Below are 121,896 nucleotides of genomic sequence, written 5' to 3'. Positions count from 1 at the left end.
ATTAATGTCAGTTGGAAGTCTGTTTCTGTTGTCTCAGCTCTTGATAAAGAAAAGCCGTGCATGGGAGACTCCCTCTCTGAAGAAGTTTGCCGTCACCCTGCGAGGGAGAAGAGCCATCAATCACCGAGGCAACTACTGAGACAGTTAACATTAAACACGTGAAATGCGAGATGTTGTGATTTTTTTCCCGCTTAAGGCTTCTATCGTTTCTACTCTAACGAGAAAGACCTCTTTATTAGAAGTGAGATTTTAACAAACGTCTCCAGGGTTAACTGCGACCTGAACGCAACGCCTTAGACCACCAGCCATCTGGCCTGTGGTACTTAGAGCAGTGCTCAATAAAAATGATCAAAAACCGAAAGCGCTTCTTATGCGGATCAGTATATTCCGATACCACTGGTTCTGCAGAAGAAATAAGAAAAGCCGAACTCAAAGCAGTGTGTTGCCATTACGGGTACTCTGCGGCTGCTTTAAGATCTACTCACACCGTGTTGCCATTAAGGCTACCTAGTTAAAAAAAAACTTATCGTCATCTTTTTGAACGTGATTATTAGACACCCGTTAAATCTCCACCGAGGTTTCTTGAGAGATCGTTCAGCGAGCGAGTATTAAACTACGTCGCTTCCAACCTCTGCTCTCACTGTAAACTCGGACGTGATGTTCTGCAGATGTGCAGTGTGCCTTTCCTCTTGTCGTATTCGAGAGTACTCACTATGTGAGCTCCTCACTGCGTGTTCTGTACTCTACTGTGATTTAATTTAGATGATTACGGGGAGTAGAGTGACAAGATCTACTTGAACATTTTCGGTTTGTGAAATGAAACACTAAATACACTACTGTAAATACAAGTAATGGACATTTAAAATAAACACAGTACAGCTAGAACAGTGAAAGATAAAAGACTATTTAGAATGACATTTAAGAACAGCACAACCGCCCGAACAGGGACTTGAACCCTGGGCCCTCAGATTAAAAGTCTGATGCTCTACCGACTGAGCTATCCGGGCTCTGAAAGAAAATCGACACTGTCGGGATCCTCGCAAGTCACGTGTCTCTTGTTCCGAAGAGCAGTCATACCTGACCCGTCTGGAATGACCACTGACAGACTTTATCATGAAGCGACGGCACCACTCCCAGTAGAATGAGTGAGAAATACAGCATGACATGAGTAGTTAAGGGGCTCCCACAATCCATCTTTCCTCACATTACTGATTTTTTTCAATAGCATTTGGACCTTTTTTCACATTCAGATTTTTTTCTCATTTAATAAAATCTTTTAATCAACAACATTAAAAAGAAAACAAATGGATCATTTTTTGGAACAATAATTTAAAAAAATCTTTCAATGCCTTGGTTGTATACGTGTGCACACCCTTTATAAAGGGAGTTGCAACAGTGCTGAAATATAAAGAGCATTTCTGTAGAGAAAACAGCATTTTTTCTGCCTTGATGTTAAGCTTAGGGAGCCTGTCTTTTAGAAATTCTATTTCTTCACACCCTGCACAGCCTCCCGACAGACTAACGAATATTTTTGGGAGAAATTGGCTCACACACCGGAAGACACTAACGTTTATTTACGTTAGAGTATGTGAATAACAGTTTAACCGAAAAAGTTTGTAATTGTGATTTTGTTAAAATTTAATAAATCGTCTATCATCAGTAAGTAATTATTAAGAAATTGTTTTATTTCATAAACTATAAGACAATTTAGAAAGTTTATAGGTCATAAACGTCGCTTATGTTCTTTTAACTCTAGCGTTCAGGATCCAAACCCAGGTGCGGACGGTTGTGTTTCTTGAATCTCTTGTAATCATCAAAAGTCGATGTGTAGTCCTTCAGTACTTTCTCGAGTTGTGCCATGGATATTTTATACGATCAATACTTGTCATGCTCTTTTGCATTTTCCTTAACTAAATTAGTTCAAATAATTTAGGATTTAACAGAACTAAATGAGGTACATTTAAAACAGCAGCGCAACTCTGCAGCACGTCGAGTGTGCCTGCATTTAATTGTGTAAACCTGGCTCTCTCTGAACACGAGCAAAGAGTTCTCACTCAACAGAAGATTGCGATGTGAGTACTGTAATATAAAGCACCTGGAGATGCCAGGGATTGAACCCGGGACCTCATACATGCGAAGCATGCGCTCTACCACTGAGCTACATCCCCGATGAAAAAGTTTACGGAACAGACTTAGAGATGTGCAAATGCTCACTGATCACACCACTCACGAAGAATGCCTGCAGTTTCCCACTTTCGCGTTTCTTCTACTACAGAGTAAATTCATAGGAATGAAAAAATAAGGAAGGAAAAATAATCGCATCGAAGCTTCAAGAGGCTGGGCACAAATTAATCTGTTATTTTTGCATCCAGTTACATGGGCGACGGTGGTTGATTCCCAGACGGGGGAGTGCTTTTTTTTTTCTACCTCCTTACTCGACTGTCCTTCAATTCTATTTTATTTGAAAGCTATTTGCATCTTTTAAGTGCTCTTGATTAAACTATGCATAGAAAAACAGCAGTACTGATGATTTAGTTTAAAAGGGTGAAACAACGCCCCAACCACAGGAATGGTAACAGGAAGGATCGTGTTCTTATTTAATATGTCCTTTTGAGATGTCTTGTCAATGCACACAGGCGGTAGAGCTGAATAATTTACTTTTAGTTCTTTCTATACCAGGAAGAAAGGAGCAGACTTTAACTTTAAGAGGCAAAAATGACACCTTGTCAAAGCTAATATTTATTAAAATGACATCACAACAAAAGAGTGGAGCCTTGAGTGAATAAAGCCTTGAGTGGAGCCTTGAGCTTTCATTGGACGTCTGTGTCTCCATAACTTTGTAGGTGAGAGAGAGGATTGTGATAATTTGCAGGTGCTTCTCGGAAGTGCGTTGGTGGTACAGGCGCCTTCCAAATAATTGAGTCGGGTTTGAATCCCAGCCAGTACAAACCCAAATCTTTTCAAGATAATTTGTGGTCCGCTAACACATCTTTTGAAACACTACAACAGGTAACACCCCGTGTGAAACATCATGAGCATCTGTTAAACCTCTCTACCTGCCCGTTCCTAGCAGAGACATGCCGAGGGTCTAAAGGGACATTTTGAGCCGTAGAAACATTTTATCATTCCATACTTTCCTGTGCAGTCAGGCCAGTTCCACTTTAACTGCGCCCAACAACGGAGGTCGTTTTGAAAACTACGAGAGTAAAGGCACACTGCACGTCTGCAGAACATCACGTCCGAGTTTAAGGACAGCAACATCAGAGATTGGAAGCTAGGGAGTTTCAGGTCTGTGTTTTTATTATAGGTTCAAAAAAATCTGAATACCTTTTCAAGAAGTATTTCAGAATCCCAGTCAAATCCAGTACGAATGCTGCATAGATCTGCATTGTACAATTAGTATACTGTTTGTCCCTTGAATCAAACACGCCTTATGAAGCATTTCTAAAACAGGAGAGATCGTTAGGGAATGCGTCTTCCTGTAAAAATAAAATGACTTCAAGGGCACTATAAGCAGAGGTGCTCTACAGAAGAACTATAGCCAGAGATGCCAAAGAGGTCGAGATTTCACCACGTGAGAGAAAGCATCTCAGAAATGAAGTTGCGGTCGTTTCCACGCCTCATAAAACCATGTGGAGTAGAGTGACAAGATCTACTTGAACATTTTCGGTTTGTGAAATGAAACACTAAATGCACTACTGTAAATACAAGTAATGGACATTTAAAATAACCACAGTACAGCTAGAAGAGTGAAAGATGAAAGACTATGTAGAATGACTTTCACAACAGACTTAAGAACAGCACAATCGCCCGAACAGGGACTTGAACCCTGGGCCCTCAGATTAAAAGTCTGATGCTCTACCGACTGAGCTATCCGGGCTCTGAAAGAAGATCGACACTGTCGGGATCCTCGCAATTAACCTGTCTCTTGTGCCGAAGAGCAGTCATACCTGACCCGTCTGGAATGACCACCGACAGACTTTATCCAGAAGCGACGGCACCACTCCCAGTAGAATGAGTGAGAAATACAGCATGACATGGGTAGTTAAGGGGCTCCCACAATCCATCTTTCCTCACATTACTGATTTTTTTTCACATTCAGATTTTTTTCACATTTAATAAAATCTTTTTATCAACAACATTAAAAAGAAAACAAATGGAACATTTTTTGGAACAATAATTAAAAAAATCTTTCAATGCCTTGGTTGTATACGTTTGCACACCCTTTATAAAGGGAGTTGCAACAGTGCTGAAATTTAAAGAGCATTTCTGTAGAGAAAACAGCATTTTTTCTGCCTTGATGTTATAGGGAGCCTGTCTTTTAGAAATTCTATTTCTTAACACCTTGCACAGCCTCCCGACAGACTAACAAATATTTTTTTGGAGAAATTGGCTCACACACCAGAAGACACTAACGTTTATTTACGTTAGAGTATGTACAACTCAGGCTTTAACAAATGTTCATGATGTTTCACACGGGGTGTTACCTGTTGTAGTGTTTCAAAAGATGTGTTAGCGGACCACAAATTATCTTGAAAAGATTTGGGTTTGTACTGGCTGGGATTCAAACCCGACTCAATTATTTGGAAGGCGCCTGTACCACCAACGCACTTCCGAGAAGCACCTGCAAATTATCACAATCCTCTCTCTCACCTACAAAGTTATGGAGACACATACGTCCAATGAAAACTAATTTTATTCACTCAAGGCTCCACTCTTTTGTTGTGATGTCATTTTAGTTGATATTAGCTTTGATAAGGTGTCGTTTTTGCCTCTTAAAGTTAAAGTCAGCTCCTTTGTTCCTGGTATAGAAATAACATGTTCCATCTTTGTTTAAAAACACCACTAAAAGTAAATTATTCAGCTCTAACGCCTGTGTGCATTGACAAGACATCTCAAAAGGACTTATCAAATAAGAACACGATCCTGCTTGTTACCATTCCTGTGGTTGGGGCGTTGTTTCACCCTTTTATGTTCTTCTACAATATTTGCAGACAGGGCTTTATCACTCGAGTTGTACAGAACAAGTGTGCATCGGTCCATGAAAATCATCAGTAGTGCTGTTTTTCTATGCATAGTTTAATCAAGAGCACTTAAAAGATGCAAAAAGCTTTCAAATAAAACAGAATTGAAAGACAGTCGAGTAAGGAGGTAGAAAAAAAGCACTTCCCCGTCTGGGAATTAACCACCGTCGCACGTGTGACTGGATACAAAAATAATAGATTAATTTGTGCCCAGTCTCTTGAAGCTTCAATGCGATTATTTTTCCTTCCTTATTTCTTCATTCCCATGAATTTATTCTGTAGTAGAGGAAACGCGAAAGTGGGAAACTGCAGGCATTCTTCGTGAGTGGTGGATTGTGATCAGTGAGCATCTGCACATCTCTAAGTCTGTTCCTTTACGTTTTTCATTGGGGATGTAGCTCAGTGGTAGAGCGCATGCTTTGCATGTATGAGGTCCCGGGTTCAATCCCTGGCATCTCCAGGTGCTTTATATTACAGTACTCACATTGCAATCTTCTGTTGAGTGAGAACTCTTTGCTCGTGTTCAGAGAGAGCCAGGTTTACACAATTAAATGCAGGCACACTCGACGTGCTGCAGAGTTGCGCTGCTGTTTTAAATGTACCTCATTTAGTTCTGTTAAATCCTAAATTATTTGAACTAACCCTAACCCTAATAATTTAGTTCAAATTCAGGAAATCCAGAGATTGCTTCACACTTGCCGTGGCTGTTGCAGAAAACACCTCTTGAATCTTACCCGGGATTTCTTGAGAGATCATTCAGTGAGCGAATCCTCCTTCTGAACTCCGCACTGTCCTGTACTGCTCTCGTGTAGATGTGAAGCGCAGCCATAAACACACTTTGAACTTTTTCCGTTTGTTAATGAAAATGCAAAAGAGCATGACAAGTATTGATCGTATAAAATATCCATGGCACAACTCGAGAAAGTACTGAAGGACTACACATCGACTTTTGATGATTACAAGAGATTCAAGAAACACAACCGTCCGCACCTGGGTTTGGATCCTGAATGCTAGAGTTAAAAGAACATAACCGACGTTTATGACCTATAAACTCTCTAAATTGTCTTATAATTTATGAAATAAAACACTTTCTTAATAATTACTTACTGATGATAGACGATTTATTGAATTTTAACAAAATCACAATTACAAACTTTTTCGGTTAAACTGTTATTCACATACTCTAACGTAAATAAACGTTAGTGTCTTCCGGTGTGTGAGCCAATTTCTCAAAAAAAATATTTGTTAGTCTGCCGGGAGGCTGTGCAAGGTGTTATAAAATAGAATTTCTAAAAGACATTCTCCCTAAGCTTAAGGCAGAAAAAATGCCGTTTTCTCTACAGAAATGCTCTTTACATTTCAGCACTGTTGCAACTCCCTTTATAAACGCATACAACCAAGGCATTGAAAGTTTTTTTTTTAATTATTGTTCCAAAAAATGTTCCATTTGTTTTCTTTTTAATGTTGTTGATTAAAAGATTTTATTAAATGTGAAAAAAATCTGAATGTGAAAAAAGGTCAAAATGCTATTGAAAAAAATCAGTAATGTGAGGAAAGATGGATTGTGGGAGCCCCTTAACTACCCATGTCATGCTGTATTTCTCTCTCATTCTACTGGAAGTGGTGCCGTGGCTTCTGGATAAAGTCTGTCAGTGGTCATTCCAGACGGGTCAGGTATGACTGCTCTTCGGCACAAGAAACACGTGACTTGCGAGGATCCCGACAGTGTCGACTTTCTTTCAGAGCCCGGATAGCTCAGTCGGTAGAGCATCAGACTTTTAATCTGAGGGCCCAGGGTTCAAGTCCCTGTTCGGGCGGTTGTGCTGTTCTTAAGTCTATTGTGAATGTCATTCTAAATAGTCTCTTATCTTTCACTCTTCTAGCTGTACTGTGGTTATTTTAAATGTCCATTACTTGTATTTACAGTAGTGTATTTAGTTTTTCATTTCACAAACCGAAAATGTTCAAGTAGATCTTGTCACTCTACTCCACGTAATCATCTAAATTAAATCACAGTAGAGTACAGAACACGCAGTGAGGAGCGCACACAGTGAGTACTCTTGAATACGACAAGAGGAAAGGCACACTGCACATCTGCAGAACATCACGTCCGAGTTTACAGTGAGAGCAGAGGTTGGAAGCGACGTAGTTTAATACTCGCTCGCTGAACGATCTCTCAAGAAACCTCGGTGGAGATTTAACGGGTGTCTAATAATCACGTTCAAAAAGATGACGATAAGTTTTTTTTTTAACTAGGTAGCCTTAATGGCAACACGGTGTGAGTAGATCTTAAAGCAGCTGCAGACAGAGTACCCGTAATGGCAACACACTGCTTTGAGTTCGGCTTTTCTTATTTCTTCTGCAGAACCAGTGGTATCGGAATATACTGATCCGCATAAGAAGCGCTTTCGGGTTCTGATCATTTTTATTGAGCGCTGCTCTAAGTACCACAGGCAAGATGGCTGGTGGTCTAAGGCGTTGCGTTCAGGTCGCAGTTAACCCTGGAGACGTTTGTTAAAATCTCACTTCTAATAAAGAGGTCTTTCTCGTTAGAGTAGAAACGATAGAAGCCTTAAGCGGGAAAAAAATCACAACATCTCGCATTTCACGTGTTTAATGTTAACTGTGTCAGTGGTTGCCTCAGTGATTGATGGCTCTTCTCCCTCGCAGGGTGACGGCAAACTTCTTCAGAGAGGGAGTCTCCCACGCACGGCTTTTCTTTATCAAGAGCTGAGACAACAGAGACAACAGAAACAGACTTCAAACTGACATGAATTACTTCTTGAGCGTTTATGACCGTCTTTAAAAGCTGAGAGCAAGTGAAAAAGTCTTTAGAAATGAGGAAATGACTGCTGACAGTAAACAGAGCTGACGCTCAGCTCCAGACAAGTGCTCCTCGTTAGTATAGTGCTGAGTACCCCCGCTTGTTGCGCGGGAGACTGGGGTACCTTTCTGTGACAGGGCGCTGAAACACACTTAAAAAGTGTGTACTGTGTACTACGTTTCGGACTAGTTACGGCGGTAGAATATGGAGATCATCTCCAGCTTTGAGCTCAACTGCAACAAGAAGTCATGCTAAATGTAGTATTGTAACGCTTACGGCCGACAAGCACTGTGTAAGAGCCAGCGTACCAGAGCGGGTGACGTCACCGCCCTTCCCTGTGATAGCAGGACTACAGCTACTGGGCTGTAGAGAGATCTCTCTTTAGCTCACGGGGCTAGGTCGCTGCAGAGAGACGCGGAAGTCCCGGGTTCGAGCCTCCAGTCGGGATGGGGCCGACCAGATGCGGCAAGGGCGCCTGCCTGAGCCCCCATTGCGTTACAGTATAGTGAGTAGACATCGCGAGACAACAGAACGAGAGAGTAGAAGGCGGGAATATATGGTGTAAGGGCGTGATCTGTGTAGTTAACAAAATAGTTAAAATAATATAAAAACGTCTCTTTATTAAGATACACAACATTTATGGCGACGAGAGATGAGTGGTTGACGGACTCAAAGCGAGCAGAACACTGCAGATTTTAGTTCTCTTGCTGGTAGAAACGAACTTCTGAATTTTCGGACTTTTCGTTTAGCTTGCGCCATGGAAGATATGGCAGCCGCGCCGAGAAGCTTTGCTTATGCCCGGCTTTTTCCACCGCTTCTACTGAACCTCGGAGCTCCGGATTTGAATAAGGAATACAAGATATGGATGGAGTCGTACAGATTATTTTAAATAGCCAGTGGATCTACAGAAGCTCAGGATGCCGTAAGACGGGCTACACTACTGCACTGTATCGGGGCTCCCGTGCAGCGGATTTTCGCCAACCTCCCTGGAGAAAAAGGTACATATGAACAGACTGTAGCTGCCTTAGACGCTTACTTTACACCGCGGAGAAAAGTGGTTTTGGAACGGCATAAATTTAGGCAGAGAACTTAGTCTCAGGATGAATCTGTTGTTGCTTTTGTGACTGCACTAAGAGAACTGGCTAAATCTTGTGACTTTGGAGTATTGGAAACTGACATGTTAAGATATCAACTTGTGGAAAAATGTGCACATAAGAGACTATAAATTGCTGCAGGAGGAAGGGCTGACTTTAGAAAGAGCTCTTACAGTCGCTAGAATTCACGAATTCATGCTCAAGCAGAATCAAGAATGCTTTCTGACCACAGTGACAAAGTGACACTGAACGGGGCGTTCGCTCAAACTTTACAACCAAAAGCCCAACAGCAGGACGCAGTCATGCAAGAGATATAGAAGAACAGGGGACGGCTGACATTACATGTTACAGGTGCGGACTAACAATGCACAAAGCAGATGAATGCGGAGCGTGAACAGCAAAATGTCTACACTGTAAGAAAACAGGACATTATGCACACGTCTGCAGAACATCACGTCCGAGTTTAAGGACAGCAACATCAGAGATTGGAAGCTAGGGAGTTTCAGGTCTGTGTTTTTATTATAGGTTCAAGAAAGTCTGAATACCTTTGCAAGAAGTATTTCAGAATCCCACTCAAATCCAGTACGAATGCCGCATAAATCTGCATTGTACAATTAGTATACTGTTTGTCCTGAATCAAACACGCCTTATGAAGCATTTCTAAAACAGGAGAGATCGTTAGGGAATGCGTCTTCCTGTAAAAATAAAATGACTTCAAGGGCACTTAAGCAGAGGTGTGAAAGCCTGCTCTACAGAAGAACTATAGCCAGAGATGCCAAAGTTGCGGTCGTTTCCACGCTTTATAAAACAACTACGTCAAACAACAAAAGGTGAAGAGCTGCTGTTGAGAACAACGCGGCCAAGCGCTCTAAGGAGCTGGCTTAAACCTCCAGGCTCTTCAGGAGCATCTGTTGGAGTCACACTGCTACAGTGTATCGCCTTGTTAAGTATCCCTTTTATTGTTGTTGCTGCCTCCAGGCGATGTAAACCAGATTCAGAAAAAAATAATTTGAACAACATTATTCCCATATTTACTTGAAGGCGTGGTGGACAAGTGGTAAGGTGTTGGTCTCGGAAACCGAAGATTGTGTGTTCAAGCCTCTCCCGTGCCTGTTTTATTTGTCTCCGCTTTCCTTTGGTTTCAAAGTCTTCAAAAACTCCATATGTAGGAGTCTCAATAGTAAGAGAGCATAACTGTCGCCAGTGATTAGTATTCTTGCATATCCTGCCTTGTTTTTTAGTCGACAAAGCTTGTCTCTCTTCACACCCATCTTCCGAATGATTGCCTCAGCATTGGAAAGGAACGTGCGCTTGGTACAGCCCCCCACTCCACGGTCTGATCACAAACAAATCGGATGAGCTGTCAGTCCAGGTTGGAAGTAACGTTCGAAATCACTAAAAATCTGACTTAGGAACGAGAAGACCGTGTTTTTTTAAACGAGTAAACGATAAAATAATATACTGCCTGCAAGACTATGTCAAGTTCAAGTTCAAGTTTATTGTCATTATACTCATACACAGGTATATGGTATAACGAAACGCTATTTAGCTAGCTCTCGGACATAAGTAGTACAAAGAAAAAAACACAACAACAATACAATTGTATAACAAAAGAAAGACAGAGACAACAACCAATGTGCAAAAAACAACAACAGGCAGTGTGCAAAACAACAAAAATGTAACAGGTTATGTGCAAAACCATGCATCAAAAGAATGAAATAAAGGGATAGAAATGATGGGGAGTGAGCTTTTGACATGTATGGTAGAGGTAGATTTTCAGTGTGTCTGGGTTTTTGGTAAGAAAGAAGGCACTGTGAGGCTCAGATCATAGGTGAGAGGTGAGGAGAGAGTGAGAAAGGCTGGGAGTTTAATAGTTTGATAGTGCGGGGGTAAAAACTGTTTCTGAGTCTGGTATTCCGGACCCGAATGCTCCGGTACCGTTTTCCATGTCATGCTAAACGCCACAAATTGTGTTCGTCCATTTGTATCAATCATCCTAAAGTTACGGAAAATTGCATGCGACTGGTGCAATCAGCACACATTTTTTCAGGATAGTCGAGCAGTTTAAAACAGCAAATTCACAGCTTCGTGTCTTATAAGCTTTGTGTTTCACTCTCCAAATAGAGGCATGGGTTCAAATCCCACTCCCGACAATCAGGCGTTTTACCCTGTCTTTTTTACCTGCCTTTACACTGTTTCAGTCTTGTTGTGCTCGCTGACAATCACAGTACGAGGAAAACGGAGAAACTGCTTAGCAAAAACATAACGGACAGAAAAAAGCTTAGTAAACACGTGAATGTGATGAGCAGTAGTAAGGTATGCATTCAAATGTTTAAGGCTGATTTATAACAGCAGCAGAAGAAAGGTGCAGCCTTTGTGAGAATTTGCGGGTTTTTATGCTGCTTGGACTTCTTTCAAGCCTATGAAGTGACCCCCGTTTTATTTTCATTTTCAAACTTCAGAACCGAATAACAAAAAGGTTTCATGTGTGGCAGCATTCCATTGCAAATACCGTTTTCACGATGTATTCAGCGACGGGAATGAAATATTTTAGTGCTGGCTCAAATGCGAGGAATTTCAGAAAAACCTGGAAAAGCAACGCTTGCAGTAAATGACAAATGTAAAGCGTGTAGTCAGCATGAACAGAACAACGCAATGCTCTGTAAAAACGATCTGAAGCCGCAATTACTCTTTTATCTCAGGCAGTTCATTCCGATACGATGTTTCCGCAGAATAAATGAAATGCCGAACTCCAAACATGTTGTTGTCATTATTGTTACTCCTGCTGCTGTAGTTTTCCCAGTGGGCAAAAGACGTACAGATGCAGCCATTCAAAGTGTGCGGTACAGACACGTACCGCAGGTAATTGGCTGCGGTATCGCGTATCATGACGCAATATGACGCGGTCCGTGATTGGTTGACCGACAGGGCACTCGTGTTCCGTTGGTCTGTTGTAGAAAGACTTACTGTAAACGTCTTTACTGTGCCCGTTGTAGATATTGAATTTTACCACTGAAGGGAAATCTTAGTAGCTGAGCATAGAATAGGAGCATACTGTAACGCGTGTGAAGGCCATAAACGATATTAATTTTAGAACATAAACATACAGTATATAGCTGGTCTTGGTACTTTAAAGAAAAAAATACACACCAGTATTCCATTTCTCCCTAAACATTCTAAGCATCTAAGTCTTTAACTAACGTGATACCGGAGTCAACAAGCATACTTTTAGAATTTGATTAATAGGGAATATAATATGGAATCGCGTATCTAAAGAATTTAATAACGGTATAATTATATTCGTGTACTGCGACAGGGCTGTGTAGGGCTGTTTCGCCTCCCTGTTCATGCAATTTGTCTTGTAGCATACTGGTCTAGGTGCGTAACTAACAATGCACAGGTTGTGTGTTTGAATCTAGCTGGTGACTTTTCTTTTAACAAACATTTCTTCGAAAAAATAGAATAGCGATATTATGGACAATCAATTGACTTTTATATTTCAAAATATTGCAACATGATCGATTCTAAGTCATTTTTGATAACTATGAATAGTCACCTTCTTCCCTTTAAAAGCTAGCAAGACAGGTTTCGATTCACATTAGCTGGTGAGCCTTGTTAAAAAAACTAATGATAATATAACATGCCACTGTTTGTTCATGAACAAAGTTATACTGAGATTTCCTTAGATACGCGATTAAAAAATAAATAAAAATTTGAATCTCCTGCGGAACACATTCCATAAGAATCAGCGGTTTTACAGTATATATCGCCTTTAAAGGTGGCTTCTCAAAATGCTTTACGGGATAAAAACAACCAGAACAGCAGCAACAACAATATTGTATTTCATTGCACTTTGAAAACCAAGTAATAACTTAACTATACAGTACGTGCAAACATTTCGTATGTTGCTGTCGTGAATGCCTGTGTACATCACGCAAAGTACATCCTGAAATGCCTCCCCCTGTTCAATCCATTGGAGCACTTGCTTGAGTCTTTCCTCTGTTTTTTAGCCTTATCATGGGGCATGTGTTGGTTTTTCTGTATCTCCATCCAAGCCTGCTGCGTACTCTTCTTATCGATGTCGGGCTAATGTTCGCACCGAGGTCAGCCCATAGCCGTCTTTGGACTTGCATCGCCGGCAGCTCATCATTTTCATCAGTCAGCTTGTCGATAGCTCGCACAATAGGACTTGAAAAAAAAGAGATCAACAGTTAGTTTTAAAAATAATGTGCGTAGTTGTATTTACATGCAAGAAAGGTATTTTTAGAAAGTTATTTACCTTTGAATCGTCCTCAGTTTAGATTCTCTTTGCCTCCTCTCCGCTTTATGATGTCGTCTCACTGTGCTTTCACAAACGAAGATGTCCATCGAAGCCAAATGCTGTACAATGTCCCGTGTTGACTTCCCGTTTCTTTTCATCTTCATTATTTGGTGTGAGAGAGTCTTCGTGATTTTGGCCATTGTCCGTCTCCTTACCAAAGCGATACAGTAGTGCAGCTTGAATTCTGTACCTATATACTGTATGGTATGGTACAGATAAAACTTACACCATACCGATGAGCTTATACCGGGGAAAGACTCCTATTTTATTTAAAACACAATACGCCAGGAAATGTGTCTGATGCATTAGCAAGTTAAAACAATTGCGTCGACAACCTGGGCGTAACAGCAGTTCCTTTTTCTGATCACTCGCTCTCTGGATACACGTCTCACCTGTCCTGTTCTTTGTTTTCCTAATTTGCTGATTATGCCTGCTGCGATCCACTCCTACCCTCACACCTAAAGAAGACTATTTTAAATTTCTTGGCGCGGTTCATTGTGCAATTAACCCTTGTATGTGCTGTCCTTAAGGTGATATCTCATAAAGGTGATATGTAAAATAATATTTTTTATTATTGTTATAGAGAAACATGATCAGATTTTCCCCGGTTCAGAAAAAAAAGATCTAAAGTATACTAGTTTGTCACTAGTATACTTTTAATACAGTCTTTGCTGTGCTCTTGAGGATCCTTGTGATATTTCGAGCTCTGGTTGGATGATAAGTGTCACAGTTTAAATAATTTTTGTAGTTGGAAATTATGAAACGCTCTGTTAAAAGCAAGGGAGTTTTTGTGTCCTTTACAGTAAAAGAAAATGCCTGACAGAGAAGGGCTTGGACAGATTCCAAGTGCATTTTTGCAATTTACATTGCATTGTGCTGCTGTAATACAGTTTAAAATAATTAAAAGTCTAAACAGTATCAGCTTTATTTATGGGTTGCAATTTAAAAAAAAGTCAAAAACCGCACTCAAAATGCAATTTAGAGCTTTCTGGCAAGAGGAGACACCCCAATTAATAATGTAATATGCCCCTGTTTGTGCATGAATAAGGTTATACTGCTATTTCCTCAGATACGCGATTACAAAAATTTAAAAAAAAAATTGAATCCCCGGCGGAACCGGGCATCCATAAGAATCAAGTAATAGGTTTATTCCACGCTGAAAAAAGAAAGCAAACACATTCCATAAGAATTGGCGCTTTTATATATCACCTTTAAAAGGTGGCTTCTCAAAACGCTTTACAGGATAAAAACAACAATAACATTGTATTTCATTGCACTTTGACAGATCGTCCTTAAATCAAAACAGTAACCCTACACCATTTTATTTTTTCAAAGAAATGTTTGTTAAAAAAAAAAGTCATGGTTGTAGCTGGATTCAAACACCCTACATGAGATATACAAGTCAGTAACCTAGCCCACAGCACCACTGGCAAGGTCGCATGAGGCGTGTTGAAAAAGCCCTAGAGAAACAGTATCAGCAGACATTGTACAGCGTGTACTATTCTTGTGTTGCGGTACATGAATATAATTATATCATTATTAATTTCTTTAAATACGCTATTCAATATTATATTCCCTTTTAATCAAATATATACTGTATGTTTATGTTCCAAAATTAATATCGTTTATGGCCTTCACACGCGTTGCAGTATGCTCCTATTCTTTTTATGCTCAGCTACCAAGATTTCCCTTCAGTGGTAAAATTCCATATAAATATTCAATACTTAAACGGGCACAGTTAAGACATTAAATATACATATACATACTGTATACAGTACAGTTTGCATACAGTAATATGTTTATGTTCCTAAATCAATCTCTTTTATGAGCATGTGATGCGAAAGGCATGGTGAATCGGAAATTCTCAAAGATTACTGTACTTTGCATGATTGGAAACAAATGAGTGATTGCGAAACGCTGTGGTGTTACTTTTACAAAGACGGTCAACGAAAAAAAGAATGTGGACCAGGGCAATACTTTGAGTTTACAGGTTGTCCAAGGTCATTCATGATTAATACTATTAGTAATATCTTCGTTAAAGACTTTGATGGCGACAACTCAAACATGAGAGGTTGTGCTTTATTAGCTCCACCTTGTGGAAATTCCGGATACTATTATTTTACTTAAGGTACCACGTGGTATTATGAGGTACTATACGAGAATTTATGGTAACTCGTGGTAGGCTGCGTCAAGCGCACAGCAAAATAATGAGGTATCGCCTGCTCGTTTTGAATGGCTGCATCTATATACAGTAAATTTTATAATCACATAAATCAGCAAATTTCTTCAGATCTTCATCTGTAATTATTTATACTCTTTCCTAAATTTAAGATGGTTTTCTCCACCCTATTAAAATTGTTCACATCCAACATCCACATTCAATTAGACAGAATGTAATTGATCATTTAGAGCAGAATGTTTTCCTGAAGTTCAATGTAGATCAGTTTTGTGTGACAGTAATGACCACTAGAGGACAGTTTTTGGACGGTGAATTCCCTCCCTACCTTTCTTCAGCTTGCTGTTCTGGATCAGCTGCCCCGCTAACAGGGCAAGCACTACAAAGAGCAGAGCCCCCAGCAGCAGGAGGACCAGGGGTGAGATGGACAAGCCTGTCTGGGGTGTTGTCCTGGTGCTGCCTGAGCAAGGAGACAGATCAGAAAATGAACTTGTGTCTTAATCTTGTGTTCATCTGTACAGAGACTAGAAACTGGGGATTTTACCCGTCTTCAAGGAAGAAGTGCTGGTTGAAGTAGGAAGAGCAGTAATACAAGATAAAATGATTTTGATGAGGAGATTCACAGCAGTTCTTCTGTATTTCTTGACAAAAATGAAACAGAGGCCATGGTTTATAGACAGCAGTACTCCTGAGAATCAGCAGCAGCATTTAGACGAATGGAAGCGTCTCGTATTCCCTTCTGTCAACTGCATTACCCGTCATCATTGGATGGTTTTGAGATCCCAAACCTGAAGAAAAAGGAAAAGGGATGGTTGAGATTCAGAAAGCACAAAAGAGGTCATAGCCAAGACAAATACACACTACATTAATATAGAGCATTTAATAGCCAGGGCTCACACTAATTGTTTTTCTAATAGGCAGAATATGTGTTGGCTTCTTCATTATTATTTACATCTGTATTCCTGTAGTGAGAGCAGCCCTGAACACCCTGAGACCTCCAGCTGCTCCCACTCACCTGTACAGGTGACCACAGCATCCTCCTTGTGCCAACAGTCACTCTGTCCCAGGGGAGCATGCCAGCAGTTCCGCACGTGAAGCTCACTACCCCTGCAGTTCACCTCAGCCAGACAGATGGTGCTGTTTCATCTTCCAAATGAGGAGTTTCCCCACTGCATTTAGCTGAAGAGAAGACATCCGTGCCTTGGAGTCTCAAATCCTGTTCCACAGCCTCAGGCCAGGAAACATGTTCAAGTGAGTTTACAGGATGTGGCCATAAGTTGATAAAGTAAATCAGTTCTTAAATTGTTTCACAGGTATGCGCCACATAACAAGATAGGGGCTACATACACTTTAAAAAAAATAATAACCAATCGCGTCAGTGCACTGAACCAGAGAGTAGCCTAGCTGTATTCTGCATTGATGTTTAATAGATGTTTCAAGCCAGGAAGGAAGAAAATAGACTGGAGCATAAAGTGGTAGCAGAGTGGTGGCTCTGTGACTAAGGATCTGTCCCCGTAACTGGAAGGTTGCCAGTTCAGATCCCACAGCTGGCAGAGGAATCCTACTCTGTTAGGCCCCTGAGCACGGCCCTTAACCCTAACTGCTCCAAGGGTGCTATACAATGGCAGACCCTGTGCTCTGACCCCAAGGTTTGCTCCCCGTCTGTGTCTTCACAGAGAAAAGCTGCGGTATGTGAAAAGATGAATTCCTAATGCAAGAAATTGTATAGGGCTAATAAAGAAACATTAAAATTAAGTGTCTCTGTCTGTTAATCAGCTTTATTTTGTTCTCTAGACCACTGGTCCCTCAGGTTAGCTGGAGGAGGTGCCTGCTCTGGGAGGGTTGAGGTATATCACAATGGCTCTCGGGGTACAGTCTGTGATTACTCCTGTAACCTGCAGGATGCCCAGGTAGGCTCCAGACTCCCACTACCCTCTGAATAAGGAAGTGGCTCCTGTCAATTGAGAAAGCATTTAATCTCAAAAACACCTTAAATATGAGACCAACAGCAAAAGCTTTGTTTTTAACATGCTGTTGTATTGTTCCTGAAGCCCAAATAAGTGCAGCAAGTCAGTCATGTTCCCCCAAAACTCCCATTATTTTAGGTTTGATGAAAAAGTGCATAAAGACTTTTGTTCAGAAATCAGATTAACTACAGAGTGAAGGGTGTGGGTTAATTCTTTGTGATGGTTTTGGCCTTATGAACCCACCCCTCCCTTTTTTCCTGCATACATACTTCCCAATTAACTGTCACTGCTAGTGGCAGAACAAGTTGTCACCTTTCTGTGCTTTTGGTCATTAGAAATATTACAGTCTTTGATAAAAAGACTTACTTTAGTCTCCTCATGTCTTAGTGCTTAAACTGAACCTAGGTACATTACCCCACTTACTACTCCAGCCGCCCCCCCAGCTGAAAAGGGGGAGGGGAGGGGGTGATGATTCTCCAAAGTCCTCTGCTCCCTCCACATCCTCACTGGTGCTCTCAGCATCTTGTCCTGCAGCCTCTCTGTCCCCTCGAGCCCCCTCAGCATCTTCACTGGAGCTCTGAGGGTCTCCCTCCTCATCCTCAGTCCAGGCAGATTCCACACCCAGAGGACCCTCTACTGGTGCCACAGCCACCCTACTGCTGGTCACCAGGCTCCTGGTACCTGTGGACAAGCAGCACCCAGCAGCGAGGGATCTGCTTCAGCTGGAGACCAACAGTGATGCTACTCATCTAAACAGCCACTTTGCCCAGGAAGGATCATTCCTCATAGTTCTCTGTTGGGCAGAGATGTATCAACAAGGGATAAAGAACCAGACCCACCTCCATTCTGTCTGCCAGCACACCTGGACTCACAGCAGACACAGACCTCATGGTCACCATACAGCTCCTCCCACCTGGAGGAGAGGAGGACAGGTGAGGTCCCACCTGGCATGTCCCAGAGCACCCTCAGCAGGCTCCTTGCAGAAGTACCTCTTTGCCTCCCTGTTGTAGGTGCAGGACTTGGTCCCTGGTGTTGCTTTAGCAGGAGCCACAGCCATGACACAGTGCATGTACAGCTCAGTCACTTCATGCTGCAAGAGGGATGGTCACAGCATTAAGGGATCAAGGCCAATAGAGGGACAGAGAAGGAACTTCTGCCATCAGTGAAGGCAAGCTGGCAGCTCTAGGCACTACAGCTGCCACAGTCTGGTTCACATCTAGATCATGGATGGAAAAGCAGACCATGAATCAGTAGAGCAGGAAGGCTGAGCAGCCTTTGAGAGCAGTACCTTCCTGGACAGCTTCTTCTGGAAGAGGAAGGCATCAATTGTGAAGCGGAGCACATCCTTCTGCTTGGAGGGGACAAACCTGGACAGGCAGCCATCTGCCTTGCTGTCCACCATGCACCTGGGGACAAGGACAAGGATGAACCCCTGCAGGCTCTCGGGGCTCCTGTCCACCTCTCCTCCCAGAAGGGGCCGTACCCCAAGTTGTCGATCACGGGGAAACGGGGCTGGGAGTGCTGGTCCGGTTTCTCCGTTACGTAACACAAGTGAATGTACAGCCTCTGCTCCGCTGTGGCAAAGTAGGCAGTGGCCTGGAAGTACATGGGCTGACCCAGGAAGTACTCATCCTTAGGAGAGAGCCGGACCCAGTGGGCTGGAGAGAGAGAGAGGCAGCATTACACCTGCACACAGCACCCCCTGCAGGCAGGTGGAGCCACTCGCTCAAGGAGCTTACAGTTGGTGGTGAGCAGGACAAAGCTGTGCTTGTTCTTCAGGTCCTTGAAGAAGGTCCTTCTCCTGGCCCACGTGGGGACATAGCCAACCTTGTAGGAGTAGTGGAACCTGCAGGACAGAGGGGATGAGGGGCTTCTGGACACTTTCCCAGCGGCTTCTCAGCAGCAGCAGAGCCCTGCCTACCTGTTGTAGGAGCACTTGACCGGCACAGAGAAGGGAATGAAGCGATGCACAGGTGCACTGGAGGAGGGCAGGGCATAGCGGAGAGTGTTGGAGTACACCAGGCGGCCCTGGACAACCTGCAGGGTCACAGAGGAAGGGATATTCCCAGGAAAGGCAACCCCGACACTGGCCCTACAGCTCACATCGATACACTGCCTGTAGATGAAGACCCGCTTACCGATCGCTCGGTGCCGCACTCGTGAAGCCCGTAGATGAAGTAGAAGTAAAGGCGTGTGGTTCGGCTGACGCTGCAGTTGCCCAAGGTCACCTCCGATGGCCGACAGCTGAAGCCGAACAGGAGCCGACTGACCCTCACGTACATCCTGCTGGAGTCGCACCACACAGCCACTCCTCGGGTGCCCCCGATGGCCGGGCGAGCCGGCTGCCGCCCTCGCTGGGGAGGAAACAGGACGCTCTTGATGTAGGCGGGTAAGGGGCGGCTGCCGGCTTCGGGCTTCATCTTCTCCTTGTCGAAGTAGGGCGAGTACGCGTCTCTGGACACGGGAAGGCGGCGAAAGTCGGGAGCCAAGGACTGCGAGTCGTTCTCGCTTGCAGACAGGTCTTCGGAGGGCGCATCTGCCAGGTTCAAATCCTCCGACTGGGCTGCGTCTTCAGGAGCCGGGAGGTCGGCCTGGAGCGCCAATTCCCGAGAGTCCCAGCCAGCCGGCCCGGCGGAGATCAGTGCGGGGAGCCCGGCCCCTGCGCACAGGCACAGCACAAAGAGAAACGAGCGCATCGCCAAATTGACGTCCCGCTAAACTGCTACAGAAGTAAGACACATAAACCACCAAACTGTGTTGAAGCAAGAGAGCATAAAGTGTGAACGCGGTGACTAGGTTTTTATACTAGCAGGACTATGCTACCACACACATGGTCGCACTACCGCTCAATCAACACAATCAATTACACACAGAGACCCGAATTGTTCTCAGCGTCTAATTAGAACCTGCTTTCAGTCTGAGGCGGGACTCCGTGAAGCCGCCTGAACACTTTCCCGTGTGTATCTGACCCCAGCGGAGGAGTTCCACGTAATTTCGACAGAATGAAATCACCCACACGTGTAAAATTTGCTCAGATTAATTTATTGTTCAATTCGTTTCTAATTTCCAAGGACAGTGTGTTAAACTCGCTGTCAGACAGAGTACGGAACATGCGACACGTCCGTCCACACTTTCTTTTATCGAGGGGGTTGTTCTATCAACACGTAATTTTACAATAATATTTTTACTAATTTTCATGTGTAATTGCATGTCATATTAAAATGTGTAATACAAGCAGTTCTTTGCTTCCCAGTAAAGAAATACTGATCAGCTTTTGACATGTTCTGATAATAATTTGTCTGATGTCTCAGAGATTGCTTTTGCTTCGCAGCACTGAGAACCAATGGAAGCCCGTTTCCGCCAGGGAGTAAAAAAAAACGCACTATGGTATCTCAGAATTGTGACTTAGAATCTCAGAATTGCGACCTAAAAACTCAGAATTTTGACTTTATATCTCACATTTGCGACTTCGAAATAGCCCATATTTCATTGTCTGTCCTTTTGTTATTGTAACGGATTCGGGTTCTAGGGCTTGTGCCCTCGCCGCTCCCACCCTACTTCGTGCCTCACTGTATTGGCTTGAATCCAGGCCTTGCTAGCTGAGCTAAAGAACATTTTAGATATAAAGTCGGAGTTCTGAGTTACCAAGTCGCAATTTTGAGTTACTTAGTCGGAATTCTGCGATACCATAGCGCGTTTTTTAACTCCCTGGCAGAAACGGGCTTTCATACATTTCAATTAGTCTGATCAGTGTAGGACAAGTTAATGTAGAATTATTACTTTGTCTCTTGTTCGTATATAAATGAATGTCTCTGACAACTTAATGTTAGTTTTTAATTTAGTTTTAGTTTTACGATGTAGGTCAAACGTTGACATATGCACGAGTATAGGAAATGTCTCACTCCTGATTCAGCTCATGCTCCATAGGAGAGAAGTGATTCCTCCTGCTTCTCGTACAACCATATCAGAACAGAAGCCCGTGTCACCCGGCTCTGATTCAAGAGCAACTCACATCTTTAGCCCCTTTTTTTTATTCGTGATCATAATTTTCTAAAGTTATGATCAATATTGAACTTTTTCTAAATAAAACGACAATAATCAAACATACAAAGTATTAGGAGTTGACAGGGTGCCCCTTTGGAATAGTCGTCAGAAAATGTGAGAAAAGGAAAGTTACCTAAGCTCTCACACACAGCATTAGAGATTGGAATCTGATTGTAAAAAAAAAAACTACCTGTCTCCCCTTCATTTAACGGTGCTGTTGTTTTTATTTTACATGTTGTTAGCATTTTAATGAATTGTTAAAAGATTGATACACAAATCGCTAAATAAGAAAACGTAAAAACCCAACTGTAAGCAGTTGACCATTCATATTCCTGAATTTTAAATCCCTGTGTTTATCTGTGTCCAAGTGCCTGGTGCAGCTATTTTGAAAGCAGAGTCTATGATTTATTGCGGAAGCGCATTTTTGCCACCCAGGAAAAAAATCTTAATTAATAAATACCAAATTATCTCCTAATTACGAGATAGCAACGATGTCATTTGTGTGTATGAACAACCTGTTACATTTGCAATGGCAGTACCTACAGGCTATCGAAAGGTTTGCTGGCACTGTGGGTTTAGTTTTCCTGACAATGTGCATGCTGAGAAATGCGCACGGACTGACTTTCTTCTCGCATTGAAAATGTTACCGTTTGTACCTCATGTAAACAGTTCTAACCATTAGCACACTCATATATATCCTGAATCAAGAACGAATGTGACCTAGAATCCATTGTACCGCTTCAAACTGAAAGTCAGATATGTAGTCTCAAAACTACATAACTCAGGATTTTTTTCCCTTGATGGCAGCATTGGCTTCTGTTATTTAGATTCAACACTGAAGAGGTTGGTTTTGTGTTTTTAGCTATTGAACATAACTGGTAAGTTTAAGTCAGTTCTTGTAACTCTTTCCGCTCGAAAGCGCTGTATTAATACCGGCGCACCTGTCTCCACAGGAAAGTTATTGCTGTTCCAAAACCAATGTACTGCAGCTTGTGGCCACGTGTTCCTGCTGTCAGCATGTGATACCATGTTCTTCCACCGCTAGAAATATTACTGCTCTAGTACAGGAGTAAAAGAAGAAACAAATGCAAACACCGTTTAGAAAAAACACACACGTCTCAGGCCTTAACTATGACAAGGATGGGATTTGAACCTAGACGAGCAGAGCACAGTGGATTAGCAATCCAAAAAAAGACTCCTGTTTAATTTTCTTTTTGCTTGCTCGATTTGTAGTACGCACCTCAATCCTTACAACCGGCAAACAAAAGGGCTTCATGTGCCACAGCATTCTGCTGCAGGTACGGTTTGCACCGTGTATTGGGCGAACCCGAATGAAATATTTCAAATATGTGAAGAATTTCATGAAACCTGAAAAAAGAAGATCACAGCCAATGTCAACAATTCGGAGCCTGTAGGCAGCTTCAACAGAACAAAACGATCTGAAGCCGCAATTCTTTCATAGTGTTGTGACACTCTACGCTGTTGCTATTACTGCTATATCTGCTGCCGTTGCTTAAAACTCTACTCAGCGGGCAAGTTAGTTGTACAAGGAATAGACTACTTTGAGCCGTCCAAATTCCATTATGTGAAGTTAAGCTTTTTTTTTATTAATAACAGCATTAGTAATACAATGCGTGCTCAGAAACGTTACTTATTAGCTTATGAAGCAATAGTGTTTCGACAATTTGCGGTCTTCAAAAAGTAAACGCTGACGTTTTTATACTTCCTTGTGAGCAGATCACCTTTGATTTAGAAAAGGAAAACTTACTCCCCTGTTGCTTTCATTGCAATATCTGAATCGAGACCCAAGCGCTAAGAAAGCTGAAAAACGCAGAAGTCATAAACCCGATTTTAATTTAGATACACATTTTCTAATGCAGCCTTCATTACAAGACAGTCTATTTCTCGAAAGCGTGTTATGTAAAAAAGAGAAAAACGAAAATATATGGATGACAATATTAAAAACCTGAAGATTTTACTTTTGAGAAATTGTCATTTTATGTATCTAGACGCTTTTCAACCACTGCTTTTAGAACTTTGCTTTGCTTCCTGGATCATTTTCAGTGTTATAAACTGGGTGTGGAGATAACGATCAGTTTGTAGAGCAGTTGATAGGCTGGAGCTGTTCAGACTACTCTTGTTATTTCTCAAACGCTTCCATCATTTTTCTTTCATGCTAGGACGCGAGTGTGTACATGTGTTTGGTTTTCGTTTCACTGATTCTCATTGAAGATTTGGGAATTAACGAAGAAAGAATCAGTAACCAGGAAGGCAGAAGCTTTGGTTCTCAACGATCTTGAAGACGCCCATGTAGAGCAGCGTGTGATGATTTGTACTACAAAAGACCAAGTGCTCAGTGACGTCTGCGTTTACCGTTGAAACTTTTCATCTCAGGTGCAAAAGCAGTTGTGTTAAACATAGCTGAGTGGCGCAGTAGAAGCGTACTGGGTCCATAACCCAAAGATTGATGGATCAAAGCCATCCTCTGCTATACATGTTTAATGCATGACTGATAAGCACACCATCAGTTTAATGATGTGCATTGAAACTCATTTCTTCTCTCGTGTGTGCAAACTTCACAGTTACGGTGCTCTTTAATCTTTACAAATACGCAGATGCCCAAATGTTTCTTTGGTTGTTCTGACATCCTTTATAGATTCCTCAAATCCTTCAAATGAACATCCATATCAGCACAGTTATGTTTATATCTTTTAAAATTAAAGTACATACAACAAAAATATCAATGTTCATTTGTACTGTGCTCATTTAATAATGATTGTCAAGTTCTCCAACAACTCTGTGTTATAATTTTAAAATATTTTTGCTAAGGATACAGAACGGGTGTATAAGGCATTCTAACTACAGCCAGCTGAAGATAAAATTCCACACGTGAAAATGGTTTCACGCACATTTCCTGCAAAGTTCAAGAGGGCTTTTAGCGGAGATTATGTTTACATCGAAACAATCCGAAGCGCGTCCCTGATCACCAGCCCTTTGTATAACAGCTGTACAAAGACACATGCATAAGGAAATGTTGTGCATAAGGAAATGCTGTGTTTAGCAGAAGTGAGTTAACATGATCCGTGACCTAATTTACCAGAACAAATACTCACCCAGCAAGGTCTGCTTTACTACAAGAGAGAAGTAGAGTGAAAGACGTGATCATTTCACGCCGTTGTGGAACAAAACGCTTTTTTCTTGGAATTCTAAATCAATTAGAAATTCAGAGCGACACATAAAGGCTTTGTCTGCTTAAAAGTGATGATTTTTAAAAACTGATAAAAATGTAGAAAACACGTTTCTCACGTAGAAATTTAAGATGGGGGTGGGGCTTTACTAGGAGCGGCGCTGAACTCACCATGGTGCAATTCATTTACGTGACGGGCTAGTGGTTTAATGGATAACGCGTCTGATTTCGGTTTATTAGATTGTCGATTCGACTTCTACCGGGGTTGTGTGATTTAAATCAGGCTCCTCAGAAATAGATGTCCGTTATGTAAATGAACCCCACCTGAAAGCAAACGTTGGGTCTGGGTTCCTTTCTTTCCTGCATGAAATAGCAAATCGTTACAAAAAAAAAACACCAACTAATGTCTAATGGCGTTAGTCATTTAAGTAAACATGAATATACTGTAAGGTCTTGGTACATGGGAGTGGATTTCAACCACAATTAAAAAAGGGCAAATTATAATTACAGGCTTCAGACACTTTTTCAAACAAAAGAGACCAAACACTCCCTAACTTTCAGGTTTGCTTGAACCTGTAACAAGAAGGAGGTCTGAAACTTCCATTCTCTGATGTCACTGTCTCTAAAGCCGGGCGTGATGTTTCACGTATGGGCAGTGTGCCTTTTCTCTTGTCGTGTTCATGATGATTCGCTGCATAAGCTCCTGATTGGGTGTTCTGTACTGCGCTGTTACTTCGTTCAGATTACCTATGTGGTGTACAGATAAAACCCGACTGCGTGGTGTAATTTCCGGGTTCGGCACCAGCAGCACCTGCAAACTCCTCAGCTGACCTCGACGTGATTTGAACACGCAACCTTCTGATCTGGAGTCAGACGCGCTACCATTGCGCCACGAGGTCACTTGCGACACCGGGGTAAAGTTAGCTCGAAGTTCGAAAACGATTTTGGCACGCCTGTAGCGCTTTCACGAAACCTCTTAGAGTTGCAAGAATGCTTGTTTTGTGTATAAAATACATTGTGGATGCTTTCTCAGCCTTTACTTTTTCGTTTTTATGACATTTTTTTGACCAAGCACGAATATTCTTTTGTCCATATCTTCGCAATGGAAGCACAGAACGCCGTCAAACCAAATGCATTTTAAAGACCACGACTTGTGGATATTTCCACACTCTTTACATCAAACTATCAGTGAGCTAATTATCTTTTTTTAAACCTCCGGTTTTTCATCGATGCGTAATTACGCACGAACTGGAACCCGGGGGACCGCTGTGTGCACACGTTCACAACGCGAGAAATACTGTTCAATACGGCTTCGTGCGAAAAACCCGTATATGACCATAGGAAGCAGAACAGCGCAGTCTCCCATTACCCAGACTGTAAGCACGGGAATAAAGCTTTGTTTGATTTCTGAAAACCTTCCTTTACGCCCTGTTTTCATTCAGGTAAGGGTCAACTATATTGAAAATACTACTGACAGCAGGAAGATTAAAATATTCTTTACTCAGCAGCTTATTAAAAACAGCTCCCATGATGTTCAAACCGATTTTTTACACAGAACACTGACACAGCTTTGCATTCTGAATCTCTTTTTCTCATGCTTTTATTTAATATGGCACAATGCACTGGGATAGGGGTATTCTGTTCACAAACCAATAGCATTTAAACCACAGCACCCACAATGCTGCAAGTGTTTTGCACACTAAGCAGGTCCTCTGACTTTTTCCAGCTTTGTTTTGAGTTGTGGAACCTTTCTTTATATTTTTTAGGATTTTCTGAAGATAACACTACAGGTAATACACTGGGACAGGTGGGTCATCTTCATGGCTCAATAGCATTTCAAATACAGCACCCACACTGCTGTACCCAAGTGTTTTACACACCAGACAGGCCCCCGAACCTCGTACAACCTTGCTGTGGCTGTGGCCCCTTTCTTTAATTTTTTTATGATTTTTTGAAGATAACACTTAAGGTAATACACTGGGATAGGTGGGTCGTCTTCATGGCTCAATAGCATTTCAAATACAGCACCCACACTGCTGAAACCAAGTGTTTTACACACCAGACAGGCCCCCTAACGTTATATAACCTTGCTGTGGCTGTGGCCCCTTTCTTTAATTTTTTATGATTTTTTGAAGATAACACTACAGGTAATACACTGGGATAGGTGGGTCGTCTTCATGGCTCAATGGCATTTCAAATACAGCACCCACACTGCTGAAACCAAGTGTTTTACACACCAGACAGCCCCCAGAACCTTATACAACCTTTCTGTGGTTGTGGCCCCTTTCTTTATTTTTTTAATAAGAATTTTAGTTTTTCAATATGGCACCATTAGACAGGCGGTACATGGGGATTGGGGGGTGCTATTCATGAGTCAATAGCTCTTCAAGCACAACAGCCACAGTGCTGCAACCAGGTGTTTTACACCAGACATTTCCCCTAACCTTATACAACCTCGCTTTGAGTTGTGGAACATTTATTTATTTTTTAATTGTTTTTTTGACTGTAATCAAGTGTTGTGCTCACTAGGCAGGCCTCCTGACCTTTCACAGTCATGCTTTGTTGTGTGCAACTTTAATTATCTTTTTAGGATTTTTTGAACATGGCAACGGGTGGGGGGTGTGGGGGTGCTCTTCAATAGCTTTTTCATCTATACACACAAACGGATGTAACCAAGACACTCAGAACCTGTCACGCAGGGGCTGACTGCTGAGGATAGGGATCCAATGCGGTGCCCTTGGTAGGGTTGGCGCGAGACGCAGGCGTAGTCGGAGTAAACAGGCAGGGGCCCGAGTCCGGGAAGGCGTAGTACAGGCGTAGGCACAGAATTGACAGGCGAAGGCGTAGTCGAGGGACTGGCAGGGGTCGGAGTCCGGGAAGGCGTAGAAGTTGCGTCGGTAGGCAGAGGCGTAAATGAAGAGACAGGCTGGGGTCAGGATCCGAGAAAGCGTAAAACAGGCGAAGGTACAAAATCGAGTGGCTAAAGCAGTTGTCGGAAAAGCGGGGTCGAGGTCCAGGGGAGAAGTCATAGTAAGGCAAAGGCGTAGTTAGTAGGTAAGCTCCGGGAGAGAATCTCAAATCGGAGCAATGACCGGGGGACAGATGAGGGTTTAAGTAGAGGACTGATTGACATGTGCACGTTTGGTATGGGGAGAGCTCGAGGGAATGCGGGAGCGCTTGCCTGCGTGAGGGAGATTCATGACAGAACCAACAGAATCAACCTGAACTCATAGAAAAACAAGAATGCCCCCGAGACACCTGAATCCCCCTCCTGGACCACTCTGGTATCAACACCCCCAAACCCATCCATACCAGCTTACAAGATTCAGAATCGGTGCAACCCTCCAACCTGGACCAAGAGCAGGATGGGACAAGAACCTGCACCACACTACGTACACAGGTTTGTATTTTTGGCTGAAGATGAAAATGTCTAACATAGATTGTTTTGGTTCTAGCAAACAATAAAAATAGTTGTTAAAATCCAAACACACATAATGAGATCACTCTCTGTCAGTATGTGTAACATTCTGGGTCTGGGCTCCTCTGTATTTGGGCTAAAGAGAGTTCAACAACATTTATTAAATGCACTGACATCATAATCTGACAAGATCCATTGTTTAGGGGAGACTTGACCACCCACTGTCCCCCTGGTATCGTGAAGCTCATTGTCCTTTAGCTTTCCAAAACCAGAATCACTTGGGACTCCGGGGGGATCGGTGTATGCAAAATATGAATTCCTTATGCAAGAAATTGTATATGGTCAATATAGCGATCATATCTTATCAGCAGATGGTAATCTCCAAGGAACAAGTAATAGGTTTATTCCACGCTGAAAAATGATCAAATGATTGATGAACCCAAGTGATTTGAAAGAAATGTTAAACAACTCAAAGCAAGGTTGTATAAGGTTAGGGGAGCTGTCTGGTGTGTAAAACACCTGGTTGCAGCACTGTGGCTGTTGTGCTTGAAGAGCTATTGACTCGTGAAGAGCACGATGTACTATCCCCATGTACCACCTGTCTAATGGTGCCATATTGAAAAACTCATAAAAAAATAAAGAAAGGGGCCACAACCACAGCAAGGTTGTATAAGGTTCTGGGGGCTGTCTGGTGTGTAAAACACCTGGTTTCAGCAGTGTGGCTGTTGTATTTGAAATGCTATTGAGCCATGAAGATGACCCACCTGTCCCAGTGTATTACATGTAGTGTTATCTTCAGAAAATCATAAAAAAATAAAGAAAGGGGCCACAGCCACAGCAAGGTTGTACGAGGTTCGGGGGCCTGTCTGGTGTGTAAAACACTTGGTTTCAGCAGAGTGGGTGCTGTATTTGAAATGCTATTGAGCCATGAAGACGACCCACCCGTCCCAGTGTATTACCTGTAGTGTTATCTTCAGAAAATCATAAAAAATTAAAGGAGCCACAGCCACAGTAAGGTTGTATGAGGTTTGGGGGCCTGTCTGGTGTGTAAAACACTTGGTTTCAGCAGTGTGGGTGCTGTATTTGAAATGCTATTGAGCCATGAAGACAACCCACCCATCCCACCTGTAGTGTTATCTTCAGAAAATCATAAAAAAATAAAGGTTCCATAACCCAAAACAAAGCTGGGAATAGTCAGATGACCTGCTTAGTGTGCAAAACACTTACCTGCAGCATTGTTGGTGCTGTGGTTTAAATGCTATTGGTTTGTGAACAGAATACCCCTATCCCAGTGCATTGTGCCACATTAAATAAAAGCACGAGAAAAAGTGATTCAGAACACAAAGCTGTGTCAGTGTTCTGTGTAAAAAGTCGGTTTGAACATCATGGGAGCTGTTTTTAATAAGCTTCTGAGTAAAGAATATTTTAATCTTCCTGCTGTCAGTAGTATTGTGAATATAGTTGGCCCTTACCTGAATGAAAACAGGACGTAAAGGAAGGGTTTCAGAAATCAAACAAAGCTTTATTCCCGTGCTTACAGTCTGGGTTATTGGAGACCGCGCTGTTCTGCTTCCTATGGTCATATACGGGTTTTTCGCATGAAGCCGTATTGAACAGTATTTCTTGCTTTGTGAACGTGTGCACACAGCGGTCCCACGGGTTCCAGTTCGTGCGTAATTACGCATCGATGAAAAACCGGAGGTTTAAAAAAAGATAATTAGCTCACCGATAGTTTGATGTAAAGGCTGTGGAAATATCCACAAGTCGTGGTCTTTAAAATGTTTTTGGTTTGAAGGCGTTCTGTGCTTCCATTGCGGAGATATGGACAAAAGCATATTCGTGCTTGGTCAAAAAAATGTCATAAAAACGAAAAAGTAAAGGCTGAGAAATCATCCACAATGTATTTTATACACAAAGCAAGTGTTTTTGTAACTCTAAGAGATTTCGTGAAAGCGCTACAGGCGTGCCAAAATCGTTTTCGAACTTCAAGCTAACTTTACCCCGGTCCCTCCCACAGCGATGATCAGCTCGTCTCACACGCGAGAAGTTTCGGTTGGAAACAAGCGCCCCCTCTTCTCGCACGTTTTGCACGTTCGAGTAGTTTTAATGCGGCTCTTTCGTACACGGTGCTGATCTTTTGGAAAGCAGGAGGCAAAACCGAGTCGAACCGCCTGGGTGAAAACCAGGAACCCTAACCGCTAGACTATATGGCAGCGAACAACCATGCTGTTCACGGCATCAAGCAAGCAAACTACATAAATATGAGAAAACACGCAAGAGAGTTGTCACTCAGAGTGTCGAAGGGTCGATGTATACTGGGGCTCAGTTGAAATGCAACGTCAGGACTTTTCCGAATTATGTCACACGAAGAGAGCACAGCCCTTTCCGCCCTACCGCCTGTGTCTCGGTAACTCGCTGTGATCGTATAGTGGTCAGTACTTTGCGTTGTGGCCGCAACAACCCCGGTTCGAATCCGGGTCACGGCAGAATAGGGGCGTCTGCTTTTACTACTCGCGCGAATGAAGGCAAAAAAAAGCCAATCGACGTGAACGAACGGCGCTTTACAGAGGAGTACTGCCTGACTGGATCGTTGATGAACGACAGAGGCCACTCCGACCTCTTCTCGGTTTTCTTCAATGACTTACTAAGGATCTTCTTCACATTCGCCCATGCAGGGGAAGCCAGTTACACCAAAGCAAACGCAGGAAAGTGCATTTCAAGCAGAGACCAGGAGGGACTTGTTTACACCGAGAGTGGGCGGAGAATGGAACAATGCGCCCAGCCCTGTTGCTGGAGCCGATTCTTGATGAGCTCTTGGGCTCACTAAGAGGCCCCCGCTGGATGCTAATCTTTCTGTTGTTCTTGCAGGTCCTGCGCTGCTTTTGAGCCGACAGAGCTCGACCTGGTCTGTCGGCACAGCCCAATTGCAAATGATCGGCTCCGCGTATGCGGAGTAAAATAAAACTCTGTTTATTTTTAAGTAAAAAAACTTAAAAATAAACAGAGTTTAACGACAGGAAATTGATTCCAGTTGTCAGATCACGTATACGCATACCTTAGCTTTGTGCAACAACCTGAAACTTTCAGGTACCATAAATAATATTATTGCTAAACATATGCCATTCTAATCTGCAAGCGACCAGAATATAGAATACGAATTTTTGTATAAAAATGCATTAAGTCCTGTTCTACACCTGCATGCGTATGCTCCAGCGCATCTTCCTCGCATGGACTCCTGCCTGCGACGGGCAGGAAACAATTAGCAAGAACAGAACGACACGCCATGGGTGTCTCATGACCGCACCTTAGGTTGTGACACGTGCAGGTGTGAGGGGTTGCCGGGCTACTTTGGAGCAGAGCTTGGGCGGAGGGGGGGCGGGAAAGCAGACAAAGAGGTGACACCTCAAGGTCTGCACGATCACAGCTCTCCGCCGCCCCAGGCTTCCGCTCGATAAGCTACTGGACACACCCGCCCCTCCTCACACAGACCATGGAAAAGCCCCCGAGTGGGAGGGCTCGCTCTTCCTCCCAGGAGCTCTTGGACACGACGCCCAGACAGGGCGCGGGGAGCCGCCGCCTGCAAACACGGCTCCAGGCAGGACTCCACTCCGCAGGAGCCGCAGAGCAGAGGAGATGAGGGCAGCTTAGCTCCTGTGCAGAGACCTGAGCTGTTGTTGCTGTGGATGCTGTCTTTTCTGCACTCGGGGTAGGAGTGAATGTTGAGTTGCACTTAGAAATGAAGCAGAGCACTTCAACGGCACGGGTGTGTGTGTGTGTGCGCCCTGGTGATTCTGGGAGACAGATCGAACCTGGGCTAAAAGAGAGGGGGCTTAGCCCTCTTCCATTTGCTAGTTCAAAGTTGTACAACCCCTTTGTATCTGCTAGGCGGCGCAGTCGTCGTGCACAAAGAACACTTTGAAAAGCGTCAAAGGCAAGTCATTCCGAGTTGGTCGTTTGTGTTTTCCGTTCAGACGCGAAATGCTGACATGATCTCTCGGCTCCTCGGTTGTCATTTCTGCTCCGTAAAGGGATCACAGCACGCGTCGGCTTCCAGCATGCTGGGTCGGGACACGATGCCGGGGGTTGGAGAGAGCGATGTCTTCCTCGTTAGTATAGTGGCAAGTATCCCCGCCTGTCACGCGGGAGACCGGGGTTCGATTCCCCGACGGGGAGTAGCTTTTCTTTCACCTCCTTAGAGAAATGACTGCCTTTCACTTCTCTGTTTTCTTTCACAGCGTCGTGCACCTTTTCATTGCTCTCGCTTTCAGAGCCTCCGCACGGCAGTCGACTCGACATCAGGAAGCACATTGAAGTGAAAGCAGGAAGCGCTGCGACATGCACTGTGCAGATCCCGCCACACTAAGAGGTGAGTGGGTCTGTTCGATGCACAAAGAACGCTTTGAGAAGCGTCAAAGGCAAGTCATTCCGAGTTGGTCGTTTGTGTTTTCCGTTCAGACGCGAAATGCTGAAATGATCTCTCGGCTCCTCGGTTGTCATTTCTGCTCCGTAAAGGAATCACAGCACGCGTCGGCTTCCAGCACGGTGGGTCGGGACACGATGCCGGGGGTCGGAGAGAGCGATGTCTTCCTCGTTAGTATAGGACCTGTCACCTGTCCCCACCTGTCACGCTGGAGACTGGGGTGCATCAGGACGCGCCTTGAAGTGAAAGCAGGATGCGCTGTGACATGCACTGTGCAGATCCCGCCACACTAAGAGGTGGGTCCAGTGGGTCTGTTCGATCACAGCGCTAGGCGAATCCCCAATCCCCTTTTGTGCCTGGCGACAAAAGACGTCTGTTTCCACCCGGTTTCGAACCGGGGACCTTTCGCGTGTGAGGCGAACGTGATAACCACTACACTACGGAAACGGTGGTAAGACGTGCCCAGCGGCCCAGCGCTGAGCTTCGCCAATGCGATTTAGCTGCTTCCAGTGCCTTTATTGGAGTGCGCTGATGGACCGTGCTCTCTCTCCAGAGACCAGCACGCCTGTCATGGACGGAGCAGGAAAGGCGGCGCCACATTCTACAGCCCTCTCCACGCAATCGACGAAATCGGGCTACTGAAGTGGAGAAAATCGCCTCTCCAGAAAGTGCAAATATCATCTTGGAGACTATAAATCCTATTGCCGAAGGTCAGCCCTGTCTACCAGAGTAACCCTCCCACAGCGATGATCAGCTCGTCTCACACGCGAGAAGTTTCGGTTGGAAACAAGCGCCCCCTCTTCTCGCACGTTTTGCACGTTCGAGTAGTTTTAATGCGGCTCTTTCGTACACGGTGCTGATCTTTTGGAAAGCAGGAGGCAAAACCGAGTCGAACCGCCTGGGTGAAAACCAGGAACCCTAACCGCTAGACTATATGGCAGCGAACAACCATGCTGTTCACGGCATCAAGCAAGCAAACTACATAAATATGAGAAAACACGCAAGAGAGTTGTCACTCAGAGTGTCGAAGGGTCGATGTATACTGGGGCTCAGTTGAAATGCAACGTCAGGACTTTTCCGAATTATGTCACACGAAGAGAGCACAGCCCTTTCCGCCCTGCCGCGTGTGTCTCGGTAACTCGCTGTGATCGTATAGTGGTCAGTACTTTGCGTTGTGGCCGCAACAACCCCGGTTCGAATCCGGGTCACGGCAGAATAGGGGCGTCTGCTTTTACTACTCGCGCGAATGAAGGCAAAAAAAAGCCAATCGACGTGAACGAACGGCGCTTTACAGAGGAGTACTGCCTGACTGGATCGTTGATGAACGACAGAGGCCACTCCGACCTCTTCTCGGTTTTCTTCAATGACTTACTAAGGATCTTCTTCACATTCGCCCATGCAGGGGAAGCCAGTTACACCAAAGCAAACGCAGGAAAGTGCATTTCAAGCAGAGACCAGGAGGGACTTGTTTACACCGAGAGTGGGCGGAGAATGGAACAATGCGCCCAGCCCTGTTGCTGGAGCCGATTCTTGATGAGCTCTTGGGCTCACTAAGAGGCCCCCGCTGGATGCTAATCTTTCTGTTGTTCTTGCAGGTCCTGCGCTGCTTTTGAGCCGACAGAGCTCGACCTGGTCTGTCGGCACAGCCCAATTGCAAATGATCGGCTCCGCGTATGCGGAGTAAAATAAAACTCTGTTTATTTTTAAGTAAAAAAACTTAAAAATAAACAGAGTTTAACGACAGGAAATTGATTCCAGTTGTCAGATCACGTATACGCATACCTTAGCTTTGTGCAACAACCTGAAACTTTCAGGTACCATAAATAATATTATTGCTAAACATATGCCATTCTAATCTGCAAGCGACCAGAATATAGAATACGAATTTTTGTATAAAAATGCATTAAGTCCTGTTCTACACCTGCATGCGTATGCTCCAGCGCATCTTCCTCGCATGGACTCCTGCCTGCGACGGGCAGGAAACAATTAGCAAGAACAGAACGACACGCCATGGGTGTCTCATGACCGCACCTTAGGTTGTGACACGTGCAGGTGTGAGGGGTTGCCGGGCTACTTTGGAGCAGAGCTTGGGCGGAGGGGGGGCGGGAAAGCAGACAAAGAGGTGACACCTCAAGGTCTGCACGATCACAGCTCTCCGCCGCCCCAGGCTTCCGCTCGATAAGCTACTGGACACACCCGCCCCTCCTCACACAGACCATGGAAAAGCCCCCGAGTGGGAGGGCTCGCTCTTCCTCCCAGGAGCTCTTGGACACGACGCCCAGACAGGGCGCGGGGAGCCGCCGCCTGCAAACACGGCTCCAGGCAGGACTCCACTCCGCAGGAGCCGCAGAGCAGAGGAGATGAGGGCAGCTTAGCTCCTGTGCAGAGACCTGAGCTGTTGTTGCTGTGGATGCTGTCTTTTCTGCACTCGGGGTAGGAGTGAATGTTGAGTTGCACTTAGAAATGAAGCAGAGCACTTCAACGGCACGGGTGTGTGTGTGTGTGCGCCCTGGTGATTCTGGGAGACAGATCGAACCTGGGCTAAAAGAGAGGGGGCTTAGCCCTCTTCCATTTGCTAGTTCAAAGTTGTACAACCCCTTTGTATCTGCTAGGCGGCGCAGTCGTCGTGCACAAAGAACACTTTGAAAAGCGTCAAAGGCAAGTCATTCCGAGTTGGTCGTTTGTGTTTTCCGTTCAGACGCGAAATGCTGACATGATCTCTCGGCTCCTCGGTTGTCATTTCTGCTCCGTAAAGGGATCACAGCACGCGTCGGCTTCCAGCATGCTGGGTCGGGACACGATGCCGGGGGTTGGAGAGAGCGATGTCTTCCTCGTTAGTATAGTGGCAAGTATCCCCGCCTGTCACGCGGGAGACCGGGGTTCGATTCCCCGACGGGGAGTAGCTTTTCTTTCACCTCCTTAGAGAAATGACTGCCTTTCACTTCTCTGTTTTCTTTCACAGCGTCGTGCACCTTTTCATTGCTCTCGCTTTCAGAGCCTCCGCACGGCAGTCGACTCGACATCAGGAAGCACATTGAAGTGAAAGCAGGAAGCGCTGCGACATGCACTGTGCAGATCCCGCCACACTAAGAGGTGAGTGGGTCTGTTCGATGCACAAAGAACGCTTTGAGAAGCGTCAAAGGCAAGTCATTCCGAGTTGGTCGTTTGTGTTTTCCGTTCAGACGCGAAATGCTGAAATGATCTCTCGGCTCCTCGGTTGTCATTTCTGCTCCGTAAAGGAATCACAGCACGCGTCGGCTTCCAGCACGGTGGGTCGGGACACGATGCCGGGGGTCGGAGAGAGCGATGTCTTCCTCGTTAGTATAGGACCTGTCACCTGTCCCCACCTGTCACGCGGGAGACTGGGGTGCATCAGGACGCGCCTTGAAGTGAAAGCAGGATGCGCTGTGACATGCACTGTGCAGATCCCGCCACACTAAGAGGTGGGTCCAGTGGGTCTGTTCGATCACAGCGCTAGGCGAATCCCCAATCCCCTTTTGTGCCTGGCGACAAAAGACGTCTGTTTCCACCCGGTTTCGAACCGGGGACCTTTCGCGTGTGAGGCGAACGTGATAACCACTACACTACGGAAACGGTGGTAAGACGTGCCCAGCGGCCCAGCGCTGAGCTTCGCCAATGCGATTTAGCTGCTTCCAGTGCCTTTATTGGAGTGCGCTGATGGACCGTGCTCTCTCTCCAGAGACCAGCACGCCTGTCATGGACGGAGCAGGAAAGGCGGCGCCACATTCTACAGCCCTCTCCACGCAATCGACGAAATCGGGCTACTGAAGTGGAGAAAATCGCCTCTCCAGAAAGTGCAAATATCATCTTGGAGACTATAAATCCTATTGCCGAAGGTCAGCCCTGTCTACCAGAGTAACCCTCCCACAGCGATGATCAGCTCGTCTCACACGCGAGAAGTTTCGGTTGGAAACAAGCGCCCCCTCTTCTCGCACGTTTTGCACGTTCGAGTAGTTTTAATGCGGCTCTTTCGTACACGGTGCTGATCTTTTGGAAAGCAGGAGGCAAAACCGAGTCGAACCGCCTGGGTGAAAACCAGGAACCCTAACCGCTAGACTATATGGCAGCGAACAACCATGCTGTTCACGGCATCAAGCAAGCAAACTACATAAATATGAGAAAACACGCAAGAGAGTTGTCACTCAGAGTGTCGAAGGGTCGATGTATACTGGGGCTCAGTTGAAATGCAACGTCAGGACTTTTCCGAATTATGTCACACGAAGAGAGCACAGCCCTTTCCGCCCTGCCGCGTGTGTCTCGGTAACTCGCTGTGATCGTATAGTGGTCAGTACTTTGCGTTGTGGCCGCAACAACCCCGGTTCGAATCCGGGTCACGGCAGAATAGGGGCGTCTGCTTTTACTACTCGCGCGAATGAAGGCAAAAAAAAGCCAATCGACGTGAACGAACGGCGCTTTACAGAGGAGTACTGCCTGACTGGATCGTTGATGAACGACAGAGGCCACTCCGACCTCTTCTCGGTTTTCTTCAATGACTTACTAAGGATCTTCTTCACATTCGCCCATGCAGGGGAAGCCAGTTACACCAAAGCAAACGCAGGAAAGTGCATTTCAAGCAGAGACCAGGAGGGACTTGTTTACACCGAGAGTGGGCGGAGAATGGAACAATGCGCCCAGCCCTGTTGCTGGAGCCGATTCTTGATGAGCTCTTGGGCTCACTAAGAGGCCCCCGCTGGATGCTAATCTTTCTGTTGTTCTTGCAGGTCCTGCGCTGCTTTTGAGCCGACAGAGCTCGACCTGGTCTGTCGGCACAGCCCAATTGCAAATGATCGGCTCCGCGTACAGAAGGAACGTGCGTTTGGTACAAGAGTGCACGAAGGCACCGGAAATACATTGGGAACAAATGACCGGTCGCTCAAGACCTCTGTGAAGTACAGGAGCGTGCAAAACGAGGCTGTTTCCGCCCGGTCTCGAACCGGGGACCTTTCGCGTGTTAGGCGAACGTGATAGCCGCTACACTACGGAAACCTGTAGGGACTGCTGCTGGTGTCTCGCTTGCGTTTCGGGCTGAGAAAGGGACGCGTCACTTTAGGCAGGTGGCGCTGGAGAGAGGAACAAAGGGCGCGATGAAACAAAATGCCAAAACCCGGGATCGAACCAGGGACCTTTAGATCTTCAGTCTAACGCTCTCCCAACTGAGCTATTTCGGCAGTGCGCAAAGCCCACAGCCACCTGCTCCAGCCTTCCTGTGTTGTGGCATGAGCGCACCAAGAGTAGCGGGAGAGTGTTGCAGGAACGTCACTCAGAAGGAAAGCCACCCAGCTGCGCCCTCTGAGCTCTGTCCAGCGCATCTTCCTCGCATGGACTCCTGCCTGCGACGGGCAGGAAACAATTAGCAAGAACAGAACGACACGCCATGGGTGTCTCATGACCGCACCTTAGGTTGTGACACCTGCAGGTGTGAGGGGTTGCCGGGCTACTTTGGAGCAGAGCTTGGGCGGAGGGGGGGCGGGAAAGCAGACAAAGAGGTGACACCTCAAGGTCTGCACGATCACAGCTCTCCGCCGCCCCAGGCTTCCGCTCGATAAGCTACTGGACACACCCGCCCCTCCTCACACAGACCGTGGAAAAGCCCCCGAGTGGGAGGGCTCGCTCTTCCTCCCAGGAGCTCTTGGACACGACGCCCAGACAGGGCGCGGGGAGCCGCCGCCTGCAAACACGGCTCCAGGCAGGACTCCACTCCGCAGGAGCCGCAGAGCAGAGGAGATGAGGGCAGCTTAGCTCCTGTGCAGAGACCTGAGCTGTTGTTGCTGTGGATGCTGTCTTTTCTGCACTCGGGGTAGGAGTGAATGTTGAGTTGCACTTAGAAATGAAGCAGAGCACTTCAACGGCACGGGTGTGTGTGTGTGTGCGCCCTGGTGATTCTGGGAGACAGATCGAACCTGGGCTAAAAGAGAGGGGGCTTAGCCCTCTTCCATTTGCTAGTTCAAAGTTGTACAACCCCTTTGTATCTGCTAGGCGGCGCAGTCGTCGTGCACAAAGAACACTTTGAAAAGCGTCAAAGGCAAGTCATTCCGAGTTGGTCGTTTGTGTTTTCCGTTCAGACGCGAAATGCTGACATGATCTCTCGGCTCCTCGGTTGTCATTTCTGCTCCGTAAAGGGATCACAGCACGCGTCGGCTTCCAGCATGCTGGGTCGGGACACGATGCCGGGGGTTGGAGAGAGCGATGTCTTCCTCGTTAGTATAGTGGCAAGTATCCCCGCCTGTCACGCGGGAGACCGGGGTTCGATTCCCCGACGGGGAGTAGCTTTTCTTTCACCTCCTTAGAGAAATGACTGCCTTTCACTTCTCTGTTTTCTTTCACAGCGTCGTGCACCTTTTCATTGCTCTCGCTTTCAGAGCCTCCGCACGGCAGTCGACTCGACATCAGGAAGCACATTGAAGTGAAAGCAGGAAGCGCTGCGACATGCACTGTGCAGATCCCGCCACACTAAGAGGTGAGTGGGTCTGTTCGATGCACAAAGAACGCTTTGAGAAGCGTCAAAGGCAAGTCATTCCGAGTTGGTCGTTTGTGTTTTCCGTTCAGACGCGAAATGCTGAAATGATCTCTCGGCTCCTCGGTTGTCATTTCTGCTCCGTAAAGGAATCACAGCACGCGTCGGCTTCCAGCACGGTGGGTCGGGACACGATGCCGGGGGTCGGAGAGAGCGATGTCTTCCTCGTTAGTATAGGACCTGTCACCTGTCCCCACCTGTCACGCGGGAGACTGGGGTGCATCAGGACGCGCCTTGAAGTGAAAGCAGGATGCACTGTGACATGCACTGTGCAGATCCCGCCACACTAAGAGGTGGGTCCAGTGGGTCTGTTCGATCACAGCGCTAGGCGAATCCCCAATCCCCTTTTGTGCCTGGCGACAAAAGATGTCTGTTTCCGCCCGGTTTCGAACCGGGGACCTTTCGCGAGTGAGGCGAACGTGATAACCACTACACTACGGAAACGGTGGTAAGACGTGCCCAGCGGCCCAGCGCTGAGCTTCGTCAATGCGATTTAGCTGCTTCCAGTGCCTTTATTGGAGTGCGCTGATGGACCGTGCTCTCTCTCCAGAGACCAGCACGCCTGTCATGGACGGAGCAGGAAAGGCGGCGCCACATTCTACAGCCCTCTCCACGCAATCGACGAAATCGGGCTACTGAAGTGGAGAAAATCGCCTCTCCAGAAAGTGCAAATATCATCTTGGAGACTATAAATCCTATTGCCGAAGGTCAGCCCTGTCTACCAGAGTAACCCTCCCACAGCGATGATCAGCTCGTCTCACACGCGAGAAGTTTCGGTTGGAAACAAGCGCCCCCTCTTCTCGCACGTTTTGCACGTTCGAGTAGTTTTAATGCGGCTCTTTCGTACACGGTGCTGATCTTTTGGAAAGCAGGAGGCAAAACCGAGTCGAACCGCCTGGGTGAAAACCAGGAACCCTAACCGCTAGACTATATGGCAGCGAACAACCATGCTGTTCACGGCATCAAGCAAGCAAACTACATAAATATGAGAAAACACGCAAGAGAGTTGTCACTCAGAGTGTCGAAGGGTCGATGTATACTGGGGCTCAGTTGAAATGCAACGTCAGGACTTTTCCGAATTATGTCACACGAAGAGAGCACAGCCCTTTCCGCCCTGCCGCGTGTGTCTCGGTAACTCGCTGTGATCGTATAGTGGTCAGTACTTTGCGTTGTGGCCGCAACAACCCCGGTTCGAATCCGGGTCACGGCAGAATAGGGGCGTCTGCTTTTACTACTCGCGCGAATGAAGGCAAAAAAAAGCCAATCGACGTGAACGAACGGCGCTTTACAGAGGAGTACTGCCTGACTGGATCGTTGATGAACGACAGAGGCCACTCCGACCTCTTCTCGGTTTTCTTCAATGACTTACTAAGGATCTTCTTCACATTCGCCCATGCAGGGGAAGCCAGTTACACCAAAGCAAACGCAGGAAAGTGCATTTCAAGCAGAGACCAGGAGGGACTTGTTTACACCGAGAGTGGGCGGAGAATGGAACAATGCGCCCAGCCCTGTTGCTGGAGCCGATTCTTGATGAGCTCTTGGGCTCACTAAGAGGCCCCCGCTGGATGCTAATCTTTCTGTTGTTCTTGCAGGTCCTGCGCTGCTTTTGAGCCGACAGAGCTCGACCTGGTCTGTCGGCACAGCCCAATTGCAAATGATCGGCTCCGCGTACAGAAGGAACGTGCGTTTGGTACAAGAGTGCACGAAGGCACCGGAAATACATTGGGAACAAATGACCGGTCGCTCAAGACCTCTGTGAAGTACAGGAGCGTGCAAAACGAGGCTGTTTCCGCCCGGTCTCGAACCGGGGACCTTTCGCGTGTTAGGCGAACGTGATAGCCGCTACACTACGGAAACCTGTAGGGACTGCTGCTGGTGTCTCGCTTGCGTTTCGGGCTGAGAAAGGGACGCGTCACTTTAGGCAGGTGGCGCTGGAGAGAGGAACAAAGGGCGCGATGAAACAAAATGCCGAAACCCGGGATCGAACCAGGGACCTTTAGATCTTCAGTCTAACGCTCTCCCAACTGAGCTATTTCGGCAGTGCGCAAAGCCCACAGCCACCTGCTCCAGCCTTCCTGTGTTGTGGCATGAGCGCACCAAGAGTAGCGGGAGAGTGTTGCAGGAACGTCACTCAGAAGGAAAGCCACCCAGCTGCGCCCTCTGAGCTCTGTCCAGCGCATCTTCCTCGCATGGACTCCTGCCTGCGACGGGCAGGAAACAATTAGCAAGAACAGAACGACACGCCATGGGTGTCTCATGACCGCACCTTAGGTTGTGACACGTGCAGGTGTGAGGGGTTGCCGGGCTACTTTGGAGCAGAGCTTGGGCGGAGGGGGGGCGGGAAAGCAGACAAAGAGGTGACACCTCAAGGTCTGCACGATCACAGCTCTCCGCCGCCCCAGGCTTCCGCTCGATAAGCTACTGGACACACCCGCCCCTCCTCACACAGACCGTGGAAAAGCCCCCGAGTGGGAGGGCTCGCTCTTCCTCCCAGGAGCTCTTGGACACGACGCCCAGACAGGGCACGGGGAGCCGCCGCCTGCAAACACGGCTCCAGGCAGGACTCCACTCCGCAGGAGCCGCAGAGCAGAGGAGATGAGGGCAGCTTAGCTCCTGTGCAGAGACCTGAGCTGTTGTTGCTGTGGATGCTGTCTTTTCTGCACTCGGGGTAGGAGTGAATGTTGAGTTGCACTTAGAAATGAAGCAGAGCACTTCAACGGCACGGGTGTGTGTGTGTGTGCGCCCTGGTGATTCTGGGAGACAGATCGAACCTGGGCTAAAAGAGAGGGGGCTTAGCCCTCTTCCATTTGCTAGTTCAAAGTTGTACAACCCCTTTGTATCTGCTAGGCGGCGCAGTCGTCGTGCACAAAGAACACTTTGAAAAGCGTCAAAGGCAAGTCATTCCGAGTTGGTCGTTTGTGTTTTCCGTTCAGACGCGAAATGCTGACATGATCTCTCGGCTCCTCGGTTGTCATTTCTGCTCCGTAAAGGGATCACAGCACGCGTCGGCTTCCAGCATGCTGGGTCGGGACACGATGCCGGGGGTTGGAGAGAGCGATGTCTTCCTCGTTAGTATAGTGGCAAGTATCCCCGCCTGTCACGCGGGAGACCGGGGTTCGATTCCCCGACGGGGAGTAGCTTTTCTTTCACCTCCTTAGAGAAATGACTGCCTTTCACTTCTCTGTTTTCTTTCACAGCGTCGTGCACCTTTTCATTGCTCTCGCTTTCAGAGCCTCCGCACGGCAGTCGACTCGACATCAGGAAGCACATTGAAGTGAAAGCAGGAAGCGCTGCGACATGCACTGTGCAGATCCCGCCACACTAAGAGGTGAGTGGGTCTGTTCGATGCACAAAGAACGCTTTGAGAAGCGTCAAAGGCAAGTCATTCCGAGTTGGTCGTTTGTGTTTTCCGTTCAGACGCGAAATGCTGAAATGATCTCTCGGCTCCTCGGTTGTCATTTCTGCTCCGTAAAGGAATCACAGCACGCGTCGGCTTCCAGCACGGTGGGTCGGGACACGATGCCGGGGGTCGGAGAGAGCGATGTCTTCCTCGTTAGTATAGGACCTGTCACCTGTCCCCACCTGTCACGCGGGAGACTGGGGTGCATCAGGACGCGCCTTGAAGTGAAAGCAGGATGCGCTGTGACATGCACTGTGCAGATCCCGCCACACTAAGAGGTGGGTCCAGTGGGTCTGTTCGATCACAGCGCTAGGCGAATCCCCAATCCCCTTTTGTGCCTGGCGACAAAAGATGTCTGTTTCCGCCCGGTTTCAAACCGGGGACCTTTCGCGTGTGAGGCGAACGTGATAACCACTACACTACGGAAACGGTGGTAAGACGTGCCCAGCGGCCCAGCGCTGAGCTTCGCCAATGCGATTTAGCTGCTTCCAGTGCCTTTATTGGAGTGCGCTGATGGACCGTGCTCTCTCTCCAGAGACCAGCACGCCTGTCATGGACGGAGCAGGAAAGGCGGCGCCACATTCTACAGCCCTCTCCACGCAATCGACGAAATCGGGCTACTGAAGTGGAGAAAATCGCCTCTCCAGAAAGTGCAAATATCATCTTGGAGACTATAAATCCTATTGCCGAAGGTCAGCCCTGTCTACCAGAGTAACCCTCCCACAGCGATGATCAGCTCGTCTCACACGCGAGAAGTTTCGGTTGGAAACAAGCGCCCCCTCTTCTCGCACGTTTTGCACGTTCGAGTAGTTTTAATGCGGCTCTTTCGTACACGGTGCTGATCTTTTGGAAAGCAGGAGGCAAAACCGAGTCGAACCGCCTGGGTGAAAACCAGGAACCCTAACCGCTAGACTATATGGCAGCGAACAACCATGCTGTTCACGGCATCAAGCAAGCAAACTACATAAATATGAGAAAACACGCAAGAGAGTTGTCACTCAGAGTGTCGAAGGGTCGATGTATACTGGGGCTCAGTTGAAATGCAACGTCAGGACTTTTCCGAATTATGTCACACGAAGAGAGCACAGCCCTTTCCGCCCTGCCGCGTGTGTCTCGGTAACTCGCTGTGATCGTATAGTGGTCAGTACTTTGCGTTGTGGCCGCAACAACCCCGGTTCGAATCCGGGTCACGGCAGAATAGGGGCGTCTGCTTTTACTACTCGCGCGAATGAAGGCAAAAAAAAGCCAATCGACGTGAACGAACGGCGCTTTACAGAGGAGTACTGCCTGACTGGATCGTTGATGAACGACAGAGGCCACTCCGACCTCTTCTCGGTTTTCTTCAATGACTTACTAAGGATCTTCTTCACATTCGCCCATGCAGGGGAAGCCAGTTACACCAAAGCAAACGCAGGAAAGTGCATTTCAAGCAGAGACCAGGAGGGACTTGTTTACACCGAGAGTGGGCGGAGAATGGAACAATGCGCCCAGCCCTGTTGCTGGAGCCGATTCTTGATGAGCTCTTGGGCTCACTAAGAGGCCCCCGCTGGATGCTAATCTTTCTGTTGTTCTTGCAGGTCCTGCGCTGCTTTTGAGCCGACAGAGCTCGACCTGGTCTGTCGGCACAGCCCAATTGCAAATGATCGGCTCCGCGTACAGAAGGAACGTGCGTTTGGTACAAGAGTGCACGAAGGCACCGGAAATACATTGGGAACAAATGACCGGTCGCTCAAGACCTCTGTGAAGTACAGGAGCGTGCAAAACGAGGCTGTTTCCGCCCGGTCTCGAACCGGGGACCTTTCGCGTGTTAGGCGAACGTGATAGCCGCTACACTACAGAAACCTGTAGGGACTGCTGCTGGTGTCTCGCTTGCGTTTCGGGCTGAGAAAGGGACGCGTCACTTTAGGCAGGTGGCGCTGGAGAGAGGAACAAAGGGCGCGATGAAACAAAATGCCGAAACCCGGGATCGAACCAGGGACCTTTAGATCTTCAGTCTAACGCTCTCCCAACTGAGCTATTTCGGCAGTGCGCAAAGCCCACAGCCACCTGCTCCAGCCTTCCTATGTTGTGGCATGAGCGCACCAAGAGTAGCGGGAGAGTGTTGCAGGAACGTCACTCAGAAGGAAAGCCACCCAGCTGCGCCCTCTGAGCTCTGTCCAGCGCATCTTCCTCGCATGGACTCCTGCCTGCGACGGGCAGGAAACAATTAGCAAGAACAGAACGACACGCCATGGGTGTCTCATGACCGCACCTTAGGTTGTGACACGTGCAGGTGTGAGGGGTTGCCGGGCTACTTTGGAGCAGAGCTTGGGCGGAGGGGGGGCGGGAAAGCAGACAAAGAGGTGACACCTCAAGGTCTGCACGATCACAGCTCTCCGCCGCCCCAGGCTTCCGCTCGATAAGCTACTGGACACACCCGCCCCTCCTCACACAGACCGTGGAAAAGCCCCCGAGTGGGAGGGCTCGCTCTTCCTCCCAGGAGCTCTTGGACACGACGCCCAGACAGGGCGCGGGGAGCCGCCGCCTGCAAACACGGCTCCAGGCAGGACTCCACTCCGCAGGAGCCGCAGAGCAGAGGAGATGAGGGCAGCTTAGCTCCTGTGCAGAGACCTGAGCTGTTGTTGCTGTGGATGCTGTCTTTTCTGCACTCGGGGTAGGAGTGAATGTTGAGTTGCACTTAGAAATGAAGCAGAGCACTTCAACGGCACGGGTGTGTGTGTGTGTGCGCCCTGGTGATTCTGGGAGACAGATCGAACCTGGGCTAAAAGAGAGGGGGCTTAGCCCTCTTCCATTTGCTAGTTCAAAGTTGTACAACCCCTTTGTATCTGCTAGGCGGCGCAGTCGTCGTGCACAAAGAACACTTTGAAAAGCGTCAAAGGCAAGTCATTCCGAGTTGGTCGTTTGTGTTTTCCGTTCAGACGCGAAATGCTGACATGATCTCTCGGCTCCTCGGTTGTCATTTCTGCTCCGTAAAGGGATCACAGCACGCGTCGGCTTCCAGCATGCTGGGTCGGGACACGATGCCGGGGGTTGGAGAGAGCGATGTCTTCCTCGTTAGTATAGTGGCAAGTATCCCCGCCTGTCACGCGGGAGACCGGGGTTCGATTCCCCGACGGGGAGTAGCTTTTCTTTCACCTCCTTAGAGAAATGACTGCCTTTCACTTCTCTGTTTTCTTTCACAGCGTCGTGCACCTTTTCATTGCTCTCGCTTTCAGAGCCTCCGCACGGCAGTCGACTCGACATCAGGAAGCACATTGAAGTGAAAGCAGGAAGCGCTGCGACATGCACTGTGCAGATCCCGCCACACTAAGAGGTGAGTGGGTCTGTTCGATGCACAAAGAACGCTTTGAGAAGCGTCAAAGGCAAGTCATTCCGAGTTGGTCGTTTGTGTTTTCCGTTCAGACGCGAAATGCTGAAATGATCTCTCGGCTCCTCGGTTGTCATTTCTGCTCCGTAAAGGAATCACAGCACGCGTCGGCTTCCAGCACGGTGGGTCGGGACACGATGCCGGGGGTCGGAGAGAGCGATGTCTTCCTCGTTAGTATAGGACCTGTCACCTGTCCCCACCTGTCACGCGGGAGACTGGGGTGCATCAGGACGCGCCTTGAAGTGAAAGCAGGATGCGCTGTGACATGCACTGTGCAGATCCCGCCACACTAAGAGGTGGGTCCAGTGGGTCTGTTCGATCACAGCGCTAGGCGAATCCCCAATCCCCTTTTGTGCCTGGCGACAAAAGATGTCTGTTTCCGCCCGGTTTCGAACCGGGGACCTTTCGCGTGTGAGGCGAACGTGATAACCACTACACTACGGAAACGGTGGTAAGACGTGCCCAGCGGCCCAGCGCTGAGCTTCGCCAATGCGATTTAGCTGCTTCCAGTGCCTTTATTGGAGTGCGCTGATGGACCGTGCTCTCTCTCCAGAGACCAGCACGCCTGTCATGGACGGAGCAGGAAAGGCGGCGCCACATTCTACAGCCCTCTCCACGCAATCGACGAAATCGGGCTACTGAAGTGGAGAAAATCGCCTCTCCAGAAAGTGCAAATATCATCTTGGAGACTATAAATCCTATTGCCGAAGGTCAGCCCTGTCTACCAGAGTAACCCTCCCACAGCGATGATCAGCTCGTCTCACACGCGAGAAGTTTCGGTTGGAAACAAGCGCCCCCTCTTCTCGCACGTTTTGCACGTTCGAGTAGTTTTAATGCGGCTCTTTCGTACACGGTGCTGATCTTTTGGAAAGCAGGAGGCAAAACCGAGTCGAACCGCCTGGGTGAAAACCAGGAACCCTAACCGCTAGACTATATGGCAGCGAACAACCATGCTGTTCACGGCATCAAGCAAGCAAACTACATAAATATGAGAAAACACGCAAGAGAGTTGTCACTCAGAGTGTCGAAGGGTCGATGTATACTGGGGCTCAGTTGAAATGCAACGTCAGGACTTTTCCGAATTATGTCACACGAAGAGAGCACAGCCCTTTCCGCCCTGCCGCGTGTGTCTCGGTAACTCGCTGTGATCGTATAGTGGTCAGTACTTTGCGTTGTGGCCGCAACATCCCCGGTTCGAATCCGGGTCACGGCAGAATAGGGGCGTCTGCTTTTACTACTCGCGCGAATGAAGGCAAAAAAAAGCCAATCGACGTGAACGAACGGCGCTTTACAGAGGAGTACTGCCTGACTGGATCGTTGATGAACGACAGAGGCCACTCCGACCTCTTCTCGGTTTTCTTCAATGACTTACTAAGGATCTTCTTCACATTCGCCCATGCAGGGGAAGCCAGTTACACCAAAGCAAACGCAGGAAAGTGCATTTCAAGCAGAGACCAGGAGGGACTTGTTTACACCGAGAGTGGGCGGAGAATGGAACAATGCGCCCAGCCCTGTTGCTGGAGCCGATTCTTGATGAGCTCTTGGGCTCACTAAGAGGCCCCCGCTGGATGCTAATCTTTCTGTTGTTCTTGCAGGTCCTGCGCTGCTTTTGAGCCGACAGAGCTCGACCTGGTCTGTCGGCACAGCCCAATTGCAAATGATCGGCTCCGCGTACAGAAGGAACGTGCGTTTGGTACAAGAGTGCACGAAGGCACCGGAAATACATTGGGAACAAATGACCGATCGCTCAAGACCTCTGTGAAGTACAGGAGCGTGCAAAACGAGGCTGTTTCCGCCCGGTCTCGAACCGGGGACCTTTCGCGTGTTAGGCGAACGTGATAGCCGCTACACTACGGAAACCTGTAGGGACTGCTGCTGGTGTCTCGCTTGCGTTTCGGGCTGAGAAAGGGACACGTCACTTTAGGCAGGTGGCGCTGGAGAGAGGAACAAAGGGCGCGATGAAACAAAATGCCGAAACCCGGGATCGAACCAGGGACCTTTAGATCTTCAGTCTAACGCTCTCCCAACTGAGCTATTTCGGCAGTGCGCAAAGCCCACAGCCACCTGCTCCAGCCTTCCTGTGTTGTGGCATGAGCGCACCAAGAGTAGCGGGAGAGTGTTGCAGGAACGTCACTCAGAAGGAAAGCCACCCAGCTGCGCCCTCTGAGCTCTGTCCAGCGCATCTTCCTCGCATGGACTCCTGCCTGCGACGGGCAGGAAACAATTAGCAAGAACAGAACGACACGCCATGGGTGTCTCATGACCGCACCTTAGGTTGTGACACGTGCAGGTGTGAGGGGTTGCCGGGCTACTTTGGAGCAGAGCTTGGGCGGAGGGGGGGCGGGAAAGCAGACAAAGAGGTGACACCTCAAGGTCTGCACGATCACAGCTCTCCGCCGCCCCAGGCTTCCGCTCGATAAGCTACTGGACACACCCGCCCCTCCTCACACAGACCGTGGAAAAGCCCCCGAGTGGGAGGGCTCGCTCTTCCTCCCAGGAGCTCTTGGACACGACGCCCAGACAGGGCGCGGGGAGCCGCCGCCTGCAAACACGGCTCCAGGCAGGACTCCACTCCGCAGGAGCCGCAGAGCAGAGGAGATGAGGGCAGCTTAGCTCCTGTGCAGAGACCTGAGCTGTTGTTGCTGTGGATGCTGTCTTTTCTGCACTCGGGGTAGGAGTGAATGTTGAGTTGCACTTAGAAATGAAGCAGAGCACTTCAACGGCACGGGTGTGTGTGTGTGTGCGCCCTGGTGATTCTGGGAGACAGATCGAACCTGGGCTAAAAGAGAGGGGGCTTAGCCCTCTTCCATTTGCTAGTTCAAAGTTGTACAACCCCTTTGTATCTGCTAGGCGGCGCAGTCGTCGTGCACAAAGAACACTTTGAAAAGCGTCAAAGGCAAGTCATTCCGAGTTGGTCGTTTGTGTTTTCCGTTCAGACGCGAAATGCTGACATGATCTCTCGGCTCCTCGGTTGTCATTTCTGCTCCGTAAAGGGATCACAGCACGCGTCGGCTTCCAGCATGCTGGGTCGGGACACGATGCCGGGGGTTGGAGAGAGCGATGTCTTCCTCGTTAGTATAGTGGCAAGTATCCCCGCCTGTCACGCGGGAGACCGGGGTTCGAGTCCCCGACGGGGAGTAGCTTTTCTTTCACCTCCTTAGAGAAATGACTGCCTTTCACTTCTCTGTTTTCTTTCACAGCGTCGTGCACCTTTTCATTGCTCTCGCTTTCAGAGCCTCCGCACGGCAGTCGACTCGACATCAGGAAGCACATTGAAGTGAAAGCAGGAAGCGCTGCGACATGCACTGTGCAGATCCCGCCACACTAAGAGGTGAGTGGGTCTGTTCGATGCACAAAGAACGCTTTGAGAAGCGTCAAAGGCAAGTCATTCCGAGTTGGTCGTTTGTGTTTTCCGTTCAGACGCGAAATGCTGAAATGATCTCTCGGCTCCTCGGTTGTCATTTCTGCTCCGTAAAGGAATCACAGCACGCGTCGGCTTCCAGCACGGTGGGTCGGGACACGATGCCGGGGGTCGGAGAGAGCGACATCTTCCTCGTTAGTATAGGACCTGTCACCTGTCCCCACCTGTCACGCGGGAGACTGGGGTGCATCAGGACGCGCCTTGAAGTGAAAGCAGGATGCGCTGTGACATGCACTGTGCAGATCCCGCCACACTAAGAGGTGGGTCCAGTGGGTCTGTTCGATCACAGCGCTAGGCGAATCCCCAATCCCCTTTTGTGCCTGGCGACAAAAGATGTCTGTTTCCGCCCGGTTTCGAACCGGGGACCTTTCGCGTGTGAGGCGAACGTGATAACCACTACACTACGGAAACGGTGGTAAGACGTGCCCAGCGGCCCAGTGCTGAGCTTCGCCAATGCGATTTAGCTGCTTCCAGTGCCTTTATTGGAGTGCGCTGATGGACCGTGCTCTCTCTCCAGAGACCAGCACGCCTGTCATGGACGGAGCAGGAATGGCGGCGCCACATTCTACAGCCCTCTCCACGCAATCGACGAAATCGGGCTACTGAAGTGGAGAAAATCGCCTCTCCAGAAAGTGCAAATATCATCTTGGAGACTATAAATCCTATTGCCGAAGGTCAGCCCTGTCTACCAGAGTAACCCTCCCACAGCGATGATCAGCTCGTCTCACACGCGAGAAGTTTCGGTTGGAAACAAGCGCCCCCTCTTCTCGCACGTTTTGCACGTTCGAGTAGTTTTAATGCGGCTCTTTCGTACACGGTGCTGATCTTTTGGAAAGCAGGAGGCAAAACCGAGTCGAACCGCCTGGGTGAAAACCAGGAACCCTAACCGCTAGACTATATGGCAGCGAACAACCATGCTGTTCACGGCATCAAGCAAGCAAACTACATAAATATGAGAAAACACGCAAGAGAGTTGTCACTCAGAGTGTCGAAGGGTCGATGTATACTGGGGCTCAGTTGAAATGCAACGTCAGGACTTTTCCGAATTATGTCACACGAAGAGAGCACAGCCCTTTCCGCCCTGCCGCGTGTGTCTCGGTAACTCGCTGTGATCGTATAGTGGTCAGTACTTTGCGTTGTGGCCGCAACAACCCCGGTTCGAATCCGGGTCACGGCAGAATAGGGGCGTCTGCTTTTACTACTCGCGCGAATGAAGGCAAAAAAAAGCCAATCGACGTGAACGAACGGCGCTTTACAGAGGAGTACTGCCTGACTGGATCGTTGATGAACGACAGAGGCCACTCCACTGCCCATGCAGGGGAAGCCAGTTACACCAAAGCAAACGCAGGAAAGTGCATTTCAAGCAGAGACCAGGAGGGACTTGTTTACACCGAGAGTGGGCGGAGAATGGAACAATGCGCCCAGCCCTGTTGCTGGAGCCGATTCTTGATGAGCTCTTAGGCTCACTAAGAGGCCCCCGCTGGATGCTAATCTTTCTGTTGTTCTTGCAGGTCCTGCGCTGCTTTTGAGCCGACAGAGCTCGACCTGGTCTGTCGGCACAGCCCAATTGCAAATGATCGGCTCCGCGTACAGAAGGAACGTGCGTTTGGTACAAGAGTGCACGAAGGCACCGGAAATACATTGGGAACAAATGACCGGTCGCTCAAGACCTCTGTGAAGTACAGGAGCGTGCAAAACGAGGCTGTTTCCGCCCGGTCTCGAACCGGGGACCTTTCGCGTGTTAGGCGAACGTGATAGCCGCTACACTACGGAAACCTGTAGGGACTGCTGCTGGTGTCTCGCTTGCGTTTCGGGCTGAGAAAGGGACGCGTCACTTTAGGCAGGTGGCGCTGGAGAGAGGAACAAAGGGCGCGATGAAACAAAATGCCGAAACCCGGGATCGAACCAGGGACCTTTAGATCTTCAGTCTAACGCTCTCCCAACTGAGCTATTTCGGCAGTGCGCAAAGCCCACAGCCACCTGCTCCAGCCTTCCTGTGTTGTGGCATGAGCGCACCAAGAGTAGCGGGAGAGTGTTGCAGGAACGTCACTCAGAAGGAAAGCCACCCAGCTGCGCCCTCTGAGCTCTGTCCAGCGCATCTTCCTCGCATGGACTCCTGCCTGCGACGGGCAGGAAACAATTAGCAAGAACAGAACGACACGCCATGAGTGTCTCATGACCGCACCTTAGGTTGTGACACGTCCAGGTGTGAGGGGTTGCCGGGCTACTTTGGAGCAGAGCTTGGGCGGAGGGGGGGCGGGAAAGCAGACAAAGAGGTGACACCTCAAGGTCTGCACGATCACAGCTCTCCGCCGCCCCAGGCTTCCGCTCGATAAGCTACTGGACACACCCGCCCCTCCTCACACAGACCGTGGAAAAGCCCCCGAGTGGGAGGGCTCGCTCTTCCTCCCAGGAGCTCTTGGACACGACGCCCAGACAGGGCGCGGGGAGCCGCCGCCTGCAAACACGGCTCCAGGCAGGACTCCACTCCGCAGGAGCCGCAGAGCAGAGGAGATGAGGGCAGCTTAGCTCCTGTGCAGAGACCTGAGCTGTTGTTGCTGTGGATGCTGTCTTTTCTGCACTCGGGGTAGGAGTGAATGTTGAGTTGCACTTAGAAATGAAGCAGAGCACTTCAACGGCACGGGTGTGTGTGTGTGTGCGCCCTGGTGATTCTGGGAGACAGATCGAACCTGGGCTAAAAGAGAGGGGGCTTAGCCCTCTTCCATTTGCTAGTTCAAAGTTGTACAACCCCTTTGTATCTGCTAGGCGGCGCAGTCGTCGTGCACAAAGAACACTTTGAAAAGCGTCAAAGGCAAGTCATTCCGAGTTGGTCGTTTGTGTTTTCCGTTCAGACGCGAAATGCTGACATGATCTCTCGGCTCCTCGGTTGTCATTTCTGCTCCGTAAAGGGATCACAGCACGCGTCGGCTTCCAGCATGCTGGGTCGGGACACGATGCCGGGGGTTGGAGAGAGCGATGTCTTCCTCGTTAGTATAGTGGCAAGTATCCCCGCCTGTCACGCGGGAGACCGGGGTTCGATTCCCCGACGGGCAGTAGCTTTTCTTTCACCTCCTTAGAGAAATGACTGCCTTTCACTTCTCTGTTTTCTTTCACAGCGTCGTGCACCTTTTCATTGCTCTCGCTTTCAGAGCCTCCGCACGGCAGTCGACTCGACATCAGGAAGCACATTGAAGTGAAAGCAGGAAGCGCTGCGACATGCACTGTGCAGATCCCGCCACACTAAGAGGTGAGTGGGTCTGTTCGATGCACAAAGAACGCTTTGAGAAGCGTCAAAGGCAAGTCATTCCGAGTTGGTCGTTTGTGTTTTCCGTTCAGACGCGAAATGCTGAAATGATCTCTCGGCTCCTCGGTTGTCATTTCTGCTCCGTAAAGGAATCACAGCACGCGTCGGCTTCCAGCACGGTGGGTCGGGACACGATGCCGGGGGTCGGAGAGAGCGATGTCTTCCTCGTTAGTATAGGACCTGTCACCTGTCCCCACCTGTCACGCGGGAGACTGGGGTGCATCAGGACGCGCCTTGAAGTGAAAGCAGGATGCGCTGTGCAGATCCCGCCACACTAAGAGGTGGGTCCAGTGGGTCTGTTCGATCACAGCGCTAGGCGAATCCCCAATCCCCTTTTGTGCCTGGCGACAAAAGATGTCTGTTTCCGCCCGGTTTCGAACCGGGGACCTTTCGCGTGTGAGGCGAACGTGATAACCACTACACTACGGAAACGGTGGTAAGACGTGCCCAGCGGCCCAGCGCTGAGCTTCGCCAATGCGATTTAGCTGCTTCCAGTGCCTTTATTGGAGTGCGCTGATGGACCGTGCTCTCTCTCCAGAGACCAGCACGCCTGTCATGGACGGAGCAGGAAAGGCGGCGCCACATTCTACAGCCCTCTCCACGCAATCGACGAAATCGGGCTACTGAAGTGGAGAAAATCGCCTCTCCAGAAAGTGCAAATATCATCTTGGAGACTATAAATCCTATTGCCGAAGGTCAGCCCTGTCTACCAGAGTAACCCTCCCACAGCGATGATCAGCTCGTCTCACACGCGAGAAGTTTCGGTTGGAAACAAGCGCCCCCTCTTCTCGCACGTTTTGCACGTTCGAGTAGTTTTAATGCGGCTCTTTCGTACACGGTGCTGATCTTTTGGAAAGCAGGAGGCAAAACCGAGTCGAACCGCCTGGGTGAAAACCAGGAACCCTAACCGCTAGACTATATGGCAGCGAACAACCATGCTGTTCACGGCATCAAGCAAGCAAACTACATAAATATGAGAAAACACGCAAGAGAGTTGTCACTCAGAGTGTCGAAGGGTCGATGTATACTGGGGCTCAGTTGAAATGCAACGTCAGGACTTTTCCGAATTATGTCACACGAAGAGAGCACAGCCCTTTCCGCCCTGCCGCGTGTGTCTTGGTAACTCGCTGTGATCGTATAGTGGTCAGTACTTTGCGTTGTGGCCGCAACAACCCCGGTTCGAATCCGGGTCACGGCAGAATAGGGGCGTCTGCTTTTACTACTCGCGCGAATGAAGGCAAAAAAAAAGCCAATCGACGTGAACGAACGGCGCTTTACAGAGGAGTACTGCCTGACTGGATCGTTGATGAACGACAGAGGCCACTCCGACCTCTTCTCGGTTTTCTTCAATGACTTACTAAGGATCTTCTTCACATTCGCCCATGCAGGGGAAGCCAGTTACACCAAAGCAAACGCAGGAAAGTGCATTTCAAGCAGAGACCAGGAGGGACTTGTTTACACCGAGAGTGGGCGGAGAATGGAACAATGCGCCCAGCCCTGTTGCTGGAGCCGATTCTTGATGAGCTCTTGGGCTCACTAAGAGGCCCCCGCTGGATGCTAATCTTTCTGTTGTTCTTGCAGGTCCTGCGCTGCTTTTGAGCCGACAGAGCTCGACCTGGTCTGTCGGCACAGCCCAATTGCAAATGATCGGCTCCGCGTACAGAAGGAACGTGCGTTTGGTACAAGAGTGCACGAAGGCACCGGAAATACATTGGGAACAAATGACCGGTCGCTCAAGACCTCTGTGAAGTACAGGAGCGTGCAAAACGAGGCTGTTTCCGCCCGGTCTCGAACCGGGGACCTTTCGCGTGTTAGGCGAACGTGATAGCCGCTACACTACGGAAACCTGTAGGGACTGCTGCTGGTGTCTCGCTTGCGTTTCGGGCTGAGAAAGGGACGCGTCACTTTAGGCAGGTGGCGCTGGAGAGAGGAACAAAGGGCGCGATGAAACAAAATGCCGAAACCCGGGATCGAACCAGGGACCTTTAGATCTTCAGTCTAACGCTCTCCCAACTGAGCTATTTCGGCAGTGCGCAAAGCCCACAGCCACCTGCTCCAGCCTTCCTGTGTTGTGGCATGAGCGCACCAAGAGTAGCGGGAGAGTGTTGCAGGAACGTCACTCAGAAGGAAAGCCACCCAGCTGCGCCCTCTGAGCTCTGTCCAGCGCATCTTCCTCGCATGGACTCCTGCCTGCGACGGGCAGGAAACAATTAGCAAGAACAGAACGACACCCCATGGGTGTCTCATGACCGCACCTTAGGTTGTGACACGTGCAGGTGTGAGGGGTTGCCGGGCTACTTTGGAGCAGAGCTTGGGCGGAGGGGGGGCGGGAAAGCAGACAAAGAGGTGACACCTCAAGGTCTGCACGATCACAGCTCTCCGCCGCCCCAGGCTTCCGCTCGATAAGCTACTGGACACACCCGCCCCTCCTCACACAGACCGTGGAAAAGCCCCCGAGTGGGAGGGCTCGCTCTTCCTCCCAGGAGCTCTTGGACACGACGCCCAGACAGGGCGCGGGGAGCCGCCGCCTGCAAACACGGCTCCAGGCAGGACTCCACTCCGCAGGAGCCGCAGAGCAGAGGAGATGAGGGCAGCTTAGCTCCTGTGCAGAGACCTGAGCTGTTGTTGCTGTGGATGCTGTCTTTTCTGCACTCGGGGTAGGAGTGAATGTTGAGTTGCACTTAGAAATGAAGCAGAGCACTTCAACGGCACGGGTGTGTGTGTGTGTGCGCCCTGGTGATTCTGGGAGACAGATCGAACCTGGGCTAAAAGAGAGGGGGCTTAGCCCTCTTCCATTTGCTAGTTCAAAGTTGTACAACCCCTTTGTATCTGCTAGGCGGCGCAGTCGTCGTGCACAAAGAACACTTTGAAAAGCGTCAAAGGCAAGTCATTCCGAGTTGGTCGTTTGTGTTTTCCGTTCAGACGCGAAATGCTGACATGATCTCTCGGCTCCTCGGTTGTCATTTCTGCTCCGTAAAGGGATCACAGCACGCGTCGGCTTCCAGCATGCTGGGTCGGGACACGATGCCGGGGGTTGGAGAGAGCGATGTCTTCCTCGTTAGTATAGTGGCAAGTATCCCCGCCTGTCACGCGGGAGACCGGGGTTCGATTCCCCGACGGGGAGTAGCTTTTCTTTCACCTCCTTAGAGAAATGACTGCCTTTCACTTCTCTGTTTTCTTTCACAGCGTCGTGCACCTTTTCATTGCTCTCGCTTTCAGAGCCTCCGCACGGCAGTCGACTCGACATCAGGAAGCACATTGAAGTGAAAGCAGGAAGCGCTGCGACATGCACTGTGCAGATCCCGCCACACTAAGAGGTGAGTGGGTCTGTTCGATGCACAAAGAACGCTTTGAGAAGCGTCAAAGGCAAGTCATTCCGAGTTGGTCGTTTGTGTTTTCCGTTCAGACGCGAAATGCTGAAATGATCTCTCGGCTCCTCGGTTGTCATTTCTGCTCCGTAAAGGAATCACAGCACGCGTCGGCTTCCAGCACGGTGGGTCGGGACACGATGCCGGGGGTCGGAGAGAGCGATGTCTTCCTCGTTAGTATAGGACCTGTCACCTGTCCCCACCTGTCACGCGGGAGACTGGGGTGCATCAGGACGCGCCTTGAAGTGAAAGCAGGATGCGCTGTGACATGCACTGTGCAGATCCCGCCACACTAAGAGGTGGGTCCAGTGGGTCTGTTCGATCACAGCGCTAGGCGAATCCCCAATCCCCTTTTGTGCCTGGCGACAAAAGATGTCTGTTTCCGCCCGGTTTCGAACCGGGGACCTTTCGCGTGTGAGGCGAACGTGATAACCACTACACTACGGAAACGGTGGTAAGACGTGCCCAGCGGCCCAGCGCTGAGCTTCGCCAATGCGATTTAGCTGCTTCCAGTGCCTTTATTGGAGTGCGCTGATGGACCGTGCTCTCTCTCCAGAGACCAGCACGCCTGTCATGGACGGAGCAGGAAAGGCGGCGCCACATTCTACAGCCCTCTCCACGCAATCGACGAAATCGGGCTACTGAAGTGGAGAAAATCGCCTCTCCAGAAAGTGCAAATATCATCTTGGAGACTATAAATCCTATTGCCGAAGGTCAGCCCTGTCTACCAGAGTAACCCTCCCACAGCGATGATCAGCTCGTCTCACACGCGAGAAGTTTCGGTTGGAAACAAGCGCCCCCTCTTCTCGCACGTTTTGCACGTTCGAGTAGTTTTAATGCGGCTCTTTCGTACACGGTGCTGATCTTTTGGAAAGCAGGAGGCAAAACCGAGTCGAACCGCCTGGGTGAAAACCAGGAACCCTAACCGCTAGACTATATGGCAGCGAACAACCATGCTGTTCACGGCATCAAGCAAGCAAACTACATAAATATGAGAAAACACGCAAGAGAGTTGTCACTCAGAGTGTCGAAGGGTCGATGTATACTGGGGCTCAGTTGAAATGCAACGTCAGGACTTTTCCGAATTATGTCACACGAAGAGAGCACAGCCCTTTCCGCCCTGCCGCGTGTGTCTCGGTAACTCGCTGTGATCGTATAGTGGTCAGTACTTTGCGTTGTGGCCGCAACAACCCCGGTTCGAATCCAGGTCACGGCAGAATAGGGGCGTCTGCTTTTACTACTCGCGCGAATGAAGGCAAAAAAAAGCCAATCGACGTGAACGAACGGCGCTTTACAGAGGAGTACTGCCTGACTGGATCGTTGATGAACGACAGAGGCCACTCCGACCTCTTCTCGGTTTTCTTCAATGACTTACTAAGGATCTTCTTCACATTCGCCCATGCAGGGGAAGTCAGTTACACCAAAGCAAACGCAGGAAAGTGCATTTCAAGCAGAGACCAGGAGGGACTTGTTTACACCGAGAGTGGGCGGAGAATGGAACAATGCGCCCAGCCCTGTTGCTGGAGCCGATTCTTGATGAGCTCTTGGGCTCACTAAGAGGCCCCCGCTGGATGCTAATCTTTCTGTTGTTCTTGCAGGTCCTGCGCTGCTTTTGAGCCGACAGAGCTCGACCTGGTCTGTCGGCACAGCCCAATTGCAAATGATCGGCTCCGCGTACAGAAGGAACGTGCGTTTGGTACAAGAGTGCACGAAGGCACCGGAAATACATTGGGAACAAATGACCGGTCGCTCAAGACCTCTGTGAAGTACAGGAGCGTGCAAAACGAGGCTGTTTCCGCCCGGTCTCGAACCGGGGACCTTTCGCGTGTTAGGCGAACGTGATAGCCGCTACACTACGGAAACCTGTAGGGACTGCTGCTGGTGTCTCGCTTGCGTTTCGGGCTGAGAAAGGGACGCGTCACTTTAGGCAGGTGGCGCTGGAGAGAGGAACAAAGGGCGCGATGAAACAAAATGCCGAAACCCGGGATCGAACCAGGGACCTTTAGATCTTCAGTCTAACGCTCTCCCAACTGAGCTATTTCGGCAGTGCGCAAAGCCCACAGCCACCTGCTCCAGCCTTCCTGTGTTGTGGCATGAGCGCACCAAGAGTAGCGGGAGAGTGTTGCAGGAACGTCACTCAGAAGGAAAGCCACCCAGCTGCGCCCTCTGAGCTCTGTCCAGCGCATCTTCCTCGCATGGACTCCTGCCTGCGACGGGCAGGAAACAATTAGCAAGAACAGAACGACACCCCATGGGTGTCTCATGACCGCACCTTAGGTTGTGACACGTGCAGGTGTGAGGGGTTGCCGGGCTACTTTGGAGCAGAGCTTGGGCGGAGGGGGGGCGGGAAAGCAGACAAAGAGGTGACACCTCAAGGTCTGCACGATCACAGCTCTCCGCCGCCCCAGGCTTCCGCTCGATAAGCTACTGGACACACCCGCCCCTCCTCACACAGACCGTGGAAAAGCCCCCGAGTGGGAGGGCTCGCTCTTCCTCCCAGGAGCTCTTGGACACGACGCCCAGACAGGGCGCGGGGAGCCGCCGCCTGCAAACACGGCTCCAGGCAGGACTCCACTCCGCAGGAGCCGCAGAGCAGAGGAGATGAGGGCAGCTTAGCTCCTGTGCAGAGACCTGAGCTGTTGTTGCTGTGGATGCTGTCTTTTCTGCACTCGGGGTAGGAGTGAATGTTGAGTTGCACTTAGAAATGAAGCAGAGCACTTCAACGGCACGGGTGTGTGTGTGTGTGCGCCCTGGTGATTCTGGGAGACAGATCGAACCTGGGCTAAAAGAGAGGGGGCTTAGCCCTCTTCCATTTGCTAGTTCAAAGTTGTACAACCCCTTTGTATCTGCTAGGCGGCGCAGTCGTCGTGCACAAAGAACACTTTGAAAAGCGTCAAAGGCAAGTCATTCCGAGTTGGTCGTTTGTGTTTTCCGTTCAGACGCGAAATGCTGACATGATCTCTCGGCTCCTCGGTTGTCATTTCTGCTCCGTAAAGGGATCACAGCACGCATCGGCTTCCAGCATGCTGGGTCGGGACACGATGCCGGGGGTTGGAGAGAGCGATGTCTTCCTCGTTAGTATAGTGGCAAGTATCCCTGCCTGTCACGCGGGAGACCAGGGTTCGATTCCCCGACGGGGAGTAGCTTTTCTTTCACCTCCTTAGAGAAATGACTGCCTTTCACTTCTCTGTTTTCTTTCACAGCGTCGTGCACCTTTTCATTGCTCTCGCTTTCAGAGCCTCCGCACGGCAGTCGACTCGACATCAGGAAGCACATTGAAGTGAAAGCAGGAAGCGCTGCGACATGCACTGTGCAGATCCCGCCACACTAAGAGGTGAGTGGGTCTGTTCGATGCACAAAGAACGCTTTGAGAAGCGTCAAAGGCAAGTCATTCCGAGTTGGTCGTTTGTGTTTTCCGTTCAGACGCGAAATGCTGAAATGATCTCTCGGCTCCTCGGTTGTCATTTCTGCTCCGTAAAGGAATCACAGCACGCGTCGGCTTCCAGCACGGTGGGTCGGGACACGATGCCGGGGGTCGGAGAGAGCGATGTCTTCCTCGTTAGTACAGGACCTGTCACCTGTCCCCACCTGTCACGCGGGAGACTTGGGTGCATCAGGACGCGCCTTGAAGTGAAAGCAGGATGCGCTGTGACATGCACTGTGCAGATCCCGCCACACTAAGAGGTGGGTCCAGTGGGTCTGTTCGATCACAGCGCTAGGCGAATCCCCAATCCCCTTTTGTGCCTGGCGACAAAAGATGTCTGTTTCCGCCCGGTTTCGAACCGGGGACCTTTCGCGTGTGAGGCGAACGTGATAACCACTACACTACGGAAACGGTGGTAAGACGTGCCCAGCGGCCCAGCGCTGAGCTTCGCCAATGCGATTTAGCTGCTTCCAGTGCCTTTATTGGAGTGCGCTGATGGACCGTGCTCTCTCTCCAGAGACCAGCACGCCTGTCATGGACGGAGCAGGAAAGGCGGCGCCACATTCTACAGCCCTCTCCACGCAATCGACGAAATCGGGCTACTGAAGTGGAGAAAATCGCCTCTCCAGAAAGTGCAAATATCATCTTGGAGACTATAAATCCTATTGCCGAAGGTCAGCCCTGTCTACCAGAGTAACCCTCCCACAGCGATGATCAGCTCGTCTCACACGCGAGAAGTTTCGGTTGGAAACAAGCGCCCCCTCTTCTCGCACGTTTTGCACATTCGAGTAGTTTTAATGCGGCTCTTTCGTACACGGTGCTGATCTTTTGGAAAGCAGGAGGCAAAACCGAGTCGAACCGCCTGGGTGAAAACCAGGAACCCTAACCGCTAGACTATATGGCAGCGAACAACCATGCTGTTCACGGCATCAAGCAAGCAAACTACATAAATATGAGAAAACACGCAAGAGAGTTGTCACTCAGAGTGTCGAAGGGTCGATGTATACTGGGGCTCAGTTGAAATGCAACGTCAGGACTTTTCCGAATTATGTCACACGAAGAGAGCACAGCCCTTTCCGCCCTGCCGCGTGTGTCTTGGTAACTCGCTGTGATCGTATAGTGGTCAGTACTTTGCGTTGTGGCCGCAACAACCCCGGTTCGAATCCGGGTCACGGCAGAATAGGGGCGTCTGCTTTTACTACTCGCGCGAATGAAGGCAAAAAAAAAGCCAATCGACGTGAACGAACGGCGCTTTACAGAGGAGTACTGCCTGACTGGATCGTTGATGAACGACAGAGGCCACTCCGACCTCTTCTCGGTTTTCTTCAATGACTTACTAAGGATCTTCTTCACATTCGCCCATGCAGGGGAAGCCAGTTACACCAAAGCAAACGCAGGAAAGTGCATTTCAAGCAGAGACCAGGAGGGACTTGTTTACACCGAGAGTGGGCGGAGAATGGAACAATGCGCCCAGCCCTGTTGCTGGAGCCGATTCTTGATGAGCTCTTGGGCTCACTAAGAGGCCCCCGCTGGATGCTAATCTTTCTGTTGTTCTTGCAGGTCCTGCGCTGCTTTTGAGCCGACAGAGCTCGACCTGGTCTGTCGGCACAGCCCAATTGCAAATGATCGGCTCCGCGTACAGAAGGAACGTGCGTTTGGTACAAGAGTGCACGAAGGCACCGGAAATACATTGGGAACAAATGACCGGTCGCTCAAGACCTCTGTGAAGTACAGGAGCGTGCAAAACGAGGCTGTTTCCGCCCGGTCTCGAACCGGGGACCTTTCGCGTGTTAGGCGAACGTGATAGCCGCTACACTACGGAAACCTGTAGGGACTGCTGCTGGTGTCTCGCTTGCGTTTCGGGCTGAGAAAGGGACGCGTCACTTTAGGCAGGTGGCGCTGGAGAGAGGAACAAAGGGCGCGATGAAACAAAATGCCGAAACCCGGGATCGAACCAGGGACCTTTAGATCTTCAGTCTAACGCTCTCCCAACTGAGCTATTTCGGCAGTGCGCAAAGCCCACAGCCACCTGCTCCAGCCTTCCTGTGTTGTGGCATGAGCGCACCAAGAGTAGCGGGAGAGTGTTGCAGGAACGTCACTCAGAAGGAAAGCCACCCAGCTGCGCCCTCTGAGCTCTGTCCAGCGCATCTTCCTCGCATGGACTCCTGCCTGCGACGGGCAGGAAACAATTAGCAAGAACAGAACGACACCCCATGGGTGTCTCATGACCGCACCTTAGGTTGTGACACGTGCAGGTGTGAGGGGTTGCCGGGCTACTTTGGAGCAGAGCTTGGGCGGAGGGGGGGCGGGAAAGCAGACAAAGAGGTGACACCTCAAGGTCTGCACGATCACAGCTCTCCGCCGCCCCAGGCTTCCGCTCGATAAGCTACTGGACACACCCGCCCCTCCTCACACAGACCGTGGAAAAGCCCCCGAGTGGGAGGGCTCGCTCTTCCTCCCAGGAGCTCTTGGACACGACGCCCAGACAGGGCGCGGGGAGCTGCCGCCTGCAAACACGGCTCCAGGCAGGACTCCACTCCGCAGGAGCCGCAGAGCAGAGGAGATGAGGGCAGCTTAGCTCCTGTGCAGAGACCTGAGCTGTTGTTGCTGTGGATGCTGTCTTTTCTGCACTCGGGGTAGGAGTGAATGTTGAGTTGCACTTAGAAATGAAGCAGAGCACTTCAACGGCACGGGTGTGTGTGTGTGTGCGCCCTGGTGATTCTGGGAGACAGATCGAACCTGGGCTAAAAGAGAGGGGGCTTAGCCCTCTTCCATTTGCTAGTTCAAAGTTGTACAACCCCTTTGTATCTGCTAGGCGGCGCAGTCGTCGTGCACAAAGAACACTTTGAAAAGCGTCAAAGGCAAGTCATTCCGAGTTGGTCGTTTGTGTTTTCCGTTCAGACGCGAAATGCTGACATGATCTCTCGGCTCCTCGGTTGTCATTTCTGCTCCGTAAAGGGATCACAGCACGCGTCGGCTTCCAGCATGCTGGGTCGGGACACGATGCCGGGGGTTGGAGAGAGCGATGTCTTCCTCGTTAGTATAGTGGCAAGTATCCCCGCCTGTCACGCGGGAGACCGGGGTTCGATTCCCCGACGGGGAGTAGCTTTTCTTTCACCTCCTTAGAGAAATGACTGCCTTTCACTTCTCTGTTTTCTTTCACAGCGTCGTGCACCTTTTCATTGCTCTCGCTTTCAGAGCCTCCGCACGGCAGTCGACTCGACATCAGGAAGCACATTGAAGTGAAAGCAGGAAGCGCTGCGACATGCACTGTGCAGATCCCGCCACACTAAGAGGTGAGTGGGTCTGTTCGATGCACAAAGAACGCTTTGAGAAGCGTCAAAGGCAAGTCATTCCGAGTTGGTCGTTTGTGTTTTCCGTTCAGACGCGAAATGCTGAAATGATCTCTCGGCTCCTCGGTTGTCATTTCTGCTCCGTAAAGGAATCACAGCACGCGTCGGCTTCCAGCACGGTGGGTCGGGACACGATGCCGGGGGTCGGAGAGAGCGATGTCTTCCTCGTTAGTATAGGACCTGTCACCTGTCCCCACCTGTCACGCGGGAGACTGGGGTGCATCAGGACGCGCCTTGAAGTGAAAGCAGGATGCGCTGTGACATGCACTGTGCAGATCCCGCCACACTAAGAGGTGGGTCCAGTGGGTCTGTTCGATCACAGCGCTAGGCGAATCCCCAATCCCCTTTTGTGCCTGGCGACAAAAGATGTCTGTTTCCGCCCGGTTTCGAACCGGGGACCTTTCGCGTGTGAGGCGAACGTGATAACCACTACACTACGGAAACGGTGGTAAGACGTGCCCAGCGGCCCAGCGCTGAGCTTCGCCAATGCGATTTAGCTGCTTCCAGTGCCTTTATTGGAGTGCGCTGATGGACCGTGCTCTCTCTCCAGAGACCAGCACGCCTGTCATGGACGGAGCAGGAAAGGCGGCGCCACATTCTACAGCCCTCTCCACGCAATCGACGAAATCGGGCTACTGAAGTGGAGAAAATCGCCTCTCCAGAAAGTGCAAATATCATCTTGGAGACTATAAATCCTATTGCCGAAGGTCAGCCCTGTCTACCAGAGTAACCCTCCCACAGCGATGATCAGCTCGTCTCACACGCGAGAAGTTTCGGTTGGAAACAAGCGCCCCCTCTTCTCGCACGTTTTGCACGTTCGAGTAGTTTTAATGCGGCTCTTTCGTACACGGTGCTGATCTTTTGGAAAGCAGGAGGCAAAACCGAGTCGAACCGCCTGGGTGAAAACCAGGAACCCTAACCGCTAGACTATATGGCAGCGAACAACCATGCTGTTCACGGCATCAAGCAAGCAAACTACATAAATATGAGAAAACACGCAAGAGAGTTGTCACTCAGAGTGTCGAAGGGTCGATGTATACTGGGGCTCAGTTGAAATGCAACGTCAGGACTTTTCCGAATTATGTCACACGAAGAGAGCACAGCCCTTTCCGCCCTGCCGCGTGTGTCTCGGTAACTCGCTGTGATCGTATAGTGGTCAGTACTTTGCGTTGTGGCCGCAACAACCCCGGTTCGAATCCGGGTCACGGCAGAATAGGGGCGTCTGCTTTTACTACTCGCGCGAATGAAGGCAAAAAAAAGCCAATCGACGTGAACGAACGGCGCTTTACAGAGGAGTACTGCCTGACTGGATCGTTGATGAACGACAGAGGCCACTCCGACCTCTTCTCGGTTTTCTTCAATGACTTACTAAGGATCTTCTTCACATTCGCCCATGCAGGGGAAGTCAGTTACACCAAAGCAAACGCAGGAAAGTGCATTTCAAGCAGAGACCAGGAGGGACTTGTTTACACCGAGAGTGGGCGGAGAATGGAACAATGCGCCCAGCCCTGTTGCTGGAGCCGATTCTTGATGAGCTCTTGGGCTCACTAAGAGGCCCCCGCTGGATGCTAATCTTTCTGTTGTTCTTGCAGGTCCTGCGCTGCTTTTGAGCCGACAGAGCTCGACCTGGTCTGTCGGCACAGCCCAATTGCAAATGATCGGCTCCGCGTACAGAAGGAACGTGCGTTTGGTACAAGAGTGCACGAAGGCACCGGAAATACATTGGGAACAAATGACCGGTCGCTCAAGACCTCTGTGAAGTACAGGAGCGTGCAAAACGAGGCTGTTTCCGCCCGGTCTCGAACCGGGGACCTTTCGCGTGTTAGGCGAACGTGATAGCCGCTACACTACGGAAACCTGTAGGGACTGCTGCTGGTGTCTCGCTTGCGTTTCGGGCTGAGAAAGGGACGCGTCACTTTAGGCAGGTGGCGCTGGAGAGAGGAACAAAGGGCGCGATGAAACAAAATGCCGAAACCCGGGATCGAACCAGGGACCTTTAGATCTTCAGTCTAACGCTCTCCCAACTGAGCTATTTCGGCAGTGCGCAAAGCCCACAGCCACCTGCTCCAGCCTTCCTGTGTTGTGGCATGAGCGCACCAAGAGTAGCGGGAGAGTGTTGCAGGAACGTCACTCAGAAGGAAAGCCACCCAGCTGCGCCCTCTGAGCTCTGTCCAGCGCATCTTCCTCGCATGGACTCCTGCCTGCGACGGGCAGGAAACAATTAGCAAGAACAGAACGACACCCCATGGGTGTCTCATGACCGCACCTTAGGTTGTGACACGTGCAGGTGTGAGGGGTTGCCGGGCTACTTTGGAGCAGAGCTTGGGCGGAGGGGGGGCGGGAAAGCAGACAAAGAGGTGACACCTCAAGGTCTGCACGATCACAGCTCTCCGCCGCCCCAGGCTTCCGCTCGATAAGCTACTGGACACACCCGCCCCTCCTCACACAGACCGTGGAAAAGCCCCCGAGTGGGAGGGCTCGCTCTTCCTCCCAGGAGCTCTTGGACACGACGCCCAGACAGGGCGCGGGGAGCCGCCGCCTGCAAACACGGCTCCAGGCAGGACTCCACTCCGCAGGAGCCGCAGAGCAGAGGAGATGAGGGCAGCTTAGCTCCTGTGCAGAGACCTGAGCTGTTGTTGCTGTGGATGCTGTCTTTTCTGCACTCGGGGTAGGAGTGAATGTTGAGTTGCACTTAGAAATGAAGCAGAGCACTTCAACGGCACGGGTGTGTGTGTGTGTGCGCCCTGGTGATTCTGGGAGACAGATCGAACCTGGGCTAAAAGAGAGGGGGCTTAGCCCTCTTCCATTTGCTAGTTCAAAGTTGTACAACCCCTTTGTATCTGCTAGGCGGCGCAGTCGTCGTGCACAAAGAACACTTTGAAAAGCGTCAAAGGCAAGTCATTCCGAGTTGGTCGTTTGTGTTTTCCGTTCAGACGCGAAATGCTGACATGATCTCTCGGCTCCTCGGTTGTCATTTCTGCTCCGTAAAGGGATCACAGCACGCGTCGGCTTCCAGCATGCTGGGTCGGGACACGATGCCGGGGGTTGGAGAGAGCGATGTCTTCCTCGTTAGTATAGTGGCAAGTATCCCCGCCTGTCACGCGGGAGACCGGGGTTCGATTCCCCGACGGGGAGTAGCTTTTCTTTCACCTCCTTAGAGAAATGACTGCCTTTCACTTCTCTGTTTTCTTTCACAGCGTCGTGCACCTTTTCATTGCTCTCGCTTTCAGAGCCTCCGCACGGCAGTCGACTCGACATCAGGAAGCACATTGAAGTGAAAGCAGGAAGCGCTGCGACATGCACTGTGCAGATCCCGCCACACTAAGAGGTGAGTGGGTCTGTTCGATGCACAAAGAACGCTTTGAGAAGCGTCAAAGGCAAGTCATTCCGAGTTGGTCGTTTGTGTTTTCCGTTCAGACGCGAAATGCTGAAATGATCTCTCGGCTCCTCGGTTGTCATTTCTGCTCCGTAAAGGAATCACAGCACGCGTCGGCTTCCAGCACGGTGGGTCGGGACACGATGCCGGGGGTCGGAGAGAGCGATGTCTTCCTCGTTAGTATAGGACCTGTCACCTGTCCCCACCTGTCACGCGGGAGACTGGGGTGCATCAGGACGCGCCTTGAAGTGAAAGCAGGATGCGCTGTGACATGCACTGTGCAGATCCCGCCACACTAAGAGGTGGGTCCAGTGGGTCTGTTCGATCACAGCGCTAGGCGAATCCCCAATCCCCTTTTGTGCCTGGCGACAAAAGATGTCTGTTTCCGCCCGGTTTCGAACCGGGGACTTTTCGCGTGTGAGGCGAACGTGATAACCACTACACTACGGAAACGGTGGTAAGACGTGCCCAGCGGCCCAGCGCTAAGCTTCGCCACTGCGATTTAGCTGCTTCCAGTGCCTTTATTGGAGTGCGCTGATGGACCGTGCTCTCTCTCCAGAGACCAGTACGCCTGTCATGGACGGAGCAGGAAAGGCGGCGCCACATTCTACAGCCCTCTCCACGCAATCGACGAAATCGGGCTACTGAAGTGGAGAAAATCGCCTCTCCAGAAAGTGCAAATATCATCTTGGAGACTATAAATCCTATTGCCGAAGGTCAGCCCTGTCTACCAGAGTAACCCTCCCACAGCGATGATCAGCTCGTCTCACACGCGAGAAGTTTCGGTTGGAAACAAGCGCCCCCTCTTCTCGCACGTTTTGCACGTTCGAGTAGTTTTAATGCGGCTCTTTCGTACACGGTGCTGATCTTTTGGAAAGCAGGAGGCAAAACCGAGTCGAACCGCCTGGGTGAAAACCAGGAACCCTAACCGCTAGACTATATGGCAGCGAACAACCATGCTGTTCACGGCATCAAGCAAGCAAACTACATAAATATGAGAAAACACGCAAGAGAGTTGTCACTCAGAGTGTCGAAGGGTCGATGTATACTGGGGCTCAGTTGAAATGCAACGTCAGGACTTTTCCGAATTATGTCACACGAAGAGAGCACAGCCCTTTCCGCCCTGCCGCGTGTGTCTCGGTAACTCGCTGTGATCGTATAGTGGTCAGTACTTTGCGTTGTGGCCGCAACAACCCCGGTTCGAATCCGGGTCACGGCAGAATAGGGGCGTCTGCTTTTACTACTCGCGCGAATGAAGGCAAAAAAAAGCCAATCGACGTGAACGAACGGCGCTTTACAGAGGAGTACTGCCTGACTGGATCGTTGATGAACGACAGAGGCCACTCCGACCTCTTCTCGGTTTTCTTCAATGACTTACTAAGGATCTTCTTCACATTCGCCCATGCAGGGGAAGTCAGTTACACCAAAGCAAACGCAGGAAAGTGCATTTCAAGCAGAGACCAGGAGGGACTTGTTTACACCGAGAGTGGGCGGAGAATGGAACAATGCGCCCAGCCCTGTTGCTGGAGCCGATTCTTGATGAGCTCTTGGGCTCACTAAGAGGCCCCCGCTGGATGCTAATCTTTCTGTTGTTCTTGCAGGTCCTGCGCTGCTTTTGAGCCGACAGAGCTCGACCTGGTCTGTCGGCACAGCCCAATTGCAAATGATCGGCTCCGCGTACAGAAGGAACGTGCGTTTGGTACAAGAGTGCACGAAGGCACCGGAAATACATTGGGAACAAATGACCGGTCGCTCAAGACCTCTGTGAAGTACAGGAGCGTGCAAAACGAGGCTGTTTCCGCCCGGTCTCGAACCGGGGACCTTTCGCGTGTTAGGCGAACGTGATAGCCGCTACACTACGGAAACCTGTAGGGACTGCTGCTGGTGTCTCGCTTGCGTTTCGGGCTGAGAAAGGGACGCGTCACTTTAGGCAGGTGGCGCTGGAGAGAGGAACAAAGGGCGCGATGAAACAAAATGCCGAAACCCGGGATCGAACCAGGGACCTTTAGATCTTCAGTCTAACGCTCTCCCAACTGAGCTATTTCGGCAGTGCGCAAAGCCCACAGCCACCTGCTCCAGCCTTCCTGTGTTGTGGCATGAGCGCACCAAGAGTAGCGGGAGAGTGTTGCAGGAACGTCACTCAGAAGGAAAGCCACCCAGCTGCGCCCTCTGAGCTCTGTCCAGCGCATCTTCCTCGCATGGACTCCTGCCTGCGACGGGCAGGAAACAATTAGCAAGAACAGAACGACACGCCATGGGTGTCTCATGACCGCACCTTAGGTTGTGACACGTGCAGGTGTGAGGGGTTGCCGGGCTACTTTGGAGCAGAGCTTGGGCGGAGGGGGGGCGGGAAAGCAGACAAAGAGGTGACACCTCAAGGTCTGCACGATCACAGCTCTCCGCCGCCCCAGGGTTCCGCTCGATAAGCTACTGGACACACCCGCCCCTCCTCACACAGACCGTGGAAAAGCCCCCGAGTGGGAGGGCTCGCTCTTCCTCCCAGGAGCTCTTGGACACGACGCCCAGACAGGGCGCGGGGAGCCGCCGCCTGCAAACACGGCTCCAGGCAGGACTCCACTCCGCAGGAGCCGCAGAGCAGAGGAGATGAGGGCAGCTTAGCTCCTGTGCAGAGACCTGAGCTGTTGTTGCTGTGGATGCTGTCTTTTCTGCACTCGGGGTAGGAGTGAATGTTGAGTTGCACTTAGAAATGAAGCAGAGCACTTCAACGGCACGGGTGTGTGTGTGTGTGCGCCCTGGTGATTCTGGGAGACAGATCGAACCTGGGCTAAAAGAGAGGGGGCTTAGCCCTCTTCCATTTGCTAGTTCAAAGTTGTACAACCCCTTTGTATCTGCTAGGCGGCGCAGTCGTCGTGCACAAAGAACACTTTGAAAAGCGTCAAAGGCAAGTCATTCCGAGTTGGTCGTTTGTGTTTTCCGTTCAGACGCGAAATGCTGACATGATCTCTCGGCTCCTCGGTTGTCATTTCTGCTCCGTAAAGGGATCACAGCACGCGTCGGCTTCCAGCATGCTGGGTCGGGACACGATGCCGGGGGTTGGAGAGAGCGATGTCTTCCTCGTTAGTATAGTGGCAAGTATCCCCGCCTGTCACGCGGGAGACCGGGGTTCAATTCCCCGACGGGGAGTAGCTTTTCTTTCACCTCCTTAGAGAAATGACTGCCTTTCACTTCTCTGTTTTCTTTCACAGCGTCGTGCACCTTTTCATTGCTCTCGCTTTCAGAGCCTCCGCACGGCAGTCGACTCGACATCAGGAAGCACATTGAAGTGAAAGCAGGAAGCGCTGCGACATGCACTGTGCAGATCCCGCCACACTAAGAGGTGAGTGGGTCTGTTCGATGCACAAAGAACGCTTTGAGAAGCGTCAAAGGCAAGTCATTCCGAGTTGGTCGTTTGTGTTTTCCGTTCAGACGCGAAATGCTGAAATGATCTCTCGGCTCCTCGGTTGTCATTTCTGCTCCGTAAAGGAATCACAGCACGCGTCGGCTTCCAGCACGGTGGGTCGGGACACGATGCCGGGGGTCGGAGAGAGCGATGTCTTCCTCGTTAGTATAGGACCTGTCACCTGTCCCCACCTGTCACGCGGGAGACTGGGGTGCATCAGGACGCGCCTTGAAGTGAAAGCAGGATGCGCTGTGACATGCACTGTGCAGATCCCGCCACACTAAGAGGTGGGTCCAGTGGGTCTGTTCGATCACAGCGCTAGGCGAATCCCCAATCCCCTTTTGTGCCTGGCGACAAAAGATATCTGTTTCCGCCCGGTTTCGAACCGGGGACCTTTCGCGTGTGAGGCGAACGTGATAACCACTACACTACGGAAACGGTAGTAAGACGTGCCCAGCGGCCCAGCGCTGAGCTTCGCCAATGCGATTTAGCTGCTTCCAGTGCGTTTATTGGAGTGCGCTGATGGACCGTGCTCTCTCTCCAGAGACCAGCACGCCTGTCATGGACGGAGCAGGAAAGGCGGCGCCACATTCTACAGCCCTCTCCACGCAATCGACGAAATCGGGCTACTGAAGTGGAGAAAATCGCCTCTCCAGAAAGTGCAAATATCATCTTGGAGACTATAAATCCTATTGCCGAAGGTCAGCCCTGTCTACCAGAGTAACCCTCCCACAGCGATGATCAGCTCGTCTCACACGCGAGAAGTTTCGGTTGGAAACAAGCGCCCCCTCTTCTCGCACGTTTTGCACGTTCGAGTAGTTTTAATGCGGCTCTTTCGTACACGGTGCTGATCTTTTGGAAAGCAGGAGGCAAAACCGAGTCGAACCGCCTGGGTGAAAACCAGGAACCCTAACCGCTAGACTATATGGCAGCGAACAACCATGCTGTTCACGGCATCAAGCAAGCAAACTACATAAATATGAGAAAACACGCAAGAGAGTTGTCACTCAGAGTGTCGAAGGGTCGATGTATACTGGGGCTCAGTTGAAATGCAACGTCAGGACTTTTCCGAATTATGTCACACGAAGAGAGCACAGCCCTTTCCGCCCTGCCGCGTGTGTCTCGGTAACTCGCTGTGATCGTATAGTGGTCAGTACTTTGCGTTGTGGCCGCAACAACCCCGGTTCGAATCCGGGTCACGGCAGAATAGGGGCGTCTGCTTTTACTACTCGCGCGAATGAAGGCAAAAAAAAGCCAATCGACGTGAACGAACGGCGCTTTACAGAGGAGTACTGCCTGACTGGATCGTTGATGAACGACAGAGGCCACTCCGACCTCTTCTCGGTTTTCTTCAATGACTTACTAAGGATCTTCTTCACATTCGCCCATGCAGGGGAAGCCAGTTACACCAAAGCAAACGCAGGAAAGTGCATTTCAAGCAGAGACCAGGAGGGACTTGTTTACACCGAGAGTGGGCGGAGAATGGAACAATGCGCCCAGCCCTGTTGCTGGAGCCGATTCTTGATGAGCTCTTGGGCTCACTAAGAGGCCCCCGCTGGATGCTAATCTTTCTGTTGTTCTTGCAGGTCCTGCGCTGCTTTTGAGCCGACAGAGCTCGACCTGGTCTGTCGGCACAGCCCAATTGCAAATGATCGGCTCCGCGTACAGAAGGAACGTGCGTTTGGTACAAGAGTGCACGAAGGCACCGGAAATACATTGGGAACAAATGACCGGTCGCTCAAGACCTCTGTGAAGTACAGGAGCGTGCAAAACGAGGCTGTTTCCGCCCGGTCTCGAACCGGGGACCTTTCGCGTGTTAGGCGAACGTGATAGCCGCTACACTACGGAAACCTGTAGGGACTGCTGCTGGTGTCTCGCTTGCGTTTCGGGCTGAGAAAGGGACGCGTCACTTTAGGCAGGTGGCGCTGGAGAGAGGAACAAAGGGCGCGATGAAACAAAATGCCGAAACCCGGGATCGAACCAGGGACCTTTAGATCTTCAGTCTAACGCTCTCCCAACTGAGCTATTTCGGCAGTGCGCAAAGCCCACAGCCACCTGCTCCAGCCTTCCTGTGTTGTGGCATGAGCGCACCAAGAGTAGCGGGAGAGTGTTGCAGGAACGTCACTCAGAAGGAAAGCCACCCAGCTGCGCCCTCTGAGCTCTGTCCAGCGCATCTTCCTCGCATGGACTCCTGCCTGCGACGGGCAGGAAACAATTAGCAAGAACAGAACGACACGCCATGGGTGTCTCATGACCGCACCTTAGGTTGTGACACGTGCAGGTGTGAGGGGTTGCCGGGCTACTTTGGAGCAGAGCTTGGGCGGAGGGGGGGCGGGAAAGCAGACAAAGAGGTGACACCTCAAGGTCTGCACGATCACAGCTCTCCGCCGCCCCAGGGTTCCGCTCGATAAGCTACTGGACACACCCGCCCCTCCTCACACAGACCGTGGAAAAGCCCCCGAGTGGGAGGGCTCGCTCTTCCTCCCAGGAGCTCTTGGACACGACGCCCAGACAGGGCGCGGGGAGCCGCCGCCTGCAAACACGGCTCCAGGCAGGACTCCACTCCGCAGGAGCCGCAGAGCAGAGGAGATGAGGGCAGCTTAGCTCCTGTGCAGAGACCTGAGCTGTTGTTGCTGTGGATGCTGTCTTTTCTGCACTCGGGGTAGGAGTGAATGTTGAGTTGCACTTAGAAATGAAGCAGAGCACTTCAACGGCACGGGTGTGTGTGTGTGTGCGCCCTGGTGATTCTGGGAGACAGATCGAACCTGGGCTAAAAGAGAGGGGGCTTAGCCCTCTTCCATTTGCTAGTTCAAAGTTGTACAACCCCTTTGTATCTGCTAGGCGGCGCAGTCGTCGTGCACAAAGAACACTTTGAAAAGCGTCAAAGGCAAGTCATTCCGAGTTGGTCGTTTGTGTTTTCCGTTCAGACGCGAAATGCTGACATGATCTCTCGGCTCCTCGGTTGTCATTTCTGCTCCGTAAAGGGATCACAGCACGCGTCGGCTTCCAGCATGCTGGGTCGGGACACGATGCCGGGGGTTGGAGAGAGCGATGTCTTCCTCGTTAGTATAGTGGCAAGTATCCCCGCCTGTCACGCGGGAGACCGGGGTTCAATTCCCCGACGGGGAGTAGCTTTTCTTTCACCTCCTTAGAGAAATGACTGCCTTTCACTTCTCTGTTTTCTTTCACAGCGTCGTGCACCTTTTCATTGCTCTCGCTTTCAGAGCCTCCGCACGGCAGTCGACTCGACATCAGGAAGCACATTGAAGTGAAAGCAGGAAGCGCTGCGACATGCACTGTGCAGATCCCGCCACACTAAGAGGTGAGTGGGTCTGTTCGATGCACAAAGAACGCTTTGAGAAGCGTCAAAGGCAAGTCATTCCGAGTTGGTCGTTTGTGTTTTCCGTTCAGACGCGAAATGCTGAAATGATCTCTCGGCTCCTCGGTTGTCATTTCTGCTCCGTAAAGGAATCACAGCACGCGTCGGCTTCCAGCACGGTGGGTCGGGACACGATGCCGGGGGTCGGAGAGAGCGATGTCTTCCTCGTTAGTATAGGACCTGTCACCTGTCCCCACCTGTCACGCGGGAGACTGGGGTGCATCAGGACGCGCCTTGAAGTGAAAGCAGGATGCGCTGTGACATGCACTGTGCAGATCCCGCCACACTAAGAGGTGGGTCCAGTGGGTCTGTTCGATCACAGCGCTAGGCGAATCCCCAATCCCCTTTTGTGCCTGGCGACAAAAGATATCTGTTTCCGCCCGGTTTCGAACCGGGGACCTTTCGCGTGTGAGGCGAACGTGATAACCACTACACTACGGAAACGGTAGTAAGACGTGCCCAGCGGCCCAGCGCTGAGCTTCGCCAATGCGATTTAGCTGCTTCCAGTGCGTTTATTGGAGTGCGCTGATGGACCGTGCTCTCTCTCCAGAGACCAGCACGCCTGTCATGGACGGAGCAGGAAAGGCGGCGCCACATTCTACAGCCCTCTCCACGCAATCGACGAAATCGGGCTACTGAAGTGGAGAAAATCGCCTCTCCAGAAAGTGCAAATATCATCTTGGAGACTATAAATCCTATTGCCGAAGGTCAGCCCTGTCTACCAGAGTAACCCTCCCACAGCGATGATCAGCTCGTCTCACACGCGAGAAGTTTCGGTTGGAAACAAGCGCCCCCTCTTCTCGCACGTTTTGCACGTTCGAGTAGTTTTAATGCGGCTCTTTCGTACACGGTGCTGATCTTTTGGAAAGCAGGAGGCAAAACCGAGTCGAACCGCCTGGGTGAAAACCAGGAACCCTAACCGCTAGACTATATGGCAGCGAACAACCATGCTGTTCACGGCATCAAGCAAGCAAACTACATAAATATGAGAAAACACGCAAGAGAGTTGTCACTCAGAGTGTCGAAGGGTCGATGTATACTGGGGCTCAGTTGAAATGCAACGTCAGGACTTTTCCGAATTATGTCACACGAAGAGAGCACAGCCCTTTCCGCCCTGCCGCGTGTGTCTCGGTAACTCGCTGTGATCGTATAGTGGTCAGTACTTTGCGTTGTGGCCGCAACAACCCCGGTTCGAATCCGGGTCACGGCAGAATAGGGGCGTCTGCTTTTACTACTCGCGCGAATGAAGGCAAAAAAAAGCCAATCGACGTGAACGAACGGCGCTTTACAGAGGAGTACTGCCTGACTGGATCGTTGATGAACGACAGAGGCCACTCCGACCTCTTCTCGGTTTTCTTCAATGACTTACTAAGGATCTTCTTCACATTCGCCCATGCAGGGGAAGCCAGTTACACCAAAGCAAACGCAGGAAAGTGCATTTCAAGCAGAGACCAGGAGGGACTTGTTTACACCGAGAGTGGGCGGAGAATGGAACAATGCGCCCAGCCCTGTTGCTGGAGCCGATTCTTGATGAGCTCTTGGGCTCACTAAGAGGCCCCCGCTGGATGCTAATCTTTCTGTTGTTCTTGCAGGTCCTGCGCTGCTTTTGAGCCGACAGAGCTCGACCTGGTCTGCCGGCACAGCCCAATTGCAAATGATCGGCTCCGCGTACAGAAGGAACGTGCGTTTGGTACAAGAGTGCACGAAGGCACCGGAAATACATTGGGAACAAATGACCGGTCGCTCAAGACCTCTGTGAAGTACAGGAGCGTGCAAAACGAGGCTGTTTCCGCCCGGTCTCGAACCGGGGACCTTTCGCGTGTTAGGCGAACGTGATAGCCGCTACACTACGGAAACCTGTAGGGACTGCTGCTGGTGTCTCGCTTGCGTTTCGGGCTGAGAAAGGGACGCGTCACTTTAGGAAGGGGGCGCTGGAGAGAGGAACAAAGGGCGCGATGAAACAAAATGCCGAAACCCGGGATCGAACCAGGGACCTTTAGATCTTCAGTCTAACGCTCTCCCAACTGAGCTATTTCGGCAGTGCGCAAAGCCCACAGCCACCTGCTCCAGCCTTCCTGTGTTGTGGCATGAGCGCACCAAGAGTAGCGGGAGAGTGTTGCAGGAACGTCACTCAGAAGGAAAGCCACCCAGCTGCGCCCTCTGAGCTCTGTCCAGCGCATCTTCCTCGCATGGACTCCTGCCTGCGACGGGCAGGAAACAATTAGCAAGAACAGAACGACACCCCATGGGTGTCTCATGACCGCACCTTAGGTTGTGACACGTGCAGGTGTGAGGGGTTGCCGGGCTACTTTGGAGCAGAGCTTGGGCGGAGGGGGGGCGGGAAAGCAGACAAAGAGGTGACACCTCAAGGTCTGCACGATCACAGCTCTCCGCCGCCCCAGGCTTCCGCTCGATAAGCTACTGGACACACCCGCCCCTCCTCACACAGACCGTGGAAAAGCCCCCGAGTGGGAGGGCTCGCTCTTCCTCCCAGGAGCTCTTGGACACGACGCCCAGACAGGGCGCGGGGAGCCGCCGCCTGCAAACACGGCTCCAGGCAGGACTCCACTCCGCAGGAGCCGCAGAGCAGAGGAGATGAGGGCAGCTTAGCTCCTGTGCAGAGACCTGAGCTGTTGTTGCTGTGGATGCTGTCTTTTCTGCACTCGGGGTAGGAGTGAATGTTGAGTTGCACTTAGAAATGAAGCAGAGCACTTCAACGGCACGGGTGTGTGTGTGTGTGCGCCCTGGTGATTCTGGGAGACAGATCGAACCTGGGCTAAAAGAGAGGGGGCTTAGCCCTCTTCCATTTGCTAGTTCAAAGTTGTACAACCCCTTTGTATCTGCTAGGCGGCGCAGTCGTCGTGCACAAAGAACACTTTGAAAAGCGTCAAAGGCAAGTCATTCCGAGTTGGTCGTTTGTGTTTTCCGTTCAGACGCGAAATGCTGACATGATCTCTCGGCTCCTCGGTTGTCATTTCTGCTCCGTAAAGGGATCACAGCACGCTTCGGCTTCCAGCATGCTGGGTCGGGACACGATGCCGGGGGTTGGAGAGAGCGATGTCTTCCTCGTTAGTATAGTGGCAAGTATCCCCGCCTGTCACGCGGGAGACCGGGGTTCGATTCCCCGACAGGGAGTAGCTTTTCTTTCACCTCCTTAGAGAAATGACTGCCTTTCACTTCTCTGTTTTCTTTCACAGCGTCGTGCACCTTTTCATTGCTCTCGCTTTCAGAGCCTCCGCACGGCAGTCGACTCGACATCAGGAAGCACATTGAAGTGAAAGCAGGAAGCGCTGCGACATGCACTGTGCAGATCCCGCCACACTAAGAGGTGAGTGGGTCTGTTCGATGCACAAAGAACGCTTTGAGAAGCGTCAAAGGCAAGTCATTCCGAGTTGGTCGTTTGTGTTTTCCGTTCAGACGCGAAATGCTGAAATGATCTCTCGGCTCCTCGGTTGTCATTTCTGCTCCGTAAAGGAATCACAGCACGCGTCGGCTTCCAGCACGGTGGGTCGGGACACGATGCCGGGGGTCGGAGAGAGCGATGTCTTCCTCGTTAGTATAGGACCTGTCACCTGTCCCCACCTGTCACGCGGGAGACTGGGGTGCATCAGGACGCGCCTTGAAGTGAAAGCAGGATGCGCTGTGACATGCACTGTGCAGATCCCGCCACACTAAGAGGTGGGTCCAGTGGGTCTGTTCGATCACAGCGCTAGGCGAATCCCCAATCCCCTTTTGTGCCTGGCGACAAAAGATGTCTGTTTCCGCCCGGTTTCAAACCGGGGACCTTTCGCGTGTGAGGCGAACGTGATAACCACTACACTACGGAAACGGTGGTAAGACGTGCCCAGCGGCCCAGCGCTGAGCTTCGCCAATGCGATTCAGCTGCTTCCAGTGCCTTTATTGGAGTGCGCTGATGGACCGTGCTCTCTCTCCAGAGACCAGCACGCCTGTCATGGACGGAGCAGGAAAGGCGGCGCCACATTCTACAGCCCTCTCCACGCAATCGACGAAATCGGGCTACTGAAGTGGAGAAAATCGCCTCTCCAGAAAGTGCAAATATCATCTTGGAGACTATAAATCCTATTGCCGAAGGTCAGCCCTGTCTACCAGAGTAACCCTCCCACAGCGATGATCAGCTCGTCTCACACGCGAGAAGTTTCGGTTGGAAACAAGCGCCCCCTCTTCTCGCACGTTTTGCACGTTCGAGTAGTTTTAATGCGGCTCTTTCGTACACGGTGCTGATCTTTTGGAAAGCAGGAGGCAAAACCGAGTCGAACCGCCTGGGTGAAAACCAGGAACCCTAACCGCTAGACTATATGGCAGCGAACAACCATGCTGTTCACGGCATCAAGCAAGCAAACTACATAAATATGAGAAAACACGCAAGAGAGTTGTCACTCAGAGTGTCGAAGGGTCGATGTATACTGGGGCTCAGTTGAAATGCAACGTCAGGACTTTTCCGAATTATGTCACACGAAGAGAGCACAGCCCTTTCCGCCCTGCCGCGTGTGTCTCGGTAACTCGCTGTGATCGTATAGTGGTCAGTACTTTGCGTTGTGGCCGCAACAACCCCGGTTCGAATCCGGGTCACGGCAGAATAGGGGCGTCTGCTTTTACTACTCGCACGAATGAAGGCAAAAAAAAGCCAATCGACGTGAACGAACGGCGCTTTACAGAGGAGTACTGCCTGACTGGATCGTTGATGAACGACAGAGGCCACTCCGACCTCTTCTCGGTTTTCTTCAATGACTTACTAAGGATCTTCTTCACATTCGCCCATGCAGGGGAAGCCAGTTACACCAAAGCAAACGCAGGAAAGTGCATTTCAAGCAGAGACCAGGAGGGACTTGTTTACACCGAGAGTGGGCGGAGAATGGAAAAATGCGCCCAGCCCTGTTGCTGGAGCCGATTCTTGATGAGCTCTTGGGCTCACTAAGAGGCCCCCGCTGGATGCTAATCTTTCTGTTGTTCTTGCAGGTCCTGCGCTGCTTTTGAGCCGACAGAGCTCGACCTGGTCTGTCGGCACAGCCCAATTGCAAATGATCGGCTCCGCGTACAGAAGGAACGTGCGTTTGGTACAAGAGTGCACGAAGGCACCGGAAATACATTGGGAACAAATGACCGATCGCTCAAGACCTCTGTGAAGTACAGGAGCGTGCAAAACGAGGCTGTTTCCGCCCGGTCTCGAACCGGGGACCTTTCGCGTGTTAGGCGAACGTGATAGCCGCTACACTACGGAAACCTGTAGGGACTGCTGCTGGTGTCTCGCTTGCGTTTCGGGCTGAGAAAGGGACGCGTCACTTTAGGCAGGTGGCGCTGGAGAGAGGAACAAAGGGCGCGATGAAACAAAATGCCGAAACCCGGGATCGAACCAGGGACCTTTAGATCTTCAGTCTAACGCTCTCCCAACTGAGCTATTTCGGCAGTGCGCAAAGCCCACAGCCACCTGCTCCAGCCTTCCTGTGTTGTGGCATGAGCGCACCAAGAGTAGCGGGAGAGTGTTGCAGGAACGTCACTCAGAAGGAAAGCCACCCAGCTGCGCCCTCTGAGCTCTGTCCAGCGCATCTTCCTCGCATGGACTCCTGCCTGCGACGGGCAGGAAACAATTAGCAAGAACAGAACGACACGCCATGGGTGTCTCATGACCGCACCTTAGGTTGTGACACGTGCAGGTGTGAGGGGTTGCCGGGCTACTTTGGAGCAGAGCTTGGGCGGAGGGGGGGCGGGAAAGCAGACAAAGAGGTGACACCTCAAGGTCTGCACGATCACAGCTCTCCGCCGCCCCAGGCTTCCGCTCGATAAGCTACTGGACACACCCGCCCCTCCTCACACAGACCGTGGAAAAGCCCCCGAGTGGGAGGGCTCGCTCTTCCTCCCAGGAGCTCTTGGACACGACGCCCAGACAGGGCGCGGGGAGCCGCCGCCTGCAAACACGGCTCCAGGCAGGACTCCACTCCGCAGGAGCCGCAGAGCAGAGGAGATGAGGGCAGCTTAGCTCCTGTGCAGAGACCTGAGCTGTTGTTGCTGTGGATGCTGTCTTTTCTGCACTCGGGGTAGGAGTGAATGTTGAGTTGCACTTAGAAATGAAGCAGAGCACTTCAACGGCACGGGTGTGTGTGTGTGTGCGCCCTGGTGATTCTGGGAGACAGATCGAACCTGGGCTAAAAGAGAGGGGGCTTAGCCCTCTTCCATTTGCTAGTTCAAAGTTGTACAACCCCTTTGTATCTGCTAGGCGGCGCAGTCGTCGTGCACAAAGAACACTTTGAAAAGCGTCAAAGGCAAGTCATTCCGAGTTGGTCGTTTGTGTTTTCCGTTCAGACGCGAAATGCTGACATGATCTCTCGGCTCCTCGGTTGTCATTTCTGCTCCGTAAAGGGATCACAGCACGCGTCGGCTTCCAGCATGCTGGGTCGGGACACGATGCCGGGGGTTGGAGAGAGCGATGTCTTCCTCGTTAGTATAGTGGCAAGTATCCCCGCCTGTCACGCGGGAGACCGGGGTTCGATTCCCCGACGGGGAGTAGCTTTTCTTTCACCTCCTTAGAGAAATGACTGCCTTTCACTTCTCTGTTTTCTTTCACAGCGTCGTGCACCTTTTCATTGCTCTCGCTTTCAGAGCCTCCGCACGGCAGTCGACTCGACATCAGGAAGCACATTGAAGTGAAAGCAGGAAGCGCTGCGACATGCACTGTGCAGATCCCGCCACACTAAGAGGTGAGTGGGTCTGTTCGATGCACAAAGAACGCTTTGAGAAGCGTCAAAGGCAAGTCATTCCGAGTTGGTCGTTTGTGTTTTCCGTTCAGACGCGAAATGCTGAAATGATCTCTCGGCTCCTCGGTTGTCATTTCTGCTCCGTAAAGGAATCACAGCACGCGTCGGCTTCCAGCACGGTGGGTCGGGACACGATGCCGGGGGTCGGAGAGAGCGATGTCTTCCTCGTTAGTATAGGACCTGTCACCTGTCCCCACCTGTCACGCGGGAGACTGGGGTGCATCAGGACGCGCCTTGAAGTGAAAGCAGGATGCGCTGTGACATGCACTGTGCAGATCCCGCCACACTAAGAGGTGGGTCCAGTGGGTCTGTTCGATCACAGCGCTAGGCGAATCCCCAATCCCCTTTTGTGCCTGGCGACAAAAGATGTCTGTTTCCGCCCGGTTTCGAACCGGGGACCTTTCGCGTGTGAGGCGAACGTGATAACCACTACACTACGGAAACGGTGGTAAGACGTGCCCAGCGGCCCAGTGCTGAGCTTCGCCAATGCGATTTAGCTGCTTCCAGTGCCTTTATTGGAGTGCGCTGATGGACCGTGCTCTCTCTCCAGAGACCAGCACGCCTGTCATGGACGGAGCAGGAAAGGCGGCGCCACATTCTACAGCCCTCTCCACGCAATCGACGAAATCGGGCTACTGAAGTGGAGAAAATCGCCTCTCCAGAAAGTGCAAATATCATCTTGGAGACTATAAATCCTATTGCCGAAGGTCAGCCCTGTCTACCAGAGTAACCCTCCCACAGCGATGATCAGCTCGTCTCACACGCGAGAAGTTTCGGTTGGAAACAAGCGCCCCCCTCTTCTCGCACGTTTTGCACGTTCGAGTAGTTTTAATGCGGCTCTTTCGTACACGGTGCTGATCTTTTGGAAAGCAGGAGGCAAAACCGAGTCGAACCGCCTGGGTGAAAACCAGGAACCCTAACCGCTAGACTATATGGCAGCGAACAACCATGCTGTTCACGGCATCAAGCAAGCAAACTACATAAATATGAGAAAACACGCAAGAGAGTTGTCACTCAGAGTGTCGAAGGGTCGATGTATACTGGGGCTCAGTTGAAATGCAACGTCAGGACTTTTCCGAATTATGTCACACGAAGAGAGCACAGCCCTTTCCGCCCTGCCGCGTGTGTCTCGGTAACTCGCTGTGATCGTATAGTAGTCAGTACTTTGCGTTGTGGCCGCAACAACCCCGGTTCGAATCCGGGTCACGGCAGAATAGGGGCGTCTGCTTTTACTACTCGCACGAATGAAGGCAAAAAAAAGCCAATCGACGTGAACGAACGGCGCTTTACAGAGGAGTACTGCCTGACTGGATCGTTGATGAACGACAGAGGCCACTCCGACCTCTTCTCGGTTTTCTTCAATGACTTACTAAGGATCTTCTTCACATTCGCCCATGCAGGGGAAGCCAGTTACACCAAAGCAAACGCAGGAAAGTGCATTTCAAGCAGAGACCAGGAGGGACTTGTTTACACCGAGAGTGGGCGGAGAATGGAACAATGCGCCCAGCCCTGTTGCTGGAGCCGATTCTTGATGAGCTCTTGGGCTCACTAAGAGGCCCCCGCTGGATGCTAATCTTTCTGTTGTTCTTGCAGGTCCTGCGCTGCTTTTGAGCCGACAGAGCTCGACCTGGTCTGTCGGCACAGCCCAATTACAAATGATCGGCTCCGCGTACAGAAGGAACGTGCGTTTGGTACAAGAGTGCACGAAGGCACCGGAAATACATTGGGAACAAATGACCGGTCGCTCAAGACCTCTGTGAAGTACAGGAGCGTGCAAAACGAGGCTGTTTCCGCCCGGTCTCGAACCGGGGACCTTTCGCGTGTTAGGCGAACGTGATAGCCGCTACACTACGGAAACCTGAAGGGATTGCTGCTGGTGTCTCGCTTGCGTTTCGGGCTGAGAAAGGGACGCGTCACTTTAGGCAGGTGGCGCTGGAGAGAGGAACAAAGGGCGCGATGAAACAAAATGCCGAAACCCGGGATCGAACCAGGGACCTTTAGATCTTCAGTCTAACGCTCTCCCAACTGAGCTATTTCGGCAGTGCGCAAAGCCCACAGCCACCTGCTCCAGCCTTCCTGTGTTGTGGCATGAGCGCACCAAGAGTAGCGGGAGAGTGTTGCAGGAACGTCACTCAGAAGGAAAGCCACCCAGCTGCGCCCTCTGAGCTCTGTCCAGCGCATCTTCCTCGCATGGACTCCTGCCTGCGACGGGCAGGAAACAATTAGCAAGAACAGAACGACACCCCATGGGTGTCTCATGACCGCACCTTAGGTTGTGACACGTGCAGGTGTGAGGGGTTGCCGGGCTACTTTGGAGCAGAGCTTGGGCGGAGGGGGGGCGGGAAAGCAGACAAAGAGGTGACACCTCAAGGTCTGCACGATCACAGCTCTCCGCCGCCCCAGGCTTCCGCTCGATAAGCTACTGGACACACCCGCCCCTCCTCACACAGACCGTGGAAAAGCCCCCGAGTGGGAGGGCTCGCTCTTCCTCCCAGGAGCTCTTGGACACGACGCCCAGACAGGGCGCGGGGAGCCGCCGCCTGCAAACACGGCTCCAGGCAGGACTCCACTCCGCAGGAGCCGCAGAGCAGAGGAGATGAGGGCAGCTTAGCTCCTGTGCAGAGACCTGAGCTGTTGTTGCTGTGGATGCTGTCTTTTCTGCACTCGGGGTAGGAGTGAATGTTGAGTTGCACTTAGAAATGAAGCAGAGCACTTCAACGGCACGGGTGTGTGTGTGTGTGCGCCCTGGTGATTCTGGGAGACAGATCGAACCTGGGCTAAAAGAGAGGGGGCTTAGCCCTCTTCCATTTGCTAGTTCAAAGTTGTACAACCCCTTTGTATCTGCTAGGCGGCGCAGTCGTCGTGCACAAAGAACACTTTGAAAAGCGTCAAAGGCAAGTCATTCCGAGTTGGTCGTTTGTGTTTTCCGTTCAGACGCGAAATGCTGACATGATCTCTCGGCTCCTCGGTTGTCATTTCTGCTCCGTAAAGGGATCACAGCACGCGTCGGCTTCCAGCATGCTGGGTCGGGACACGATGCCGGGGGTTGGAGAAAGCGATGTCTTCCTCGTTAGTATAGTGGCAAGTATCCCCGCCTGTCACGCGGGAGACCGGGGTTCGATTCCCCGACGGGGAGTAGCTTTTCTTTCACCTCCTTAGAGAAATGACTGCCTTTCACTTCTCTGTTTTCTTTCACAGCGTCGTGCACCTTTTCATTGCTCTCGCTTTCAGAGCCTCCGCACGGCAGTCGACTCGACATCAGGAAGCACATTGAAGTGAAAGCAGGAAGCGCTGCGACATGCACTGTGCAGATCCCGCCACACTAAGAGGTGAGTGGGTCTGTTCGATGCACAAAGAACGCTTTGAGAAGCGTCAAAGGCAAGTCATTCCGAGTTGGTCGTTTGTGTTTTCCGTTCAGACGCGAAATGCTGAAATGATCTCTCGGCTCCTCGGTTGTCATTTCTGCTCCGTAAAGGAATCACAGCACGCGTCGGCTTCCAGCACGGTGGGTCGGGACACGATGCCGGGGGTCGGAGAGAGCGATGTCTTCCTCGTTAGTATAGGACCTGTCACCTGTCCCCACCTGTCACGCGGGAGACTGGGGTGCATCAGGACGCGCCTTGAAGTGAAAGCAGGATGCGCTGTGACATGCACTGTGCAGATCCCGCCACACTAAGAGGTGGGTCCAGTGGGTCTGTTCGATCACAGCGCTAGGCGAATCCCCAATCCCCTTTTGTGCCTGGCGACAAAAGATGTCTGTTTCCGCCCGGTTTCGAACCGGGGACCTTTCGCGTGTGAGGCGAACGTGATAACCACTACACTACGGAAACGGTGGTAAGACGTGCCCAGCGGCCCAGCGCTGAGCTTCGCCAATGCGATTTAGCTGCTTCCAGTGCCTTTATTGGAGTGCGCTGATGGACCGTGCTCTCTCTCCAGAGACCAGCACGCCTGTCATGGACGGAGCAGGAAAGGCGGCGCCACATTCTACAGCCCTCTCCACGCAATCGACGAAATCGGGCTACTGAAGTGGAGAAAATCGCCTCTCCAGAAAGTGCAAATATCATCTTGGAGACTATAAATCCTATTGCCGAAGGTCAGCCCTGTCTACCAGAGTAACCCTCCCACAGCGATGATCAGCTCGTCTCACACGCGAGAAGTTTCGGTTGGAAACAAGCGCCCCCTCTTCTCGCACGTTTTGCACGTTCGAGTAGTTTTAATGCGGCTCTTTCGTACACGGTGCTGATCTTTTGGAAAGCAGGAGGCAAAACCGAGTCGAACCGCCTGGGTGAAAACCAGGAACCCTAACCGCTAGACTATATGGCAGCGAACAACCATGCTGTTCACGGCATCAAGCAAGCAAACTACATAAATATGAGAAAACACGCAAGAGAGTTGTCACTCAGAGTGTCGAAGGGTCGATGTATACTGGGGCTCAGTTGAAATGCAACGTCAGGACTTTTCCGAATTATGTCACACGAAGAGAGCACAGCCCTTTCCGCCCTGCCGCGTGTGTCTCGGTAACTCGCTGTGATCGTATAGTAGTCAGTACTTTGCGTTGTGGCCGCAACAACCCCGGTTCGAATCCGGGTCACGGCAGAATAGGGGTGTCTGCTTTTACTACTCGCACGAATGAAGGCAAAAAAAAGCCAATCGACGTGAACGAACGGCGCTTTACAGAGGAGTACTGCCTGACTGGATCGTTGATGAACGACAGAGGCCACTCCGACCTCTTCTCGGTTTTCTTCAATGACTTACTAAGGATCTTCTTCACATTCGCCCATGCAGGGGAAGCCAGTTACACCAAAGCAAACGCAGGAAAGTGCATTTCAAGCAGAGACCAGGAGGGACTTGTTTACACCGAGAGTGGGCGGAGAATGGAACAATGCGCCCAGCCCTGTTGCTTTAGCCGATTCTTGATGAGCTCTTGGGCTCACTAAGAAGCCCCCGCTGGATGCTAATCTTTCTGTTGTTCTTGCAGGTCCTGCGCTGCTTTTGAGCCGACAGAGCTCGACCTGGTCTGTCTGCACAGCTCAATTGCAAATGATCGGCTCCGCGTACAGAAGGAACGTGCGTTTGGTACAAGAGTGCACGAAGGCACCGGAAATACATTGGGAACAAATGACCGGTCGCTCAATATCTCTGTGATGTACGGGAGCGTGCAAAACGAGGCGGTTTCCGCCCGGTCTCGAACCGGGGACCTTTCGCGTGTTAGGTGAACGTGATAGCCTCTACACTACGGAAACCTGTAGGGACTGCTGCTGGTGTCTCGCTTGCGTTTCGGGCTGAGAAAGGGACGCGTCACTGTAGGCAGGGGGCGCTGGAGAGAGGAACAAAGGGCGCGATGAAACAAAATGCCGAAACCTGGGATCAAACCAGGGACCTTCAGAGCTTCAGTCTAACGCTCTCCCAGCTGAGCTATTTCGCAGTGCGCAAAACCCACAGCCACCTGCTCCAGCCTTCCTGTGTTGCGGCATGAGCGCACCAAGAGGAGAGGGAGAGTGTTGCAGGAACGTCACTCAGAAGGAAAGGAACATGTGACCGGTCGCTCAAGACCTCTGTGAAGTACAGGAGCGTACAGAAAGAGGCTGTTCCCGTCCGGTTTCGAACCGGGGATTTTTCGCGTGTGAGGCAAACGTGATAACCGCTGCACTACGGAAACGGTGAGAAAAGGGACCCACTGGCAGTGAGTATTGAACCTTATTGCATTACTGCTCCCAACCAGTTGATATCAATTTAATTCCTAAGGGTTATGTTCTTGTTTTGAGTATCTCATGTAGACGTTGTAAACAAGTTCAATTACGAAACGGTCTAAATGAATGATATACTTATGTCCTCTTGATATGTGTAACTCTTTGTAACTGAATGAATTTATATCTTTTGTATTCTGTTAAGCCTTACGATAAGATCTGTTAGGTTTGCATGCATATTCTATATATTAACAAATGTATCCTCGTGTATTAGTACCTGTGTGTGCATTGTTTGAGTTATGTCGCATGGTTGGATTCTAAGACCATTAAAATAATCAATTTTGTGATTTACTGCCACAAAAATAATTGTCCCAGTAAATGCCCAAACCCCTACAGAACTGGTGCCTCGTGAGAGAACACTACAACAGTGTGTGATATCCTGTCCCAGCCTGAGGAGCAGACAGCGAGCCTGTCTCTTAATAATGCTAATAATACAGTGTGTGATTCCCTGCCCCAGCCAGAGGAACAGACAGTGAGCCTGTCTCTCAATAATAATACAGTGTGTGATCTCCTGTCCCAGCCTGAGGAACAGACAGTGAGCCTGTCTCTCAATAATAATAATACAGTGTGTGATTCCCTGCCCCAGCCTGGGGAACACTGAGGCTTTCTCTCAATACTAATAATACAGTGTGTGATATCCTACCCTAGCCTGAGGAACAGACAGTGAGCCTGTCTCTCAATAATAATAATAGAGTGTGTGATTTACTGTCCCAGCCTGAGGAACAGACTGTGAGCCTGTCTCTCAATAATAATAATAGAGTGTGTGATCTCCTGTCCCAGCCTGAGGAACAGACTGTGAGCCTCTCTCAATAATAATAATCCAGTGTGTGATCTCCTGTTCAAGCCCAAGTGAAGACACAGTGAGCCTATCTGTCAATAATATTAATACAGTGTGTGATCTCCTGTCCCAGCCTGAGAAACAGACAGTGAGCCTGTCTCTCAATAATAATAATACAGCGTGTGATCTCCTGTCCCAGCCTGAGGAACAGACAGTGAGCCTGCCTCTCAATAACAAGCCAATGTGTGATCTCCTGTCCCAGCCTGAGGAACAGAGAGTGAGCCTGTCTCTCAATAATAATACAGTGTGTGATCCTCTGTCCCAGCCTGAGAAACAGACAGTGAGCCTGTCTCTCAATAATAATACAGTGTGTGATCCTCTGTCCCAGCCTGAGGAACAGACAGTGAGCCTGTCTCTCAATAATAATAATACAGTGTGAATTCCTGTCTCAGCTTGTGGAACATACAGTGAGCCTGTCTCTCTATAATAATAATATAATGTATGACCTCCTGTCCCAGCCTGGGGAATATACAGTGAGCCTGTCTCACTATAATAATAATACAGTGTCTGATCTCCTGTCCCAGCCTGAGGAACAATGAGCCTGTCAATCAATAATAATACAGTATGTGATGTCCTGTCTTCGCCTGAGGAACAGAGAGTAAGCCTGTCTCTCAATAATAACAATTCAGTGTGGGATCTCCTGTCCCAGTCTGATGAACAGACAATGAGCCTCTCTCTCAATAAAAATAATACAGTTTGTGATCTCCTGTCCCAGCCTGAGGAACAAACAGTGAGCCTTTCTCAAAATAATAATAATACAGTGTGGGATCTCCTGTCCCAGCCTGGGGAACAGTGTGCCAGACTCTCAATAATATTAATAATAATAATACAATGTGATCTACTGTCCCAGATTGAGGAACAGACAGTGAGCCTGTCTCAATAATTATACAGTGTGTGACCATCTGTCCCAGACCGAGGAAAAGACAGTGAGTCTGTCTCTAAATAATAATAATACAGTGTGGGATCTCTTGTCCCAGCCTGGGGAACAGTGAGCCAGACTCTCAATAATAATAATACAGTGTGATCTACTGTCCCAGCCTGAGGAACAGACAGTGAGTTTGTCTCTCAATAATAATACAGTGTTATCTCCTGTCCCAGCCTGGGGAACAGACAGTGAGCCTGTCTCTCAATAATAATAATACAGTGTGTGATCTCCTGTCCCAGACTGAGGAACAGACAGTGAGACTGTCTCTCAATAATTATAATAATACTGTGTGAGCTCCTGACCCAGCCTGGGGAACATACAGTGAGCCTGTCTCTCTAAAATAATAATTCAGTGTGGGATCTCCTGTCCAACTCTGAGGAACAGACAGTGAGCCTGTCTCTAAATAATAATAATACAGTGTGTGATCTCCTGTCCCAGCCTGAGGAACAGTGAGCCTGTCAATCAATAATAATACAGTATGTGATGTCCTGTCTGAGCTTGAGGAACAGAGAGTAAGCCTGTCTCTCAATAATAATAATACAGTGTGGGATCCTCTGTCCCAGCCTGGGGAACAGTGAGCCAGACTCTCAATAATCTTAATAATAATAATACAGTGTGATCTACTGTCCCAGCCTGAGGTACAGTGAGCCTGTCTCTCAATAATAATATAGTGTGTGACCATCTTCTGTGGTCTGTTTCAAATCCGCCCGCGATGAGACACCGAGGAGAAATGAAGAGCCCCAGTCGCGCTAGAAAATCACCCGGGAAAGAGACTTTCAATGTAGGAAAAAAAAGTCGTTAGTAACAGACATAATATGTTTGTTTTGTTTTTTTAATCGCTGCGATGTGTGACTAAGCTCATACGACTAAGAGTTGCCCCCTTTGTCTAGATCTGGTAACCTGCTCATCGCTGGTGGGCCAGATCGTGTCCCCCGTCACTACACTGGGGCATTAAGACCCACACAGAGCGCAGGGTGAGTGCCCCCTGCTGGCCCCACTGAGAGGTTGTATCCCACCTCCTCCGCTCTCTGCGAAAAGCAGTATCGTCAGGCCCTGACATCCCACCCCCGCCACTGTCTACGTAAAGTAGTATCGTCAGGGCCTGACATCCCACTCCCGCCACTCTCTGTGTAAAGTAGTGTCATATGGCCCTGACACCAATCCCTCCACTCTCTGCATAAAGCAGTGTCTTATGGCCCTGAAACCCTCCCCTCCACTCTCTACATAAAGCAGTGTTGTCAAGCCCTGACATCCCTCCCCCACCACTCTCTGCGTAAAGCACTGCCGTATAACCCTGACACCCACCCCTCCACACTCTGCGTTAAGCTGTGTTGTCAGGCCCTGATATCCCACCCCCGCCACTCTCTGTGTAAAGCAGTGTCATATGGCCCTGACATCCCACCCCCACCACTCTCTGTGTAAAGCACTGCTGTATGGCCCTGACATCACACCGCCACCACTCTCTGCGGAAAGCACTGTCATATAGCCCTGACACCCACCCCTCCATTTTTTGCATAAAGCAGTGTCGTCAAGCCCTGCCACTCTCTGCGTAAAGAAGTGTCGTATGGCCCTGAAATCCCACCCCCACCACTAACTGTGTAAAGTAGTATCGTCAGGCCCTGACATCCCACCCCTGCCACTCCCTGCGTAAAGAAGTGTCATATGGCCCTGACATCACACCCCCACCACTCTCTGTCGAAAGCACTGTCGTATAGCCCTGACATCCCACCCCTCCACTCTCTGCATAAAGCAGTGTCGTCAAGCTCTGACATCCCACCCCCACCACTCTCTGTGTAAAGCAGTGTCATATGGCCCTGACATCCTAGCCCCGCCACTCTCTGTGTAAAGCAGTGTCATATGGCATTGACATCCCACCCCCACCACTCTCTGTGTAAAGCACTGTTGTATGGCCCTGACATCACACCCCCACCACTCTCTGCGGAAAGCACTGTCGTATAGCCTTGACACCCACCTCTCCACTCTCTGTGTAAAGCAGTGTCATCTAGCCCTGACATCCCACCCCCTCCACTCTCTGAATAAAGAAGTGTCGTATGGCCCTGACATCCCACCCCTCCACTCTCTGCGTAATACGGTATCGTCAGGCCTTGACATCCAACCCCCGCCACTCTCTGCGTAAAGCAGACACGTTACAGACATTTACAACAAAGACATATTATAAAATATTGACATATACTGTAGGCGGCTGGAGCATTATTGGGAGACAGACTCACTGTTCCTCAGGCTGTGACAGGAGATCACATACTGGGCTGCCAGATCAACTGAGTTCACTCCTCCCTCTCCCAGTAGGATTGGGACCCGTTGTGATTCTGGCAGGTGTGGGAACTCTGGGATTAGATTTCTGAATTTCGGGAAGAATGTTTCTCTAATCCCAGAGTATCTGTCACAGTGCAGTAGGAAGTGCACCTCTGTCTCTATTTCTCCCCGCTGGCAGTGGGAGCACAGCCTGTCCTCTCTGGGCAGCCAGGTCTGCCTGTGTCGCCCAGTTTCTATGGCCAGGTTGTGGTCACTGAGCCTGTACTTCGTCAGGGTCTGTTTCTGTTTGTTATTTTTTATTTTGGTCAAATATTCAGCTAGTGTGTATTGTCTGTTTAAGGTTCTGTAGCATTCCAGTTTATGTTGTGTTTGTGTGTGTGTGTCCCAGTGTGTGAGATATTGCTGTTTGATCTGTGCTGTGATGTGGTTGAGTCTGGGTTGTGGTGCTCTAGCAGTGCTGTCCTGAGGCTGGTTAGTGTCGGTGTCACTCACTGCGAGTGTGATCTCAGCAGAGTCTCTGTACTCTTGGGACACTTGACTCACCTGTCTCTCTCTTTCTCTCCCTGTGCTGTCCCTCTCCTGCCCCCTCTCTCCCTCCTCGGACTCCAGCTGGAGGAGGTCCAATCACCACCTCCTGTGAGACAGAAGAAAAATAAGGTGGGTAATGCTCTGATCCTCTCTTTACATCTGTCCAGTGTCCAGTCAGTATCCAGTCAGTGTGTCTGTATGAACCCCTCTCTCTCTCTCAGTGCAGTGTTCATGTACTGGAGTGTCCAGTCAGTGTGTCTGTATGAACCCCTCTCTCTCTCTCAGTGCAGTGTTCATGTCCTGGAGTGTCCAGTCCGACTCTTAACGTGACTCTCCTGTCTCTGCTTCAGAAGCACTGGTGCGTCTTTTTAAAGTCCCTGAGCTGCGTGTCGGTGGAGACAGATGATCAGGACGAGCTGATGGAGGCGGCGGAGACCGTGGGTCAGGAGAGGAAGAGCGAGGGAGAGGAGGAGCAGGATGCCGGGAAGGACAAGTAGAGGAAGAGGAGGTGCAGGTGAGCAGACAGGGGGGCGCCGCCCGGTCATGTCTGTGATTCAAGGAGGAGTCTCCTCTTGCTGTTTGATGTCATGGTGACGTCTGTGTCTGTGTCCCTCACACCTGCAATAACAATATTCTTTCCAGGTTCCTTTCCTGGTTCTGTGCCAGCTAAGATCTGGACTGGACTGGACTGGACTGGACTGGAGTGGAGCTGAGGGACACCAGACTGGACTGCACTGAAGCTGAGGGGCCCCAGACTGAACTGGACAGGAGCTGAGGGACACCAGACTGGACTGGACTGGAGCCTAGGGACACCAGACTGGACTGGACCGGAGCTGAGAGACACCAGACTGGACTGCACCGGAGCTGAGAGACACCAGACTGGACTGGACTGGAGCTGAGGGACCCCAGACTGTGCTGGACCTAAGCTGAGGGACCCCAGTCTGGACCGAAGCTGAGGGACACCAGACTGTGCTGGACCGAAGCTGAGGGAACCCAGTCTGTGCTGGACCGAAGCTGAGGGACCCCAGTCTGGACTGCACTGGAGCTGAGGGGCCCCAGACTGGACTGGACTGAAGCTGAGGGGCCCCAAACTGGACTGGACTGAAGCTGAGGGACCCCAGACCCCAGTCTGGACTGAAGCTTGTAATTTTTGTTCTTTTGTTAAGCATCAATAAACTTTTTTAAAAAAAAATCTATTTAGCTTTTGGTTTTGGTTTTTTCCCTCCCCCCCCCCAAAGTTGCTGCTGGGAGAGGTGTGAGTGGGGCCAGCAGGGGGCGCTCTCACCCTGTGGTCTGTGTGAGTCCTGATGCCCCAGTATAGTGACGGGGGACACTGGACTGTAAACAGGCGCCGTCCTTCGGATGGGAGGTCAAACCAAGGTCCTGACTCTCTGTGCTCATTAACAATCCCGGGGTGTCTCTGGAGAAGAGTAGGGGTGTTACCCCAGTGTCCTGGCCTGATTCCCCCCCTGGTCTTGACCCATCATGGCCTCCTACTCACCCCCCTCTCTGAACTGGCTCCATCCCTCTGTTCCCTCTGCTGTGTGCTGAGCGGACTGGAGCATCATCCAGGTGGGGGCTGCACACTGGGGGGGCTGGAGGGGATCCCCCTGACCTGGGAAGAGCTCTGAGTGGAGAGTCCAGACGAATTAATTATTATTATTATTCGTGCTGCACTGGGCTTCAGTCCTGGCAGTGAGAGGGGGACTCTGTGATCAGTACAGATACTTATGACTGTATAATAATACACGATAGAAATGGAAAACAGGGTAGCGCTGTAGTCTCTTCGAAACGTTTTGAACTGTCAGAAGTAGTTTTCACAACCCGGACTCGTGAAGGTACAGGTCTTCTCCCATCGTCCGGAGCAAGGTGTATCGTGTCCTGGTGATTTCTCCCGTTTCGAACGGAGTTTAATGTCGCATTTCTACTTTATTAGAGAGAGGCACTGAACATCCTGTGATGGACTGGTGTCCTGTCCAGGGTGTGTGAGGGTGTGTGTGTCCTGTGATGGACTGGTGGATCACAATATTAATTCTCCTCCTTGATTCCCTCCTTCATCACCAGAGTGAAAGCGGGACACGGCAGTAAAAGCTCAGCCCTGCGGGTGGTAGTCCTCTCGGCCACACGGGGGTGCTGTGGCTCCACGGGGGGCGTTATGTTCAAGTCCCGCTGGGAATCGCACCGACGCGGGAGTTCGTGAACGTCCCAGACACCAAGAAAACGAGAGAGAAAAAAGGTCGTTTTCGGGGTTCAAGAAGCAACCCCGAGATTCAGGGAGTTTCCCCGCTGAGCTTACTCTGCCGAAAACACGCAGGTTTTATTTTTTTCCCGTGCCCCCCCCTCACACAGGCCGTTTCTGTAGCGTGAAGTTGTGTTTTTTTGCGCGGCGGTCGGTGAAGGGCGAAATTGTATTTATTTTTTTCCCACGGTTTGAAACAGAAACAGCCGGGTGGTGTTGTAGAGAGGTCGACGTGCCCGGTTTTCCTTGTCTGCGAAGCCCGTTTTTTTTGGGGGGGGTGGGGGGGGGTCGTGAGGTCCCACGCAGCGCTCGGAAAAGAAAATGACGTTTCTTTTCCCCGCAGGACGGGGGGGGGGGAACCCGTGTTTTTTGGACGTGGCGTGGCCCGAAATTTCCGCCCTTGGGCGCTAGAGGGGGGTGGAGTTTGGTCTTTCTTTGATTTGGGGGTCGGCGGGGGGGTCTAATTTCACTGAACCAAACCCCACGGAAACCCGTGTTGGACGTGGGGGTGCTGAATGCGCCCTCGACGTGATTTTGTCTTTAAATTCAAGTGCAGCTTTTGTAAGCCTTGGGCCGGATACAGCTGGACCCGTTTCCCCTGCCTGTCCGAGGTGGCGACTACCGGGGTCGTACAGGGACACCCGGCTGGCCGCCGAGAGTTGGGAAAAATAAAATGTCCACCCAAAAAAAAACAGCAACCGTGAAAAATGTCGGCCATTTTTGTTTCGCGGCCGAGCCGTGAGCGCGTTTGGGGCGACGTCACGGGGGCGTCACAATGAGCCGCCTGACGTCACAGAGCGGGGGCGGCGCCGGAGCCCCATGAGCTCAGAGGAGTGAAGAGAGAAGAGGAGGAGGAAAGCGCTATATAGTCCTTTCTAAACACGTGTTTCTTCCAATAAAGTTACTTCGACTTAGATCGTTAGTTTCAGCTTCAGAAACGCTCTTCAGAATCCCCGTGAAATCGGTAAGTCAGTCAAAAGTGAGAAATAACAAAATAAGTGGAGAAATAAGTTGTTTTTTTACCGTTACTCAACTCTTATGGGTGTGATCGTGCTGTAAAAAGATATTGAGAGGAGGTGCACCTCTACTCAGAGAGTGGTGGGGGTGGGGAACAAGCTGCCCAGCCCTGTGGTTGAAGCCGATACCCTGGCTTCTCTCCAGACACAGCTGAGTGAGCTCCTCCAGTCAGGACAGGAGGCTCTTCTGTACACAGAGGGTGGCGGGGGTGTGGAACAAAGCTGATAACCTGGCTCCTCTCCAGACACAGCTGGGTGAGCTCCTCCTGTCAGGACAGGAGGCTCTACTGTACACAGAGGGTGGTGGGGGTGGGGAACAAGCCGCCCAGCCCTGTGGTTGAAGCCGATACCCTGGCTTCTCTCCAGCCACAGCTGGGTGAGGTCCTCCAGTCAGGACAGGAGGCTCTTCTATACACAGAGGGGGGCGGGGGTGGGGAACAAGCCGCCCAGCTGTGTGGCTCCGCCCCCTCCCCTCCCCTCTGTGACTCTGCTTGTCTCGGCAGGACGATGGACCGACAGAGATGCCGCACGGCCGTGCGCGGTCGCAGCAGGACCCGAGCCTGGCGAGGCGTCGTAAGTCCACCCCTCCCGCCCGCCGTCCAGCGTCCAGCGTCCAGCCCTCCTCCGACTGACCTCTCCGCCCCCAGCAGCGCTCGCTGTATTATAATAATAATAATAATAAACTTCACTGATAGAGCACCTTTCACACACATAGCAGCGCAAAGCGCTTGACAGACCAGGTCTCACGGTAACACCTCCAGACGAGGAGAGACACTTCCAGTGGTGATCTTGACTGAGGACATGCCTCGGCTCAAGAGACAGGGTCGCGGGTCCATTATGGCCTTCTGAGAGCACAGATTGCCTCTGGACGTCCCAGACTCTTACTGGACACACTGTAGAGACTCACCTGTCCAGACTCTCACTGGACACACTGTACACACTCACCTGTCCACACTCTCACTGGACACACTGTACACACTCACCTGTCCAGACTCTCACTGGACAGACTGTAGAGACTCACCTGTCCACACTCTCACTGGACACACTGTAGAGACTGCCCAAGGCCTCTAGTCTCGACACGACTGGGCTGGGCTATGTGGTCAGAGCTGTCTTGGAGATGAGCAGTTTGGCGTCTTCACAGGTCACACCGGTCAGGCCGAACCCGGACTGGCAGCGGGAGAGATCCCGGCCCAAGTCCCGGTGCTTTTCCGTAAGTCTGACCCGGTCGCCTTCCGCGAGACTGGACCGGCCGCCCTGTGGTGGACCCGGTGCCCCACATCTACCCTACAGCTCCCCACACTGACCCCTAAACTCCTGATACCCTACAGCTCCCCACACTGACCCCTAAACTCCCGATACCCTACAGCTCCCCCCACTGACCCCTAAACTCCCGATACCCTACAGCTCCCCACACTGACCCCTAAACTCCCGATACCCTACAGCTCCCCCCACTGACCCCTAAACTCCCGATACCCTACAGCTCCCCACACTGAACCCTAAACTCCCGATACCCTACAGCTCCCCACACTGACCCCTAAACTCCCGATACCCTACAGCTCTCCACACTGACCCCTAAACTCCCGATACCCTACAGCTCCCCACACTGAACCCTAAACTCCCGATACCCTACAGCTCCACACACTGACCCCTAAACTCCCGATACCCTACAACTCCACACACTGACCCCTAAACTCCCGATACCCTACAGCTCCCCACACTGACCCCTAAACTCCCGATACCCTACAGCTCCCCCCACTGACCCCTAAACTCCCGATACCCTACAGCTGCTCACACTGACCCCTAAACTCCCGATACCCTACAGCTCCCCACACTGACCCCTAAACTCCCGATACCCTACAGCTCCCCACACTGACCCCTAAACTCCCGATACCCTACAGCTCCACACACTGACCCCTAAACTCCCGATACCCTACAGCTCCCCACACTGACCCCTAAACTCCCGATACCCTACAGCTCCACACTCTGACCCCTAAACTCCCGATACCCTACAGCTCTCCACACTGACCCCTAAACTCCCGATACCCTACAGCTCCCCACACTGACCCCTAAGCTCCCGATACCCTACAGCTCCCCACACTGACCCCTAAACTCCCGATACCCTACAGCTCCCCACTCTGACCCCCACAGTCCTGATGGCCGAGAGGTCTCTGCTTGCTGTAGTGATTGAGTGAGCTCTGTGGACCTGATCTCTGTCTTGTGTCCTCGTTTCCAGCGTCTTCTAGTGGTCCGGCATTTCACACGACCTGAAGGTGAGATCTGGGGAGGAGACAGAGCACCCCCTAACACCCCTGAGCTGGGTTACAGGGTAAGACAGCTTCTTACTGTTGGACACACCTGTCCACACTCTTACTGGACACACTGGACACACTCGCCTGTCCAGACACTTACTGGATACACTGGACACACTCACCTGTCCGGACTCTTACTGGACACACTGTACAGACTCACCTGTCCACACTCACCTGTCCAGACTCTTACTGGACACACTCTCACTGGACACACTGTCCACACTCACCTGCCAACACTCTCACTGGACACACTGTACACACTCACCTGTCCAGACTCTCACTGGACACACTGGACACACTCACCTGTCCAAACTCTCACTGGACACACTGTACACACTCACCTGTCCACACTCTCACTGGACACACTGTACACACTCACCTGTCCAGACTCTTACTGGACACACTGTACACACTCACCTGTCCACACTCTCATTGGACACACTGTACACACTCACCTGTCCAGGCGTAGTCTCTGCTCCTCATCCCCCCTGCGTTGTGTCTCCCCCTCTCCCCGCTGGACAGAATCCTGTGGTGTCTTCCTGTTTCCCCGAGCTCGTCCAGAAGCTGGAGAGGGCGGCCGAGCTGCAGCTGGAGCTCCCGGGGTCGCCCTGCTCGTCCCGCTCAGGCTCGCCCGGCTCGTTCCGCTCGGTGTCCCCCCCCCTCCTCGCCCGAGAGCCCCCTCCGCTCCCCGCCCCCGGCCCCCCCCTCCAGCCCCCTCAGGCCCCTGCCCGCCCCGCCCTGCCGCCCCCCCTTCCTCGCCGCCATGCCCCTCGAGCCCCCCCTGCTGCCCGGGGCGGTGCCCCTGCCCCTGCCCCCACCCGTCCTGCCCCCCATCGCCCGCCCGGCCCCGCCAGGCCCCGCCTGGGGCTCCCCGGTGCGGAGGGCAAGGAGAGAGGCTGAGATGTCTGACGAGGCAAGTGGGGCAAAGTCCGTCTGTCCGTCTGACCTTCTGTCCGTCTGTCCGTCCATCTGTCCGTCTATCCTTCAGTCCATCTGTCCCTCTGTCCATCTGTCCTTTTCTCTGTCCTGTCCTTCTGTCCTTTTCTCTGTCCTTCTGTCTTTCTGTTCTTTTCTGTGTCCATCTGTCCTTCTGTCCATCTGTCTTTCTGTCCTTTTCTCTGTCTTTTTGTCCATCTGTACTTCTCTCTTTCTGTCTTTCTGTCCTTCTGTCTGAGTCTCTCTTTTTCTCTGTGTCTGTCCCTCTCTCCCTGTCTCTCTCCCTGTGTCTTTCCATGTCTCCCTGCTCTCTGTCTATCCTGCGTTGTCCCAGCTGGGTCTCTCTCCCTGTGTCTCTCCGTGTGTCTCCCTGCCTGTCTCTCTGTCTGTCCTGCGTTGTCCCAGCTGGGTCTCCCTCCCTCCTCTCTCTCCGTGTGTCTCCCTGCTCTCTGTCTGTCCTGCGTTGTCCCAGCTGGGTCTCTCTCCCTGTGTCTCTCCGTGTGTCTCCCTGTCTGTCTCTCTGTCTGTCCTGCGTTGTCCCAGCTGGGCCTGTCTCCTCTGCTCTCTGACTTCAGCTCTGTTCGCCGATGTCCCACCAGCCCGTCTCTCTCTAAGCCTGTCTCTTGACTTGCAGGAGGAAGAGGAGGTGGAGACAGCTCTTCCGGCAGGAGAGAGGAAGGAGGTCAGTGCTGGTCCCACCCTGCCCCCTGTCCTGTCTGTGGTGGAGTTTTGCCGTCTTGTCTGTCCCTGGGTCTCAGTGTCTCTTTCAGCCCTGTCTGTCAGTGTCTCTCTCGGCCTGCTGTCTGCCTGTCCCTGCCTCTCTGTCTCTCTCTATTTCAGCCCTGACTGTCAGTGTCTCTCTCCTCCTCCTCTCTGTCCTCAGTGTGTCTCTCTCCTCCTCCTCTCTGTCCTGTGGTGTCCAGTGGGTCAGTATTAGTGGGCTACACCCAGGCTCACTCACTGCGAGTGTGATCTCAGCAGAGTCTCTGTGCTCTTGGGACACTTGACTCACCTATCTATCTCTTTCTTTCCCTGTGCTGTCCCTCTCCTGCCCCCTCTCTCCCTCCTCGGACTCCAGCTGGAGGAGGTCCAATCACCACCTCCTGTGAGACAGAAGAAAAAGAAGGTGGGTAATGCTCTGATCCTCTCTTTACTCCTGTCCAGTGTCCAGTCAGTGTGTCTGTATGAACCCCTCTCTCTCTCAGTGCAGTGTTCATGTACTGGAGTGTCCAGTCAGTGTGTGTGTATGAACCCCTCTCTCTCTCAGTGCAGTGTTCATGTCCTGGAGTGTCCAGTCAGTGTGTCTGTATGAACCCCTCTCTCTCTCAGTGCAGTGTTCATGTCCTGGAGTGTCCAGTCAGTGTGTCTGTATGAACCCCTCTCTCTCTCAGTGCAGTGTTCATGTACTGGAGTGTCCAGTCCGACTCTTAACGTGACTCTCCTGTCTCTGCTTCAGAAGCGCCGATGCGTCTTTTTGATGTCCCTGAGCTGCGTGTCGGTGGAGACAGAAGATCAAGACGAGCCGATGGAGGTGGCGGAGCCTGTAGCTCAGGAGAGAAAGAGCGAGGGAGAGGAGGAGCAGGCTGCCGGGAAGGACAAGAAGAGGAAGAGGAGGAGCAGGTGAGCAGACAGGGGGGCGCCGCCCGGTCATGTCTGTGATTCAAGGAGGAGTCTCCTCTTGCTGTTTGATGTCATGGTGACGTGTGTGTCTATGTCCCTCACACCTGCAATAACAATATTCTTTCCAGGTTCCTTTCCTGGTTCTGTGCCTGCTAACATCTGGACTGGACTGGACTGGACTGGACTGGACTGGAGCTGAGGGACACCAGACGACTGGACTGGAGCCTAGGGACACCAGACTGGACTGGACCGGAGCTGAGAGGCACTAGACTGGACTGGAGCTGAGGTACACCAGACTGTGCTGGACCGAAGCTGAGGGACCCCAGTCTGGACTGAAGCTGAGTGACCCCAGACTGTGCTGGACCGAAGCTGAGGAACCCCAGTCTGTGCTGGACCGAAGCTGAGGGACCCCAGTCTGTGCTGGACTGAAGCTGAGAGACCCCAGACTGTGCTGGTCTGAAGCTGAGGGACCCCAGACTGGACTGCACTGGAGCTGAGGGACACCAGACTGGACTGGACTGGAGCTGAGGGGCCCCAGACTGGACTAGACTGGAGCTGAGAGGCCCCAGACTGGACTGGACCAAAGCTGAGGGACCTCAGGCTGTGCTGTACCGAAGCTGAGGGACCCCAGTCTGTGCTGGACCGAAGCTGAGGGACCCCAGACTGGACCGAAGCTGAGGGACCCCAGTCTGTGCTGGACCGAAGCTGAGGGACCCCAGACTGTGCTGGACTGATGACCTTTTGTTAAGCATCAATAAATTTTTTTTTAAAAAAATCTGTTTAGCTTTTGGTTTTTTCCCTGCCCCCCCCCCCCAAAGTTGCTGCTGGGAGAGGTGTGAGTGGGGCCAGCAGGGGGCGCTCTCACCCTGCGGTCTGTGTGGGTCCTGATGCCCCAGTATAGTGACGGGGGACACTGGACTGTAAACAGGCGCCGTCCTTCGGATGAGACGTCAACAGACGTTAATGAGACTCATTAACAATCCCGAGGTGTCTCTGGAGAAGAGTAGGGGTGTTACCCCAGTGTCCTGGCCTGATTCCCCCCCTGGTCTTGACCCATCATGGCCTCCTTATCACCCCCCTCTCTGAACTGGCTCCATCCCTCTGCTCTCCTCCCCACTGAGAGCTGCTGTGTGCTGAGCGGACTGGAGCATCATCCAGGTGGGGGCTGCACACTGGGGGGGCTGGAGGGGATCCCCCTGACCTGGGAAGAGCTCTGAGTGGAGGGTCCAGACTTATTAATTATTATTATTATTCGTGCTGCACTGGGCTCCTGTCCTGGCAGTGAGAGGGGGACTCTGTGATCAGGACAGATACTTATGACTGTCTAATAATACACGATAGAAATGGAACACAGGGTAGCGCTGTAGTCTCTTTGAAACGTTTTGAACTGTCAGAAGAAGTTTTCACAACCCGGACTCGTGAAGGTACAGGTCTTCTCCCATCGTCCGGAGCAAGGTGAGAGGCCACCCCCTCGGGGCGCAGTATCCCCGATGCACCCCCCCCCACCACCCAAAACGACACACACTTCTGTGACGATTGGGAGACCCCGGTTCGACCAGCCCCTGCGGTGGAGGAAACGACCCGCTGGAGAGAACACGCAGACTCCACACAGAAGGGTCACCTCGGCATTTATTCCAACAGCAAAACAACACCAGAGAGAAACGGTCTCCGAAAGAGAAGCGTACACCGGGAAAAACACGACAGGGTCATTACAAATGGGAATAGGAGTTCTTTTTTTCTTTTCCGGACGTCAGCTGTATCGTGTCCTGGTGATTTCTCCCGTTTCGAACGGAGTTTAATGTCGCGTTTCTACTTTATTAGAGAGAGACACTGAACTTTGGGGAACGTGACATCCACCCAGTATTACTAGTAGATTGATAAATGTAAATGTTCTTTTTCCCCCTGTATTATATACCTCGCGAAATATAACGATGGCCAACTCCTTAAGTCGAAATTTAAACCCTTTTCACGCTACAAGACTCCGGACGTTTCCTTTTTTGTCCTCTTTGGCCTCCAAAATAAAAAAAAAAACTGGGATCCATCGTGGCGTTGCCAAATTAAAACGTCAACCACTTTTCGGGCTTTCGGAACTGTTTGTGTGGAGTCTGCATGTTCTCCTTGTGTTCTCCGAGTCCAAAGACAGGTTTTTGGGCTAATTGGCTTCTGGGAAAACTGGCCCTGGTGTGTGTGTGTCCTGTGATGGACTGCTGTACTGTCCAGGGTGTGTGAGTGAGTCTGTGTGTGTCATGTGATGGACTGGTGTCCTGTCCAGGGTGTGTGAGTGTGTGTGTCTGTGTGTCCTGTGAGGGACTGGTGTCCTATCCAGGTTGTGTGTGTGTGTGTCCTGTGAGGGACTGGTGTCCTGTCCAGGGTGTGTGTGTGTGTGTGTGTGTGTGTCCTGTGAGTGACTGGTGTCCTGTCCAGGGTGTGTGAGTGTGTGTGTGTCCTGTGATGGACTGGTGTCCTGTCCAGGATGTGTGAGTGAGTGTGTGTGTGTCCTGTGATGGACTGGTGTCCTGTCCAGGGTGTGTGAGTGTGTATGTCTGTGTGTCCTGTGATGGACAGCCTGGACACCCATGAGACACTGTCTTCCTCAGAAGACTCTCACGGAGGGCACACTGTCCCTAACCCGGGTCTAGAAGAAACTACAGTGATCTATAATTCCTGCGCCTCGGAAGGGGTTAAGACGTCTATGTCCGGCGCCCGCGCCCGCGGACCGGCGGTTCGGCGTCGCGCTCCGCAGCTCGAGCTTCGGTGCGAGGCAGGGCGGGAGGGAGTCGATGTGGCCTCGGCGCCATCTTTGCTGGTGAGTCAATTGTGACCGTTGCGGTACAATAAACCATCAATAAATCTTTTCCCACCCCGACAAGTATTTCTGTCGCGGCCCACGTCCCTTACAATCGACAACCTATAAAAAAACAGTAGCCCTTCGCAACATTACACGCCATTTTTTTATTTTAAACGTCCGTTAGATACGGAGGTGGCTCGATACCTGTCTTAACCTCGCCAGCGTCTTCAAACAGGCAAGTTAATTTTATTTGGGGTCCCTCAGAATTGTGACAGAAATGTCAGTGAACCACAATAAAAAACGAAACTTTTTTTTTAAAGGCGATGAATGGATTTTAAGAGTAACCGTGTAGCGACTGACGTAAGGAAAAAAAAGTTGTCTTTCCCTACGAAGACCTTTTGGTACAGGACTTTCTTTAAATATCAGTTGTGCATAGCGTTTTACAAAAAGTTGATGATGATCTTGGAGATAATTGCAAAGGAAAATTGAGATAACTACCAAAACATTACGTGTGAAACGACAGGACAGAACTTTGAACCCACAAAGAAACAAAGGTATGAAATATTGCCTCGTCATGGGGGGTTGATAATTGTAATAAGTGTTCCTAATTTTCGTAAAGAAATGTATACTATGGGAGTCACACGTGAGATTTAGTGTATATACGTTTCATATTGTGCATATATACGGGGTTAAAAAGTGGAATGAGTATGATTATAAACTCGGGTGTCCTATAATCAGATCATTTTTGAACAAGCTTTGATTAGACAGGTGAAAAACAACATCATAATATATTCTCACGTCTGAATATCAGCTTCTCCCCTCTGGCCAACATTTCAGGGCTCCCAGGTGTAGATCCCAAATTGAAACAAATATTCATTTGTTACCCAATTAAACAGTTAATAGAAGTGAGTGACCAGGGTAAATAAAGGTGGGTCAGTGTAAACTGTTTATTCTGGACCAGACTTTGTCATGTGTGATGTGTCATGACTTCTTATATTAAGTTTTATCTTTATATTTAGTTATACATGTGTAATAGATGCGATGTGTGTCCATAAAAAGGTTTCTCCAGGGGAAAATCAAGTTGGTTTTAAAACCGTGTTTCCTTTGTAGGGTACGTTTGCATTCCAAGTGTGGGGTTTTTGCCTTTTTATCATATTTTGGATGTGAATCCGTGGTATTTTTGCAGAGACAAGTTGCCTTTCTTATACGCAGAGGGATCTGCTCGTGAGATGTCCGCCCGGTCCATTTCTGAGCTCAGTATAAGGTGTAGAAAGCATGACTGTCATCATAACCCGCCTCTCACCCAGGTGTGGAATAATGTTGTGACTATTGCTTCAACAATAACATGCTGATTGCATGTTTCTAGATGGGTATAACAGAGATCTCAACTACTGAGGGGCTGAGCTATATAATTGCTAACACTTATATAGCGCTTTTCTGGACACCCCACTCAATGCGCTGCACAGGGAATGGGGTATCCCTCTACCGCCACCAATGTACAGCCCCCACCTGGATGATGCGACGGCAGCCATAGTGCGCCAGAACGCTCCCCACACACCAGCTCTCAGTGGGGTGGAGAGCAGAGAGATGAAGCCAGTTCAGAGAGGGGGGTTATTAGGAGGTCATGATTGGTAAGGGCCAATGGGAAATTTGGCCAGGACGCCTGGGTTACACCCCTACTCTTTTCGAGAGACGCCCCGGGATTTTTAATGACCACAGAGAGTCAGGACCTCGGTTTTACGTCTCATCCGAAGGACAGCGCCTGTTTACAGTATAGTGTCCCCCGTCACTATACTGGGGTATCAGACCGCAGGGTGAGCGCCCCCCTGCTGTCCCACTAACACCTCTTCCACCTCTTAGTAGCCAATGAAAAATGGTAGCTTCCTCAGAGACACCGCAGGAAGACAGGAGTTTGTGATGAAAGTTCGAGAGGGATGGCCACACCCTAGTTCGGTCAGACTCGGCTGTCGATATTTTAGCAATCACTCCTGACTCCTCTCCTGAAACACTGTCAATACTGCACGTGATCCCCCTCTCTCCCTCGCGTCCCTCTCCCACCCCGTCTCCACCTGTGTAGCTGCCCCCCCTGGTCACTCCTCCTCGCTGTGCAGGGGGGGGTCCCAGCCTCCTCGTCCTCTGGCCAGGAGCCCTCAGCCAAGCGGGTTCAGCCAGATCATCACTCCATGATCCTTTCAGTATGCTAAATTCCTGGTGTTGTTTTTTTTCTCCCCAGAAAACTGACTGTCCGCCCCACCTCTGCGCTAAGTGGACGATGAAGTCAGGTTCCAGTGTGCCTGGTGTTTACAGGTAATACTTCAGACTGGTCGGCCTCACCTCAGGGTGTCTGGGCGTTTGATATTATACAGTTGCAATGCTGAGGCCTGTGACTGTGATGCTGTAAGGCTACAGGAGTCTCTCTGGAGATCCTGAGTGATTTCCGGCGTTCGTGCGGAAACACAGCCCCACCCTCCCGCGGTGTCCAGTCCACAGAATTTCCTGGAGACGTGGTCTCGCCGATGGGCGACCCCGCCAGCGAGAGACTAGCTGAGGCACAATGTTCTGTATGGTTCAGTTAATTAGACGCGCACAGATGTTGAGCTCATCGTCCTTTTAATTGTGCCATCTATGCTAACTGTAGCAGAGATCGAACTATCAAGGTGACAGATCAATAATTTTAAATTAGATAGATGCATGATATTGCTAGCGCTGATGCAAGAGGCAAGTCAGAGGAACTGAACACAGAATGGATAGGAGTCGCAGTGAGTGAGAGAGGAATGAGCTAAATTATTTTTAATTTAAAAATAATTAAAACACTGAAGAACAGGAGACACAGTGAGAGAGAGGAGATCACAGGAAATACCTCAGTAACAAACATACTAACACACAGGACAGGAGACACAGTGAGAGAGAGAGAGGAGATCACAGAGAATCCCTCAGTAACAAACACACAGGACAGGAGACACAGCGAGAGAGAGGAGATCACAGGAAATACCTCAGTTTTAAGTGCAGACAACCGGACAGGAGACAGAGTGAGGAAGAGTAAATGAAACACAGTAGGATTGATAGGAGACGGGTTATGAAGAGATGGGACACACAGAGATGGAGAGAAGGGAGGCGACAGTTGAACTCGCTGGCTGAGTTAATTGACGCTGCTGTTTCTTTGGCAGATGAAGTCGGGGTCCAGAGTTTCGCTGACATGGCAGAACCGTCCCAGCTCGGTCTCCTCCCATTCCTGCAGGTCAGTGCCCCTTCAGTCAGACCCTGTGTTCGGGGAGACACACAGGGAAGTCGCACACTGTGACAAAAGGCTCCAGAGACATCGCCGAACCACAGAATAGCTCCAGAGCATTTGTGCACCTTTTGGAATTCTTCACGTATAGTGAAAGGTGAAAATAAAACCAAGAATGGGTGACGCGTCTTTACACAGAGGCGGGTGGGGAACAAGCTGCCCAGCCTTGTTTTTGATGCCGATACCCTGGCTTCTCTCCAGATACAGGTGGATTAAATCATGGGTCCAATTAATCACTAACTACCAGACAGGTTTGAAAAACCAAATGGCGTTCTCTCGTTTTTAACCTTTCTTCAATTCTTAGAAAACCTGCACGCAGAAAAAAAATAATTTGCATTTTTTTACTACTTCCAACGGTCAGGTCTGTGGGTATTTAAATCTGACTAGAATGTGTATTGTTCAAAATCTCTTGTTCACTATCAGTGTTGTTGTTTTTAGTGTCATTCTCATTACTCCTGTGGGTTTTATACTGTGGTAAAGAGTTAAAAAAGTCCTCACTTTGTGCTTCTCTCGGTTTGTTGACGGTGGCGTACTCCACATCACTGTTGGGTAGTGTGATGTCTGTAGAGAACAGGATACGGGTCAATACTTATGTTAACTTATACTATACAGGATAAGACTTACATTAACACCATACTGAACAACAGGGCTCACTGTTCACACGCGTATTGACACTGTTCAGACGACAGGACTCACTGTTCACGCTTGTATTCACGCTGTGCACAACAGCAGGACTCACTATTATTACAAATGTTCACACTTGTGTTTAAACTGGACAGAGCAGCAAGAAGTTATCATGATGTTTTATTTCTGCTAGTTTAATAGATAGAAGTAAAAGATCCTCACTTTGTGCGGCTCGGGGTTTGTTGACTGTGGAGTATTCAACAGCAGTATCTGTCTGTGTTAATTCTGCAAAGAATAAAACACGTGTTCTCACCTGTAACACTGTGCAGAGCAAGAGGGAATTCAATGAGTTAACACTGTACAGAACCGGACTCACTGTTCACACTCGTATTGACACTGTACAGAACCGGACTCACTGTTCACACTCGTATTGACACTGTACTGAACAACAGGACTCACTGTTCACACTCATATTGACACTGTACTGAACAACAGGACTCGCTGTTCACACTCGTATTGACACTATACTGAACAACAGGACTCACCGTTCACACTTCTATTAATACTTTTTTGATCAACAGGACTCAGTGTTCACACTCATGTCGACACTTATCACACTCGTATTGACACTGTACTGACCAACAGGACTCATTGTTCACACACGTATTGACACTATACTGAACAACAGGACTCACTGTTCACACTTATATTGATACTTTTTTGATCAACGGGACTCACTGTTCACACTCGTGTCGACACTGTTCACACTCGTATTGACACTGTACTGACCAACAGGACTCACTGTTCACACTCGTATTGACACTGTACTGAACAACAGGACTCGTGTTGACACCGTTCACACTCGAATCGACGCTGCTCACACTCATGTCGACACTTGACACTCATATCCAGTAAGCCTTTGCTACCATTATCAAACACAGAAATCGTTATAATTTAATTTTAAAAACATGGCTAAGCATGGGTTTAAAGTATATTCAACAGTGCAGGTGCATTCAAAGAAATAGAGTTTCCCAAGCCCTCGGAAAGAATTACCATTTCCAAAGATGTCTAGTCTCAAGCATTAACATCCAAAGTACCTGTCTTAGCTGGGGCAGGAAGTTTGCCAAGCCACCTGAAAGAATTACCATTTCAAAAGATGTCTGTTGTAAGCCAGGTTCAATCATTACCATCCAAAGTATCGGTCTTCCCTTGGGGCAAGAGGGTTTCCTGTGTGTCTAGGATGTGTACTTCCCTTAAATAAAGGATGAATATGGGTACCATAGGTATTAAATCTCTCAAAGCTCAGAGTTAAACTAAAAAACCCTTGGTGAGTGTGTTATAACATGGATGGGTATTTATAGTCCAGTGCCTCCTATTTTACTAGAGATTCTGCTTGGGATTCAGAACTCGGGATCAAAATACTCCTAGGTACAGAGTAATTTTCACACCTTCCTGCTACCATGATCAGAGCAGTATTAGATTAAATTTGTCATTTATTGAAAGCCCAGTTTTTAACAATCATTTTCATTTGAACTTACTTTTTTCAAAAAAGGATCTGAGGTTCACTTCTTGAATTAAATCTTTTGACAAGAGGTAAGACTTCTATTTTACATTTAAACCCATGTTTAGCTGTGTTTTTTAGATTTAACTGAACCAATTTCTGTGTGTAATAATGTCCTTGAATTCTGACAACATCACACTAAATTACATGATATAAAACAGCTAATGTTTCTAGAGATAAAGTTTCTGGGATGCTTCTAATTACTTTGCATTACCAGGGACAGTTTAATTAACCTTGTACAGTACTGAAAGACCAAAATGCTTTTTTTAAAAGTTATTCAACATTTTATAGAACTTTGTCTACTATGGCAACATGATGAGCTTGGCCACTTATCTTAGGATAAAGATAGGATAAAGGTTTATCTTTTGCACCTACCTGCCCCCCAGGGAAGGCCAATGCTTTCTACGTTGATGGTTCCCTACAGTAGACTGTACCTTATCTTCAAAGGTAATGTATATTGACCCAAATCAGTTTTGGAATCCAATCTACTGACGAGATGGAGCACATCCTTTTTTCAGGATTTTAGCATCATATGTTTAGTATATTTAGTCCCTAATGCTGAAAGAAATGATCATAGAACATTTGGACACTTTGTGGGCATGAAATACAAAGAAAATCATGTTCTATGGTACAAGATAAATACAAAATTTAAGCTTTTATTTTAATTAGATTTGTTGTTAAAGCATAAGCAATGATTTATTACATTAATATATGTGAAAATAACATTTTAGCATCATACGTTTAGTATATTTAGTCCCTAATGCTGAAAGAAATGATCATTTGTTTAACACGCACGGGTCTGTCTCAAAGGATGCAGTGCTCCTGAAGGCTCTCAAACCCTGCATTTCAGATGCCTAGCTGTATCCCTCAGAATGACTTATAACCTTACCTGTGGTGTCTTCAGTCCCTATTGCTCAATGCATGGTGTACGTACTACATACATGTGTCTTGAGAATGAGGAATGGGCCCCTGAGACAGTCATTTGCCTGTTTCACAAATGATCGTATTTTACTAGAGATTCTGTTTGGGATTCAGATGTGCATTCGGATTTATTGGTACATGCCCAGGGCAGTAAGCAGTCTGAGGATTTATTTCCAGACAGCATAGAGCAGTGAAGCAGTGAAGTAGTGCATAAAGCATAAGCAATCATTTATTACATTAATATATGTGAAAATAACATTTTAGCATCATTTTAGCATCATACGTTTAGTATATTTAGTCCCTAATGCCAAGGACTCCAGCAGTCTTACAACCACTGCCCTGTTTGCCTCGCCAGACACAATCTCTATTCTGTTGTAATCCACGATGTTCTTCAGGTGATTTATCATGTCCTTCCTCGCCTGTTGAGAGGCCATCCTGATCTCTTCTGCCGTGGCGTGCTTCATACACGCCCTCTTCAAGTGAGCAGGAAGCTGATCAAAAGTATTCAGGCACATCTTGCACACCAGGGGAATCCTCGTGGGTTTCCTTTGAAAATAAATAATACCATCTGTGTATAGAAACAAGCTAAGACTGATTTCTTAAATTATCCTTAATTTTCTCTCTCATAGTTTGAGCATAATGATTTTATTGTATTTATATAAGAATTGCTCATTGCTCCAAAATAAATAATGGTTTCATAAAAAAGTGAACACTTACTTGGTCTCAGTCACAGACTTTCCAATAGAAGCCATTGTGGAGTTCAGCAACTGCAGGTCCTAGAAGTGGGGAAGGAATTTTAAAAGAGAAATTGAATTACAAAACAGAAGGAATGGCTGAGGGATCACTGAAATATATATATATACAAATTCCAAAGACTGAGTCGATATCTCCTTTAGGTGAGGACAGACTGGATCAAACAAAAACAACATTTGAAGTGAATTGCAAATGTATTGAGTTGTGATGCAACTGTAACTTGAACCTAACATGACTGGGGCGTGCATTTTTGAAATTGCATTTTCACAGCTGAAATACAAAATGAAGCTGATCGCAGTCCAAACTCAAGGTATTGTTGTAAAACTAAATATTCAACATGTTTCTACCTGTCCCTTTTCAGCTCACTCAGAAGTCCACAGCCTGCAGCCTGGTGCCTCTCTGTCTCTCCCCCTCCACTGGAGTGATCCAGCTCAGCTCTCTGAGGTTTGGTAGATACATCTTCTTCATGAGTAATGTAGGATCAACTTCTTCAGGCTGGAGGAAGGGCTTGCATTTCGGCAGTAGTAACTGACTGAGTAGTGACTTCTAGGACCTGGTCTTATCAGGTTGCTTTGCCACGTTTGTCAGTTCTGCTGAAAAGACCTGTCTCTAGGAAATTTAGGAAGCAGAAGAATGACTATCTGAAAGGTGACACGATCTGCTGGCTGTTTGATGTGATGTGATGTGATGAATGACACAGGAAATTCGAATTCTTGCAATAAGACAAAACAAGATCCAAAAACACTGGCAGGAGTGGAAAATGTGAGAAGATAAAAAGACACCTGTTTCTGCCCAATTTCAAACAGGGGATCTTGCGCATGTGTGATGAACATGATAATCACAATATTACAGAAATGACAGCAGCATTGAACATGACGAGACGTAAAAGATTGTTAATTCCCTTCAAATACTCAGTGTGTTTATTCTGCTGTATTAATTTACTGTGCTCATCCGGCAGTAACAAACCTGTTATCTACACATTGCTCCCAGAGCTGGATAGGTGACTCCACATTCTACAGCTCTCTAGCAAAAGAGGAAGTCAGACTACAGAAATGGAGTAAATCTCCTCTTCAGAATGTGGAAATATATTCCTGAGAGAAGTCCTTTCTCGAAGTTCAACACTCTCTGCAAGTCACCCATTCCCACCTTGCGCAGTGTAGTGGTTATCGCATTCTCTTAACACACCAAAGGGTTTCAGTTTCAAAGCGGGCGAAAACAAGTGATCACTTTTTGCACATTTGTCACTGCTGAGGTTGCTTTATGGGTCTATTTTCTATACTGTGCTGATCAATTGGAAATCAAATGGCAAAAAAGACCCGTTCCCACACCTAAGGTCAAATATTAGGAATCAAAACTGCTCGAGTGTATGGAAGCACACAGCTTTATTAAGATTTCCAAGTGCAAGATCTTTTTATTCCTAAAAGACCCTATTTATGTTGTATGAGAAATATTAATATTAATACAGAATCTTTTTTCACCAAATAAATGGGCTTCCTGACTTCAGAAAGCCTTCTAGACAAATACTAAAAGAGCAAAAATTCCATTTGGTAAATGAAATGAAAACACATACCCTACCAAACCTTGAGTACAGGCCATTCAGGGTGATAATACAAAACCATTTATAATTCAACAAATAAAACCTGTCAACTGCTAATCACCACTTATCATAAAAAAAATAAGTAGCAATACACAGTATGGGACTCTTGGGTGCAAGTTAAATCCATGCAAGAAGGGGGTGTAGTGTTATATTTCCAAATCAGATATGCAAATGAGAGATCTGGCCCAGCCAATCTCAAAGCTCCCTTGGTCTGGAATGGAGCTGCTCCCCTCTTCTAGTTATTCACACTGGAGTTAGGTTACATATTAGCACATTTCATCTAACAGTTGCTGCAGAAACAAAAACGTAAACAAATGACCTGGACTGTGACCACACCTATTAGAATGTAGTTCAACAGATAACTTGTAAACCTTGTCATAAGATTTTTTTGTTCTACAAAATATACTTTATTCCACAAAAAAAAAAACATCTCAAAAGGAACATCTCACACATATTAACACTCCATGTAATAAAAAACAACGGCGGAACGGAGATTGATTGTCCGTTATCAATCTTTGCAAGTGGGGGCGGATTTGCGCAATTAAGAGAGTCCCTCCAAACCTACCACTCGCTATCGTCCTTTAATCCCTGTATATCCCAAAGTCCTTTCCAGCGCTCCCTCGCCGTGGGGAAACCCCATTTGGCGACGTGGTGCTTCGTCCTCCTCCTGAGGTCCGCCAGGATCCTCTCCTCCAGCTCCCTCGCCCCCCACTTTATGTTGTGCCGGATGAGAGTGTTCCTCGCCTTCCACAGTCCTTGTTTTGTGAGGGACAGCAGCAGCCCCCGCAGGTCCTGTGTCCCCTTGTCCAGTCCAGTGGGTGCCAGCCCCCAGCAGAATGTACTGGTAACTGAGCACCGCATCCGTTCCCAGGAGTTGCATAATGTTGTCCATTCTGCCCCACAACGCCTTGGCGAAGGGGCAGCTCCAGAACACGTGCTCCTGAGTCTCCTCGACGAAACACTTGTCCCGGGGGCAATGCGGGTTCCTGGTAAGCGAGTGTCTGTAGAGGACCTCTCTGGTAGCCAGTCACTTGTGTACAGCCATCCAGTTGAGGTCCTTCAGTTGGTTGTCCAGTTCTTTCGGCTGCGTTCTTTCCCAGACTTGTCTGGGAACTCTTAGCCTTTTGTGGCGACCAGATGCCCCCTCACCTCTTTGTACAGAGCTCTGTGGTTGCTGCAGGGCTCTGGCTGTCTCGTGGCCTCGTACCTCCTGCTCCACTTGACAGCATGGGTGTAGAACTCCGGTCGCATCTCTGCCTTGGGCCCAGTGTTTGACCACTGGACCAAGTGCCTCATGGGGACGGAGAGCCACAGCCTGACAAAGTACTGGTACTTGTGGCTGATGGGCTCCCGCAGCGCCCAACAGAGGTTGCAGTAGAAGATGCAGTCGAGTTTCAGGGGGAAATGTGGGACATCTGGACCCCCTTCCTCGACCAGCTGACACATCCGGTTTCTCGTGATGTACTCGTACTTGCCGCCCAAGACGAAGCCGAAGATCATCCCTTGCAGCGCTCGTCTGAGTCTAGCCGGCAGTGGGTACACAACTTCCAGCTCGCATAGTCTTTACGGAACAGTGCCTTGAAGTCGTCTTCCTCCAGTATCTCCCGGTTCAGTTTCCAGTACCCACGACCGAATGCCGGCAGGTTGGTGTTAGCCACCACCGTCAAGCGCTCATGGTCGGAATACCACTCCGGGGACACCGTCGCTGATTCCAGGGAGCAGGTCGTGTGCAGAAAGATGTAGTCCAGGCGGCTGCACACTCCCCGGGAGTTTTTCCATGTCGTTCCGGTGTCGTTAGGGAGGCACCGTCTGAAACCGTCTACCGGGGAGAACTGCTTGAGTAGCGACTCCAGCTCTGCCGAACTAGCGTCGCTCCCCTTCTCCCGGTCGTTGTCCGGGAGACCTGTCTGTTGGTGGTGCAGCAGCTGGTCAGGTCAGCAAACACTTCCTTCCGGATAGAGGGTTCCGTCGGAGCATAGACGTTAATTGCTCTCAACTTCTGCCCCCTCCAGTCGATGTCTGCGACCAGGATCCGGCCCTGCACCACCGAGAAGGAGGAAACCAGCGTCATTTCTGGGTTTCCGAGGAGGATTCCCACTCCAGAAGAGTGGACACCTCCTACGCTCCAGCATGATTCTCCCTTCGTCCATTCCCTGGTGAATGTCAGCTTGTCGCTTTCATCCTTCAGGTGGACCTCCTGTAAGAAACAAACTGAGAAAGACTTTGAAGCCAGATCATGAAAGACTCCCCGTCTTTTCACCGGGTCTCTTAGCCCTCTCACGTTAGATGTTAGAAAGGTAAGTTTCACAGTCATGATTAAACAAGTGAAAGCTGAACCTCCTCTCTTTGTGCTTACAGTGGAAAACTTGGGACTCTACATCTGGGCACTGTTTAGCCTAGATGTAACTCCTCTCGTTCGGGTCCTGGGGGGAATATGCTGGGCTCCCTCCAGGCCTCGCTGGGGACTGAAAGGTAAACATGCTGGACAGGTCCAGCCCTACCATCAGTCCCGGCTCCAGGGCGGCTTCAAAGTAATCCTCGTCTTCCTCAAGGATACTCTCCGCCACCGCTTCGGGAAGGCTTTTTTCTTCCCTTTCTCCAGGAGTTTCCGGGACCTCCAGTTGCTCCTGGGCCTTGGGGGAGGGGGGCTCCACTTCCTGGGATGCCTCTTCCTGTTGTTCCTGGGGATTGGGGGAGGGGGTTCCGACTTATTGGGCTGCCTCTTCCTGTTGTCCTGGGCCTCGGGGGAGGGGGTTACCTCTTCCTGGGCTGCCTCTTCCTGTTGTCCGTGGGACTCGGGGGAGGGGGGTTCTGTTTCCTGGGCTGTCACTTCCTGTCGTCTTTGGGCCTCGGGGGGGAGGGTTTCCATTTCCTGGGCTGCCTCCTCCGGTTGTTCCTGGGCCTCGGGGGAAGAAAGTTCCGTTTCCTCTAGGACGAGGAAACGGTTCTCGCTTACCACTCTTTTCTTTTGTCCTTCCGAAGGTGGATCCGCCCTGCATCTCTTCTCCCCTTCTCTTTCCCTTCTTGCTGGGAGTTATTAGGGCCCTTCCTCCGGTCAGCCATTTTGTCCGTCGTCCTGGCGGCCATCTTGTGACACTGGTGCGGCTGGGGGTGTGACCTCGGCAGTTTCAGTTCTCTGCGGGGGAGGTGCGGGTTTTTTGTTCTCACCTCTCTCCCTTTGTCTTGAGACCGGTTTCTGCCGGCCGGCTTCCACCACCTGGGCAAATGAAGGTTTGCTTACCTTGCATTGGTGAAGGAGGTGTCCCTCGGCGCTGCATCCGTCGCACTTTTTGGCTGCCCGGCAGGTTTTTGCCAGGTGCCCCTCTTTGTTACAGTTGTGACATCTGACAATGTCACACGTGTTCTCCTTGTGACAGGACTTTCTGCACTTCTTGCAGAAATCCGGCATCCTGGGGTAGTAAAGGTACCCCCTGTCGGCTCCGATGTTGAAGCGGGCCGGGGGGTGCTGGAAACCGTCGACGCCCTCTAGGTCCTCTTTCAGGAGGACTCGGTACTGGCGTTTGCCGTACCAGACGCCGCAACTGTCCCTGATCTCCGTCGGTTTGCCCACCAGAGTTACTTACCTCCATAGGTACGCTGTTACCAGTTCCATTGGTACGTAGGGGTTGTATGTGAGGACTGTGATGGTCCTCTGGTTTGTCTTCCTCATAGGCTCCGGCCTGAAATCAGAGAAACGGGGGTGCTTACCTTTTTCTCTGATCATTTTCGTTGCCTTTTCATATGAGGCGACCGTGGCCATGTAGGCCTCCATGTATCTCTCTGCCTTGTTGTCTTGCAGGCAGTAGAGATCTCCGGCCACCAACTGCAGGATCCCTCTCAGGAAGGTATTGAAATAGGATCTCGCAGTTGGCATCGTCTCTGTTTGCTTGGTCCAGTGGAACCGGATCAGTGTCTTCTTGTCTGCCATCTGGAAAGGAGAAAAAAGAAAAAAGGAGAGAAAGAGAGAGAGCAAGGTCCTGTGGAGAGGAGGGTTAAGCTGCTAAAGGAGCAGCGAGTGAGCCCTGGACTTTGTCCTTGTGGGCAAAGCCCAGCTAGGTGCAGGCGCAGGAGGAGAGAGAGGGAGGGAGCGGATAGTGCTTCCGTGTCTCGAGGAAGAAAGCAAGCACCGCGGGCAGGCCACGAGTACCTACTCCCAGCCAAGAGGCCAAGGAGGCAGAAAGAGAGAGAGAGGGAGCGGATAGCGCTTCCGAGTCTCGAGGAAGAAAGCAAGCACCGCGGGCAGGCCAAGAGTACCTACTCCCAGCCAAGAGGCCAAGGAGGTGGAGCAAAGAGAAAGGGGGAGGGGAGAGGAGAGAGCAGAGAGAGAGAACGTTGCTGCCAGATCCCACCCAGCTCAGCTGCTGCTTGGCCTTAACCCCCTAGGCTCAACCTCGGGCGATACCAGCTCAAGCACTCCTCAGGATCTTCGATCGCCTTCTAGAACTTTGGAAAGACAAGAACTGCGGGCATGCCACTTGAACTTGATCTTAGCCAAAAGGCCGATAAAATTTGATTCCAGCTCACTGGCCCTGCAAAACTTAGTTCAAGACTTTAAACTCTCAGACACATATAGATGTATATATCCCACAACAGCAGGATATACATAGTCAGGGAGGAATAGCAGCACCAGAATTGACTATTGCTTTGTCTCAGAGAGAGTGAAAGTTGTTGGGGTCACTCTTCAGCCTGTCTTCTTCTCAGAACATCAGGCTTTAGGGTGTAGAGTGGAACTCCAAGGCGGGACTGTCTTTGGCAGAGGCCTCTGGAAACTCAACACAAAGCTGCTAGAGAACGAGGGGGTAGTATCCCGCCACAAGAAGAAACTATCACAGTGGCTGTCCTTGCAGTGTCTGTACGGGTCAGTAGGAGAGTGGTGGGAGGAGGTGAAGGTGAGGACAAAGGCCTTTTTCATGGCTGAGGGAAGGAAGGCTGCTGCCAGACGGAGAGGAGTGCTAGCCAGGAAACAGAGGCAGCTGCAGCGTCTCTACACGATGCTGCACGGTGGCTTCGATGTGCTTGAGGATATCACCCTTTTAAAAAAGGACATCCGGAGCATAGTCGAAGAAAGCAGTCGAGGAGTGCTGTTAAGAAGCAGAGGTCAGTTCTTGGAAGAAAATGAGAAGTGTACTCGCTTCTTTTTCAGGAAAGTGGTAGGCTCCAAGTCTGTCATGGAAAGTGTAGTTGATGAGGAGGGAAGAGAGAGTACAGAGCTGAGTGCTATCCTCTCCTGCATCGAGGCCTTCTTGTCACGGACGTCCAAAGGGACTAACCGTGGGGAGCAGGAGTGCGGAAAAAGACCCATATGCGTAGCGGCGAGACGGGAAAAAGGCCCGGGCTCATTAGTGCAAAGAGTTCAGGAATGCCGTATAGAAACCTGTGCCCTCAGGGAGCGGACGTGGGGCGCCCTGGTGCTAGGCGGGTCTCAGGACATCCGAACGTCAGTGCTGAGCGAGGACAGAGTGCAAGACCCGGAAATATATAGCCCAGGGGAAAGAGAGGGACAGGAAGGACAGCAGACCAGAAACTAGGGACAGGACAGAGAAGCTCTACAGAGGTAAAGGATGAAGAAATTCATTTTTTTACCTCAAAGCTAGAAAACGTTTTGAGTGAAGAAGATAGGGAAGTACTTGAGGGGGATTTGACAGTAGAAGAGCTGAGAGGCTATGGAGAGCTTACAGAAGGGGAAAACAACGGGTGCTGACAGGCTCCCTAAAGGGGCGTCTGCTTTTACTACTTGCACGAATGAAGGCAAAAAAAGCCAATCGATGTGAACGAACGGCGCTTTACAGAGGAGTACTGCCTGACTGGATCGTTGATGAACGACAGAGGCCACTCCGACCTCTTCTCGGTTTTCTTCAATTACTTACTAAGGATCTTCTTCACATTCGCCCATGCAGGGGAAGCCAGTTACACCAAAGCAAACGCAGGAAGGTGCATTTCAAGCAGAGACCAGGAGGGACTTGTTTACACCAAGAGTGGTCGGAGAATGGAACAATGCGCCCAGCCCTGTTGCTGGAGCCGATTCTTGATGAGATCTTGGGCTCACTAAGAGGACCCCGCTGGATGCTAATCTTTCTGTTGTTCTTGCAGGTTCTGCGCTGCTTTTGAGCCGACAGAGCTTGTCCTGGTCTGTCGGCACAGCCCAATTGCAAATGATCGGCTCCGCGTACAGAAGGAACGTGCGTTTGGTACAAGAGTGCACGAAGGCACCGGAAATACATTGGGAACAAATGACCGGTCGCTCAAGACCTCTGTGAAGTACAGGAGTGTGCAAAAAGAGGCTGTTTCCGCCCGGTCTCAAACCAGGGACCTTTTGCGTGTTAGGCAAACGTGATAGCCGCTACACTACGGAAACCTGAAGGCACCACTGCTGGTGTCTCACTTGCGTTTCGGGCTGAGAAAGGGAAGTGTCATTTTAGGCAGGGAGCGCTGGAGAGAGGAACAAAGGGCGCGATGAAACAAAATGCCGAAACCCGGGATCAAACCAGGGACCTTTAGATCTTCAGTCTAGCGCTCTCCCATCTGAACTATTTCGGCGGTGCGCAGAGCCCACAGCCACCTGCTCCAGCCTTCCTGTGTTGCGGCATGAGCGCACCAAGAGTAGCGGGAGAGTGTTGCAGGAACGTCACTCAGAAGGAAAGCCACCCAGCTGCGCCCTCTGAGCTCTGTCCAGCGCATCTTCCTTGCATGGACTCCTGCCTGCGATGGGCAGGAAACAATTAGCAAAAACAGAACAACACCCAATGGGTGTCTCATGACCACACCTAATGGTTGTGACACGTGCAGGTGTGAGGGGTTGCTGGGGTACTTTGGAGCAGAGCTTGGGCGGACGGGGGGCGGGAAAGCAGACAAAGAGGTCTCAAGGTCTGCATGATCACAGCTCTCCGCCGCCCCAGGCTTCCGCTCTATAAGCTACTGGACACACCCGCCCCTCCTCACACAGACCGTGGAAAAGCCCCCGAGTGGGAGGGCTCTCTCTTCCTCCCAGGAGCTCTTGGACACGACGCACAGACAGGGCGCAGGGAGCCGCCGCCTGCAAACACGGCTCCAGGCAGGACTCCACTCCGCAGGAGCCGCAGAGCAGAGGAGATGAGGGCAGCTTTGCTCCTGTGCAGAGACCTGAGCTGTTGTTGCTGTGGATGCTGTCTTTTCTGCACTCGGGGTAGGAGTGAATGTTGAGTTGCCCTTAGAAATGAAGCAGAGCACTTCAACGGCACGGGTGTGTGTGTGTGCACCCTGGTGATTCTGGGAGACAGATCGAACCTGGGCTAAAAGAGAGGGGGCTTAGCCCTCTTCCATTTGCTAGTTCAAAGTTGTACAACCCATTTGTATCTGCTAGGCGGCGCAGTCGTCGTGCACAAAGAACGCTTTGAAAAGCGTCAAAGGCAAGTCATTCCGAGTTGGTCGTTTGTGTTTTCCGTTCAGACGCGAAATGCTGAAATGATCTCTCAGCTCCTCGGTTGTCATTTCTGCTCCGTAAAGGGATCACAGCACGCGTCGGCTTCCAGCACGCTGGGTCGGGACACGATGCCGGGGGTCGGAGAGAGCGATGTCTTCCTCGTTAGTATAGTGGCAAGTATCCCCGCCTGTCACGCGGGAGACCGGGGTTCGATTCCCCAACGGGGAGTAGCTTTTATTTCACCTCCTTAGAGAATGACTGCCTTTCACTTCTCTGTTTTCTTTCACAGCGTCGTGCACCTTTTCATTGCTCTCGCTTTCAGAGCCTCCGCACGGCACACGACTCGACATCAGGAAGCACATTGAAGTGAAAGCAGGAAGCGCTGCGACATGCACTGTGCAGATCCCGCCACACTAAGAGGTGAGTGGGTCTGTTCGATGCACAAAGAACGCTTTGAGAAGCGTCAAAAGCAAGTCATTCCGAGTTGGTCGTTTGTGTTTTCCGTTCAGACGCGAAATGCTGAAATGATCTCTCGGCTCCTCGGTTGTCATTTCTGCTCCGTAAAGGAATCACAGCACGCGTCGGCTTCCAGCACGGTGGGTCGGGACACGATGCCGGGGGTCGGAGAGAGCGATGTCTTCCTCGTTAGTATAGGACCTGTCACCTGTCCCCACCTGTCACGCGGGAGACTGGGGTACATCAGGACGCGCATTGAAGTGAAAGCAGGATGCGCTGTGACATGTACTGTACAGATCCCGCCACTACTGGGCCCGATTTCCCCGGATCGAAACCGGGCGGAAACAGGCCCGTTTCGTTTGTTGCCACGCACACTGTTTGGGGATTCGCCTAGCGCTGTGATCCAACAGACCCACTTACCTCTTAGTGTGGCGGGATCTTCACAGTGCATGTCGCAGCGCATCCTGCTTTCACTTCAATGCGTGTCCTGATGTACCCTGGTCTCCCGCGTGACAGGTGGGGATACTTGCCACTATACTAACGAGGAAGACATCGCTCTCTTAGTGTGCAAAACACTTACTTGCAGCATTGTGGGTGCTGTGGTTTAAATGCTATTGGTTTGTGAACAGAATACCCCTATCCCAGTGCATTGTGCCACATTAAATAGAAGCAAGAGAAAAAGAGATTCAGAACGCAAAGCTGTGTCAGTGTTCTGTTTAAAAAATCGGTTTGAACATCAGGGGAGCTGTTTTTAATAAGGTGCTGAGTAAAGAATATTTTAATCTTCCTGCTGTCAGTAGTATTGTGCATATAGTTGACTCTTACCTGAATGAAAACAGGACGTAAAGGAAGGGTTTCAGAATTCAGACAAAGCTTTATTCCCGTGCTTACAGTCGGAGTATTTGGAGACTGCGCTATTCTGTTGCCTATGGTCATATACGCGTTTTTCGCATGAAGCCGTATTGAACAGTATTTCTCGCGTTGTGAACTTGTGTATACAGCGGTCCCCCGGGTTCCAGTTAGTGCGTAATTACGCATCGATGAAAAACCGGAGGTTTAAAAAAAGATAATTAGCTCACTGATACTTTGATGTAGAGGCTGTGGAAATATCTACATGTCGTGGTCTTTAAAATGCATTTGGTTTGAAGGCGTTCTGTGCTTCCGTTGCGAAGATATGGACAAAATAATATTCGTGATTGGTCAAAAAAATGTCATATAAACGAAAAAGTACAGGCTGAGAAAGCATTCACAATGTATTTTATACACAAAGCAAGTATTCTCGCGATTCTAAGAGGTTTCATGTAAACGCTACAGGCGTGCCAAAATCGTTTTCGAACTTCAAGCTAACTTTACCACGGGAAAATGTCATATAAACGAAAAAGTAAAGGCTGAGAAAGCATTGACAATGTATTTTATACACAAAGCAAGTATTCTCGCGATTCTAAGAGGTTTCGTGTAAACGCTACAGGCGTGCCAAAATCGTTTTCGAACTTCAAGGTAACTTTACCCCAGTCTGGTACCGTAGGTCACGTAGCTGAAAATCCCAGTCATGTTTTTTTTCCTATCTTGTGGTACATAACGTACCATTTCGGACTATCACAAAGGGCTTGAGATTTCGTTAAATGCATGTATTCATTTCCTTTCTGGAAAACTTGTATTTAAAGAAATTCACACAGCTTGCGAGAAATGAAAATCAATTCTTGATTATCAGTGCAGAAGAAATATTACCAGCTGGCAAAAAAAAGATTTTTTTTTAACCGAAATGTTGTGATGTGAGACACGGACCCACCATTCCATCTGTGTCGCTCGTTCGATTTCATAACTGAAAGGTTGGTGGTTCGAATCCACCCAGGAACGTGTTTCTTTTGCGATGTAAACATTGTCTTCGCAAAGGTCGATTGGATTTCTCAGCGAAACCTTAACCATTTTAATTTTTGCAGGAAATGCGAGAGCTTAACACGTGTCAGAATCACCGGGAAATGTCCAATTACTGTATGCCCAACATCGCAACTCCCCAGAAAACCAAATTCACCCAAGAAAAAGTCGAGTCGTCATTTATACCCCCGTTGCATCCTTTGCTGAAATATTTTAAAAATACAATGCAGATTTGTTTAAGAACTTGCGAGCTTTGTTACATTAGCACCGTGCATTTGGACTTCGATATTTTGACACATTTACCTTAATTTTAAACATAAATACTGTACAATCTATTGTAATTTTGTTGTACTATTAAAATATGTTAGCTGAGGATGCAAAGGGGTGAAAGGGAAAGGTCAGAGGTGTAGTAACACCAAGGTTAGGATTGGTGGAGGTGATAAGGGTGTTGATGGTTTTTCTCTGTAGAGAATTTTGAGTTTTTTATCCTTCTCTGAAGTGAGAAACTGGAAGAGTTGGGAGTTGAGGGATCTGATAAGGTTAGTTATGGAAGGAAGTTGATGTGGAGCTTTTAACCGTAAAAACTCCTTAATGTCTTTGATGTTGTCATCAGCGATAAACTGCATTCAGCAAAGAAAATTATCTTTGCTTACTGCCCTGTCTTTCTCACACCTGAAGAAGGATCCACAGCCGAAACATTGTGATTCTTTTCTTTTCAGCAGGAATAGTGCTTTAATTGTTCCTTTGCAGCCTACGCATGCTGACGCAGCTACCCACCCGATATCTAACATTCTATTATCACAACTATGAATGTCCACTTTGGGTATTTTTTCCATGCTTATTTATTATTATTATTTATTCTGTCATTGAAGCATATTTTATGTCATACTGAAGTGTCATAATCACTGAAAAAATATTTTTTTCATTTAGAAAGTAAGAAAATGATAAATCACTAGGAATTGCATTTAGCCTGTTCTGATCTAGATTTTCTATATACTTTAACATGCCATGTTCACAATGTCACAACTCAGAAATGAAACAGTGAAGTGTTGTAATTACAAATGTACATAGTGCCGGGACATTGAGATGTTTTGGTAATGAGGAAGGAGGGACATGCAATGTTCACAGGGTCAAATTTATAAAATGCTACAGTAAAATTTCTTGTATTTCGGGATTATGAGAGCCTGTTACATTGTGTCTCACACCTCAGTGTCAGAATTTTGAGACATTTTTATAACCAGGGGTAGGTTCATAGCAATAAGCAGAAAGTGCGATCATCCTTTGCTCATCCTCGGTTAACCATATATTCTCATATGTCATGTTCTGAATGTCCCATTTAAAACTGCTACATTAAAATTAAGACTTTTTATGATCAGAAGGCAAGGTTGTGGTAAATATGCATAAAGTGCAAGTGAACTTATCTTTTGCCTTTGTCTTGTTATTGTGAGTTTTGAAAATTGGTTTTCGATTTTCTGAAATGTGTTTCACACAAAAATGCAATTTGGATAGTCACTACTTATATATTCCCCTTTACTGAGGATATGTACAGTAATCCATCCCGATTAGTACTTTTAAAATTACTGTAGAGAGCCATCAGAAAGGGAATGAAAACTTGCATTAAACAAAATCAAGCTGCATGTAATCATCCATAGTGATACATTTTGTAAGACAAGACAGGAAGAAAGACACTGCTGGGATTTGAGCACAGAATCTCCTGTTTAATAGGAAAACACTTTAACCAAATCAGCCAAGATGCTGTCAGAGTATTAACATCATGTCTGCGTCAGTGATTACAGCTGACTATCGCTGGAGGACAGTTCACTGTGAACAAGTCAGCCTGCATAATGAGGGGGAAGAGACTGACCTCTGTGATGCACTATAGAGTTACACTAACCTTCTATCCAACTGTTCTATGCGGCATTCTACCCTAGTGGTAAATATTGGTTTCCGTGCATGTAATATTCCTTTTTTTGTCAAATATTTTCAAGCACAAATTTTGCTGTTGAAAATAAGCTTTGTGGTTTTCAATGTTGTGATCCTTTTCCCCCAGTGTCACCCAAATTCATACACTGTGCTTTGGCAATTCTTCAGGCGATATTGTTTAGAGGAGCTCAGTTGAATTAGTTTGCGTATATAAAGTATTTCTTTTCCCTTTAATCCTTTAAAACATATTACATTTTCAAAACATTGTATCTTTCTTCCTACTAATTGTAGCGGCAATGCTTGTTAATAAGACAGAATTAAGTGTTGCTGTGCTTTCCCAAATGAGGCCCCATCTCTCTCTTCACCTCTGTGGTGCAGCCACAGAGAAGCTATTCAGGCAGGCTGATTTAAAGATGTTTTCTTTTGATAAGGGACAGCTCCCAAATGGGGATGCATTTAGCTAAGCCTGGCTATCATGATCAATGGGCATCCATTGGCGCCTAACTGTCTAGGGAGTGCCAGATGGACATCTGGACTGCATTCCTAAGTGTCAGGAGTAAGTGACTCATATCTCACCTTGATCAACCAATCAGGGACTGGTAGGGCCGAGTAACCCACGTGGGACTCTGATGCCCATGAAACTTTCATCCAATGAATGAACTGAAGTTCCTCCAGGTAAAAACAGGCAACAAAGAACTCCAAGACT

The 121,896-nt window shown here is 50.0% G+C and overlaps 1 protein-coding gene and 81 non-coding genes across 84 annotated transcripts; 29 read left to right on the top strand and 53 right to left on the bottom strand.

The window, feature by feature from the left end:
• Nucleotides 1-934: 934 nt before the first annotated feature.
• trnak-uuu (transfer RNA lysine (anticodon UUU)) lies at nucleotides 935-1,007 on the bottom strand. The gene has a single exon. It is a non-coding gene; the product is annotated as a tRNA-Lys (tRNA).
• A 1,089-nt stretch (nucleotides 1,008-2,096) lies between these two features.
• Nucleotides 2,097-2,168, bottom strand: trnaa-cgc (transfer RNA alanine (anticodon CGC)). The gene has a single exon. It is a non-coding gene; the product is annotated as a tRNA-Ala (tRNA).
• A 1,639-nt stretch (nucleotides 2,169-3,807) lies between these two features.
• Nucleotides 3,808-3,880, bottom strand: trnak-uuu (transfer RNA lysine (anticodon UUU)). Its single transcript has one exon. It is a non-coding gene; the product is annotated as a tRNA-Lys (tRNA).
• Nucleotides 3,881-5,412: 1,532 nt separating this feature from the next.
• On the top strand, nucleotides 5,413-5,484 carry trnaa-ugc (transfer RNA alanine (anticodon UGC)). The gene has a single exon. It is a non-coding gene; the product is annotated as a tRNA-Ala (tRNA).
• A 1,284-nt stretch (nucleotides 5,485-6,768) lies between these two features.
• trnak-uuu (transfer RNA lysine (anticodon UUU)) lies at nucleotides 6,769-6,841 on the top strand. The gene has a single exon. It is a non-coding gene; the product is annotated as a tRNA-Lys (tRNA).
• Nucleotides 6,842-17,197: 10,356 nt separating this feature from the next.
• Nucleotides 17,198-20,188, bottom strand: LOC138243242 (zona pellucida sperm-binding protein 3-like). Of its 3 annotated transcripts, none has more exons than XM_069198767.1 (9): nucleotides 19,545-20,187; nucleotides 19,328-19,443; nucleotides 19,146-19,252; nucleotides 18,890-19,064; nucleotides 18,695-18,812; nucleotides 18,396-18,496; nucleotides 18,246-18,319; nucleotides 17,821-18,087; nucleotides 17,198-17,393 (listed from the first exon to the last, which is right to left on the bottom strand). In XM_069198767.1, the coding sequence occupies exons 1-9, from the start codon at nucleotides 20,100-20,102 to the stop codon at nucleotides 17,368-17,370; spliced, it is 1,542 nt and encodes a 513-aa protein (XP_069054868.1). In that variant the 5' UTR covers nucleotides 20,103-20,187; the 3' UTR covers nucleotides 17,198-17,367. The 3 variants fall into 3 exon arrangements, with proteins under 3 accessions (XP_069054868.1, XP_069054869.1, XP_069054870.1); XM_069198768.1 differs by having other exon boundaries at nucleotides 17,830-18,087; XM_069198769.1 differs by lacking the exon at nucleotides 17,198-17,393 and having other exon boundaries at nucleotides 17,968-18,128; nucleotides 19,545-20,188.
• A 5,276-nt stretch (nucleotides 20,189-25,464) lies between these two features.
• Nucleotides 25,465-25,536, bottom strand: trnaw-cca (transfer RNA tryptophan (anticodon CCA)). The gene has a single exon. It is a non-coding gene; the product is annotated as a tRNA-Trp (tRNA).
• A 4,933-nt stretch (nucleotides 25,537-30,469) lies between these two features.
• On the top strand, nucleotides 30,470-30,541 carry trnah-gug (transfer RNA histidin (anticodon GUG)). Its single transcript has one exon. It is a non-coding gene; the product is annotated as a tRNA-His (tRNA).
• Nucleotides 30,542-32,156: 1,615 nt separating this feature from the next.
• Nucleotides 32,157-32,228, top strand: trnad-guc (transfer RNA aspartic acid (anticodon GUC)). The gene has a single exon. It is a non-coding gene; the product is annotated as a tRNA-Asp (tRNA).
• Nucleotides 32,229-32,849: 621 nt separating this feature from the next.
• trnav-cac (transfer RNA valine (anticodon CAC)) lies at nucleotides 32,850-32,922 on the bottom strand. The gene has a single exon. It is a non-coding gene; the product is annotated as a tRNA-Val (tRNA).
• Nucleotides 32,923-33,616: 694 nt separating this feature from the next.
• On the top strand, nucleotides 33,617-33,688 carry trnah-gug (transfer RNA histidin (anticodon GUG)). The gene has a single exon. It is a non-coding gene; the product is annotated as a tRNA-His (tRNA).
• A 1,615-nt stretch (nucleotides 33,689-35,303) lies between these two features.
• On the top strand, nucleotides 35,304-35,375 carry trnad-guc (transfer RNA aspartic acid (anticodon GUC)). Its single transcript has one exon. It is a non-coding gene; the product is annotated as a tRNA-Asp (tRNA).
• A 621-nt stretch (nucleotides 35,376-35,996) lies between these two features.
• trnav-cac (transfer RNA valine (anticodon CAC)) lies at nucleotides 35,997-36,069 on the bottom strand. Its single transcript has one exon. It is a non-coding gene; the product is annotated as a tRNA-Val (tRNA).
• Nucleotides 36,070-36,763: 694 nt separating this feature from the next.
• On the top strand, nucleotides 36,764-36,835 carry trnah-gug (transfer RNA histidin (anticodon GUG)). The gene has a single exon. It is a non-coding gene; the product is annotated as a tRNA-His (tRNA).
• Nucleotides 36,836-37,409: 574 nt separating this feature from the next.
• trnav-aac (transfer RNA valine (anticodon AAC)) lies at nucleotides 37,410-37,482 on the bottom strand. The gene has a single exon. It is a non-coding gene; the product is annotated as a tRNA-Val (tRNA).
• Nucleotides 37,483-37,591: 109 nt separating this feature from the next.
• On the bottom strand, nucleotides 37,592-37,664 carry trnaf-gaa (transfer RNA phenylalanine (anticodon GAA)). Its single transcript has one exon. It is a non-coding gene; the product is annotated as a tRNA-Phe (tRNA).
• A 1,024-nt stretch (nucleotides 37,665-38,688) lies between these two features.
• trnad-guc (transfer RNA aspartic acid (anticodon GUC)) lies at nucleotides 38,689-38,760 on the top strand. Its single transcript has one exon. It is a non-coding gene; the product is annotated as a tRNA-Asp (tRNA).
• Nucleotides 38,761-39,381: 621 nt separating this feature from the next.
• On the bottom strand, nucleotides 39,382-39,454 carry trnav-cac (transfer RNA valine (anticodon CAC)). Its single transcript has one exon. It is a non-coding gene; the product is annotated as a tRNA-Val (tRNA).
• Nucleotides 39,455-40,148: 694 nt separating this feature from the next.
• On the top strand, nucleotides 40,149-40,220 carry trnah-gug (transfer RNA histidin (anticodon GUG)). The gene has a single exon. It is a non-coding gene; the product is annotated as a tRNA-His (tRNA).
• Nucleotides 40,221-40,794: 574 nt separating this feature from the next.
• trnav-aac (transfer RNA valine (anticodon AAC)) lies at nucleotides 40,795-40,867 on the bottom strand. The gene has a single exon. It is a non-coding gene; the product is annotated as a tRNA-Val (tRNA).
• Nucleotides 40,868-40,976: 109 nt separating this feature from the next.
• trnaf-gaa (transfer RNA phenylalanine (anticodon GAA)) lies at nucleotides 40,977-41,049 on the bottom strand. The gene has a single exon. It is a non-coding gene; the product is annotated as a tRNA-Phe (tRNA).
• Nucleotides 41,050-42,073: 1,024 nt separating this feature from the next.
• trnad-guc (transfer RNA aspartic acid (anticodon GUC)) lies at nucleotides 42,074-42,145 on the top strand. Its single transcript has one exon. It is a non-coding gene; the product is annotated as a tRNA-Asp (tRNA).
• A 621-nt stretch (nucleotides 42,146-42,766) lies between these two features.
• On the bottom strand, nucleotides 42,767-42,839 carry trnav-cac (transfer RNA valine (anticodon CAC)). The gene has a single exon. It is a non-coding gene; the product is annotated as a tRNA-Val (tRNA).
• A 694-nt stretch (nucleotides 42,840-43,533) lies between these two features.
• trnah-gug (transfer RNA histidin (anticodon GUG)) lies at nucleotides 43,534-43,605 on the top strand. The gene has a single exon. It is a non-coding gene; the product is annotated as a tRNA-His (tRNA).
• A 574-nt stretch (nucleotides 43,606-44,179) lies between these two features.
• trnav-aac (transfer RNA valine (anticodon AAC)) lies at nucleotides 44,180-44,252 on the bottom strand. Its single transcript has one exon. It is a non-coding gene; the product is annotated as a tRNA-Val (tRNA).
• A 109-nt stretch (nucleotides 44,253-44,361) lies between these two features.
• On the bottom strand, nucleotides 44,362-44,434 carry trnaf-gaa (transfer RNA phenylalanine (anticodon GAA)). The gene has a single exon. It is a non-coding gene; the product is annotated as a tRNA-Phe (tRNA).
• A 1,024-nt stretch (nucleotides 44,435-45,458) lies between these two features.
• trnad-guc (transfer RNA aspartic acid (anticodon GUC)) lies at nucleotides 45,459-45,530 on the top strand. The gene has a single exon. It is a non-coding gene; the product is annotated as a tRNA-Asp (tRNA).
• Nucleotides 45,531-46,151: 621 nt separating this feature from the next.
• Nucleotides 46,152-46,224, bottom strand: trnav-cac (transfer RNA valine (anticodon CAC)). The gene has a single exon. It is a non-coding gene; the product is annotated as a tRNA-Val (tRNA).
• A 694-nt stretch (nucleotides 46,225-46,918) lies between these two features.
• On the top strand, nucleotides 46,919-46,990 carry trnah-gug (transfer RNA histidin (anticodon GUG)). Its single transcript has one exon. It is a non-coding gene; the product is annotated as a tRNA-His (tRNA).
• Nucleotides 46,991-47,564: 574 nt separating this feature from the next.
• trnav-aac (transfer RNA valine (anticodon AAC)) lies at nucleotides 47,565-47,637 on the bottom strand. Its single transcript has one exon. It is a non-coding gene; the product is annotated as a tRNA-Val (tRNA).
• A 109-nt stretch (nucleotides 47,638-47,746) lies between these two features.
• On the bottom strand, nucleotides 47,747-47,819 carry trnaf-gaa (transfer RNA phenylalanine (anticodon GAA)). Its single transcript has one exon. It is a non-coding gene; the product is annotated as a tRNA-Phe (tRNA).
• A 1,024-nt stretch (nucleotides 47,820-48,843) lies between these two features.
• Nucleotides 48,844-48,915, top strand: trnad-guc (transfer RNA aspartic acid (anticodon GUC)). The gene has a single exon. It is a non-coding gene; the product is annotated as a tRNA-Asp (tRNA).
• Nucleotides 48,916-49,536: 621 nt separating this feature from the next.
• Nucleotides 49,537-49,609, bottom strand: trnav-cac (transfer RNA valine (anticodon CAC)). The gene has a single exon. It is a non-coding gene; the product is annotated as a tRNA-Val (tRNA).
• A 694-nt stretch (nucleotides 49,610-50,303) lies between these two features.
• Nucleotides 50,304-50,375, top strand: trnah-gug (transfer RNA histidin (anticodon GUG)). The gene has a single exon. It is a non-coding gene; the product is annotated as a tRNA-His (tRNA).
• A 526-nt stretch (nucleotides 50,376-50,901) lies between these two features.
• trnav-aac (transfer RNA valine (anticodon AAC)) lies at nucleotides 50,902-50,974 on the bottom strand. Its single transcript has one exon. It is a non-coding gene; the product is annotated as a tRNA-Val (tRNA).
• Nucleotides 50,975-51,083: 109 nt separating this feature from the next.
• trnaf-gaa (transfer RNA phenylalanine (anticodon GAA)) lies at nucleotides 51,084-51,156 on the bottom strand. Its single transcript has one exon. It is a non-coding gene; the product is annotated as a tRNA-Phe (tRNA).
• Nucleotides 51,157-52,861: 1,705 nt separating this feature from the next.
• trnav-cac (transfer RNA valine (anticodon CAC)) lies at nucleotides 52,862-52,934 on the bottom strand. The gene has a single exon. It is a non-coding gene; the product is annotated as a tRNA-Val (tRNA).
• A 694-nt stretch (nucleotides 52,935-53,628) lies between these two features.
• On the top strand, nucleotides 53,629-53,700 carry trnah-gug (transfer RNA histidin (anticodon GUG)). Its single transcript has one exon. It is a non-coding gene; the product is annotated as a tRNA-His (tRNA).
• A 575-nt stretch (nucleotides 53,701-54,275) lies between these two features.
• On the bottom strand, nucleotides 54,276-54,348 carry trnav-aac (transfer RNA valine (anticodon AAC)). Its single transcript has one exon. It is a non-coding gene; the product is annotated as a tRNA-Val (tRNA).
• Nucleotides 54,349-54,457: 109 nt separating this feature from the next.
• Nucleotides 54,458-54,530, bottom strand: trnaf-gaa (transfer RNA phenylalanine (anticodon GAA)). Its single transcript has one exon. It is a non-coding gene; the product is annotated as a tRNA-Phe (tRNA).
• A 1,024-nt stretch (nucleotides 54,531-55,554) lies between these two features.
• trnad-guc (transfer RNA aspartic acid (anticodon GUC)) lies at nucleotides 55,555-55,626 on the top strand. The gene has a single exon. It is a non-coding gene; the product is annotated as a tRNA-Asp (tRNA).
• A 621-nt stretch (nucleotides 55,627-56,247) lies between these two features.
• On the bottom strand, nucleotides 56,248-56,320 carry trnav-cac (transfer RNA valine (anticodon CAC)). The gene has a single exon. It is a non-coding gene; the product is annotated as a tRNA-Val (tRNA).
• A 1,340-nt stretch (nucleotides 56,321-57,660) lies between these two features.
• On the bottom strand, nucleotides 57,661-57,733 carry trnav-aac (transfer RNA valine (anticodon AAC)). The gene has a single exon. It is a non-coding gene; the product is annotated as a tRNA-Val (tRNA).
• A 109-nt stretch (nucleotides 57,734-57,842) lies between these two features.
• trnaf-gaa (transfer RNA phenylalanine (anticodon GAA)) lies at nucleotides 57,843-57,915 on the bottom strand. Its single transcript has one exon. It is a non-coding gene; the product is annotated as a tRNA-Phe (tRNA).
• Nucleotides 57,916-59,632: 1,717 nt separating this feature from the next.
• trnav-cac (transfer RNA valine (anticodon CAC)) lies at nucleotides 59,633-59,705 on the bottom strand. Its single transcript has one exon. It is a non-coding gene; the product is annotated as a tRNA-Val (tRNA).
• A 694-nt stretch (nucleotides 59,706-60,399) lies between these two features.
• Nucleotides 60,400-60,471, top strand: trnah-gug (transfer RNA histidin (anticodon GUG)). The gene has a single exon. It is a non-coding gene; the product is annotated as a tRNA-His (tRNA).
• A 575-nt stretch (nucleotides 60,472-61,046) lies between these two features.
• On the bottom strand, nucleotides 61,047-61,119 carry trnav-aac (transfer RNA valine (anticodon AAC)). Its single transcript has one exon. It is a non-coding gene; the product is annotated as a tRNA-Val (tRNA).
• Nucleotides 61,120-61,228: 109 nt separating this feature from the next.
• Nucleotides 61,229-61,301, bottom strand: trnaf-gaa (transfer RNA phenylalanine (anticodon GAA)). The gene has a single exon. It is a non-coding gene; the product is annotated as a tRNA-Phe (tRNA).
• A 1,024-nt stretch (nucleotides 61,302-62,325) lies between these two features.
• Nucleotides 62,326-62,397, top strand: trnad-guc (transfer RNA aspartic acid (anticodon GUC)). The gene has a single exon. It is a non-coding gene; the product is annotated as a tRNA-Asp (tRNA).
• Nucleotides 62,398-63,018: 621 nt separating this feature from the next.
• trnav-cac (transfer RNA valine (anticodon CAC)) lies at nucleotides 63,019-63,091 on the bottom strand. Its single transcript has one exon. It is a non-coding gene; the product is annotated as a tRNA-Val (tRNA).
• Nucleotides 63,092-63,785: 694 nt separating this feature from the next.
• On the top strand, nucleotides 63,786-63,857 carry trnah-gug (transfer RNA histidin (anticodon GUG)). The gene has a single exon. It is a non-coding gene; the product is annotated as a tRNA-His (tRNA).
• A 574-nt stretch (nucleotides 63,858-64,431) lies between these two features.
• On the bottom strand, nucleotides 64,432-64,504 carry trnav-aac (transfer RNA valine (anticodon AAC)). The gene has a single exon. It is a non-coding gene; the product is annotated as a tRNA-Val (tRNA).
• Nucleotides 64,505-64,613: 109 nt separating this feature from the next.
• On the bottom strand, nucleotides 64,614-64,686 carry trnaf-gaa (transfer RNA phenylalanine (anticodon GAA)). The gene has a single exon. It is a non-coding gene; the product is annotated as a tRNA-Phe (tRNA).
• A 1,024-nt stretch (nucleotides 64,687-65,710) lies between these two features.
• On the top strand, nucleotides 65,711-65,782 carry trnad-guc (transfer RNA aspartic acid (anticodon GUC)). Its single transcript has one exon. It is a non-coding gene; the product is annotated as a tRNA-Asp (tRNA).
• Nucleotides 65,783-66,403: 621 nt separating this feature from the next.
• On the bottom strand, nucleotides 66,404-66,476 carry trnav-cac (transfer RNA valine (anticodon CAC)). The gene has a single exon. It is a non-coding gene; the product is annotated as a tRNA-Val (tRNA).
• Nucleotides 66,477-67,170: 694 nt separating this feature from the next.
• Nucleotides 67,171-67,242, top strand: trnah-gug (transfer RNA histidin (anticodon GUG)). Its single transcript has one exon. It is a non-coding gene; the product is annotated as a tRNA-His (tRNA).
• Nucleotides 67,243-67,816: 574 nt separating this feature from the next.
• trnav-aac (transfer RNA valine (anticodon AAC)) lies at nucleotides 67,817-67,889 on the bottom strand. The gene has a single exon. It is a non-coding gene; the product is annotated as a tRNA-Val (tRNA).
• Nucleotides 67,890-67,998: 109 nt separating this feature from the next.
• Nucleotides 67,999-68,071, bottom strand: trnaf-gaa (transfer RNA phenylalanine (anticodon GAA)). The gene has a single exon. It is a non-coding gene; the product is annotated as a tRNA-Phe (tRNA).
• A 1,024-nt stretch (nucleotides 68,072-69,095) lies between these two features.
• Nucleotides 69,096-69,167, top strand: trnad-guc (transfer RNA aspartic acid (anticodon GUC)). Its single transcript has one exon. It is a non-coding gene; the product is annotated as a tRNA-Asp (tRNA).
• Nucleotides 69,168-69,788: 621 nt separating this feature from the next.
• On the bottom strand, nucleotides 69,789-69,861 carry trnav-cac (transfer RNA valine (anticodon CAC)). Its single transcript has one exon. It is a non-coding gene; the product is annotated as a tRNA-Val (tRNA).
• Nucleotides 69,862-70,555: 694 nt separating this feature from the next.
• trnah-gug (transfer RNA histidin (anticodon GUG)) lies at nucleotides 70,556-70,627 on the top strand. The gene has a single exon. It is a non-coding gene; the product is annotated as a tRNA-His (tRNA).
• Nucleotides 70,628-71,201: 574 nt separating this feature from the next.
• Nucleotides 71,202-71,274, bottom strand: trnav-aac (transfer RNA valine (anticodon AAC)). The gene has a single exon. It is a non-coding gene; the product is annotated as a tRNA-Val (tRNA).
• A 109-nt stretch (nucleotides 71,275-71,383) lies between these two features.
• Nucleotides 71,384-71,456, bottom strand: trnaf-gaa (transfer RNA phenylalanine (anticodon GAA)). Its single transcript has one exon. It is a non-coding gene; the product is annotated as a tRNA-Phe (tRNA).
• Nucleotides 71,457-72,480: 1,024 nt separating this feature from the next.
• trnad-guc (transfer RNA aspartic acid (anticodon GUC)) lies at nucleotides 72,481-72,552 on the top strand. Its single transcript has one exon. It is a non-coding gene; the product is annotated as a tRNA-Asp (tRNA).
• Nucleotides 72,553-73,173: 621 nt separating this feature from the next.
• Nucleotides 73,174-73,246, bottom strand: trnav-cac (transfer RNA valine (anticodon CAC)). Its single transcript has one exon. It is a non-coding gene; the product is annotated as a tRNA-Val (tRNA).
• Nucleotides 73,247-73,940: 694 nt separating this feature from the next.
• trnah-gug (transfer RNA histidin (anticodon GUG)) lies at nucleotides 73,941-74,012 on the top strand. The gene has a single exon. It is a non-coding gene; the product is annotated as a tRNA-His (tRNA).
• A 574-nt stretch (nucleotides 74,013-74,586) lies between these two features.
• trnav-aac (transfer RNA valine (anticodon AAC)) lies at nucleotides 74,587-74,659 on the bottom strand. Its single transcript has one exon. It is a non-coding gene; the product is annotated as a tRNA-Val (tRNA).
• A 109-nt stretch (nucleotides 74,660-74,768) lies between these two features.
• Nucleotides 74,769-74,841, bottom strand: trnaf-gaa (transfer RNA phenylalanine (anticodon GAA)). The gene has a single exon. It is a non-coding gene; the product is annotated as a tRNA-Phe (tRNA).
• Nucleotides 74,842-76,558: 1,717 nt separating this feature from the next.
• trnav-cac (transfer RNA valine (anticodon CAC)) lies at nucleotides 76,559-76,631 on the bottom strand. The gene has a single exon. It is a non-coding gene; the product is annotated as a tRNA-Val (tRNA).
• A 694-nt stretch (nucleotides 76,632-77,325) lies between these two features.
• On the top strand, nucleotides 77,326-77,397 carry trnah-gug (transfer RNA histidin (anticodon GUG)). Its single transcript has one exon. It is a non-coding gene; the product is annotated as a tRNA-His (tRNA).
• A 574-nt stretch (nucleotides 77,398-77,971) lies between these two features.
• On the bottom strand, nucleotides 77,972-78,044 carry trnav-aac (transfer RNA valine (anticodon AAC)). Its single transcript has one exon. It is a non-coding gene; the product is annotated as a tRNA-Val (tRNA).
• A 109-nt stretch (nucleotides 78,045-78,153) lies between these two features.
• Nucleotides 78,154-78,226, bottom strand: trnaf-gaa (transfer RNA phenylalanine (anticodon GAA)). Its single transcript has one exon. It is a non-coding gene; the product is annotated as a tRNA-Phe (tRNA).
• A 1,024-nt stretch (nucleotides 78,227-79,250) lies between these two features.
• On the top strand, nucleotides 79,251-79,322 carry trnad-guc (transfer RNA aspartic acid (anticodon GUC)). The gene has a single exon. It is a non-coding gene; the product is annotated as a tRNA-Asp (tRNA).
• A 621-nt stretch (nucleotides 79,323-79,943) lies between these two features.
• Nucleotides 79,944-80,016, bottom strand: trnav-cac (transfer RNA valine (anticodon CAC)). Its single transcript has one exon. It is a non-coding gene; the product is annotated as a tRNA-Val (tRNA).
• Nucleotides 80,017-81,357: 1,341 nt separating this feature from the next.
• trnav-aac (transfer RNA valine (anticodon AAC)) lies at nucleotides 81,358-81,430 on the bottom strand. The gene has a single exon. It is a non-coding gene; the product is annotated as a tRNA-Val (tRNA).
• A 109-nt stretch (nucleotides 81,431-81,539) lies between these two features.
• Nucleotides 81,540-81,612, bottom strand: trnaf-gaa (transfer RNA phenylalanine (anticodon GAA)). Its single transcript has one exon. It is a non-coding gene; the product is annotated as a tRNA-Phe (tRNA).
• Nucleotides 81,613-82,636: 1,024 nt separating this feature from the next.
• On the top strand, nucleotides 82,637-82,708 carry trnad-guc (transfer RNA aspartic acid (anticodon GUC)). The gene has a single exon. It is a non-coding gene; the product is annotated as a tRNA-Asp (tRNA).
• Nucleotides 82,709-83,329: 621 nt separating this feature from the next.
• trnav-cac (transfer RNA valine (anticodon CAC)) lies at nucleotides 83,330-83,402 on the bottom strand. The gene has a single exon. It is a non-coding gene; the product is annotated as a tRNA-Val (tRNA).
• A 1,521-nt stretch (nucleotides 83,403-84,923) lies between these two features.
• On the bottom strand, nucleotides 84,924-84,997 carry trnaf-gaa (transfer RNA phenylalanine (anticodon GAA)). Its single transcript has one exon. It is a non-coding gene; the product is annotated as a tRNA-Phe (tRNA).
• Nucleotides 84,998-109,425: 24,428 nt separating this feature from the next.
• Nucleotides 109,426-109,483, bottom strand: LOC138243746 (U7 small nuclear RNA). Its single transcript, XR_011192364.1, has one exon. It is a non-coding gene; the product is annotated as a U7 small nuclear RNA (small nuclear RNA).
• Nucleotides 109,484-115,819: 6,336 nt separating this feature from the next.
• trnav-aac (transfer RNA valine (anticodon AAC)) lies at nucleotides 115,820-115,892 on the bottom strand. The gene has a single exon. It is a non-coding gene; the product is annotated as a tRNA-Val (tRNA).
• Nucleotides 115,893-116,001: 109 nt separating this feature from the next.
• Nucleotides 116,002-116,074, bottom strand: trnaf-gaa (transfer RNA phenylalanine (anticodon GAA)). The gene has a single exon. It is a non-coding gene; the product is annotated as a tRNA-Phe (tRNA).
• Between the last annotated feature and the right edge of the window lie 5,822 nt (nucleotides 116,075-121,896).

Source organism: Lepisosteus oculatus, chromosome 14 (assembly GCF_040954835.1).
Source record: "Lepisosteus oculatus isolate fLepOcu1 chromosome 14, fLepOcu1.hap2, whole genome shotgun sequence".
Classification (NCBI taxonomy): Eukaryota; Metazoa; Chordata; class Actinopteri; order Semionotiformes; family Lepisosteidae; genus Lepisosteus; species Lepisosteus oculatus.
The sequence above is the reverse complement of the archived record's forward strand: the minus strand, read 5'-3'. Positions and strand labels throughout refer to the sequence as shown.

Bases quoted from the DNA above. Each gene is read 5' to 3' on its own strand.
- LOC138243242 (XM_069198767.1), bottom strand. From the start codon at position 20,102: ATGCGCTCGTTTCTCTTTGTGCTGTGCCTGTGCGCAGGGGCCGGGCTC. The intron at 19,253-19,327 runs GTAGGCAGGGCT...TCTGTCCTGCAG, and splicing joins GTCAAGTGCTCCTACAACAG to GTTCCACTACTCCTACAAGG. The intron at 18,320-18,395 runs GTACTTCTGCAA...CCTCTCCTCCAG, and splicing joins TACAACAGGGAGGCAAAGAG to GTGGGAGGAGCTGTATGGTG.